The sequence below is a fragment of the Spea bombifrons genome, chromosome 9, assembly GCF_027358695.1.
Source record: "Spea bombifrons isolate aSpeBom1 chromosome 9, aSpeBom1.2.pri, whole genome shotgun sequence".
NCBI lineage: Eukaryota > Metazoa > Chordata > Amphibia > Anura > Pelobatidae > Spea > Spea bombifrons.
Window position 1 is genome coordinate 39612397 of NC_071095.1, and position 144179 is coordinate 39756575.

At 40.9% G+C, this 144179-nt stretch overlaps 4 protein-coding genes and 2 long non-coding RNA genes across 7 annotated transcripts; 1 reads left to right on the forward strand and 5 right to left on the reverse strand.

Annotated features, from left to right (window-relative positions):
- Positions 1-8793: 8793 nt before the first annotated feature.
- Positions 8794-12436, reverse strand: LOC128504436 (acyl-coenzyme A thioesterase 1-like). The gene is made up of 3 exons (XM_053474462.1): positions 11763-12436; positions 10310-10512; positions 8794-9728 (listed from the first exon to the last, which is right to left on the reverse strand). The coding sequence occupies exons 1-3, from the start codon at positions 12358-12360 to the stop codon at positions 9129-9131; spliced, it is 1401 nt and encodes a 466-aa protein (XP_053330437.1). The 5' UTR covers positions 12361-12436; the 3' UTR covers positions 8794-9128.
- A 635-nt stretch (positions 12437-13071) lies between these two features.
- LOC128504438 (uncharacterized) lies at positions 13072-13309 on the forward strand. The gene is made up of 2 exons (XR_008355454.1): positions 13072-13177; positions 13208-13309. It is a non-coding gene; the product is annotated as an uncharacterized LOC128504438 (long non-coding RNA).
- A 10505-nt stretch (positions 13310-23814) lies between these two features.
- JMJD7 (jumonji domain containing 7) lies at positions 23815-28788 on the reverse strand. Its single transcript, XM_053474463.1, has 8 exons — positions 28694-28788; positions 27751-27904; positions 27394-27647; positions 26871-26927; positions 25953-26048; positions 25625-25701; positions 24650-24809; positions 23815-24042 (listed from the first exon to the last, which is right to left on the reverse strand). The coding sequence occupies exons 1-8, from the start codon at positions 28752-28754 to the stop codon at positions 23951-23953; spliced, it is 951 nt and encodes a 316-aa protein (XP_053330438.1). The 5' UTR covers positions 28755-28788; the 3' UTR covers positions 23815-23950.
- Positions 28789-32749: 3961 nt separating this feature from the next.
- MAPKBP1 (mitogen-activated protein kinase binding protein 1) lies at positions 32750-92050 on the reverse strand. Of its 2 annotated transcripts, none has more exons than XM_053474681.1 (30): positions 91900-92050; positions 73935-74026; positions 60293-60355; positions 57803-57860; positions 56420-56590; positions 56034-56171; positions 51943-52125; positions 51420-51580; positions 48536-48725; positions 48017-48163; positions 47535-47719; positions 47361-47452; positions 47013-47138; positions 46396-46466; positions 46178-46302; positions 44420-44495; positions 43273-43384; positions 42578-42641; positions 41827-41949; positions 41449-41543; positions 41253-41320; positions 40655-40876; positions 40378-40526; positions 39532-39653; positions 37841-38014; positions 36973-37057; positions 36196-36485; positions 34567-35424; positions 33351-33436; positions 32750-33091 (listed from the first exon to the last, which is right to left on the reverse strand). In XM_053474681.1, exons 1-30 carry the CDS (start codon positions 92017-92019, stop codon positions 32780-32782), a joined length of 4758 nt encoding a protein of 1585 aa, XP_053330656.1. In that variant the 5' UTR covers positions 92020-92050; the 3' UTR covers positions 32750-32779. The 2 variants fall into 2 exon arrangements, with proteins under 2 accessions (XP_053330656.1, XP_053330655.1); XM_053474680.1 differs by having other exon boundaries at positions 36196-36491.
- Positions 92051-92102: 52 nt separating this feature from the next.
- LOC128504956 (uncharacterized) lies at positions 92103-94919 on the reverse strand. The gene is made up of 2 exons (XR_008355510.1): positions 94825-94919; positions 92103-92295 (listed from the first exon to the last, which is right to left on the reverse strand). It is a non-coding gene; the product is annotated as an uncharacterized LOC128504956 (long non-coding RNA).
- Positions 94920-108840: 13921 nt separating this feature from the next.
- MGA (MAX dimerization protein MGA) lies at positions 108841-142301 on the reverse strand. The gene is made up of 25 exons (XM_053474454.1): positions 142089-142301; positions 139916-141041; positions 135220-135988; positions 134615-134702; positions 133848-133943; positions 133251-133376; positions 127920-128030; positions 127284-127738; positions 126207-126492; positions 125764-125948; positions 125270-125416; positions 124913-124973; positions 124098-124558; positions 123045-123297; positions 122323-122925; positions 121341-121643; positions 119108-120834; positions 118504-118604; positions 116368-116416; positions 115129-115308; positions 114091-114202; positions 113749-113952; positions 113134-113274; positions 112782-112898; positions 108841-110244 (listed from the first exon to the last, which is right to left on the reverse strand). The coding sequence occupies exons 2-25, from the start codon at positions 140965-140967 to the stop codon at positions 109172-109174; spliced, it is 8700 nt and encodes a 2899-aa protein (XP_053330429.1). The 5' UTR covers positions 140968-141041; positions 142089-142301; the 3' UTR covers positions 108841-109171.
- Between the last annotated feature and the right edge of the window lie 1878 nt (positions 142302-144179).

The following is a 144179-nucleotide window of genomic DNA, read 5'->3' on the forward strand; positions in this document are numbered from 1 at the left end:
CCCCAGATATGTTTTATGGCCCCCTGATATAAGACAACGCTAAAATAGGTATAAAATTATATGCTTTAATAAATATAGACAAAGAAGAATAGATAATACACAATACAATATATAGACATATATAGACAATACAAACAATAAATCAAATATTACAGCACAGACCCCCACTGACTGACAGAGAGGAGAATCCAGGTCCCCTGCAGCTCTGCGGGGCGGTCTGGATTCTAGAGTTATGATCCGAACTCTATTTGAGGTCACATAATAGAAGGAGGGGAGTTTTTCAGGGCATTTGCTCTGAAAAAACTAATTTTATAAGTCGATTCAACTAATCGATAATGAAAATCGTTAACAATTTTTATAATCGATTATTATCGATTTTATCGATTCGTTGTTGCAGCCCTACTGATAATGCTCTTCTAGTAGAAGGTTTGGTAGGTTGGGCTGTAGAACACTAATACCTAGATAAATGTCACAAAAAATACAATCCATCTTAGAAATAAAATTAAAATATTATTTATAATAATAATATAATATCCAGCCACAACCCTCCGTTAACTAGTGTTTCTCGTTGGTCATTTTAAATATTAGCAGATATGCTCTGATCGGCATATGAGGTGGCGTTTGTGACGAGCTGAATACATTCTACCTTTCTATTTAGACTATTTATTATTATATAAAACACTTCAGAGATGGTCTCATTTCCTTAAACAAAGTGTGTTACTTGTTTACAGATGACTCCTGTTAGTCAACATACATTATCCACAATATAAGTTGCATGTTAATGATGCATAGAAACAATGAAAATAAAATCCACAAAGCATTCGCTAACACGGATCTGAGTCATAGGGAGTAAATCACATACTATTAAGCGGGTCACATGGAAATGACAGGTTAAGTAGGAGATGATCACACACAGGAAAGTGATGCCTAGTATTAAGTCAATTTTAACTCATAAAACATTCACATTAGTAACGGCCATACTGAATTCAATGAGAGATCTTAAGGAACAAAATATTGCCGTCATTGTGTTTAGGAGAAAACTGTATAATGTGACGGACTCGTCCCTTCAGGCACACCGCTGTGGATATTATACAGCCCAACCACCTGTCTCTCTGGAACCCAGTTTCTATGTTATACCCCTTTTTCCTATTGCCCCGACCCAGAAGCTGCCCTCTGCCGTCCACATCGCCAGGCCCAGTACCAGGACATACAGGTTTTACTTTTGGAACTGCTGGGCGGCTAGAATAGCCTCCTGCCCCACTATGGGTACCAGACAGGATTATCTCCACAGGGCTCCTGCCTGACTATCGGTGGAAGATATCCACCGATAATCCCTTTATCTCCCCTATTGTTCCTGGGAGACCTGAATCCCCCAGCTAAAGGGGGCGGTTATGTTACTCAGACGTCTCATTCTGTGTGTTGATGTGATTATGTGGATATATATACCTGTGTCTGTGTACAATAAAGCGTTCTTAATGTTATACCCTACACTGAGTCTCGGCTAGTGACTGGGGAACCGGGGAAAGTGTGTGTGTGTCCCGGGCTAAGGGAGCATAAGACAGCGGAGGTAGTCGGTCGGACTAGCCAGATCCGTGACAGTGACATTTTATAACGCCACTGAAGAAAGGATGTGTAACTCCAAGCTAAACAGAGTTTTTTTGTTATCTCATCTTGATCATAAGCTATTCCGAGCCGGTCCTTACATGGGTCCCGGATGCATGCTTTACAAGTAGCGACCACACAAGAGTAGCACGGTTATGAGCTACACGCAAGGCAAGCTGGACACAGGGTAAATGAGCTGCATGTGTCTGCCTGGATTTGTGCATGTCCTGGTATATTAGTATGTGATCAAACATCCTTGCAAAAGATACTGAATTTCCTAGTCTTGGGTTCATTGACTAAAGGTAGAGTTTGCAAAAAATAACGGCAAAATGGTCCAGAATGGTAACAAGAAACTCCAAATATAAATACAGAATACAAGTATAACATGGTTTATTGTGGCTTTTCTTTAAGGTACACAGTGTTTTGTTTCACAGAGGTAAATAAACAAAACAAAAACAAATCCTACTCCATCTTGGGGACTATCTATACAACATATTTCCTAACTATCCAGCTGGCCAGCTAATCCAGTTCAGGGCTATAAACCAAATAGTCACGGCAAGTTAAACACAAAAGCTTTTAAAACTGTAACTTTTCCTTAGACTCTCAGGGCCTCAGGATTAACTGCCTCTCTCCTTGTTGTCAGACCCTTAATGCCTCCAGAGGCTGACCCTTAAACATTGCAGCGCAGGTAAATTGGATCCACCTGAAAGGGCTGACTTCCATCTATGAACCCTTTCATGCTAGGAATATAGAGCGCTCCAACCTGCTCCTGACATAGAAAGCCTCTCTAACGTTGCCACAATATATATATATATATACACACACACACACATAAAAATATAAAACTAAAAATATAAAGCCTTAGTTGCTAAACAAAAACACAGTTATGGATGGAGCATTGTGATGTGTAAGAAAAGAGCATTTAAATTGGTTTACAGTATAGTGTCAGTATGCAGAGAGAAACCGGTCAGGTCACTTGTTACTTACCTGCAGGCTGTCTTCTATTGTCATGTCAGTTCACATCTATCATCTATCATGACAATAATCCATTCTAAGAAATAAAAATAGAATGTTTTAAGTTCAGTGAGGAAGATCTCTACTAAAATGTACTAATCAGCAAGAAGCTAAGGAGACAACATTAAATGCTTCATCTCCATTCAAGAAGACCTTTATAGGTCACATTTCAGATCCATTGCACTCTCAAGCAGGTTCATGCAAATACACCTTAGCAGTTACAATGGCAAAAAAAGAACCTGCTTTGGAATTAACAGCATTTATGTATAAAGCTGTCTAAAAATAATGAACAAACTAATAACATTATTGCATTGTTCTTTTTCATATTAAATGCACCATCGAAACATTCACAATGTGGTTTGGAAAAACATGTGAAAGTATGTGAACCCCTATTATAATCGCTTCAACAAAAGTTAATTGGAGTCAGGAGTTAGCAAACCTAGAGTCTAATCAATGAAACAGGACTGAGGTGTGCGTTAGATCTACTTTGACTTTTTGAGTTTGCTATTCTGCTGATGTGAACCATGCATCACAAAAAAAGAAAGGGTTACAAAAGTAATGTCAAAAAGTTTACATATTCATCAGTCCACAGTTAGACAAATCGTTTATCTATGGAGATGATTTAGTACTGCGGCTACTCCCGATAGAAGCGGGCATCAGCCAAAACTACAATCCCATAAGGAAGAATGGTCTAAAGGTCCTCCTGAACCTTGATCCGTGGCTACCGGAAGAGCTTGTTTGTGGTTATTGCTGCCAAAAGAAGGTTTGACCTGTTATTAAATCCAAGGGTTCATTTACTTTTTCCACTAGCACTGTAAATGTTCAATGGGTGTGTCCAATAAAGACATTAGAGATGATCATTTAAGCCCTATAATCTATTTCCCTTGGTTGCTGTGAAGCAATGGTTTGGCAGTGCTTGGTAATATTTCACACCTGATCTATAGCGTTCTTCTTTTTTTCTAGGCAAACCTATTGTGCTGAAGGTGTAAGATTCCTGTGAAATATATATATATATTTATATACCAATGCTGGATCCTGGTTCTAATCACATAGATTCCTGCACATTCCACCTCATCAGAAAATGGGATCCAGAACTAACTGTCCATCTAGAGGTAACATGTTCACTATAACTTAAAAATATGTAGAAGCAAGTTTACATCAATAACGGTCTAACTATTCTCCTAAAATCTCAAAGAGTTTACATATTCACCAGTCCACAATTAGACAAATTGTTTAAAAATAGATAGGACTTAGTACTGTGGCTACTCTCCCTAGAAGTAAGCGCCCAGCCAAGATGACTCCAAGGGCACAATACAGAATGCTCAGTGAGGTGGAATAAAAAACCTACAGTAACAGCTAAAGGTTTGAATGAATCATTGGAACTACCATAAATCTACCATATGCTAAAAACTTAAGCTGAATTTTCCTGGAAGAACACGCAGCACTGCATATGGTATAAAAAGGGCACCACAAACCAACATGAAAACATAATCCTAATGTTGAAGTATGGCGGAGGAAGTATCATGATTTAAGGCTGCTTCACTGCCTCAGGGCTCGGGCAGTGCACCATCATCGAGGGGAGAATGAGTTCCCAGGTTTATCAAGTTATCATACAGGATAATGTTAAGATAGCTGTCCGCCAGCTGAAGCTTAGTAGAAGTTGTGTAATATAGCACAACAATGGCCCTAAACCTCAAAGTAAATCTACTACAGAAAGGTTTCACATAAAGAGTCCCCCAGTCAGGGCCCACACCATAACCCATAAGAGATACTGTGGAATGACCTCAAGAGACATCCTAAGAATATGACTGAGCTTAAGCAGTTCTGTAAGAATGGTCTAAAATTGCTCTTGAACATTGTTCCGCAGGTCTGATCCGGAGCTACCAGAAGAGCCTGTTTGAAATTATTGATGACAAAGGTGGATCGGCTAGTCATTAAATCTAAGGGTTCACTGACTTTTTCCACCGGCACTGTGAATGTTTAATGGGTGTGTTCAATAAAGACATTAGAGATTATCACTGCTTGTGAGTTATTAGCATAAGCACGTTGTGTTTGTCTAGACTTGTGACTTAGATGTAGATCACTTTATATGAACTATTAATGCAGAAAATCAGGTAACTCTAAAGGGTTTAGTTACTTTTCTTGCCACTGTACCCTATGAAGGAGTAAGCTGAACTGGCACAGCCTTCATAGACTGCATTAAATGGTGCCGTACACTTTTAAGTGGTATGATCTAATATCCCAGCACCCCATAGTGGGGATAAAGGATATATAGGTTGCGGATGGTATCAGTTATCACTTCTTCCCATTCGTATATCTAGGATTTTACCCGCGCTGTACCTATTCAGTGGAATTCCTTACACCTGACTTTGCCCTAATTATTCTAACTTTAAATGCTCCTTAAAAAAAACCCACCTGTTCAGAAAAGCAATAATCAGTTCTCCATGCTGAAATAAACCATTTGTTCTCCTCTCCACCATGCCATTGACACCATGCCACATTACGCTCACTATAATCAATTCTTGCACATACAAGCTCTCTCCTTCTGTCTCATTTCCCCTCTAATAGCTTGCAAGAGTATGGTCTCCTCTTTCAGTACCAGTATGTCTTATGTTAGGGATTTTGTATATTGGGAATTTTAATGTTATTGTTCATTTTCACACTCCCCCTATTTTAATAGCGCTAAGCAATCTGTTGGAGCCCTTTAAATAAAATGCAATATAATTTTGAGTTGCCTAGTGGAACAGAATTTTTATAGTGTCTGTAAAATGAACTATTTGCGAAATACAACTTAAAACTTTTGTGATGTATTCAGTGACTTTAAAAGTCACCCAACAGATTTTATACACAGGCACAGACTTATCTTATTAAGTAAGTTACCTTACCAAATATGAAAGCTCCAAACCCAAGAAAAATAAGTCATTTCACTTAATCTGTAAGTGAGACACTAGACAGACAGCTGTGATATTGTCACGTTCTGCCTGGCTGCGGAGCTGCATATCTGTCTTGCTTTAGTTTCTCTGCTTTGCTTCGATCCATTCCTGGATTTCCTTTTGCTTTGTTCTGATCTTCCATTCCTTGCTTCTGCTTCAGCTCTGTTTCCTTGATAAGGTGTGCACCACAGGTTTGGTTTGTTTTGTATCTTTGTCTGCAAAGACAACCCTGGATACTCAACACCCAGGTGAGTGCGGTCAGCCTGCAACCAGGCCCTGTTCAACTCCACTACTGCACCGTAACTCCTGCACACAATCTTTGGGCGCGCTGGGTTCTTTTAGTCATCTGCTTGGACCCAGTCCGTTACAGATATTGACAACTGTGCAACCTAAACAAATACAAGTAATAAATCATAAGAAAGCAAAACACAGAAAAATATATTTTGGTTACTAAAGTAAATATGAACAATTATCTATTAGGAATTGTTAATCAAAGAGCCCAAGATTTAACAATTGCAAAGATGATATTATATCTATGATGAAGTGGCTTCAGGAGGGGGCAGGGTTGGCCAAGAATGGGGCGGGGCTAGCTCCAGGCATCATTAAGCTCCAGGACAAGTGGGTGCAGAACTGGGCGGGGCTAAATGCTGCTTCCCCCACCCAGATAAAGAGAAGTGGCTTGGAGACCCAGGAGAGGAGCCCTTCACCCAGAGAATAAATCTTGTTTTTTTTTTTACATATTTTGAATGTGTCTGATTGTCTTTGGATTTTTCTTGCTAATAGAGAAACGGAGGTGTTGTGGTTAATGAATACCTGTGCTCCTTGTAGATTGATTTATGCAATTCTAATTAGTGAAAGATTCAGATTTATTGTTATTTTTTATTATTTATTTACTGGGATCTATTCGCTAAATGTAAAGTTGACAGTAGAGTAGTTTCAGGAACACATTATGTGTGTCTTTGCGATCAAAGGTGAATCAGAATTTTATACCGAAGAAAAATTTTTTTTGCTTATGACTAAAGCATCATACCTTATGCTCTCAAGTACATGCAATGTACAACCAATCTTACTACTCAGCATATGCAGTATATTTATTTAACTTGAGGTGGTTCACCTATTAAAATTTGGGAAAGGTATTTTTGTGTTGAGCCTGTACAAAGTGGTGGTCCTGTTTAAATTATTAGGTACAAGGACCAGCATTCCTTTCAGCCAAAATTTAGAATAGAAAGGAGGAAGCATGATAAGTGTGTGACCCCGATGTAACTGCCGATCAGATTCAAAACGCAAGCACATTGTGAGAATGAATCGAATGTGGAGATCAGGGAGGGACTGGTGACAGCCGTAGAGTTTATAAACAGCTTGTACATGGGTGGAACAGGTATATTGTTACACTTTGAATCCTTTTTTGAGTGTTCATCATTTTCAGATCAACAGCATTATGAACAGTCTTTTGCCTTTTTTCAGCGGACAAACCCAAAACATGTATTCTATAATTGGTCGAGCATTGATAACCTAACGCCTAAGCTATTCGCTACAAAGTGACATGAGAATTTTGAGCAACTCAATGAGTCAACAAAGGATCCCAAACATGCACTTTTTACCCATCAAAAACTGACATTTTAAGTTGTCTTCCCCCTGTACAAATCAAATTAGGTATGGTGGGGGGAAAGGTGTGAAAACCGTAGGTAATAGCAGGCATCATTAAACGTTCATACATAGATATAGAGGCAAAAAAGGTGATCATTGTTAACCTTGTTTGCATGCACCTACCCAGAATCCCTTGCAGTAGTGGTAAAACTACATGATTTCTGTGGGAAAACAAGTCTTCTGGCTTGTCTGGTGGATGCAGAAGACTGTTTAATAATACACTCAAACATATGTGCACATACAGTACATACATGTCAGGGTCCTACCTCACTCCCCCGTCGACGGCACAGGTTTTCCCCCGATGGTGGGGTCGCGGGACGCCCGGGACTTCGTCCGCGTACCACGCGGCTCCGGCTTACTACGGCCTACGACAGGCCGCATCCCCGGACTCCAGTGCGGCGGATACCGCACGGGAGAAACGCCACACGTGGAGGGATGGCGGGGAGGCGTGGTCAGCGCCTCCAGTAATGATTTACTCCTGGTCTCATTACTTGATTGTTCAAGTCTCTACCTACCTGTTTTGCTGAGACCCGTGCTACACTTGTATGCTGATACCCCTTTATTGGATTTACTGGACTTTTGACCTCGGCTTGTTTATGGACTTTGATATACCTCTCCTACCCTTGATCTCGGCTTGTTTAATGGACTTTGCTATACATCACCTGCCCTTGACCTCAGGATTGCTACACGGTACAGTTTATGCCTTTTTCTATTCTGTGGAATAAACTTGCTGATATTCCTGATATTGCCTGTTTGCCTCTATTGCACATCTGGTGCCTCACTGCGCTACGCTCCAAACCCCGCATACCCTACAATACAGCTGGAAAGGTTGGGTAGGTCTTAAAAGCATCTAAAATTGACAAATATCAAAAAGCGAAAAATGTATAGTAGTTTATTGCATAATAAAGTCAACTTTTGTTTATAATGTGATTCACGGTGTGTGAATATATGAGCGTTTTTACGACTATTTATAACATGAAGCAAAATGTATTTGTTTATAAAACTAACACCATTCAAATAAAATGTCCCTTAAAAGAAAGTCCATAAATTCTTTAACAATTGTATTCGAAATTTCAAAGATATAGTTGGTATTTAACAATATCAAACATATAAAATGTGGCATTATACAAAAGGGGCAGTTATGATTAATGGGGTGTTTAGGGTTAATTTAGGGGCAGTTAGGGTTGATGGGGTGTTAAGGGTTAATTTAGGGGCAGTTGGGGTTGATGGGGTGTTAAGGGTTAATTTAGGGGCAGTTATGGTTGATAGGGTAAATTGAATGGCGAGGACTGAGGGTTAATTTAATTAATTTAATAAGGTTAACTTAAGGTGCAGTTAGAGGTAAAGGGGTGCAAACTAAGGGGAATCAAAATCCTGGGGATTAACCCAGTACTTATTTACAAAAGTATTGTGTCAGTCTGCTGTGAACGAGTCTGAATCTATGAGGGCACTATGGCATATCAGGGGGTATAAGGCATATAGGGTATATAAGGCATTTGTGGGAGGCAGTGTGACATTTTTGGGAGGTAGTGTGGCAGACCTGGGCTCAGATGTGCATAACTGGGGGGCAGGTTGGGAAATAAAAACAAGAAACACATTTTTATCAAAGTTTTTTTTTCTGCCGTTTGTTTTTAACATCCAGTTATTTTAAATAAATGAAAAATTGACATTTATTTTTTTATCCGATTAATCGAAAAAATAATCGGCCAACTAATTGATTATGAAAAAAATCGTTAGTTGCAGCCCTAGAAGCCACCTAGATAACAGCTTCTTCAACAATGGTACCAATGGCCAGCTGGCCTACCCTATTAGGTTACTTTGTATCGGTGTGAGAAGCTGAGAATGTTCACGTTGTTGGAAAGGAAATCTTTCTACAAATCTTGAGTGAATGTTTATGAGGTGTAATCATCTTTCTTTTAAGATGGAAGTCTTCTACAAATGGCTTTGTATTGGATTATATTGTGTTAAATGCTTCCTAAAAAAGCTCTGGATTTTCTGCCATGCAGCCTCTTGTGCCCTGGCATGCCCCACAAGCTGCCCACCCCATAAAAATGGCAAGCCCAAGAGCTTGTGATAAGAGGCACGACACAATGGAAAGTACGGAGGCTCTAGCAGGTGACCAGCACCAGGGTAGCAATGATACTCTGCATTCTTTCCATGTTCTTTAAGGCGTGTTACTAGCTGCTCACTATAAAGTGCACTTTGCCAATTCTTGTCATCAGATCCACTGAGAATGAGGAAAGAAGCATGGGATTTTTCAGCTGGGATAAGACATTCTTGATATGTAGGATCCACTGGATCATCCATGGCATCTGAAAAATCCATGGCCCCAAAGTCTGTAAACTTAATCTTCTCTGTGCTAAATGCCAGGCCGGGCAGGGTGAAGCCATCACATGGCAAAGGAGCAAAGGTGTTGGCATTGCAGCCTGAGATACTGACAACAGCCTTGATGCCAGGGAGGAATGTGGCCATGGTAAGTGCTAAATCAGCACCCTTTGAGATGCCTATAAGGCCAATCTCTTGGTTGTTGACCTAAAAAGACACAGATACAGTCACGCGCTGCTTAACCAAATAGTAAAACTTTTTTGTATTGCAATTTTCATTGTGGCATTTTCAACAAATACTGTAGCTATTGTAATATTTTGTTTAGATGTGTCTGCAATATTGCAAGTTCTATTTTTGTGCTAGCACTGTGTGTTGTGTGAGTGTCTGTCAAAGTATTGTGAGTATGGACTACCAAATGCATTTACATATGTGTGGCCCATATAGGTGCCTACAGACTGAAAACGGCCTTCCGCCCAGTTGCTCTTCATTATTTTTGTTTATGGGATTTCTTTCCCCTATTTACAATAAGGTGTAATAATCTCAGGCCACTCATATAAATGTCTGAAGATAACCTTAACCCTAATTATGTGCTTTACTGGGTAGTGCTACTGGCCCCATTAGGAAACCCATTTTTTATTAAAAAAAAATATTAACTTGTCGAGATTGGCATCTTGTAGCTTGCTGGCCAGTGTGCTTTGGCCAGGAATCAGACAGTATGTCGGTGTTTTATCCAAATGTTAAGAACGTGTGTATGTATATGTATATATATATTAAAAAGTAAAAAATACCTTTGGGTGACGACTAAAAACCTGTACTGCTTCCCTAAAGTATCCCAAGTGGAGGCCACCAAGGTCTTTGGGGAGATCATCATAATCAAAATAGGCCAATGCCATAGTCAGGAATCCTCTGCTGGCTAGGAGGCTGGCTCTATGCTCCATGAGTCCTCCTCCAGTTCCATATAGGTCAATTATGGCAGGAAATGGGCCAGGTCCTATGTGAGAGAGAGCAAATCTCCTGACTAACCTTACTCCTCCAGAACTACTTGAAACATAGAACCACAGGACTAATTTATCCTACTTATAGCCCCTGTATTTGGGCAAATTGTTTCTACTGTCCATTTAAATTATACTTTCCTCTGAAGTTGATACTCTCTGTATCTCCCCAACGCTGTGACCGTCTTCCAGTACTCTCTGTATCTCCTAACACTGTGACCCGCTTCCATTACTCTCTGCATCTCCTTAACACTGTGACCCGCTTCCATTACTCTCTGCATCTCCTTAACACTGCGACCCGCTTCCATTACTCTCTGTATCTCCCCAACACTGTGACCCACTTCCAGTACTCTCTGTATCCCCTAACACTGTGACCCGCTTCCTTTACTCTCTGCATCTCCCTAACACTGCAACTCGCTTCCATTACTCTCTCCATCCCCCATAACACTGCGACTCGCTTCCATTACTCTCTGCATCCCCCATAACACTGCGACTCGTTTCCATTACTCTCTGCATCTCCCCAACACTGTGACCTGCTTCCAGTGCTCTCTGCATCTCCCTAACACTGCGACCCGCTTCCATTACTCTCTGCTTCTCCCTAACACTTTGACCGGCTTCCAGTACTCTCTGCATCTCCCCAACACTGTGACCCGCTTCCAGTACTCTATGCATCCCCCTAACACTATGACCAGCTTCCAGTACTCTCTGCAGTTCCCTAACACTGCGACCGACTTCCAGTACTCTCTGCATATCCCCAACACTGTGACCCACTTCCAGTACTCTCTGCATCTCCCTATAACTGTGACCCGCTTCCAGTACTCTCTGCATCTCCCCAACACTGTGACCCGCTTCCAGTACTCTCTGCATCTCCCTAACACTATGACCGGCTTCCAGTACTCTCTGCATCTCCCTAACGCTATGACCGGCTTCCAGTACTCTCTGCATCTCCCTAACACTGTGACCCGCTTCCATTATTCTCTGCTTCTCCCTAACAATATGACCAGCTTCCAGTACTCTCTGCATCCCCCATAACACTGTGACTCGCTTCCAGTACTTTCTGCAGTTCCTAACACTGCAACTGGCTTCCAGTACTCTCTGCATCTCCCTAACACTGTGACCCGCTTCCAGTACTCTCTGCATCTCCCCAGCAGTATGTAGAATTTCCGCATTTCCGCATTTCCGGAATAGTATGGCCCACTTCCGGTACTTTAGATCTCCTGGGTAGAATCAGTCGGTGGATTTTACTCACCTGGTGGCAGGAAGAGGCTGGCCCGGACCCTGCCCTCCCTCACTGGGATGCGGCTCACTCCCTCCCCCATGAAGCTCCTTTCCTGGGCGGCCGTGGCCAGCAGCTTTCCCCGCGGCTCGTGACTCTCGTATAGCGCGAAGTCTACGCGCTGCGGGCTCTGCACGTCCTTCCTCAGCAGCCTCCTGAAGGGAGTCTGGGGCTCCATGGCCCACAGGAGCCCCTCGGGCTCTATACCGGTGAAGCTGCCACCGTCCAGGGCCGGGGATCGGCTCAGCTCCAGCTCCCCGCTGCTCCCTGCCCGGTAGCGGCCCACAGAGGTGAAGGTCTCCCCGCCTTCGTCAGTCAGCGCGGCCTGGAGGGTGACCTCCTGCCCGGGGCTCAGACCGGTCACCTTCACCTGCAGCGGCTCATCGAAGAGACAACGGCCGGGGGACACCTGCAGGGACACGGCCATGCTGCGGCTGCACACGAGGCGGGGTATTAGCTGCAAAACAGCTGCTCGTGGAGCTACAAAGCCGGCCCCGATCATCCTGCCGCCCTGGCTGATAAACCTCAGCCAACAACACACTGATCGAGTATCATTAACAGTTAACACCATCGGTGCCAGAGGGGGCAGGATGGCTTTTAGAATGTTTTATAATATCCATTACTGTGCCCTCTATAGCGAATTGACTTAACTCATATATATATATATATATATATATATATATCCTCAAGTACGGATAGGCCTTCTTTTGAATACTATTTTTGGATGTATAATCTATAATTTCAAATTATATGTTAAAAATTAACATTTTTGAAAATTTACTTAGGGCTTCTTATACGAGATCTGTGCCACTGATGAGGAAAAAAAACCCTCTGGTCAGATCACCAGAGTTTTGTTTATTCTCACTTTAAAAAAAAAAATATATATATATTTTTAGCAGGAACTCTTAAACATTTGTTTCTGGTGGTGTCAGCCATGTTGCAAAGCGTCATTACATGAGACCCTGTCAACCTGATTACCCAAATCCCGCAAGTGCGAGAACAATAAATGTATTATTTCATCCTAAAGCTCATGTAGGATATTTTCTCATATATCCTTATGTGGTTAAGGGGTTAAACATTGCAAAGATAAACCAAATAGTTTTACAGGTAGGTCCCTGTAAGGAAAGAAAAAAAAAAAGTCTAAAGTACCTACATTTTCAGTTAATCATTACCGCAGTTGTGAGAACTCTATTACCGGAGCATAGGTCAACAATATGGTATTACTTAGAAAAGCTCTACTATTGGAGAGGGGTACAAGGTTAAGTGTCTTTGCATCTCTTTAGTAGGTGCGTGCATTCAGTCTTTCCTGCTCAGGTTGTATCGCGTCACACAGCTAAAAGCGCCTGCTTTTGGTTCACCTCACTTTATATAGGAAAAAATATCAATATGTGTTACGCTCAAGAGATAAAGTGGAACAGCACCTTCGAATATTAAACCACAGTACATCCGCCATGGTGCTTCTCCATTACTACATACTAGCAAGCGCCATAGTAAGTAAACCAAAAACCCTATCGCAAAAATTAGAGCAAAATCTCACACTCCAAATCGTTGTGTCACTGGTTGGCAGTAAATATATGAATTCCAATAAAATATAGAATTTCATAAAGCCATTGTGATTGCAGAACTTTGGCAGTGTTTTAAACAGCCATGTCAGTTTGGGTTTTCAAGTCAAGTTGAAACAGGACAGGACTTTATGAAATAAACACCCATGACCTGTCATGACAACCCGCTATCAGCTGGGGGGAATATCGGGTACTCTTCTGTTGTGTTAGGGGCAACTGCATAGGATTAGTGAAACGGAGAACCAAAGACCAAGAGAGGGTCTATTCGGTCTGAGGTGTGCCGTGACCAACGTACCAGGTAGGCCTATAGTGGGCAAAAGAAGAAGACGCAAAGTTAGTCATGCCATAACTTTATTGATAAACAAAACATGACAATATGAATACCATAAATGAATAACAAGCTTAGAGAACTAGTGACGTGAAGGCATTACGCATCTCTGATGTTGGTTGAGGGATATACAGAGATAAACAGGAGGAATTCCACCTGCCTAGCTTTTTAATTACTTGGGCTGGAACCTTATTCTTAGATGCCGCTGAGGCAGCCCCGATTCGAAAAGAGTGACCCGAATATGCAAGCGGGTTAAGGCCAATACTTGCAAGTAGTAACCTCACAATATCTGACAAATGTGACAGACGGCTCCCTGTGGAAGGGCAAAAGAGGGCTGTTGCCCGGTTTCCCAGACAAAAACACCAACAAGGCTCCCAGGACTGCAACAGGGCACCAAGCAGAATTAGTAGGAAAGAACATGATTCGCGTACTTGGCCCGGACTGATTGGTTTTCATATGCCCGAGGGATAGAACGAAATAATCAGCAACGGGACATAAATCCGAGACCTTCAGAAATGACGTAGAATAAGGTGTCGCGGCCAGTTCCCCAGGGCGCATGAATCCATAAAAAGCTAGAAGCATGGCGGCTTTGAGCACTATACAAGTAGCCGGAGAAAATGGGTGAGTATCTAAGCAATTTATCAAAGCTCTGAAAACCTCCCCCTCAATTGGCAAGCGACTGGGGGTCTTAACTGGCTTGGTTTTCTGCAGACCTCTCAGTAAGGTCTTGACTGGGTGCGTAGCGATCAGTGAGGGTTTGTTAGGAAAATATAATGATATGTGATGCTGCACTCCCGTTAAATAAAGCTTAATTGAACCATATGAGAGGTTTAAGCTCAAATGACAGTACGCTGCGAAAGCCAGGAGGGTGGCAACTGAATACGCGTTCGTGGGGGCAGATGCTGCCACTAATCTGCCAAATAGGGACCAGGCTCTATCGTATGCCTTCCTGGTATTGTTGGACAATGCTCTCGTGATAATATGGCGAGCTGTGTGCGGATGCATCTCTATATTAGAATGAGCTCGTCGAAAACCGGCACAGTTGTTGGTGCTGCTGCCGCTGAGGGTTGGACCTTTAAAAACCTCTGAAAATTGAAACGCTATATTCTGTTCTCCCGGTACATGTGAACATCTAATAAAAAATGTATGATATAATGATAACCACGTAAGTTTACGCATCAACCCCATAATGTGAATTGAGGACGACCTTCCCCTATTGACGATCTCCACTGTGGCCATGTTATCTGTAAAAAAGGTGACTGTATCACCTGTCTACATGCTGCCCCAGACTGTCGCTGCAACCACAATGGGATACATTTCGAACAGGGCCGAGGTGTTGTGAAAGCGGGGAATCTCAATCATCTGCGAAGGCCACCTTTCTGCTAACCACTGATCCTGGAAAAATGCCGAAAACCCAAGGGATGGAGTGGCATCCGTAAAAACCCTTGGGGAAGAAAGAATGGGTTGGGAAATAAACATGGAACGTCCGTTCCATGTCTTAAGGAACCTGGCCCACATACGCAAGTCGGACCTAGCGGACTAACCTATGACCACTGCCTCCTCAGACGCATGGGACCCGACAGCAGAGACAGGAGATGGGAGATGTACGACCTGCCTTGAGGAATTATCCGCATTGCAAAATTAAGATGGCCTAAAAGGGATTGCAATTGCAGTTTGGAACAAGTTTCAGATCTCATGAAACTCTGCATTATATCCTGAATTCTCTTAAATTTCACGCTAGGCAGGCTGGCCTCCATCCTATTAGAATCTAGCACTATCCCCAGGAATTCTAAAGTGGTAACTGGACCTGCCGATTTATGTTGGGCTACTGGGATATGAAGCTCATTGAATAATTCTAATAACTTCCGTAGACTGCACGGGGATGCGTTGGGGGCCTCCACCAATAAGAAATCATCCAAGTAGTGGATCACTACCGGGCAACGGGAAGCATTCAGCAGGAGCCAAGTCAACGTCTCAGCTAAAGTGTCAAAAAAGTTTAGGGCTACTTCTAGAACCAAAAACTAATCTGGTTGCAGAATAGTAAACCCCCCTCCATTTAATCCCATGAAGATGCCACAAATCTGGATGAATCGGTAATAATTTGAAAGCATCTGTAATATCCGCCTTGGATAACCAAGCGCCCTTCCCTGCGTTGACTATAGCCTGAATGGTGTTGTCGACGGAGGCGTATTTTAGCGAGAACTCCTCAGCCGGAATGAGGGAATTAATGCTGGGGCACGCCGAGGAATAAGGGGAAGACAAATCCATAATGAGTCTCTTTTTATTGGAGAATTTGCTAACAGCAATACCCAGTGGGCTAACCCTCCAAACCGGAACGGGAGGGGAATGAAAGGGGCCGATGATAAATCCTTTAGCCAGTTCTTGGGACAGTAGCAAATCCACCGCATCAGGGTCTGATAAGGCTGACCTAAGATTCGGGCATTCCCAAGACTCCTGGGGCATGGCTACTACACCTGTATAGAAACCAAAAGCCAAGCCTTGGACCAGAAAATTTACTAAATCTGGAGAGGGGTGGAACTGTACTTACCCAAAAGGCCCTCCACATTAATCGGGGATAGTCATTGCTTAGGGAATAAAGTCCCAGGGCACATGGTCTGAGGGTGGGCCCTATGACATTTGATGCAAATGTGGAGAAGCCTGCACTGACTGAAATGGCAACCGCTAGCGTTGAAATTGTTGCAGATCTGGGACCTGCCTAGAAACGAGATAGGTCTACCCAATTTATCATGAGTTTTGGAAAGTAGTTGTCCTGGACGGGAGGGGGCGGACAAGGCGGCCGAGCTAGTGGAGGGGGGCTGTCGGTAGCCAGACAAAAATTAGCTACATGAGCCATGGACTGGCAATATTGACATGCCGGGGTTTTGAGACCAGCGAAATGCCTGCAAAACAATTCCGTGTCTACTCTACTCCAGTCAGTTGCATAGTTAAATGAGTGCTGCAGCTGCTTTAGCGGAAAATGACCCGTGATAATCGTAAAAAGCATTACCCCCATATTTATAGCCCAATTCCACCACTTTATATAAATATATATATATATCGCGGTTTCAGCCTACAGAATCACTCCGTGGGAGAGATCTCAGGCTCAGCAGCGCCCCCGCGATCACAGGCTGACAAAAACCAAGTAAAATATAGGTGGGGATTCCAATTAAAGCGCCTTATTAGGAAGAATGGATCTATGTCAGTAGTCTCCTCGGTGGAGGAGGGTAAATCCCTACTGGAGTGGAGCTTTAACACTCCTGTGCCAGCTGAAGAGTTTTATGGGAGATATTGTCCAGCAATAGCTGGAGGGCCAGTTTGTAAATCCCTGCTCTAGATCTTAAACAGAGAAAGTATAAAGGCATGTAATATAATACAATATAATATAATGGTATATTTAGTTCCCCTGCTGCCTCACTGGTTTCTCTATTTGTTGTAGAAACTATTGTTGGCATTGTCAGAGATGGACAACTGATTGGGGTTTTTTTATTTGTACTTTAGTTTGATGTTTGGAAGCTAGTTTATTTGCATTTAACCACAACAATGTGTCAAAGTTGGTTATGGATAACTATATTTCATTGTTTGTGACGGTTTAGTTGTAGCATCATGGTATAGTTTTAAAACACCATTCAAATAATGGTACAAGTTACCATCGCATCGATACTAGATACCTATTTCATTGACATACACCAACCGATCTGCCATAACATTATGTCAGTGGGTGGGATATATTAGGCAGCAACTGACCATTTCATCATCAAAGTTGATTGTGGTAGAAGCAGAAAAAACGGGCAAACATAAGGATCTGAGTGACTGACACGGGCCAAATTGTGATGCATCTCTTGTGGGGTGGTCTCGGTCTGCAGCGGTCAGTACCTATCAAAAGTGGTCCAAGGAAGAAAAAGCAGTGAACTGGTGACAGGCTCATTGATGCATGTAGGGGGTGGAAGGCCCATGTGGTCATATCCAACAGAAGAGCTTCTACAGCTCAAATTGCTGAAAAAGTTATTGCTGGTTCTGATAGAAAGGTGTCGGAACAACTGCATTGGAGTTTGTTGCTTATGGGGCTGTGTAGCCTTAGACCAGTCAGGATGCCCATGCTGATCTCTGTCCACTACCGAAAGCACCTGCTAGATACCACAGCACACCTTCAGAGGTCTAGTGGAATCCATGCCTCGTTGGACCAGGGCTGTTTTTGCACCAAGGGGGGGACCTACACAATATTAGGCAGGCAGTCTGATCGGTGTAAGTACAGGTCATATAAGTGATGAGATTAAACCGATTACCTTTTCATTGTATACATATTTATTGTTTTCATGCAAAAAAGAGAAATAATCACATAAATATAAACAGACAGGCATACAGGTAAAAGCATGTTAAAGTATATAGGTGTTGGGGGGTCCATCTCCAGATGTTTAAAGCTACTTGGATGGTTTGCTTGAATCCAGAAGGAGATGGGAGCAGCACCCCTCCACCCAGTCTTCTAAAATTTGCTTCCTTATACACTACAATGACATAACTTACAATATAATAACATAAAATGCCAGACTGATGGAAACAAAACACAAACCCTATTTTAACCCTGCTTGGTTGTTACCGGACCCCTGGGAAGGAGGGTCAAATGCTATCCAGAAACCTTTCCAGGGCCCCCTATGCTAGTTATGTCATGGCCAAACAGTCCTTCCAGATCTTACGTTTTTGTTTTGGAGATATCATATTGTTTCTACTAACCCTCAGTTCCATTTGAATTTGGTATCTTAATTGATTTTCAAATTTATACCACTCAAAATCCTTAATTTGCTTCCACTCTCTGGCTATAATTTTTTTAGTCGCTAAACAGCTGTTAATTGCAAACGTCACCTGAGACTGAGACAGACGTAGGGGGCCAACTTATATGCAAATGAAAGGAGGCTGGGGTTCTAGGGATGGTAATATTACCGTCCCTCTTTAGAAAATCTCATACTCTATTCCACAATTTGGCAACTTTTCTGCTATTCCACCAAATGTGGAGAAATGACCCATCCATTTCCTCACAGCACCAACAAGTCTTGTTGGCCTGTTGGAACATCCTGCCAATCTAGTGAGTACATAATACTATCTATTTATGACTTTATATTGTGTTTCTAACAGAGATAAGTCATGGACCCAGTTTATGATTCTGGCAAGAGGGCCTACCATTTGTTTAGTGGTATCTTAAAATTTAACTCTTTCTCCCATTTTGGGATACTTGAGATTATTGTTGATGGATGGTCTTTTAGGCCTACACATGTAAGACATTTAGCTAGTATTTTTTTAATCATTATGTTTTTGAAATATTCTGGAAAACTCTTTTATCGTTTCTCCCCCCGAGAGATCCAAATAGTTTTTTAGACAATTTTTATCCTGAAATATTTAACGATATTGGAATTAGAGAGGTTAAATTGTTGGTTCAATATGGCGAAGGATCTAATCCTGCCATCTATTAATAGGTCCTCAAGGACATTGATCCCTACTTGCTTACAATCTGAAAGATCTTCAATTATACACTCCAGCGTTTGTAACTTCAAAGACTTAATTTATCTTTAAGGCCTAGTTTGTTTTTAAATGCATTCCATACTGGAATAATTTTCCCTAGAATCATATTTTCTCTGGCTATCCTCATTGTCTCTGAGGAATTAATTGACCATATAATTTTAGGTCCTTCACCCCGCATGCCTCAGATTCGATTTGGTACCAACCTTCTTCTACGTTGGCCTCTGAGTGGGTCTTAACTATATGAGACAATATGCTAGCTTCATAGTATTGTTTTACCAACGGGAAGCTTGTCCCTCCTTTGGAGATCCTGGAGCTCAAAGTATATTACTGATCCATAGTCTACTGCCCTTCCATACATTTTAAAAACTTTTTTTGTACTAGTTCAAGCCAGCTAAGGGGAATAGACATTGCGACCATACGAAAGAGGTATGTCCACCTGGGCATGACATAAGTGTTAATGCGTCCCATTTCCATTCCATCAATAGTTTATTGGTAACTTTTAATAAATGTAGAAAATCTATCATAATGTTAATATTTCTGGGGATTTTAATGCCGAGATAGACATAATCTACTCTAGAATTTTCTATCCAAAAATGTCTTTGTATTTGGTCAGCACTTCCCTTTATCAACATTTATAAAGTGGGCTACGGTCTTATTTAAGTTCAGTTTGTAATTAGAGGCAAAACGGTACCTAACCACCTCTTTCATGAAAGCCATCATAGAATCCATTGGATTTATCAGTGAGACAATGACATTGTCTGCATACAGGGCTACCTTTTATTCCCCCCTCCTTAACAAAGTCCCTTAATATCCTTATTTTGTCTAATGTTAACAGCAAATTGCTCTAAGGACAAAATGTACAAGACAGGGGAGAGTGGACACCCCTGTCTGGTTCCATTCTGAAGGTTGAACCACTCTGCACAGATAACCGGTCCCACGACCCTAGCACTAAGGGACGAATACAAAGACGTTATTGCTCTGTATATCCAATCTGTTATTCCGAATGCCCTCAGCATGCTGCTCATGTACCCCCATCCTACCCTGTTGAACACTTTTTCTGTTCCAAACAAAGGTCAGAAGGGGGATATTATGCCTTCCTGCGTAATCCAGGGTATCCAATAGTCGTTTTACATTATTACCGGAGTCCCTCCTCGGGACAAAACCAATGTGATCTTTGTGGATTATGGAATTAGGGCCGATTTTAATCCCTCCGCCAATATGGTTGAATAGCGTTTCACATCCATGTTAATCAGAGAGATTGGTCTGTAGTTTGTTACTTCCTTCTTGTTTCAGGATAGGGAAAATATTAGCCTGGAGCATCTCCTTAGGGCAATGACCTGTCTGAGAAATGTCTCTAAAAGTTTCTAAAAGGCAGTCTATTATGTCCTGCTTGAATATTTTTCAAAAAATAGTTACTAAACACGTCAGGGCCCGGAGATTTATACGTTACAAGTTTATCTTAAATTTTTTTTTTCTCTAGTGGTCTATTCAGAATCTGTTTCTGCTCCTCAAATATGCTTGAGATGTCAGTTTTTGACACATATTCTGTTATATACTCCTCGGAAGGTACCTTTGGCAAAGTATATATATATATATTTCTTGTAGTAATCTCAAAATACTCCTGCCAATTTATCAATTCTACTATTGGCTCGCTTTTTTTTTTATTGGTTTATAATAAATTGAATTCCATTTTTTCCATATTTTTGAATACTATTTGATTGATTGAGTTCTGAATATCATCTATTTCCTTCATGCTTTTGGCTGATAGATTTAATTTATTTGCAGAAGATAGGTTGTAGAGGGAAATGTATAGATCTGACCTTTATTTACCTGACTTTACCTTATTCATCTTTTAATCTTAATGAGGTGGCCCTCTTATAACCGCTTTGTACGCGGTCCACCTATTAGAAAGCGTCGTGTCTTCTGGTTTATTTTCTAAGAAGAAGAACTTGGTCATCTCTGGGATGACGTCCTTATGGTTTATTTGGGTAAACAAGAAAATCATCTAAACGCCAAGTTGTTTAATGGGGCCTATCCAATTTGTCCTTTAATTCAAAGATCACCTGTGATCTGACCATAGATTATCTTTGAGGGTAATTTCTTTAATTAGTTTTATCAAAGTTTGTTCTCCAAAAACCATATGAATTCTAGAGTAGGTTTGATGTACGCTCGTGTAATTTTGCCTCGCCATCTCCTATAGCAGCGAGCATACCGAGAGTTTTAAGCATACCAAGTTTTAAATTCAAGCTCACTATACATGTCAGACACACATGATCAGAAAGAGAGACTCTATTGTACGTCTCTTCTACTACATTCATGCCTGGGTGACCAAAATATAATCAATCCTAGATCTTACAAGACCATTTTCAAAAAAAAAAAGTAAAACATTCTGTACGCTTTTGGAGATATTTTACCGTATCCAGAAAACCGAAATCTTCAATAATTGTCTGTAACTCTTTTCCAGAGCTATCTACCCCACCTCCGCCGCCTATTCTATCACCTTCCTTAAGGATACAGTTAAAATCACCCAACAGAAAGGTAGGTTTCCTTCCAGAAAGGAACATTCTAAACTCTAAAAACTGTACTCTCAAATTTAAAGTAAACAATTAAAGCCCTCCCCTTTTCAACGTCTATTTGTTTCAAAACAGTGAACGAGTTGTTTTTAAACAAAATCCCCACCCCACTATTCTTATCTAAACTATAAGAAAAACAACAAGGTCCCTTTGTCCAAACAGCAGACCGCGGTGGTTCCTGTAAATTGGTGTCTTATAAACAAAGGATGTCATAACCTTTGGAAGAAAAACAGTCAAACAAAAAAGCTCCATGCGCAGTCCCTTTAATGCTCCTCACATTTTGCGAGACAATATATAGAGCCATTCAAAAAAGAAAAAGGTCTCTCACGTTGGTTTATTCAGCCCTTTAAGTGACCACTTTCGTTGTTTATTTCTTTGTGGGGTGAAAGACCCTCCAAATATATAAATTGGCACTCAGTGATATTTCTAAATGCTCTTGAGTTTTTTTCTTAAATTCTTTGGGACATCTTTATGAAGGCCCACCTTCTTATTTAGCTCGATATCCAGTTGAAATCTCCTGCAATCAGCAGAGCGCCTTCTTTAACCTTCTCCACTTTATCCAGGATTTTGGAGAGAACCGTCAGAGGGTCTGTATTTGGCAGGTAAATATTGACCAGCATAAATCTCATTTACCATTCCAACCCAGATCAGGAAATGTCCCTCTGAGTCTTGATAGGTATATTTTGTCTCTATTTTCACCCTACTGCAGAAAGCTATTGCCACTCCTCTTTTTTTTTTCCCTTTCTTCTGAAGAAGAGTAGAAAATTTGAGGGAACTGTCTACCTCCCCACCTAAGCGTATCCATTCTTCTCCAGAGGGTCTCCTGAAAAAAAGCTAAATCTAGCCTCTCCTTTCTCAGAAAATCATATACTCTATTTCTTTTTATAGGTGAATTTATAAAAATTAGGCCCTGAACATTAACTGACTGGGGGCTGATCCCTCCTCCCACCAGGCGGCCCACCAAGCATAAGTTTGCCACTTCCATCAGCCGGACAACATAACACAAAATAAGAGGAGCAAACATCTCTCCTCTAAAAACATTTACACAAAAAGAAAAAAAATAGCCTATACTGACCAAATATTTTGCAAGTAATACTCCCTTGTGAGAGGTTGTGTCAAATCACAAATTACTCTGAAGCTCCCAACGAACAATTCAGACGGGGTTGGTTTTTGGCTCCCCCATGTCCATATGCCATGGGGGGGGGGTTTGGGGGGATTAATACAATAGGTTCACCCATTAGTGTTATCCATCCGTTCTTCTCTTACCAATATGTCTCTTATACTACACCTCCTCCATTTAAACCGGATATCTTATATCTCTTGGGAGAACTTTCTCAAATTATAACCCAATAAATGTGTAATATTTCATTTATAGGCATTTGTATTAGCTAAAAAACATTACGATTCCATACGTAAATAATTTATACACTCTCAGTTAACAGCCATATGAGCTAAAAGTGTTACCTTAATAACCATTTCTATTCCATATTAAAAAAAAAATACAATAAGTTTACCCTTTAATCACAGTTTAATAAGACAGATCCATACCTATACAAAATGAGGTGCATAAGGGTAAACTGTAAACTTTTTTTTTTAAATAAAGTATGGAAAAGCCCTGGTTGTGAACCTTGTCTTCTATATTATATATTATATGCACCATGGGAGAAGCCGTCTTGACCTTTTGTTCCATAATATTCTTAATTATTCTTCTGTGTTATATTATCTCTACAATATTAAGTTGCTGAGTGTTGTTCAGTAAGGACGTGTGCAGTGAAAGGAGATTCAGGTGAAAGGAGTGTCAGCGGAAGACTTTTTTTTGCAAACTTCAGGTACCCTAAAGTTAAAAAAAACAATATTGCTAATAAAAATGGAAAGACTACAGTGTTAATAAATAAATGTATTTATGTTAAAAATTATATTACAGCTCTCCTTTAATTATGCTAGCGGACGTGCAAGCCTCATAATTCACCCATCATGAAGACTCTTACAGATGTTGTGTTCCATATGAGGTTCTAGTATCACATTATATATAATGTATCACAATACAGTGCCAGGAGTCTTGAAGCGTCCTTGGGCTTTTCCTTGCAATAAACCTTATTGGCACGTCTTTTTCATTATAACGTAGAGAACACTGAGCATTTTAACCTTAACAGGAGGCTGCGATCATTCCCACACTCTCCATCCTGATCACCTCACACTTCCTACGACCTTAGTGAGAGCATCAACAAGTTGGAAGTAGTGGTATCTAATATCATATTCCATGTCATACCAGTAATTCACTGTAAGAAAAAAAGAAGAGAAAATTAACCAGCTAATATCCCACTGGTTGCAACAATAGAAATGTTGTGTATACTCATATTCGTCTTGCATACAAGGGTGGTTGACAGAAAAAAATACAACACGGAATAAGAAGTAAATCAGAAATAAAAAGTGAAACAACACGTTTAGAAATGCCATGTGAATAAAAAAAAACATATACTATTGTTTCTTCTTTATATGACTTCCTGGCTCTCGGCTTATCACATGGACAGATCATGCACGTAGATCAGGTATGAATTCTTGCATCCGCAGTAAATCGCTTTCATGGGTGATCAGGCCCTCAGGTGTGCTGCTGCTCAGTTAGCCAGTTAATGGCAAAGCCTTCTAAGACTGCATTAAAAGCTTGGGCCACAGAACTTGTTCAGGACTATGGCAGCGCCAATCTTAAATACACTGCTGTATGGGACATCATAGAGGCTTTTCAGTGGGGTGAAACTTTCACATATATTGACAACTGGAGAAAACATCTATAATCCAGCAGTGAATGCTACCCTATCTGGTGCTCATGGTTTTTTGGGGAACAAAGCAGTGTAAAATATGGAGGTATGGCTATACATATATTCTTACCAGCAATGCAGCCGTGAGACTGACGGACGTGGTGAAACCAAAGAGAAGGCAGATAAAGCATTTCCCCTGCTCTCAACGTACAGTACAAAGGTCTTGTCTTTTCATATTCTGGGTACAGATTCAAGTCTGGGTCCAGTGGGTCAAGAGGAATCCAAGGAACCTTCCAAAAAAAGTTAGCTTCATAAAGCTTAAAAGCACCAAACTGCAAAAAGGCACAAACACACAGGGTAATTTATTTCAGATATAAATGATGCTTTGGTGCATAAAAATGCAGTTTATGCACCAAAGCCTAAATCCCTCTAGACCGTAAGCTCGTTTGAGCAGGGCCCTCCTCACCTGTTGTCTCTGTAAGTCAATTTGTTATGTAACATACTACTTGTTACATCCTGTCTACCCATTGTACAGCGCTACAGAATTTGATGGTGTTATATAAAACAATAATAATAATAGGTCAGCTTCAGACTGATTTATACATTTCAACATCAGGGAATCAGTGCAAACCTAGCAAATACCATCTAAAAGCACCTATATGAGGCAATACTGGCAATTCCGTCACGCTATATGGCCATATACTACTTAGCCCACCACTATGTCAAAGTACCCCAATCAGAGACACTGCTTTTTAAGCCCTTTCTGGATACCATTAATGAGGCACCTGTGTGGTAGCTGGGGCTGCTCAACAACAGAGGTCTGGTCAAAACAACTATACACAAATGGGAATTACACCCTAAAGAGCATACAGTGAGATTCCCAGAAATACAGAGTAACTGAACATATCATTTTTGTCCCCATTATAATGAGTGGTGCAATGCTTGGAAGCCTGGTCAAGCTCGGGGTGGTCAATTAGACGACTTTTCCAACTTATAGAACCCACAAGCTGCCCAACTTCTACTAATCTATTACGGCATTGAAAATGGTGTATGGTCAAGACTACTGAATAGTGCAAGTCAATAAAACTTTTCTGTAAGCCATTACCTTCTCTGCTCCTTCTTGGTCCAACACTTGAAACGATCCATCTTCATGAACCTGGTATGTCGCTGGCTGGTACATTTCTTAAAGTGCCAATTGGTAAAAACAGATTAAACATGGCACTCCCTTGGTAATCTTACATTGATTCTGTCCCTAGTTTGTTCTGGTGTATCACAAATTCAAAGAGGCAATAATCAATTAAATACCATATTAAGCAGTATATGGACATGTTGGACTACACTTAGACATAAAGCTGTAATTATACCTCTGCAAATCCCTGTTATATGACCAATGTGTCCCCAGTAAGTTAAACAATTGATAGAGGCAGATTTACCATATGGGATAAAAGGGCGATCGCTTGGAGGATGAAGGATAAAATGTTTCTCCCCAGAAATCACACAGTACAAGTTCTCATAGTGATCTTTATGCACTGGAAGAAAGACACTCAAACAAATCACATAATAGTAATTGTATTTACAGATTAGAACAACAAATACATATGTGTATTACAGGCCCTTTTGTGTATACCATGGTAGCAGCTATATTTCCTCAGTTCATTAGGGACACTTCAGACATCACATGCATTATATTGTAATATGATAGAGGAGTGACATATTTTCCCCGCAGCAATGTATGGAGGGATTCACTGGAATCTCAAAGCTGGCATGAACAGCGGAGCATGGGTAAGTGGATTTACCCTACAGAGAACTTTAAATATGCATGTTATATTGATGGGGCTGTATGGGACACAAGACGGTCCCTTTAGAGATGGGGATATAATGAGAAAGAAGAGAGATGGGGATATAATGAGAAAGAAGAGAAATGGGAATAAAGGGGAGCGATGATGAGAAGGGGAGATAAGAAAAGAGATAAAAAGGAAAGAAAAAGAGATGGAAAAAAGGGAGAGATAAACAAGGGCAGATAGGGGGGATATAGGGGAGAGATAATCAGAATTGATTAACACTTATTTTTCTCATATCTTAAGGAAGAAAAGAGCATATCTAAATATAAATATTTATATACATTTAGATTAAACAGGATGGGTGCAAGGAGTTTTGTGCCTTCTCAGATAGAACCTATGTGCTTCCTTAAGATATGAGAAATAAAACATTGAACATTCTCATTATGTACGAATTTATGATATTGTTTTGATAATAATGTAACAATTTGCTAATGTTCAACAAGTATAAATAGCATGCTTTTTATAAATCTTTGGTATACTAACATTCTTTAGGTGTAGACAGATACTTACAGGAGGTCACTGCTGCGGCCTCTCCGAGCCAGAAGTTAACAGCATCTGGCATTTTTCCTAGATTAAAATAAATAAAATTGGTTTGATATAGAACAGAGTTAGAATGGAAATGACTAATCAGATTATTCGTAAAATACAAGCTGCTATAAGAAAATTTAGTAAATATAGTATGCTTTGTGGGAAAAAGATTAGAGTGTCTAAAAAACAAACAAAAAGGCACAAGTGAAATATCCTTGTAAAACAGTCTATAACTAATTTCTATATGAATTTTATGAGCATTCTATAGGTGTAAGGTAGCGTGAAAGTGTGGTTTGCTGGTTCCTTTGTATATACAAGGAAACCAACAAATATAACCATGAAACTAAAAAATAATTTAAGGAAATTCAAATTAACCCCTAAAATACAGAAACATGTGTGAGCAAAAAAAAAAAAAAAAAACTTAAATGACATACAAATCTGCGAGAATGAGTTATATTTATATGTAAATATAGTATTTACAGGACCCTGGTCAATTATACATTACCCAGCGCCTCGCTCATCCATGGTATGTGGCTCTCCATGTCCCCCAGGAGCTCAGGGAACTCTTCTGTGAGATTGGAGCATTGTTTCTGGATGTAAAACACACCTGGGGGCTTCTTCTTCTTCTCTATGATATCTAGAACATCTGCTAATAGCAGTGATCTCTCCTCAGGCATGACAAACCTATCGTCGTACACGGCATCAGCATAGCCATTTGGGGTTACGGCCACGCTCACAACCTTAGAACCTACATGTGTCCTTCACAAAAAAAGAGAGAGAGACTTGAGTTGTGCTTACAGACAGCTGTGCCTAATATATCTCTTACACAGAGAAACAAACACGGCCAGTCTGATTTCTTTACCGTAGGTAATCGGCAGTCCACTTGTGGAGTGCTGGCCAGTGGCTCAGAGCATTGCGGATGATGCAGGGTCTGTTTGGGCACAGCCATTCTCGATAAAATTCCAATGGAGAAGGAGGTTCTTCCAGGTAAGGGATGCTGTCAGTAACTTGGAGTTCTGAAAAGATCGTAACTTCATTTTTGTTGGCGGTTTAACACAACAAAATACCTTCTGTAGATATGTTTCTGTGTGCAAAATAGTAATTTAGTCCAATTTTACTTTTTTTTTTTTAATACAATCGTCATCTTTACTTACATTGAGCTTTCGGTGAGACAGCTGGATAGACACAGTCATTTCACAGCACGTACACATTGATTATAGAATACACGGCATCTCAAAAAGACGTCACCAAACCCATTCTATCTAAATGCAATTTAAATTTCACAGAACGTCTGTATCACCAAGCAGTGAAAAACGTAAAACCGAACATTTTCATTGCAATTTTTAGAATTGTCCAATAAGAAGGGGCATTCCATTGGTTGCTATGGTAACAACATCAATATTTCAATATGTCACCAGAATCATGTTTTGATCACTCTCTAGATTGTAAGCTTGCCATAATGTAACGTTTAGTCTGTCAGTTCTAGTTTTGTCATACCCTTTGAATGAATGGACTGTAAAAAGCCATGCATAAATTGTCACTATATGAATAAAAGTTAGTAATAATAAGAACCCACGTACTATCTGGGAGGCTCAGCAGCTTGCATTACAGGTGTTTAGCTGACATGGTGTTAAGTTCAACCAATGCAAATAGCCATCAAAAACCTATTTGTATATGTGTATTTCAGTCACTCTGGAGCAAGCATACATAGTTCATAAAGTCACAAAGCGCAGACCTTGCAGTTAACTGTGTGGATATTATGTGGAAAGGTTTTATCTGCAGTTGTACACAACGTTTCCTCTTACCTCTAACCTCCTGGGAGAAATCCTCTAGACATTTCCACATAGAGTGTCCAGAAGCTGCCATCACCTCACAGGAAGAGGAGATGCCATGTGCAGTCCAAGACTGCTTCCTGACACGCCCACTTCACATATTTCAACCAATCACGTAAGGCATGCTGCAAACGAAACGCAGCAAACTCGTAGATTTTCATGGCAAAGCAAACGAAATTCTGCAGCGCCACCTGCTGGATTCTGGACTAATACGGTCTGTCCACAGCAAGCTTCGTACAAGCCCCAGGGGTTGGAGATTTAAGTTTTGACCCAGCTAAAGGAACACCTTATTATAATCAGTATTTTAAACTCCTGTCAGTGGGGAGTACTTTCAGTCTAGTGTAGGGGAAATACAGCAGGGGAACACTGCCACAAACAATTAACTATTTCATAAGTAATGTATACAAAGAGGAGGGGGAGATGCACTTTTATGGTGGGTAATGGGTACGTAAAGATCAGAAGACAAAAAAACATAGGTAGATAATTTGGCAAGGTGAATGGCTATTAGACTTGTGCATTCGGGTTCCAACAAATTGCAATTTTAACAAAATGTGTATATTTCGGCAACTTGTATGAATCATAGAAAACAAGATGGGACCCCCAAAGAAAAACAAAAACAAAGCAAATAACTTGTTTTCTTTATATTTTGTCGGTTCTTTCATGCTCACTCACCCACTCTCTCAAAAGGGCTTAATGAGGATAACCCAGCCTGCTGTATATGGATTTCAAAAGCTAGATGGTTTGATATCTCACATAATCAGGCTTCTTCTAAACTGCAACATATTCATATTCTGGAAGACCCCTCTAGAATAAGACAATGAACATGCTCAGTTGTAGGTACATGGTTCAAAGCAGGACGGTCTGTGGGCATACTTAACACCGATGGCATGTAGTAAAGCTGTTAATAGGGTACCGGAACCCAACTCCGGAAATTCAATCAAAATTTTAAAACACCTGCCTTGCTGTAGATAATCCAGTTTCCCTCAAGATTGTAAGCAGGGCCCTCTCCACCTAATGTATTGGTTTGTCTTAGTCTTGAATATATGTATAGTAAGAAGCACTGCGTACGTTGTTACCGGCTTATCAATATGCCACACATGAGTGGAGGGCTACCTATGGGATCAAACAAAGCCGTTACATTAAACTTCTATTTTGTTTTTACAAACAGCAAACCGTACAAAGATCATCAAAAGGAGACTTCAAAATATTCACACTTTTATTGAAATTAAGACACTGAGTACAAAGAAAGGGTTAAAAACAAACAAGCAGCCTCCTTTTGATAAGAAGGAAATAGGGCAGATCACAGTGCAATAAAAACTGCCCCAAAAGATTAAAAAAGTCTTCTCCCCTTACACTGAAAAGGAGTAATATAAAAAAGCAACTTTCAGAAATCACATTAATCATAAAAAGGCTGTCCTTTAACCCAATTGGAGTCTACTAGGGGAGACATGTAGAGCATTGTGATGAAATGGGTGGTCATGTGGGGATACAAGGATTTAAATATTTGTGGTTGTTTAACCCATTGAGTACTAAAATAATGGGCAGTGTAGTGCTCCATATATTTGGGTGCTCGATGGGTTAAGGGCATGCATATCTTAACATAGTTTAAGCATTGAAAGGATCATGCAACCAACGTATCCCCATGCTCCCTTTCCAAAGGCCCACAGAACCTCTCACTTTATATCTTACATTATTTACAGCAACGATGACTTTTTGGCAACTGTTATACCAAGAGCAGAACTAAAGGTGCAAGTTCATCAACAAGGTTATCTAGCCGCTTTACTATAAGTCCAGTTCCGATAAGTCAGTCCCATATCATGGCGGAGACGTCCCTACACATTTCATTGACATGCGATGATGTAACAAAGATGTCCACTCAGATTGTAGTGTACATACGCACTCTTATTGCAAATTAATTACCAAACGTCTCCAAGAGCATGAAACCTTTAAACAAAATTCTCTACAGCTGCACAGGGGGATACAAATTCCTCTTCAAACGGTCTCTGGTCAACTAAGCCAATAAAGAATGAATGAACGGGGTGACAAATTGTCTTAAAACACCACCGGTTTAACCCCAACAGTCCTCTTATTTTATTTTTTTGACAAATTGGAGGAGGTCGCTATTTACAAGGAACTGGCTCAGTTTGTTTCAGAAAAATAGAGGACTGTTATACATGTATACCCAAGATGGCATTATTTTAAAGGAATTATGCATAGAACTTTATAATCTGCATAAAAACCAGAAAATTAAATAAAAGGGTTGTTTGGAAATGACTGGTTATGCCTAGAATTAAATGCTTAAGGTCCTTTCCAAAGGGTAACATGACTTGTGCCCTGTTCTAGGGTCCATTCACCAAGCAGCATTGTCATTCCAAATTATAGGGCAAAATCAGCCAATTATCTTAACCCCACACAAAGACATCCAAATTTTAGCTGTGATAAAAATTCACATTTATAGTTTAAAAAAAAAATTCTTCCAGATCTTAAAACAACGATTGTTATATCACTTCTTTTAACAGAAGCTTGAACATGTGGGTCGTTGCACATAACAGGGGCTCTTGGCAAAGTCATGTTTAAGATTAACCAATAAAATAATATCTGTGTGTCATTTCACCTCGTTCATCAAAAATCTAACACCTGCAAAATAACATTCCCTATCACATCTTTATATGCGACATGTGCCTGCTTCTTGGACTCTTAAGGTCCCACCACGCTCCCTACTACATGGTACAGATGCCATATGATTAGTGCAGAGTTAGCCATATATTGCACTCAAGGGGATAGAGTTCTTAGAAAGTGGAGCAAACTCTTCTAGTTACTAAATTTCTAACCTCATAGGAATAGATCTATCCCCCAATATGATAGTCTCAAAACCTAAAACAAACCAACTTACTCTACCGCCTTCACATACATGTACATTCTACTTACGCTGTATTAATAGACAAAAAGTTTATTTAGGGAAAAAAAATAAAAATCCAAAGAGCCATAACCAATAATATGTTACTTTATGAATGGAATCTATCCTTTTTGTTATCTAAAATGCTCCAAATGTTCATAAATGATAAATAGATAAAATAAAACTCATAATATGTAGCCAATAATAAAAGTTACTAGACCCAGGCAACCGACTAGGAAGGTAAACCTCACACACACACACACATTAAAGCTTCAGGGGTTGTGTGTATTGAAAATGTACATATGATGGCAGAAGGGATATAAAAGTGCTAAAGTTAGATCTGGATTAGAGATGTCTCTTGTTTGGGGTGGTGTCTCACCTCGTACTTGCACATCAAACAAAAAAAGGTCCAAAAGATGGTTTTGATCCAAGATACCCCACAGCACTTGCAAGTCTGCGTGCTAATTTATCTTGGTATTTCAAACATTTAAGGTTTGATCAACTGAGATGTTATAAGATAGATAGCAGTGACTACAGAAAGTATTTGCTTTTGCCAAAAAAAAAAAAAAAGTCCACAGATTATTATATATACGCAAACTACTGAAAGCAGCACTGCTAACAATGTAAACCACTTCCCTAAATGTAAAATTAGCAGCCACTGCACTCCCTAGCAGTGCCTACCAAGGCAAAAAAGTCATAAAAACAGCCAGCTCATAAACCGATGGATTGTCCAAAACGAGAGCAAATGACCTGTTACAAGGAGAAAACACTTAGAAGCACATCAATAAATTAAAAACACAACATAACAAATATAAACACTGTATATAAAGGCTTTGTCAACGGGTTAAAACATTAAGAGTTCTGTGCAACTGCGAGTAACAAAAAGCAGAAACAGAACAATGGGCCCTGACCAAAACGGGGCCAGTTATGGAGACAAGTGCTGGTTTGAAGGGATGGCATTGGCGGAGCTGTAGCTCTGATAAGCTGGTCTTGGATATCAAACACTAAACAAAACATTTTGTGGTGTCTCAAAGAGTCTTCAGAAAGAAAAAAAAAATCTTTTTGGTTCTCACGGCTCCTCACGGAAACCACCCTTCATGAAAACTCATGGAGCGATAGATCACGATACACAATTTGCATCAAAAGATAGACGGCGCAATTTATTACAGTTTCTTGTCCATCCTTTTCTCCACCGCTTGTAGCAGGAGTTCAGAGTATTGCTGTAGGAGAGCTAGAGTCTTGTCATCACCAAGGCATGGAGTTGTACATATCTCAGGTGAACCACCGTCTACTGGATGTTCTACCACTTCTTTGAACTCTTCCTGCACCAGTGGCAGAGGCTCGTCTCCATTGCCTGGCTCACCCTCTCCATCTTTCAGGGAGTCCAGTTCCCTCTTCACCATCCCAAATGTTTCAGTCAGAAGGTCAGCAATTTTGCAATGGTCTGAATTTGCTCCTTGGAAAGCTGTGGTCACCTGTCAGAAGACAGGATAATAAAATGTATAGTAAATTCAACAATCTGAAGGCATGCAGAGATACACACTATTTGCAACTTCTATATAAATACACAGCTTCAGAACAGAAGATTTCCCTGCGAGATTAACATGTTATTCTACATTGATAGGAATACCATAGGCTCAGTTAACCAAAACTGATTTTCTTTCACCCAATCTAGCAGTTGCAAGTAGGTAGTAAGGAGGTATTCAGGAGTATTCGGGAGGCTGGATCCTGTACCTTTCTGTATAAACTCATTGCCTTGCGGAGACTGTCCTGCAACTCCGATGTGATCATCTCACATTGTTCAATGCTGACCGGCGCTGCTGAAATACAAAACCATTAGTTACTAAAAGTCTGAATTACCAATGATGTCTATTCACGAAGGAGAGAGTTGACATCTGAGCAGAGAAACCGAGGATACAAAAAACTGCCCCAGCGTCTTAAACATGTGTCGGGAGTCCAACAGGATGTATCTAGCATACATCTGCACATTATAGATTTCCACTAGTCACAGAAAGATCACCAATGTAAGAGGAAGGCACAGAGAGCTAGCCCATGGCCAGGCCTGCCAACTCTCCATTTAGTGAATAAACCCCATGGTTTGGACCCAAATACAAAGTTATCTGATGGTGTAGTTTAATAGTTGTTATAAATCCAGATCCTTTTGGTCACTTGTAAGCACAGATTGATTCCATTTTCATCAACAAAGTTTCTTAAGATGGTTTAGGACAGGCAGAGGATGTTAAATTTAAAAACTGGCAATGTTACAGGTCTACTTGGAACATATTAGTGTATTTACTTCCACGCAATTATATACAAGCAAAACGTCATACAATTCCTGCAAAACTAGTATATTAACCCCTTAATGACAAAGCCCGTACATGTACGGGCTCAAAATGCATTGTTTTCAATGGGTTTAGGGACCGCCCATTGTCCTTAAGGGGTTAAACATTTTTCACAATTAAATCATTCATATAATTAAAACAATTTCTTTAAAAGTGGTGCAGTAATCCACAACTTTTTCATTAGTTGAGTCACCATGTTGATATGGAGGATTGAGACTAGACTATACATCTCATTGACCGTGATCCATATGAATATTTACATGAATCCCACACTATTTTTAAATGACTTATAAAAATTACAAAAAAATTCAAAAATAGTCACTTGAAGGAAATAAAAAAAAAAAAAAAAATATATATATATATATATATATATATATATATATATCTCAATTTGATCAGTGAAAGTATACAACAGAAAGCTAAAGGAAAGAAAAGAGAAGAAACAAATGCCTCACCATTTTGTGGATGGCTTATGAAACAAGATAGGCATGGAGAAGATAAGACAGGCCATAGACTGGATGGAGAAAGAGGAGATGGAATATTGAAGGGACTCGTACAGATTTGAGACATACAGGGAGATACCACCAAAGGTGGACCTCTATGCCCACCTGAGTCCAATGCTGGTGCTGCACCGAGAGAGGGAGACCTTGGTCTGAGGGGCTCTACAGGGCAAAGTCCTGGATGGTAATCTGGAGTGTGGCCAATAGTTGCTGCTCTACCTCTATGACATGGTGTAAGGTTTTCTGAAACAAAGCTCCCTTTTTCTTCAGCTTCATTGAGTTTTGAGTTGATTGCAATAGTCTCTCCTTCATTGCCCTTCTTGGAGCTCTCTACTGGACTACTCTTTTCTACTTCAATGGAGTCAGGACTAGTAATCTTGAAAGCCAAGTCTGGGGAGGAGGGTTTGGATTTCCAACTACCTGCTGGTGATTTTAGGGATTCCACTTCAGAGGAGCCTCTGTTTTTACCAAAGGAAAATAAAGGGCGATCGGGTAATGGTTTTGCTATGTCTAAAGTCAGATGTGCCCGATTCTTGGTCTGAAATGTTTTTGGAGAACAGTGTGCAGCAGACTGCAGATGAGGTTTTGCAACAAAGTTTTCCTTTGTGGTTTGACAGTTCTTTTCACTCTCCACAAAGCTGGCAATAGGTCCCACTTCTTGTTCGATGAAGCTGCTCTTTCCATCAGTAGGTATGGAAGGTTCCTGTGTATCTCCTAGATTTAAATTTTCACCCACAGACACACTCCGTGATATTTTGGCAATGAAGCTGGTTGTTGGGTTCATATAGGACCTGCCTTTAGGAGTTTTATTTTCCTTTGCATTGAATAAGCCAGACTGACCATATTCCATTTTGCTTGGGACGGCTGGCAAGGTACGACGGTGATTGGCCTTCTGCTCCTTTTCAGATGCTGTCTGAGTTTGTGGGCGTAGCTTGACAGGAAACAAGTTGGTTGAGGTCTTATCACCTAAAAATAGCCAATACAGAGCAATTAAAAGACATACAGCTTAATGCCATCACCTTACAGTGTTAACCTACTATTGTGCTGGAAAGGGCAGGAAACGGCACAGAAAAAAACTTGCCAAAATAACAGCAAAATATATTTTGGATTAGGAATAGAAGAAAATTAATATAATTAACCCAGGGGATCTCTGCAGCCCCGTGAGTTAAATGTTCTACAGTTACTCTTCTGATGTCACTAGCAAATGCTATTAGATTTATCTGTTCCTTGGTAACTTATTTTATATTATTCCTTGACATTTGATAATCTGACAATTTTCTGACCACATACTGGTTTCAGACAGGTCCTTTGTGCCAAATATTTAAACTACACTGTAACCCATATATACTTTTACATGGGGCAGAAATTTGCCAATGGATTGATTTAGCGTTTTGTTGAATGATTCTGCAGCTAAGGTGTGAATTTGCATTACATATACTTTATAACCCTTCCTAAAATGTATATTTTCCCTGGGAACATATGTCACACAAAACCAGGCACAGATAGGTGGTCATTGAAAATGAAAAATATTTTTAAAGTGCTGTTTTTATGTGATAGAAGCTTAGCAGGCCAGAAAGGCCAGTTAAGTCATAATATCTTCTTCTTCTTGAACAGCTGCAGTATCTGTTTAAATCATTCAGGTGCTTTATAACTAGTGCAGAAATCAGGAAGATTATGTTTTGTGCACGTGATAAAAAACTGACAGCCCGAGTATCTTGAAGTTACTCTTGTACAAACCTTCATAGACAAGGTCATGGACTGATTGGGTTTTTCGTATGTATGACAGCGTTTGGGAAAAGAAAGGTCCAGATCTGACTAGCTTGCCATTTTCGTTGGGTTGTTTCTTTTTTTTCTGGCATTGGGCAGGAATTTGATTGCTGCTCTCTTCCTCATTCTTTACATCTGGAGGACATAGTTGAGTTTCGGCTCTGCTGGCTGGAGTTGCATCCATCACCGAGGACTGATTAACGGTCTCTGGACACATTACATGATCAGACATTGCAATGTTCCAGGATGGACTGCTGTTTCTGTGACTAACGAAGAAGGTAACCAGTGAGTGAAGAACACACACAAGTCTATCACATTACGCTTAATAAATCCCAGAACATACTTGATTCAAATAAACTTCAGATGAGCTTCATCAGTTTAAACAAGTGTTTTGTTGCCGGAATCAAATAGAACAGCCTCTGACCCATTTAACTATAACTGACCACCATGATAATGTATGAAGTCTCATAAGGTCAAACTAGGTAATAACTAGCAAAAAGGTTAATTTTAGGCTAGGTATAAAACGTTGGAATCAAATACTTCAATTGTTCAGTTCCATGTAATCTCACTTTAAAATTCCAGTGTGGAACCAGCAAACAAAATCTGAGCCAAAATCCTTAAGGGAAAAAAGCAAAAAACAAGGCAAACTTTGGCTTTAACCTCAAGGGTGTGGGCTAATAGGTCATAAAACATTGTGGCCTTTTATCCCAATCTGTACCTAACACCCCACAAAAACAAAATACATACCTGGCAGGCAGCGCCTGAGCCATGGCTAGGAAGCGGGACGAGATACTGGCAGAGTCATTGTGTTCCGTGGTCGGAACCGGTTCATCTGTGGACATAGAATATATAATTCTATAAAACAAATATCTGCTTCAAGCCTTAATACAGATCAGATCCAAACAATATTCTAATAACTGATAATGTTCAAGTGTACACAGTTCTAGACATATAACAAGGGAAAGAAGCTCTTCAAAAAATCTCCTATTTTCACATAAGGGGTTCTGTGGTTGACTACACAATTGTTTTTTTCTAGGGCCGAACGTGCACGTGAAAGGTAACACAGTGGCTCATTGTGTATTAAGGTATACATGAGCTGCTCATAAAGCGATCTCAGGTATGTACAGATACTCTGAGAATGTGGCAGGTATTGCTGTGACATTACTGTGGGGCTGGGGGCAGAGTTTACAGACTTAAACAAGTAGCTAAGGGCAATAACAAGGTTCTTTACATATGGCGTGACTTTGATGAGAGCTCGAAAATCAGAAAAAGGAGCCCAAAAGGTAATGTTGAGCTGCTTCATCTCAGACCTCAAATACTTTGCTTTGAGTCTGTTCACCTGCATGATGCTTTCTCCAATAGTTTAGTTATTTGGGGATGCTGGCGGTAAGGAGAGCCGAGTGAACAGTGATAATCTATTTATATGTTTAAACCTCACAATTTCACCTGACGAGAAGAGAGAAAACTGCCAGTCCCCACTCGCCGACATTAGCGATTATTTCCTGAAACGTTACGTGCGCCATTACATTAAGAATCAACTTGTTTTCATCATATTAATTAGCACCGCTTTATGAAGAAAATAAAAAAAAGAAGACCCAGAGCTGATGGTACGCACCTAAGCCACTGGCAGTAGAAAGAGTCCCAAAGTGCTGCTTGAGAAACGTCTCCTGATCCGGTGTAAGTGGAACATCCCCCTCCAACACCAGGCCATGTGGATCAAACACCTCAGCCTGCTCTTCCATATCCGAGGAGTTTCCATCTACGCTCAGGGGCTCCGTACTTTCCGAATCTAAGATCAGATGCAGAGGTTAAGAAACTTATATATACTGGGAAGATTTAGATTTTGGGATAGGTCTTCTACAAAAACAAAAAGGTGAAAGACTATTAGAATACATTTGTCATTGTGCAGATGAGACATTCTCTGCTAGGGAACCCAGCCACTGTATAAAAACATTTGATAATTTAATCGAGAAAATAAGTCCAGACTACGATACCATATGTAAACGTGTGCGCTCTGAACTCTGAAGCTAGGTCTGAGTTTTCAACAACATCTAAAAGTATGAATTGGTGTTTTCAGACTTTGCATTGTATGGAAAACCTAAGGGACGTGTTCACACGGTGCAGTATTATATGTATAACATGTATGAAGAAAAATTATGCGAAAATTAAAAACAAAAGAACTGTCCCGCTCCCGCTGTTTTGAATCCCGCTCCCGCAATGTGGGTGTTCCGCTCCCGCCCGCTCCTGCCACATTTGTGGCCAATCCCGCCCGCTCCCACCACATTTGTGGCCAATCACGCCGGCCTCCTTACCTGATTTCCCGCACAGTCCCGCAAGGCTGCCCTCGAGCTGTTCCCTCACAGCGTCTCTTCTCTTGCTCCGCCCAAGAACAAGGCGGAGTCACAGGAAGTGACGTCACATCACGTGACTCTGCCTTGTTCATGGGCGGAGCAAGATAGGAGACACTGTAATGGAGCAGCGAGAAGGCATCCTTGCGGGACTGCGCGGGATTACCGGGACCCGCAGGTACAGTGCCTGACCGCCCGCTCCCACCCGCAGCCCCAGAAAGACCGCCCGCGCCCGCAAGTTTTTTGGCAGGTCCCGCGGGACCCGCCTCCCAATGCAGTCCTCTACTTTGGTCCCCCTTCTGGCCGATTTCAAATTGAAAAAATAAATACATTTTGAAAAAAGTGCTCCTTAGCCCTTCCATTACAAGTAAAATATTTTTATTTTTAAATCCCTTAAATTGATAGTATTAAAAAATGTAATATGGGGTAATATTTTACATATTACCCCATATTACATATTTTAATATCATCAATTTAAGGGATTTGGCCCTTTGAAGCATGTGGGGTATGAGTACAAATTAGGTCACTGTTCAGCTTTTGTTCCTACAGTATAGAAGACAAAGGAAAACTGCAAAAAATGTTTTATGTATTTTTATTATTTTAAAAGAAGGCCATACTTTTCCTGAACAAAATGGTCTATAATTTGTTCGGTTCATCAAATATGGGAACAGGAAATCATGGTTTGACAAAAAAAAACATTTTGGTCCTTTGGTTATGAAAACCCCCAGGACATAGGGGTTTATTTGAAAAACTAAGTCAAGGTGCCATGATGAACCAATCATTACATATGTATTAACACATTTTGGTTTTTCAAAATGTATTAGTTTTTGTCTAATCTCCCCATTTAGACACCATAAATATATACAACAAACATGAGATATATGCATGAGGCTGCTGCAGAGTACTGCAAGTCTTTGATACTACACAATGTGTAATCATACCCATGGCACTTTCTAACCTTCGTTTGGATGCTCCGGGCTGGAAAGACGGCTGCTGTAATCCAAAGAACATGCGCTGTCAGGGCTGTGCTTTTCTTGGCATACACTGTCACTGTTGTAACAGCCTTTCACCTCAAATTCACTGTGAAGCATACGATAAGACATTGTTTTTACATAATGATGCTAAAAACTATGGCAATTATATGGACTGAATAAACATAACATCAAGGTAGGGCTTGACAGCAAGAACTCAGCACATCAGTTCTGCTGGTGTCCAGTTCAAGACTAATGTTTTGCACAAAGCCCTCCTTACTTTGACAAATTGCAATATGATTGTATCAGCAGATTGACCTGCAGAATAAATTCCCAACACCGCTACTAAAAAAACATAAGTACTCAATATACAGTCTTGAAAAAGAAGCTGCAGCCCCACAGCTGCCCTTCTCCTCTGTGGTCAGATGATTCTTTCCACCTGCTGCACTAGCTAAGATATTGCTGGTACTGGCCGGAGGCAAGTATGTCACATCGCAAGTATTTCCCGCAACAAAACCTGAGCATGTCCAGTAGAATTTAGGCTTAAGAAATCATATTTAGCTATGCATTATACAGGGCCAACCAAGCTCTTGTTATGAGAGAAGTTCACTGGGTTTGGCTTTTCAAGCAATGGTTGAACATAGAATGATCATATGGAGCATTCCCTTGGCCACTTAGTGCTCTGGCCATATTTATTAAGATGATTTCTGGGGCAAAGACATGGTTGGAAAATCACTGAACTGTTTCTGCTGGTTGATCTATATTGCCCAAGAATTGTTTCATGTTGTCTCGATAATCGTTTTAATGAACAGATTGGCTGAAGTTACGGTTACCTGCACGAATCCAGAGTCTGTTCAGTCTGCGGGTAGAAGATGCACGGCTTCCCCTCTGGTGTTTCCGGTCCCTGCTTGAAAACACCCTCTTCACAGGACATCAGTCTGATAACCCTGGGACGCGATGCGGTGCCCATGGGCTGCGGTCTCTGTAACAAAGCAATAAGAAAAAGGAATCATTCACACAACAACCCTATAAATATAGATTTAAAGATAAAGCTACCACAACATCTTGCCTATGACTTGCCCAGTTGAAAAGATATGGCCACCTACTCACATTACTATTCTGCATGTTCCGCTCAAGAAACTTTGGTGGCTGTTCCTCTTCAGGGTGCAGTCCAAGCAGGTCATCAGAGGAGGAGAAGCTATCCAGCTGGCGCAGATCAAGCATGGACTTCACGGTCATGTCTATATTGCCAACAGGCTGGGACCAGCGGTTCCGCTGTCGAGGGACTTTTCCAAGGGAGTCTGAGCGCTGAGAACTGGAGATTTCCCCTTCCTGTGATAGAAAAATAGTAATAATATAAATCTAAAAAAGAGGAGCACCGCCAACACAGAACTAACCAAATATTATACAGAAACTAATTCTAAAAATACCAATACTGAATTTATCTAAAATACAGGTTATTATAGGCTCATTTGGTTTGCAGCATCAACTTCTGATGTCCTCCCCTTCTGATTGTTCATATTTCTATTTTCTTAGTATGTTTTTGTCTAGCCTACACACACACACACACACACAAGAAAAAATACTTAAGAAAAACTTTTGAAGTGGGAGGGAAAAAGTTAGCAAAAAATATTTTTTAAGTTTAGACATGCCAGGAAAATGATGGAATATACAGATTCAATGCTATCCCTATCAGTACAAAACTCACCCTCTTCATCTCCCAGTAGGACAGACTTCTCACAAAAGACTTGGATTCATCAGAGGCTTTACCGGAACCTAACGGCAATGAAAGAGGTTGATATACGGGATTTTAAGGTGTCCAGTGAAACTGCACTCAGAAAACTACAGTTTGGAATATGAAAACAAGTTTAGCCTAAATATTCAGGAGGGGAATAAAGACTTGCCTGTCATTTCCTCATCACTCAGGTCATCGACTCCTTCTTTGTCACTGTCTGATGACAGCGCAGGTGCTGAAGACATCACAGCTATCGTTTCTCTCCTGTAGACCATAAAGACCACAAATAGGTCAACTTCAAAACATAAATAAAGTTATGATTCCATAGTGAAGTACATGCCTGCCGAGGAACGTATCCTTGGAGAATATCAGAGTTTATACCTTTACCTACCTTGTAGGTTTGCAAATATTTTGTACTCTGTGCCCTTTTAAGTTTTGGGGTTTTTTTTATACAAAAAATTAATACGTTGTCCCTTCCTTGTATGCAGTGAATATAAGCATTAGGTAAAATATTGCAATACAATCTATTTTGGAATGAAAACGATACCTTGCATTTGTGGTCTTGTGAGGTGTGCACTTTTCAGCCTCATTCCCCCGTTGTCTCATTTCAGCCAGTCTTTGGCGCATGCGGATCGTCATCTCCGAGCTCAGACGCCAGATGAACACGCAACTGGAAAACCATGAAGGAAAAAAGCACCACCTTAGTTTGTCTACAGAGGGATCACACATTGAGCACAAAAGATATATTACACACAAAACTTTTCTTCTCATTTGTAGCCACCAGGGATGATTTTCTAAACAAAAAAAGTTACCGGGGCATTTACATTTAGCAGAGCCCTTTAAATAACATACATGCCAGGGTGGCACTATAAGGGAATAGGCTCTTTAAATTCTAGTATTAAATGAATCTGATTATTCAGGGTTATGTACAACCCCTACACACCAAGGGGTGGATATAACGCCACTGATCGACTAATAACGCAGGCTGGAGCGAGATAAAGCACATCCATAAAAGTGTATTTTGTGGCGCCCCTTTTCTATTCCAGCATGACTGTGTCCCAGTGCTCAAAGCAAGGCCCATAAAGACATGGCTGGATGGGTTTGGTGTGCTTCCTACAGAAACTCTCCAAAATCTTGTGCAAAGCCTTCCCAGAAGGAAGGAGGCAACTCCATACTTAATACCCATGGTTTTGGAATGGACGCCCAACAAGCCGTATAGGCGTGACGGTCAGGTGTCCGCATATACTTTTGTTCATATAGCGTACAATGAGCCACAGCAACAAGATATGGAACCTCACCTATCTCCGGATACAGAAATAAGGTATTTGCAGTCATTCGTAAACTTCATTCCTGTTACAATTTCTAAAACAAAAAACAAAACAAAAAAATTTACATTGGTTTTGTTTTAATAAAACTGATTGTGCTGTTATATTTAGTAAAACAATGGTAAACGATGAGGCTGTACCTCTGGAGCGGGATTATGTATAGAGGCTGAACTGCCCGCAACAGGACAACAGCGGTAGTTTCCAAAAGTGCCTGATACTAGCCCCCGTGGGTGAAAAAAACTTGCATAAAAGTGGAGGACAAAGGCCTGTGAGGCTAAAATATCTACAGGTACCTATGAGGACCAAGGCATATAGGAATTCTCCACTGCAATTAAAATACAGCATGCCTGCATTTATTAAAATGTCTCTAGCTACATTTCTGATTAAATAGTTACTTTCTTAGCCCTCTAGGTGAAGAATGGCAGCTCCAGCCTTATCGATTCAAGAGAAAATGGAAATATTCCATCTGAAGAGGCCTCTGAGGTCTCAAGAGCTTGGGGAGGAAGAAAAAAATTGGGAAGTACAGCTTCTATTGGATAAATGTATATTTAATGAATTGTCATTGGTTTACAACATCCATGAGACCCCAAAATACGAACGTATATAAAAGTGCATTTTAACACGGGACATTATTGGCATTATACCAAAGCCATAGAAGGCAGGGGTACCTGAATGTCCATACATGGTGGCAACACACTCTCCAGAGTAAAAGTCAAAGATAGAAAGATTCTTGTCTGAAGAGCTTGTGGCGATAAAAAGTCCCGATGGATCAGACTGAACCTGCGGAAAGAGCACACAGCATATTGAATACGGCATAAAGCAGAGCTCATCAACCGACCAAACGCCGTCCTGGGACAATGTCACATAGATCACAAGTAGGTGTTTATATCCTTACACACGTACCAGGATCATGATCACACAAGAGATATGCGAAGAATTAAATTCAATTTGTTTTTTGCAAATAAAGAGATTAACCCTTAGGGCTCTGTGTCTTAATAATTCTTTATATGTGCACGACAGCATACTTGCCACCCAGTAATCGTCACTGCTGCGACTCACTCCAGCACAGGACACGGGTTTTGTGCCGACTCTGCAGTCTGGCACCAGCAGTTAGCTGTGCTGATCTGCACTTTCAATCCAAGAAACAAAACAAAAACTACACTACGACTAACATTCATCAAAAGAAACCGCTAGTAACCCAAACTGGATTTTCATTTTTAATGCATGTTGGGATTCCATTTTGCATGGACTGCAAAGCATTTTCCTAAATCATTCATAAATGTTTGGATATGCTCAGTTCCAATCTCATTTAAATCACTGAAGCAGCAGCCAACTGCATGCAGCTACTCACAAGAAACATATTGCTGTGTGCAGAAAGCCGACAATTTGATTCCAGTAAAAGGCTGGAAAGAAAATGTCAGATCACAATGTTGGGTGTTGGTTTGAGGTCCATGGTACGTTTCAATACAAGGCAACACCTACTACCTAAAGCTTGATCCAGGGCAGCTCCAAAGCTGCTCATCACCTCTTACTTCTGGTGCTGCTGTCCTCTTTGCTGGGTGCTCTATAGGACAATGTATCCCAGTGAAGTGCCAGGGTAAAGTACGTTTTGGAAGCTGTGCTGGCTAGGTGTAGACCTAGAGATCTCTAACCTCTGCATTTGGTCCATTGTGGTGCACCACAGTACCTGATCAAATAGGGCCGTTGCCCACCTTCATCCCAGTTAAGGGCAGAGGAGGCAAATAGACCCACTGCACCTATCCGTATTTGCCCTTTAGACATGAGTAAATGTTCAAAGAAGATCAATTAACTTACTTTAATGAGGGTTCCATCCTCACTCTGTGATCCTTTGTAGAGCTTTTTCTGCTTTCCACTGCTGATGTTAAATATTCTGAAAATAAACAAACACTTGTCAGGGTTTCCTAGCTTTTCCTTAATAAATAATAAATTATTAAGCAAAGGGGAACCAATGACACTGTTCAAGTTATTCTGCAAACTACTTAATGCTCAGACGCAGTTTACGTGTCATGCAGCCAATAATTCAAAAGAAAAAAAAGAATACTGCAATAGAAGAAATGTCCCCATAAAATACCGTATTTGCTCGATTATAAGACGAGGTTTTTTTCAGAGCAAATGCTCTGAAAAATACCCCTCGTCTTCTAATCGGGGTCGTCTTTTAATGAGACCTCAAATAGAGGTCTGATTAGGAGACTAAGATCCAGATCCCCCGCACCGCTGCAGGGGACCTGGATCCACCTGTCCCCCCCTCCATCATACACACACTTACCGGTGCTTCCTGCTGTATTGCCGGGGCAGCGGGTTGACGTCTACGCGATCCTCGTAGACAACGTCCGCTGCAGCAGGAAGGAGGTGTGGCTAGCAGCGGGGGTTGTCTGCGTCCGTCGCGTAGACCTTCCCCGACTGTCAGAGATCAGAGTTCCCCGCACCGGTGCGGGGAACTCTGATCTCTGACAGCCGGGGAAAGTATACGCGACGGACGCATACAAACCCCCGCTGCCAACTCCACTTCCTTCCGGCTGCAGCGGAAGGCGACGTCAACCCGCTGCCCCGGCTGGAAGCACCGGTAAGAGAGGGGGAAGGGGGGTGAGAGAGGGGGGGAGAGAGAGAGTGTGTGTGTGTTAGTTAAATGGGGGTATAGGGTGTGTGTGTGTGTTAAATGGGGACATAGGGCATTTCTGGAGTGGCGTTAAGGGGGCATTTAATAGAGCACTCTGCCTCCTGAAATGCCTTATACCTCTCTATATGCCACTCTGCCCCATAATATGCATTTTAACCCCCTAAATGCCAGAATGGGATATAGGGGTATAAGGCATTTCTAGAGGCAGAGTGGCACATAGGGGATCAAAAGGCATACCATGGGGCACAGTGGCATATAGAGGGTTAAAAGGCATATCATGGGCCATAGTGCCATATTGGAGTGGCAAGCCTGGGGGCAGATGTGCGTAACTGGGGGACAGGTTGGAAAATACAAGAAATAAAAACAAAAAAAATATTTTTCTCAATCATAGCTTTTATTAAAAAAAATAGTTTACATGAATTAACATTTACTGGTAAAACTTTTTTCCTTTGGGGTCGTCTTATATTCAGGCTTTTTCTTTTTTTCCTAAGTTAATATTCAGATTTTGGGGGGTCGTCTTATAATCAGGGTCGTCTTATAATCGAGCAAATACGGTAATATTGTATTTCACACATATCAGCTCCGTTACATAACTAAACAGGCACCCACACGTCAGTGGATTCTCACAAATATGCTTGCTTTGTTTATCAGTAAGTTCACACTTTATAAGTACTTGGTGATCTTCTGCTCCAGGAATAGCTTGGATTGCCCTGTATCAAGCATATTTATACCAGTGAGATTTCTGGAAAGTCACATGACTTAATGTATTATGGAGGGCCACCTCGGTCATTCTGGCAGATATATTCACCAACAATGGCTCTTCATGTAAGGAACACAAGTCATTAACAATTCTCCTGTAAAAACTCACCTTTAGTGAATAAAGGTTAATATAAGATTAGAAAAGTGCTGCAACTAAACACAAAGCAGAAGCATACCGGATATTGCGATCTTGGCAACCAATAGCTGCATACTTCATGCTCGGATCCACATCCATATCGTACAGGGTGGTTTTACGCACAATGTGGTGCGTCCGCGTGAAATGGACATTGCCTTCACCTGCCTGAGAGGGGTCACAAATATTTTTTTAATACAAATTTTTTTTACATGTTTACTGTTTTCACATTTTATGCTTTTGTAATTTGGATCCACCTACTTGGTCTGCAGTGCGAAAGTAGATGCTTTTATCTGCCCCACAGCTGATCATGCGCACCTTTCCATCATTTGCTAGTAAAAGTAAAAATCATGTATTAAAAAGTTGTACTTAGAAAGTCTTGCTATCACATGTGTGTGTGTATATATATATATATATATATATATATATATATATATATATATATATATATATATATATATATATATATATATATATACACACACATACACTAATGCAAAAAACAGAATGTTGCAGAATCTTGTAATACCTTTTTTATTGGACTAACAGTATTTAAAATAATAGACGAGCTTTCGGGAGTCCTCCCTTTATCAAGTCAAAAGCATTTCATATATATATATATATATATATATATATATATATATATATATATATATATATATATATATATATATATATATATATATATATATATATATATATATATATATATATATAATTTCTGTATATGCACAGTATCAGCAGGATAGTACTTAGAGGGGAAAAAAAACATTCATTTAGACTGAAGTTTGCTTGCTAAGACTTTTCTTCTGTGTATCAGCGTCAAAACGGCATGACATGCAAATTATCAAAGCCCAGGAGGCATCTATGGCACTTACCAGCAAACTTCACAGCAGTGATGGAAGATGAGTGGTCATCCAACGTCTGCCGAAGGCTATACTCCTTTGATGCATCAAATACATGAATGAGTCTATCACGGCTGGCAGAGGCCAAGAGATTCAGCCCTGAAAGAAAAGGAGAAAGGGATTTTTACATGGTCAGTGCTGGAGCAGGTGCAAGGAAAGGACTGCTGTCAGGCTTAGGAATTATCTCTAAAATTAAACTTTTTGACAGCTGTAAATGTGACTTCAATTAAAAAGTCTTTGCCTATGGTTTCAGCAGATCTGTGCTTTTGGCTTGTGAGCAGTGCCATTCATACTGAACATTTTTTCTCCCCAGTTACTTACCGGTGCCAGGCTTGGAGTACTCCAGACAAAGGACCTCTGAGTCGTGAGCATCCACTTTCAGCACCTCTGCCAAGGTCTTCAGCTCATGCACTCTGCAATTCAAAGGGGCAAATAAGTCAAATGAAACCCTTCCCCCAAAAAAGTCCTCCACATTCACTTATCCTGTGCCATTACCTGAGCGTGCCCGTTCTGTCTCCGGATGCCAGATGCTGCCCACTCGGGCTAACGCACACGGAGCGAATGCCAACCTTTGTGTCCAGGATCTGAGGATCCCCTTTGTCACCCAGTCCAGCTGAGTTGTAGTCCGCATCCAACAACGCTTGAGTGTTACTATCAATCAGGATTATCTTCATCAGGTCCTAGTTAACCATGGATTTGTAGGAAAATTAATACTTTAACATATATAATCCAGACAATTTACGAACATGATTATATTAAAAAAAAAATACAAAAAAATGCTTCCAAACAGAAGCTGTCTTGTTTCCCAACCCCTCTTATTTGCAGTACCATTTTTTGCCAGTATTCAAGTATTAATATTAGCAATAATATGTATTTTAAAGCTATACTCAACCCTTCAATATTAAATATTATATAAAAAATATAAATCAAGTTAAAATATATCCACCAGAAGAAGGTAGATATGATATGTAACTCACACTGCTCAGGATGTTTCGATGCAGGGCCGTGCCATGAATGTTAGAGGTCTCCAAGTTCCAGAGTCGAATTGTACTATCAGAGGAGCACGTAATGAAAGAGTTGGGAGGAAGGCATGCCTGGTTACTGTCCTTCACTTCTGGATAAACCTGAAGGGAAAGATGTGGTTTAGAGTCAAAAGTCATTGGACATAGAAAAATAACTTCAATAATAATTATTATGCTCATCTTCAACTGTGATGCACATTTGGTCTTTCCTCTAAAGCCATCCACCCATAAAGTGTGCAACAACTACCACCAGCATTTAATCTGATATGTTTAATATTACACAATTTCAACCACAAACAGTCAACCTTGGCAGATCGGGGCATGTATTTGGTTTTTCTTCAATAGAAGTAAAAAAAAAAAAAAAAAAGTCCAAGTATATAGGAGGACAATGAAGAAGAATATGTAGGTTAATTAACACGGATGCAAAGGGCTGGGAAAAATGCCATTTGGTATAGGCTAGAATACAGATCATACCTCAATACTCCACACACATGAAGAATGGTATAGCGCCGAGTAAACCTTCCCCACTTTCTTCAGGTCTTTGACGTCCCAAACATAGAGACTATGATCATTGTACACGCAGGATAACCACTGACTGTTATGGTCGAAGGTCATGGCCACAGTATCTGGGTATTTGGCGTCGGCTGAGCTGGAGAACAGACGGCTGATCGGATGAAAATGAGAGAGAAATGGTCAATTAAATTGTGAGCTCCGACATATAATCAGAGTTTCTAGTAAGGCACAAAGATTCTCTGACAATTAAAGTGTGCTCAGGGCATACAGTGCTGTGAAAAAGGATTTGCCTGTTCCCGATTTCTTCTGTTTTTGCTTATTTGTCATTTAAAATGTTTCAAATCCAAATAATTTTAATATTAGACAAAGACAATGTGAGTAAACACAAAATGCATCATTATTCTGCTGCGTAACCCCAATGCGTTGAGCTTTATGTCACAAACTGATGGCTGGATGTTCTCCTTCAGGATTTCCTGGTAGACAGAACAGAATTTATGGTTTGATCAACTATGGCAAGATGCCCAAGTCCTGAAGCAGCAAAATAGCCCCAGATCATCACACTACCACCATGGTGTTTGAATGTGATGTTCTTATTGTGGAATGCTGTGTTAGCTTTATGCCCAAAAAGTTTCACTTCATGTCTTGTAGGTCATAAAGATTTTTTTTGGCAAATTTGAGATGAGTCTTTGTGTTTTTTTGGCCAGCAGCGGTGCAACATTCCCATGGACGCCATTTCCATATTGCGGAATCACAAACACTGATCTTAACTACGGCAAGTGATACCCACAGTTCTTTACATTTTAGTCTGGGTTCTTTTGTGACCTACTGGGCAAGTCGCTGATGCGATATTGCAAGAATTTTGGTAGGCCGGCAACTCCGAAAGGTCCACCACTGTTTCAAGGTTTCTTCATTTGTAGATAATGGCTCCAAAACATTAGAAATGGCTCTATTACCCTTTCCAGATTGATATACGTCAATGACTGTTTTTCATCTGTTTAGACCACTGCATCATGTGCTGCTCTTTGAGACCATTTAGCCAACTTTACTTGATGTTTAGATTCAACAGGGCTGGCAGTAATCACACCTGGGTATGTATAGTGAAACTGAACCCATCCATCAATTAAATTTGGTTAATTGGTTGGGGACAATTACTTTTTTCCACACATGGCCAGATAGGGTTTGATAACTTTTTTTCCCTTTGATACACAAAATCATTTAAAAAACTGCATTTACTTGTGTTATCTTTGTCTAATGTTAAAATTAGTCTATTTAGTAGAAATCAAATAGGGAGCAAATACTTTGAAAGCACTGTATATAGTGCCCCATAATCCATCTGTTCATTGGTCTGACAGAAAAGCAAAAACATGTAGACTTAAAGATTAGAAATCTATTATGGCACTTAAATATAAATAGAATAATAGAAGATGAGTTTGCAAGTGGATATTAATAACACAGAGGTGAACACGTCAAACCCTGAAGCTACACAATTTCTTGGTACCTGCCATTAACAATTATTAGATTTTTTCCTAATTAGGTGACTTTAGACACATGATCAGAGTGTTCTGGATTCTGCAGAAAGACACACTATCTGCATCAGTCCCATAAAGTGCTGACCAACGCTATAACCAATTTAATTACGAAGGGCCTTCCAAGAAACATTCCGAGTTTTTAACCCTACTGTAAATCTGCACGCTCTAAGGAACAAGTTAGAAATTGTATATTTGAACTCCAGGTCATGAATCCCATGAATCACGTCTTAAGTCAAGGACAGCATTGAAAATGTAGTTGGATTCCAATAGTTTCTCAGTGAAGTGAAGTTAAGAAAAGAATTTAAACCAGAAAAAAAAGGTTGATTTACTAACCAAAAAAAAGTGACTGGAATATAGATACAAAAATCCCATTGCAACTGAATGCTAATATAAAACTACCCAAATAGAGAGACACTGAATCTATTGAAAGCCAAAACGTGCAGCTGTGGGCCGGGGTTCAGGAGAGAAGAAACCCACACGCAGAGTTCATGGATCAAAAGAGAGCCTGTTTCACCCGGAGACAAATAGAGCAGAAATTGGCAGCGTGAATTCCCTTCATTTAAGGAACTCACTCTGCCCCATTTTTTACAACTCCCCAGATGCATTAATAACCTTTGTAAATGTAACCTGCCTGCAGGCTGAGATATATGGATTCGTCTTACGGATACTCAAAAGGGCTGCAGCCCCAGATTAGATTAATGGAAAGAGCAGTCAAGATTTAGAAATGTTCAATTCACATAAAACTGCATAGTTTAATGAACAAAACCAACTACTGTCCAACCTTTACAGAGAATCTGTCATGTTTTGAAACATTTGTATGTGCCCACGCCAATTGGCAGAATAAGAGACACAAAAGTACTGTTTTAAAAGAAAATCAATCTGTAATGGAGCCCTGGAAGCCCTCCCGCTATAAGCCACTATGCAGCAGCTTCAACCTACAGACTTATGGGCTGGAGACCTCAGTTGCCAGCACTTTGGAGGTATCAATGCCCACAAGACAATGTGAGACTATTGCCAAGTGAAGCCACTGGACCGAAACGGCTTTATTTTATGTTAGTGCTGCTCTGCGCCACTTTTGAGGACCTCTAAAGTTAAAGAATAAAGTATATATACATATATAACCATTCCTTCTGGAGCTCTTCCATTCAGATTCTCGCACCAAGTGATCGTATCCAACGAGTCACAGTGAAACTGTGAGATAGGCTTCAGACAGCCTGTGTGTTATCAATCATATGTCTTAACTGTGCAGCCACAGCCCATTGCCTGTAAAACGTGGATAGCTCAGATGAGATTCAGAGAGCGCAGATAGGTCTCACCTTGCTTCAGTGACCGTGGCAATGTCCATCCCGAGACGATGAGGTTTTGGCATAGTGCTGAGAAAGTGCAGGTTGTTTGGGTTGAAAATGCGTACAGTGCCATCCGCACAGCCACAGAAAATGTAGTCCTGGTTCACTAGAATGCAGTTTGCCACAGTGGTCTGAGTGAAAAAAGGGTCATTTCTTGGTAAATGGGATCCATACAGTACTCTGACATGGTAGACAGTAAATAGTAGCTACAATTTACAGAAATCAACCATAAAGAAAAGCTAGTGGCTTGAAACATAGGACAGCATCAGGCAGGGAAATTTAAAAGTCCCTGTGTTTATGTGCTGCGATAACGGCGATAGACAGTGCCAGAGCTATACAACTGGTACCAGAAGAACATTTTAAAAAGCAAGCTTCAAAGCTTGTAACACTATGCCTTTTATCAGGGTCACTACATTTAGCACTTTAGTCTTTGAATCTACATCAGATGTCCAATTTGTTTGCCCAGAGTATCCCATTCAGTGCCGACACTTACCCGGAGTTCCACCCATTTGTCCAACAGTCTCCTGTCATTAAATTCACACAGGAGCCCAGAGGACGTGATACAGAACGTACTGCTTGCTTTCTTTGCCTTGCCACACGCCACATCAGTGAAGAAATTGTTCCTGAGCTCTCCCAGGAGCCCAGAGCGGCCAAGTAGAGGAATCGTTGAATTAACCTGCAAAAATGGATCAGGGCACCATTACACATTACACTCTTTGCTTTGAGACATCCTAAAATATATTTCATCAGCACTGTGATGATGGACTGCATATAATCTGAATTCAGAGTCAAAGCTGGTAAAACTTTAAACTTTAAAACATCCAAATATACTCATGCAATATTTAACCCCTTAAGGACCAGGCTGTGTTTTACCTTTTGTACCATTGGGACCGAGGCTGTTTTAACACTTTTGCGGTGTTCGTGTTTAGATGTAATTTTCTCTTCACTCATTTAGTGAACCCACACAAATTATATGTTGTTTTTTTCAGGACAAGAAGGGCTTTCTTCAGATACCATTGTTTTAATCATATTATCTAATTTCCCATAAAAAAATAATAAAATATGATGAAAAATGTAAAAAAAAAAAAACAAAAAAAAAAACACATTTTCTGACTTTTACCCCAAAAATCTTTTACTCATCCAAAAAAGCTAATGAAAAAACCTACTAAATACATTCTACTATTTGTCCTGAGTTTAGAAATACCCAGTGTTTTTTTGTTTTTTTGCTTTTTTCTGCACGTTATGGAGCATTAAGTACAAGTAGCGTTTTGCTATTTCAAAACCATTTTTTCCAAATCTGGTAATTCTTCCCCCCCATGTGCCATTTCGGGTATCTTTGAAGCCGGCCAATGCAATTTACCCCATCAAATCATATATTTTTGAAAACTAGACACCCCAAGGTATTTCAAATGCTACAATTTTAACTCTTTCCATGCACTAATTCTACCATCAGCCTTTGTCAAACTTTGTGGTAGTAATTTATTTTGTGTTTTTTATGGCTAAAATTGCTCTTCAGGTATGGATTTACAGCTCCTGGTATACATCACTTTCAAACAACACCCCAATATGTGTTCAGCAACATCTCCCGAGTACAGTCATACCCCTCATGCATGGGTTTGTTTGGGAGGTAAAACGCCACATTTAGGAAGTGCACATTTTTTAACTTGGAACTTTTACATCTGGTCATTCTGCCCCCATGTCCTAATAGGACCATCTTTGAAGCCGGCTGTCATGATTAACTCATATAATGTAGTGGATGCATGGAAGGGTAACCCAGCAGAGGTGGTTAGTTTCTTTGTTTAAGCACTCAATGAGTTAATCTGAGGTTGATGTAAATGTGTTTCTTTGTGTATGCCCTCTGTATCTGTTCTGGCTAGAGGTGTCATCTTCCCAAAGGACCCCTGTGGTGATTCATGGCCTAACTGATAAGGATCCTTAGTTATAGGAATTCCATTCCTATCTTAAGTGGGGGGGGGGGTTCCATCACCTTTACCCCACCATAACTTATTGGCACATCAAAGATGGGACCTGATTCTTGGGGGTGGTGCCATATAATCAGTCATGTGGTCAGAGGGGCGTTTGCTTGCAAAAGTCTGATTTAGGGACAATCCAGCGACCTCAAAGCAGAACTCCATGATATACTCTGATCGGAACAACATCGTAAGAACCGTCTGGACTTAAGGAGTTCCCACAGGCCTACTTGGAGAAACTCGTGAGTGAGGGTCCTGTGTTTAAGTCCCTTTGTTTTTAAGAACTGTTTGCCTGTTTTATTTTCTTTTGTATGTCTTGTTTTTTGTAATTCTGGCACTGTGTAATCTTTGTATTTTTGTTATTAAAATATTCATAATCTAAGTCTGTCTTTGGGCTCTAGTATCGATATCCACAAACCCTAAGAGAGGATAACACGTTACCATATTGTTATTGAGTTCTACAGGATATATATGTTGTTTGCCCGGGGTGGGTTGATATATATATAGAGATAAAGGTTCTAATTCGGATTTCTCACGAATCCGGTATCAAAATCGTGAGTGGTGGCAGACTACCTGGGGGGATACAGGCAGGATTTGGGGGTTAATTTGGTGTAACTTATGCCTTGTTAAGGGGTCAAGTTAGTAAATCCAGAGGCCTGGTGCTATTAACCCCTTCATGCCCACGCCCTCCACACAGTCACGGCTTGGCAAGTAGTCCTGACCGTGACACCGGCTTATTCAATTTACCCCATCAAACCATATATTTGTGAAAACTAGACACCCCAAGGTATTTCAAATGCTAGTATTTTAACCCTTTCCATGCATGAGATTCTACCGCCAGCCTTTGCCACACTTTGTGGTAGTATTTTTTTGGTATTTTTTTTTTTTACACAAATTGTACTTTGGGTATACATTTATAGCTCCAGGTATACGTCACTATCAAACAACACCCTAATATGTGTTCAACAACATCTCTCGAGTACAGTGATACCACCCATGCATGGGTTTGACTGCTGTTTGGGGTTAAAAGGCCACATTTGGGAAGTGCGCTTTTTTTTTCCCTATTTTGGTCAGTCTGTGCCTATGCCCTATCTTTGAGCCTGGCCACTACAATTTACCTCATAAAACCATATATTTTTGAAAACTAGACACCCCAAGGTACTTAAAATGGTAGTATTTAACCCTTTCCATGCATCAGATTCTACCACCAGCCTTTGCCACACTTTGTGGTAGTATTTTTTTTGTATTTTTTTCACGCAAATTGTACTTTGGGTATAAATTTATAGCTCTAGGTATATGTCACTATCAAACAACACCCTAATATGTGTTCAGGAACATCTCCCGAGTTCAGTCATACCCCACATGTATGGGTTTGTCTGGTGTTTGGGGTTAAAATGCCACATTTTGGAAGTGCGCTTTTTTTTCCCCCATTTCGGTCAGTCTGTGCCTATGCCCTATCTTTGAGCCTGGCCACTCCAATTTACCCCATCAAACCATTCATTTTTTTAAATTAGACACCCCTTGGGTATTTTAAATGCTTTTATTTAAATTTTTCCATGTCAGGATTTTTGGGAAGATACAGCACTAATTTTAGCACTTGCTCATAATAATAAACTTTATTTTTTAATTTTATTTATTTTACTCTTTTTGGAATTTTTTTTTTACATTTTGCTGGAACTGGATAGTTCCTCTAAAGCATAATAATTTTTAAATGTTACCATGTTTTTTTTTAAGCTTTTTCTTTTTTTTTTAATATTTTACTAATCACATAGTGATTAGAAAGCTGGGCTCCATTGACTTGTATGGTTGAATGCAGTACCTGTATGCAGTACCTGTATTCAACCTGCAAGTGGAGCCAGAGTTCTCCAGAGGGTCTGGAGACCGTCTAGCCAACTTTTAAAACTTTATTATTCTTTTTCCCGGGCCGCCACCATCTTGCGGATGGCGAAGACAGCGTGCTGTGACCGCTCTCCGGAGCGGTCACAGCCCACCCAGAGGTAAGTGTTTGGTGTCGCTGGATGCCTCCTGATCGAGGCATTCCAGCGACACCATTGACGTTTAGGAGGTGATCGTTGATCGCCTCCTAAACGCTTTTAAAACGGGCGTCCGCCGCCATACAATGTATGGCGGCTGTTGACGCCCCGGGGAGGGGCCAGACATGCCCCATCATGCCGATCTCGGTGTTGCTGAATGAATCGACAACGAGGCATTACAGCAACACCGTTTAAGCTTAGAAAGTGATCATTGATCACTTTCTAAGCTTGTTTAAGTCTCATGACGTGTCAGGCACGTCATAGGTCGTTAAGTGACCGTTTTGCATGACGTGCCTGACCCGGCAATGGACGTTAAGGGGTTAACTGCCCTCCCATTCACCATGTTAATATTGTAGTCTATCTGTATACTATAAATGCCTTGCCATATCCAACATCAAAAAGCACCAAGATCAAAAGCACAGTGTATTAGTAACTTGCTTCCCTAAAATGGTCTTCAATATGCAGAATACAAAATTTACCACTTTCAAACCGAGAAAGAATTGCAATTTTATTAGCCCACTCGCTATGTAAGTTTGTCCACCGACATGATTGCTTTGATAACGGCTAAAATTAACACTAACCTTGGATGACTTTGCTTCGTCTAGATACCAAAACTTGACATGACGGTTTCCAGCTGTGACAAAGTAGCTGCTGTCCTCGGAGAAGGAGACGGCTGTCACTTTGCTCGAGACTTTGTTTGCTGCAACCACCACATTTTTCTGAAAGAGAAGAACGTTGGGCCCTTTTACCTTCGTTAATGGAAATAGTAAGAGCCGTAACGATATGGAATTCACCCTCTAATGGCATTGATGGCTGGGACAATAGATGCCTGTAAAAGTTATAAACAAATTGCATATGGAGATTTGTCCACAATGTAGAGTTTTGGCTAAATGTACAGGTGCACCAGGAAGCACACGTTTCCCTCCGGGGATTGAGAGAAAAGATTCTGTTGCTCTTCAAGACTCACCTTCCAAGACCACACATTGACGATCATGTCATGTTGGTAACCCACTGACACGATGTACTTGGAGCTGGGACTGAAGGCCACGCAGGCGACTCCATATTTGTGTTCCTGAAGCTCAGCCACCTGGGTTCGCTCAGCCACATCCCAGACTCGCACCGCAGGCATGTGCCCACACTAGAGAAAATAATATACAGAGAAAGAAAAATGATCGTACACGAGGATATAACAGATGAGGGGTTTTATCACTACAACAGCAGGATAACAATTGTTGAGAAACATCTGTAATCACAGTTATTATTGTATGTCGCAACAGATTGTGCTTGGTAGAATACCATTAGGGATGATTTAACAAGCAAGTGATTAACAAAAAAAAAAGTTCAATATTAGAAAAAATATACACCATGAAACTAGTCAAAAGGTGCAAGCAATAATTTGTAACAGATTTGCCACACACAGCGATAAGAGATCTTTATCCAAGGTTAAAATGTTTCATATTAATTGCTCCTAACTGCGCAAATACAGATACTTCCGATTTATTTATGGCTCTGAGGCTGTAAAATGGCAACAGAGAAACCAATTTTTTTATTCTGCATCTGTTCTGGGAGGTTTCCACTACGACCTTGGAAAAATATAGAATTAAAAAATACTGTAGCATTTAATTAGAGAAGCATACTAAATGTGTAAAGCCTTCTCACAATAATCCATTACAATGGACAATGAGCAACAGAATCACAAGACAAGCATTGTCCAGACTGTAGGACTTTCATCAATATTAATGCAATAAAAGGTCGGAAATAACCGTAGCTTGACACGTAGAGAGAGGAATCCAGGGTGACGTAACATCCCAATTCCTAGAAGACTAGGTGGGAGATAATGAAACACGTTATGGGATGACGACATCGGTAACTATAAGGGAAGGAGTACATGCCTGTCTTGGCTGCCAAGAAAAAATGTGAGCGAGCAAAGCAGCCTGATTTGTGTTTATTTACACACATAGGCATGACTATTGCGTCTAAGACTGCTCACTGTAAGGTGGTGGGACAAGTCGGACTCCAAGACTGTTACACATATGGCTCTGTGGCATCCGTCCACCTGTCCATTTTCAGGATCGGAGCCCCCAGATGACCCTTGTACTTTCTGCCACGCCAAACCGACGTCCTGTGAGCTAAAATTACTGTCTGGCTCAGCTCACCAAGAAGCAGCTATCTAGGTAACTTTCCCAGTGATGCCTATGAGAATTCTCATTAATACCAATGCCAAAATCTGTAAGAAACTGGACTTATTTATCCAGCCTTGTGTATGCATTATCTAAAAAATGTTATTTAAATGTTGTACCCTAAATAGTATGGGCTACAGTTACATTAGGTGATACGTTAAAATACTCACTTCTCCTGTTACCAGAAACTTGCCATCTGGAGAAAAGGCCAGAGCCGTGATAGTCTTCCTACAAAGAAAAAAAAAAAAACAATCAATATTCTCAGCCACAAAAGCTGGTCCTGTTTCTTTTACAATGACTGGCTCTGCGTCCGAATACTTTTCTATCAAAAAGTACAACATCTAGGAAGAACTTTACAACTGATGTAAAAACACAGAGATCCTTTATCAGTGGAAGCTAGACTTTTAACTCGTAACACCATGCTGCATTTTTTATCCTACTACAGCAAAATCTTTAATGTTACCCATAGTACACCATTTTCTAAACTGTTGTACCGTGGCATGTTTTCATTGGCTCATTGTTAGTGAATGGAGACTTAATACAAAACTCTGGTCCACTCATTGAAAAGATGAGCTGAGCTCTCCAGTCCATTCTGCGAATTCTGTTTTCACACCAATGGTTTCATCTCTTGAAAGGGCCATTGACCCACTTTCTTCAGAGTCTGTGTTAGCGGCACATGACCATTAAACATTCCCGGAAAATGTATGAAAAGGGAAGCCTTTTACTCGATTAAAAAGGCATTTGACAGTATAGGGAATTAAGCAGAGTAGGTGGAAGAGGATATTTATTTCTGACATGTTATGAAGATGTTTATCTCTTAAAGGCACACTCCAGCAATCTTTTTTAATGTACATGATATCCTTGTGTCACCTTTTTCAGCTTGCAGGAGATGCATTTGTCTGTCCCCCTCCCAGTTGCAGTAGTGTGCATGCATACATGATCACCGCCAGCCAGCACTACAGCACATGAGAGTTACACAGGGGGGTCTAACTTTAACGCACATAACAATGTCCTCTTTAACCGATTTGTCCCCTTGCAAATCCATGGAAAGGGGGAACCACATTGCTGTGCATTTGCCTCGCATCTAACTCATTGGGTAACAATGACTGAAAGAGGCACATGGAGCTATTTGAAGCCCTCTCCTGGGGGTGAAGCTAGCTGTGTGAGGGGCGTGGCTATCAGTGAAAGGGGTGTGGCCCAGGACAGGCCCATGGACTCAGCCTCATGTCAGACAGGAAGTAAGCGAAGGACACGGTCTGAATACACAATCTAAACGCAAACTGATCAACAAAAGGCCACAAGATCAGCGAGTTACATGGATTCCATGAGCAGTCGGAGGGCAGCAGGTCAGGTATGCACTATTACCTTTTCCAGGCCTCTAATGTCTTTGTCCCGTCAGCACAGAACCTGGTGTGATGCATTCTTTTCATTGCTCAGGCCAGGAGCACTCATGGAGCATTATGACTATCTTGTTTTTACGCCCTTACATCACCCCATGGGGTTATGAGAGTTTAAAATTTTTTAAAAAGTCCTCGCAGTCACTAGCCGGCCATGTCAGGCAATTTATAGCCTCTGGAGACAACATAAAATAGTACCGTGACAAAAATAATTAAGGTCAAATGAGTAAATATCCAACAACAACAACAACAACAACAACATGGATGAGGGACATGTCCTTGTGACAAAAAAAACAAACAAACAAAAAAAAAAGCACAGGAGGGTTACGAAAACCAGTCAGCAACCTCTCAACCATTAAATGCTTTTTTGTGTTAGCGTAAGAGGGCTATACGATCTCCCATTACCTATGGGACATATTTCAATACAATACTTCGAATTGATAAAATAGACATTGATCAGCTGTCTAAAGGAATTAATGTAATTTGCAGCTTGTCTGTTTTGCATGTCTAAACTTTTGGTGAATAAAGAACATTAACAAAGACATCTTGCTTCCTAGAAGATACACTGGAGGCCCTTATATGCACAGAATGGCTGAATGTTAATTAATGTTTCTTTGATTCCAAACGCAGAGAGCAATCAGAACTCTTTCTACTGTATATACTTGGGTATCTATCCTACTGTCTGCGCAAACTGAGTGCTTTCCTGCAAGCAGTAAATACTGGTGGGAATTCCAGAAGTCAGAAGGGCACATTACTGTACAGCAAAGCAAATTAAAGCATATTAACGTTCTTACCGAGTACTTTAATATGCTTTGTCTAGCGAGGTTGTTTGGAAAATTCTCTCATTCTGGATTATGCTCAATTGTAATTCTTAATCTTGTATGCAACGTTTAGTGCAAACATTAACACACTTACTATGTTTCTGTATGTAAAAAGCTTACACGTCATAAATTCTGTTATAGCAGGTTTACAGAGAAACTCTAAGGGTGTAAACAATCTCTAGTGCTAGAGGCTAGTGTAGAAAGTGAGGGGGCATCTTGGCTCACTACAGAGGACTTTTTGGTGTGCCAGACACCGAAAACCATATAACCGGCCATTGGCAGATTGACAGCTGCACAGCCATAACGAGTAAAACAAAACCCACAGCTCGATATCCAGCGTTATAACCAATCACAGGATTCACTTACTGCAATTACATATAAAACTAGAGTTAACTGGGTGGACGTTCCCAGGTTTGTCTTGAATAGTGAATATAGGACTCACCTGGAGCTGTTCAAGATGTGGTACTGTTTGTTTTTCCTGGGATTTAACAGGACAACAACACATCTACAAAAAAGAAAAAAAAATACCCATTAAGCATATAACATAAAGGTTTAAGAGTTCCCATTAGAGATGAGCCCAGCATGACAGCACAATGGACAGAAACAAAGATCAGACAAAAATGTTGACTGCTTATTGCCATTCCAATGTCCCACCTCGGGAAATGTGTTCACGCACAATGTCACACAATTCCTGCCAAATGTCAGCACTGTGCTTGCTATCCTGCTGGCAGTCCCATTAAATGGGACATTTGGGGGGACAACCAGCATTAAAGAATGCCCTGGCAAATTCAAGACTTGTTGGCTGCTACTGTTTTGGACACTTTGGGTCAAAGCAGATCTCTCACTTTTCCCACATATTACATTTTACTGTTCATTGTACAAACAAAGTAAACATATGCAATAGGGCTGCAACAACTAATCGATAAAATCGATAATAATCGATAATGAAATTCGTTGCCAACGAATTTCATTATCGATTAGTTGAATCGATTATTATCGATTATAAAATGAGGGTTTTTTCAGAGCAAACGCTCTGAAAAACACCCCTCATTATATAATAGTTTAGTCTGACTCACAGCAGCAGCTCCTACTTACCAGTCCCTCCCTGTAAATCACTGTGACAACTGGCCCCGCCCCCTTCCTTCTCCCAGAAGGCCAGAACCACATGGCTGTGACACTCATCTAACTGTAAGTATAACATTAATATTTGGGCTACTGAAAGTCAGGGGAGGTGGGGGTTAATTTAGGGGCAGTTATGGTTAATGGGGTGTTTAGGGTTAATTTAGGGGCAGTTATGGTTAATGGGGTGTTTAGGGGCAGTTATGGTTAATAGGGTGTTTAGGGTTAATTTAGGGGCAGCTATGGTTAATGGGGTGTTTAGGGTTAATTTAGGAGCAGCTGTGGTTAATGGGGTGTTTGGGGTTAATTTGAGGCAGTTGTGTGTTTAGGGTTAATTTAAGGGCTGTTGTGGTTGACAGGGTCTTTAGGGTTAATTTAGGGGATGCTGTGGTTAATGAGGTGTTTAGGGTTAATTTAGGGTAGTTGTTTTGATGGGGTATTTAGAGTTAATTTAGGGGTAGTTATGGTTAATGGGGTGTTTAGGGTTAATTTAATGATGAGGACTGAGGGTTAATTTAATAAAGTTAACTTAAGGTGCAGTTAGAGATAAAGGGGGGCAGACTAAAGGGAATCTAAATCCTGGGGGCAGTGAAGATTAACCCAGTACTTATTTATAAAAGTATGGTGTCAGTGTGCTGTGAACAGGTCTGTGACTCTATGAGGGGACTATGAGATATCTTGGGGGGGTATAAGGCATATCTGGGGAGGACGGAGTGACATATCTGGGGGTATAAGGCATATACAGTATATAAGGCATATGTGGGGAGGGCAGTGTGGCATGTCTGGGGAGGACGGAGTGGTGTATCAGGGTGTATAAGGCATATCTGGGGCCACAGTGGCATATCTGGGGGTAGAGTGGAGTGGCATATGTGGGGAGGGCAGCGTGGCATGTCTGGGAGGCAGCGTGGCATGTCTGGGGAGGATGGAGTGGTGTATCAGGGGGTATAAGGCGTATCAGGCAGCGTGGGAGGCAGCGTGGAGTGGCATATGTGGGAGGCAGCGTGGAGTGGCATATGTGGGAGGCAGCGTGGAGTGGCATATGTGGGAGGCAGTGTGGAGTGGCATATGTGGGAGGCAGCGTGGAGTGGCATATGTGGGAGGCAGCGTGGGGTGGCATATGTGGGAGGCAGCGTGGAGTGGTATATGTGGGAGGCAGCGTGGAGTGGTATATGTGGGAGGCAGCGTGGAATGGTATATGTGGGAGGCAGCGTGGAGTGGCATATGTGGGAGGCAGCGTGGCATGTCTGGGAGGCAGCATGGCAAGCCTGGGCTCAAATGTGCATAAAATGGGGGGGCTGGTTGGGAAATAAAGACAAGAAATGCATTTTATTAAAGTTTTTTTTATTCTGCTGTTTGTATTTAACATCATTTGTTTATTAAATTATTTTAAATAAATGAAAAATTTACATTCATTTTTTTATCCGATTAATCGATTAATCGACAAAATAATCGGCCAACTAATCGATTATGAAAATAATCGTTAGTTGCAGCCCTAATATGCAATGACTGTAATAGTCTAAAGACACATATCCACATTACAAACCCTTTTTTTTGTGGTATAACATGGCCAGTTTAACTTCTCCTCGGGGCCCGGATGAATGTTAATTCCCATTACGTTTTCTCCCCTTTTGTTAATTACCGATTAGCTCAGGCTGCTTTTATAAGGGTGATGGGTGGAGGACAAGACATTATTTAATATGCTAGTTTCGTCACTTTACAAACAGCCCCTTATTTAATACTAAATATCGCCAAATGAATCACTGTAATTATCAGAAAACACAAAAAAGTGGTTTGAATATACACGTTTACATAAGAGAAGGAATTTGTTGAAATCTGTAACAGCGACAGTTCTAGAGTAACCACATAGAACCCGCATACTCCAATATAGAACGTACTGTGGCAACAAATGTCCCGGTAACTTTGCTCCAGCGTGGATAAGGACTTTTCTGATTTACAAGCAGTTAAAAAGCACTAAGTTTATTGTGAACTTTCTGTGACATTACAGTTATGAAGAGATGCAGACGCTGAACGCTTTTGGCTGGTTACAACCCATCTGGCAAGTCAGCCTCCCTCTGGTCGCACCGATGCACCGGGGTCCATACAATTTCACATGCCATTTGGACACAGATTCTCAAATTCATCCCAACTATATATATATATATATATATATTTATCCTTAAAGATCGGCCTTTCTTCCTGAGCACCTGTCACCCAAGGGTACACAAGGACCATAACCTTTCCAGGCATTCAAAAACATCCCATTAACCTATGAACAAAGTGATTTCCCTCACAACACACTGTTCTACATCCCTAAACGACACGGAAATGCGTTTGCTAATCAAAGATGCAATTTTCTAAACCAGGTACGCAGTTAATAATATGTCACTAAGTCATCCTCACACCGCTTAAACAAAAGTGGTTGTCCTTGGCTTATTGACACATTGAAAGGTATACAAAGTACCAATAAACTATGTGGAAAGGATAATCAGCATGTACGGCATAGGACAGTGATGGCGAACCTATGACACGCGTGTCAGTGCTGACACGCGTAGCCATTTGGGGTGACGCGCAGGATTTCCTGCGATTCATCCTCGGCTCCTGCACGGCCGCCGAGGATGAAAGAATCTGTGCTGGAGGAACGGGGGGGGGGGGGGGGCGCTACGTGCAGTAGCGTACCTAGCGGGGGGCGGGGGGGCGGTCCGCACCGGGTGCCGCTCATCAGGGGGGTGCCAACTTGGCACCCGGCACCCCTCCAGAGACGGACAGTAAAGTCCGCCGCTGGAGGAGCAGGCTCGCAAGGGAGCGGTATCGGAGGTCTTTAACAGACCACGGGCTCCCTCCCTCCCTTGAACCCGGCTTAAAATCACTCAAGGGAGCCGGAGGTCTGTTAAAGACCTCCGATACCGCTCCCTTGCGATCCGCGCGGCAACAGCTGTTGTGCGCCGGGGTTTGTTGTCAGATCCCGGCGCACAACACTGAAGCCACGCCCACCGCTGTCCGTGCCCTCTGAACCCCGTGCCCTCGGAAGAAGACAGAAGAACTGAAGAAGAAGAGGAGCGAAGAGCAGGAAAAGGAGCTGTAAGGAGAAAAGAGGAAAGGTAGGAAAGCATACAGTGAGTAGATTGGTGTATGTGTGTGGATTGGTGTATGTGTGTGGATTGGTACATATGTGTGGATTGGTATATATGTGTGGATTGGTATATATGTGTGGATTGGTAAGTGTGTGAGAGTGATGGGTGTTATGCTGTACCATTTCCAATGTATTTTTCATTATATAATTATGCTCTAAAATATATCATAACTCCCATCACTCTATACTGTTCCATACAGTGGCAGAGCTGGGAGACAGAGGCCTTGCACCCCCACCGCAGGACTCCTGAAAGGTAAGTAGTTACTAAGCAGGTATGTTAAACAATTTGTTTTTGGTTTATTAACCCCTTCGCGACCTTTGCCGGTTCAGGACTGTCATAACAAGAAGGTCACTAAATGACCTTTGACGGTCCTGAACCGTCAAAAAATTAAATAAGCTTAGAAAGTGATCAAGGATCACTTTCTTCGCTTAAACGGCCTTGCTGCAATGCCTCGATGTCGAGGCATTCAGCAAGGCCGAGATCGGCATCGGGGGCCATGTCTGGCCCCTCCCCGGAGCGTCAACAGCCGCCATACATTGTATGGCGGCGGACGCCCGTTTTAAAAGCGTTTAGGAGGCGATCAACGATCGCCTCCTAAACTTAAATGGTGTCGCTGGAATGCCTCGATCGGGAGGCATCCAGCGACACCAAACACTTACCTCTGGGTGGGCTGTGACCGCTCCGGAGAGCGGTCACAGCCGCCGCTGCCGGTGATCTTCGCCATCAAGTAAGATGGCGGCGGCCCGGGAACTACAACAATAAAGACGAAAAAGTTTGCTAGAGGGTCTCCAGACCCTCTAGAGAACTGGCTCCACTTGCTGGTTGAATTCAGGTACTGCATTCAACCATGCAAGTCAATGGAGCCCAGCTTTCTAATCACTATGTGATTAGTAAAATATTCAAAAAAAAACATAAAAAATGGAAAAAAAAAAATAAAAAAAATGTGCTAACATTTAAAAATAATTATGCAGTGATGTCACTAGATGAACCATCCAGTACCAGCAAAATGTGTAAAAAAATATATAAAAAAAAAGTATTAAAAAAAATAAAATAAAATTAAAAAATAAAGTTTATTATTTTGAGCAAGTGCTAAAATTTCTCAAAAATCTCAACAAAGAGTTAAAATAAAAGCACTTCAAATACCCAAGGGGTGTCTAATATATAAAAAAAAATGGCTGATGGGGTAAATTGGAGTGGCCTAGCTCAAAGATAAGGCATAGTGTACCTATCCAAAATGACTGACCAAAATGGAGAAAAAAAGCGCACTTCCCAAATGTGGCATTTTAAATCTGAAACAACCCAACAAACCCATGCATGTCGGGTATCACTGCACTCAGGAGATGTTCCTGAACACACATTGGGGTGTTGTTTGACAGTGACATATACCAGAACCTGTATATCTATAACTAAAGTACAATTTGTGTGAAAAAAAAAAAATAATAATTACTATGACAAAGTTTGACAAAGTGTAGTTCTATAATTGGTGCATGGAAAGGGTTAAAATAACAGCATTTGGAATACCCTGGGGTGTCTAGTTTTCAAAAATATATGGTTTGAATGGGTTAAATTGAGTTAACCGGCTTCAAAGATATTCCAAAGAGGAGATGGAGGCAGAATGACCAAATGACCACCTGAATTACGCATGCCCCAAAAGTAGCCTTTTACCAGCCAAACAATCTGACAAACCCATGCATGTGGGGTATCGCTGTACTCAGGAGATGCTGCTGAACACATATTGGGGTGTTGTTTGACAGTGACATATACCAGAACCTGTATATCTATAACTAAAGTACAATTTGTGTGGGAAAAAAAATAAAAAAAATTACTATTACAAAGTTTGACAAAGTGTAGTTGTATAATTGGTGCATGGAAAGGGTTAAAATAACAGCATTTGGAATACCCTGGGGTGTCTAGTTTTCAAAAATATATGGTTTGAATTGGTTAAATTGAGTTAACCGGCTTCAAAGATGTTCCAAAGAGGAGATGGAGGCAGACTGACCAGATTTGTTAAAAAAGATTTGGAAATCATAAAACGCTGCTTGTACTTATTGCCCTATAACTTACAAAAAACAGCAAAAAAACATAAAAACATTGGGTATTTCTAAACTCAGGACAAGTAGTAGAATCTATTTAGCTAGTTTTTTTACTTGCTTTTTTAGGTGAGTAAAAGATTTTTCAAATAAAAGTCATAAAATGTGTTTTTTTTCAATTTTTCACCATGTTTTTTTTTATTTTTTTTATAGTAAATAAGATGATACGATCAAAATAATGGTATCTGAAGAAAGCCCATCTTGTCCTGAAAAAAACAATATATAACTTATGTGGGTACACTAAATGGGTGAGGAGAAAATTACAGCTGAACACAAGCACCACAAAAGTGTCAAAACAGCCTCGGTCCCACAGGGTACAAAACGAAAAATGAGCCCGGTCCTTAAGGGGTTAAATACAATTATATATTGCAATTATACATTTTTGTAGTTTAAACTATAAATTGCGCAAAATTATGTTTTTTTGTCGAAGTGACACACCACGCGAGTTATGCTCGATTTTTTGCCGATTTTTGACACACCACGCCAAAAAGGTTGCCCATCACTGGCATAGGATCTGGAATAGGGATATTCACATTCTTTACATTTTAATGTCAGGAGTTCAACATCATGGTTTATTGCCCCCCTTTTAGCAAATTGTGTATTTTATTATTTTATTTTTTGCTTTAATTTACTTCTGTGAATGCTGGGTTTTATCTTGTTCAAGTCTGAAGAGTTATTGTTTCCATGTAACTTGCCTGTAAGTTAAAGAGAAAAATCTTGTGCATAATACTCCTTTGCCCTGCTTTGGGGCACATGGGCAGAGGATGCATCCCCACGGCAAACACATGTACAAATGGCTACATAAACAGCCTTTCGGTCGACTTTCAGGCAAGCAAGATACACTGGCATAAAATAACCCGGTAACACCACCTTACTGTATGCCATCAGTGTATCGCACGGTAGTCATTTAGGAACCCCTGTCTTGATGTGAATATGTAGGTCTGTGTGCAGCAGCTCATGTCATGAAATTCTTTACAACTCATTTCACATGTCCCAGGTGAGATTATAAAGCAATTTGTTTTGAATCTCAACGGTACTTTGCAGTAAAGTATAACTTTTCTTAGCAGGTAGGTGTTAGGCTGGAAAACTTAGCTGAAGGTCTCCATGGTTGTCCCTCCGTGTGCACAGCCTGCCATGCAGACTAAATGGGGCATCACCTCTCAGCCAAACTAAATGGGGCAATACTATCCTACACGGACATTAGAGAAGCTGCATTATGCGGCTTATTCAGCCATACGCAGCTTGCACACAGGACCTTGGAAGACACTTGTGGGAACTGTATTTCCAGAAATTATGTTGCACACTACGTTGCAGGTGATACACTTGGTGCAGCGCTCTTATCTCTAGGGTTAGCGCACAGATCCAGGCAAGGAGAGCGTCAAAGCATTATTTATTACATACCCATAGCTACAGCTGTTGTGGACAATGGCACTTACAGTCAAGAGCATTAACCAAGTTTAAGAGAAGACCTAATCCACTGATTATCCCGATATGCCAGAGTTTGCCGATCTTTGAACTATACGGCAAAACAGAGAACCGCATGTTTATGTTTAAGCGTTGTATCCCGGTACTTTGCCCAGGGCAATAAATTCTTGCAACAATGGGAATGTATAGCTCTCCTCCAACCCTTTCATGTTTCTTTGATGTTGTTCCAATTTGCTTCATTTTCTGTTGAAGACGAATGATCATCATTCTAGGATTGTCTTAAAATGCTTACAGGTGTTAAGATTCTTGAAAGACAGGAACCTCACTTCTGTGGGACCGGCCAACCTTATTAGAACAAGGCAAGCAGCCCTTATAGATTTCACACCTATCCAACAGAATTGCAAGAATTCAAGCAGATGCGTCAAACAAAACTGGTGACAGGTTATGGCAACTTGCATACCATCAGACAATTAAATATGCCACCACTTGGGCAACAATTCACCATCTGGGGCACCGGAGTAACAACTGACGCTCGATGCAAAAAAATGGCCAAAATAGAAAAAAGAAGGCCAACGCTTTACTCCTGTTGTGTCTGTATGTGTAAAGGTATATTGTTATCTACTCCATCTCTAAGTTGTACAGCTCTGCATAGTATGTTGGCGCTTTAAGGATAATTATAATAATAATAATAAATAATCTGCGTAGCAAGAACTGCCACAATGGTTGGAAAGTCATGCTTCATACATCATGATGGGTCTAGTTTCCTTTAGGGTAGAATATATTATGTTGTATATATGCAGGTTATAATAATCCAAAATAATTGTTGAGATCAGTTCTTAGCCAAGATATGTTTCATAACCAATCACCTATCTTTCATGCATAAAAAAAGTAATACATTTTTTTTTCTGATAACCCGCTGGAACAACGTGTCAGCTACATTTATATCTGTTAAGACCACAGCTAAACGTGGAGGGTCTGCTAAAATTCTCTGATGACATAGATACTGTCCACTGTTGCAAATCCTATCCAAGCATCATGAGCCCTAAATATGAAAGTTTAAAATAAGATAATTATGCATCCATAATGCAGAACCGATAACACAGCTCCTGCAGCCGATCCCTGCAACGTTTCCCACTAGTGGAATGCTGCCAGCCCTGGACTTGTGAGGACATGAAGTTTTACCAGGACACGAGGTAGAATGCAGGATAAATTGTTTATTTGCCGAAGGAGTTAAGAGTGCAGCACAGATGTCTGGCGTGCAGCGCTCCTGGCTGCCTGCGCTCTGACACACTCTGCTATCACCTCCTTAAAGGCTGACAAATCTCATGTAGAACCAGAACAGAAACCCGATCCAGCTGACGCACAATCACTATTAACCCCTTACATCACAACAGGCCCCGTATTCCAGTACCAATGTTATTCTGCATTCTGAAAGCTGCAAACAAATATATATATATTATATAGACTTTAGAAAGATAGAATAAAAAATGCTGATATACATAATAACACGTGGGTAAAAAGGTAACTTTATTCTAGACATTAAGCCACTAGCTTGAATACAAAATCTGCGGAGAAAAAAAGAACTGAAAACATGAATGTGTGAGCGCAGAAATAGATTACCGACTGTGGTTTTAAGAGACCTGCACATCATGATTTCACTCCACATGTTGCTTTCTGGCTTTCATTTGAGTAATGCGGCCAACAATGCGGTCTGTAAGCAGTGTTGTCTTTAATAATAAAGGAGCCCTAAGGTTCTTCCAGTGGGTCCCCCAACCCAGTAATACCTGCAACCCAAGAGGATTTCTCCGTCCGGCCATGTAACTCTAGCATTGCACAAGTGCTGTGAGTGTTGAGGGGTCCAAGGGCCGGTTATTCTGTTCCTTCCCCTGCATGGCTTTGGCTGAAAGGATGTGCAACTAATGACTTAAACGTTATAACAATGGGTTCTTACCAAGAGTTAGAAAACAGAGTAATACTGAATTAGGTTGTCGATCACAAGCATATACTATTTTACATGTAAACATCGCAAAAATTCACGCTAAACATATTACACATCTCGGCAGTGAATGGAAGCGACACTTTCAATGAGTGGCTGGCAAGCACTGACCCATATTACACATTGTACACAGCAGAAATTCGTTCCTAAAGAATGGTTATGTTGCACACCAACAGATGTCCATTGGGTTTGTTATCCTAGTTTCATAGTAAAAGGGTGTTTAAGCAATTAAATGAAAATTCATATACTTGCGTATTTCACCATTACGAATATACTTCCAATTCGGAGCTGCAATAGCCACAGCTTCCTGCCTGAAAGGATTAGTCCAGCCCTGCTTTCACATAGTGGATAACTTTCTCTGCCAGGTCAGTTTTGATCACAGGCTTAGGTCCCACCTGAAGCCTACGTTGTGCATGGAGGAGCAGGGTAGAGATGCTTCGGATGCCACAACATGTGAGTTTCTCCTTAATGCAGGGTCACCTGGGCCATTCTTGTTGGAGAAAAGCTCATAAGCACAAGACTCGTGGAGGAGCGCACAATGGCTTCCAGGAAAGGACAGAGGGCAAAAGTTCAGACTGTTCTAATGTTATGGGGTGTCAATACAAAAATAAGCAACTATTACATATAAAATGAATTAAACAATATGTATAAATTCTACTTAATAGCAGGTTGTGTAGAACCACTCCTACAGGATGTGTATATAATTTGGTTCAAATTATATGTTCTAGTTTATACTTACAAATGCATGTAAAAACACAAGGGGTGTATATATGCCGCATGAGATACACCTGGGATTCTGGGTATAAACACCACTTCTCTCGGCCCTGGCCATTCTCCAGTTACACCCATCATGGAGGTCGATTCGTTAACACGGATAACTGTAATTTTGGCATGCTAGCAAAGAGGCCAGTAGCCTTCCCTTTTTAAATGTATATTTTATCAAGTCACTGAACAGCAGCCATTATTGGGCAAAGAGTTTGGTAAGAATTTGCTGTTATATTTAATATGTAACTGAATAACAATTATATTTATAAAGGTTTTGGGTTTTTTGAGGGGTGATTATTGTAGCAACTTTTCTGTTGAAGAATAACAAGCAATTATAGTGACAGCATGAGAACATGAAAGAGGTTCAAGCTGAGATTTTGGGAAACGTTTGTATCACAATTCCGTAGAAGTCATAAATTGCTGAATTCCATGTATGGACAGGGCTAGACACAACCTGAACTAGAATAAAGAGTGGATTATTATAATTACCTACCGGATGGGGAAGAGGGTGCAGTAAATACTTCAAATCATGTTTAATGTATATATATATATAAAAAAAAAAATTAAGATTTCACCTCTCAGAACGAGGGTAACCCTTGATACCCTGCGGATTTGGCAACCGCCATCCCATCATGGTGACCACTTTGTTTAGCCTTAATGGTAATGGTACTAGTTAGGAACTTTCTGTATTATTCTGCATCTTCTGAAACGTATGTAGCCTTGTTTTACATATAGAAGTAAAGGTCACCTTTGTTGTGCCCCAAAATTTCCATATCAAGTTTATTGACATGATAATATCATAAAATAAGAAATATTCAAAAAAAAAACATATAGGTAGGCTTTTGTACACAGAAAGCTATTTGGCGACAGGTTCGTTTGGTCACAAAAAGACACAGTTCCTGGCACTAATTACACAGCGCAGGAGCCAGCATCCCCAACTTCAAACACCACACAGGGGAACGGGCTTCCTTCCTTTGGACATTACAACTGGAGTCAAAACAAAAACTACAATCAATCTGCACAACTGTAAGAAATAAAAACAAATAGCCCATAGAGAGAAAAGACAAACACGCATAACAGATTTTTACAGCTTGCCAATGGCAGTTTGTAAGCCTCGTAAATATCCAGACACTTATTACTATTCACAGGTGCAGTCAAAAAGCTGACACCATAGGAGGCTCATGGTCATATTTTCTTGATCAAACTCTTCTTTCTTAGTTTAGAGCATTTTAGCAGTCAGTCAACTAATTTGAGGTCAACTCTGCTCCAGCAGCTGCAGTCACACCAGGAGAGGGCAAGGGAACCAGAGTGAGGGGTGAAGAATTTGTTGTGTTCTATTTGCAGTTCCACCTAATGTTATCCGTCACAAAATGTCCATGATGAATGGATCCTTGCCGTGCTCCCTTTATCAGTTTCAATCCATTCAATGTTTGGGACAACGCTGGAAAGGATGCACAGATTAAGTGCATCCTCTGCAATATGTATTTCCAATTTATTGTATTGCGCACCTGCCTCAAAATAGCTATGATACAGATTACAGTGTATATAGGCACGTACTGCGATTTACAAAGTTACAAGATTTTACACCGATTAAGAAGTGTTTGCTGTTGTAAGGGATTTTGAGCAGCTTAAAAGAACGCAAATGGTCAGTCTTTATATTGTCGTCCTGCCATATCCAAGTTACGGTATTATTTTACTGTTCCCGACAGCCCACTAAAGAAGAATGCATATGAAAGTACTTTGTGGGAATGCGTGGACCATCTGCCCACTCACAATTTGAAGTATGGTATAATAGTCAGTAAACGTTGCACATTCAACATCCCTAAAGACAGGAAGCTGTACGCGGCGGCCTGAACAGATATTCACATTATGAAAGCGAAACAAAAGAATAGACACACATTCAGGATAATGTTAGCCCACACTAGTTACTTATTATTGTGAAGCGTCTCATTATCTGATCGTTGTAAACTGGGTCATTTAAAAAGTGGATGGCATTGTCTGGTTCTGTTGGTCCATACTTTATACCAATTAGTATTCACAGTATTTTGAGACAAGAGAGTGCATGTACAGATCAGAGGATGCATGCAAAAAAAAAAAAAAAAAAAAAAAAAAAAAAAAAAAAAAAGGGAGCTATGGATGCACTGTCCATTTCAGACAACTTTAGCTAATAAGCTGCTTATGATTTCTAGCTTTTCTTTTTAAAATGATGCCTTATGACAAAATATAATGTAAAGTAAAGGACATGGAATGGTTTTCTTGCATAGACATGTTATTTGAGGTGTTAGTTTGCGGCCTTACTGATCATGGAAGAAATACTTCATTCAGGGAGTATACAATAGCTTGCTGACCATTACGGTGGACACACCAACATCTAAGAAGCTACCCCTTACTACAGGAGAACTGCGGCCATATATCTTAGCATATGAATATTCATTTATTGAAACTACCTGTAGCTTGTGCTTTGTGTATTAGTGTAACTCACTTGTGGAAGTGGAGATTGGAGACAGCCTGGGACAAAGCCAGGATTATCTAACCCAAGTTCTCTCTCTGCGTCTTGCTTACCCTTAAAAAGGCTGCCTCAGCCAATCAAGAACAATGAGCAACTTAACACAAGGGAAGAGATCCCAAGGAATAATAATCGTGCAGATTCTGAAAAATGGACGTTAGATACCATTCTCCAGGGTATGCACATGATTGATTGTTATTTATATGTATGAAAATCGGCCTTGCAGAAGTCATTTAGTTTAAAATATAGAAACATAGAAAAGGAGAAGTGAAAAACTGAAGAACACTGAGTACAAACTAATTAAAAGGAAGGGACTAGTGCACTAGACAAGTGCACCCACTCGGTTAGTTTCCCGGTAGTCTAAGAACCATCTAGCAACAGACAAAACCAGTCTTTCCCATTACAGCCTCTAAAACAGCTGTATGCCCCCCTAGAGAGGAGCCTGGGTGTTGCTCTTGAAATACACTACGGATAATTAGATAGTGGGTAGGGTAAAGTGTGCTAATTAAAAGGAATGTGGGGGAGGGAACCTTTGTATAGTCTACCTGAAGGCAGAAAAATAGAGCAATCCAGTTTGTGGTTGCCCATTCTTACAGAACACCTGTTTCAGGAATAATTAGGTTGACAACTTAAGAAACAAGCAATAAAAAGCACAGTACATTTTTTGTCCTTTATTCTGCATTTTTTTTTAGAAGATGGTTTTAAGAAGAAGAGATAATGCTTGTCCAAAGTTCCCGGCAGAACGTTTACTATTTTATTTCCATGCACACCACACCAACAAATAAAGAGTATGTGAAACAATCTCGTCCAAAATATACACCTCTCCTTGATGGGTCAGTCTTGCATTTTAAAAATTATATTTATCATACACATTTACGCTATCATACTGGCAACTGGAGGCATTTAGAATAGTCTACAAGTTCATTCAGGACATTTATGAATTAAATAATTAATTTACAGCCCAAGCATTCATTTACAAGCAATGTCACTTTATAAAAATATGGCGTGACTGTTTTTTTTTTGCTAATAAAAGTTGTAAATGAGTGACTCACCCAGCTGGGTACGCAACAAGGCCAGTTTTGGGGTCACAAGATAGTCCTCTTCCAGCTGACACGGTGATTCCAAGGACCTTCTCTAACATCACCTGTCAGACAAATAAATAGCACAAGGTTTAAGGTTTCTACCAGAAAGCAAACAGGACGGATAAGGGGGGGGGGAGTTTCACACAAACAATGAATACAGTACACAAAATCAAGTGTTAATGGTTGCTGCAGTAGGGCTTTTGATGCAAACATCTAACATTGCTGTAGACAGCAGTCAATCTCTTATTCTAGCTGATGCCAATGCAATCCTGTACGGCAGTAATTGGGCAGATGACCATATTGCACAGTTTAGCCATCCCAGTGCCCCCCTGTTCAACGGGCCAACTGGGGAGATCTTCCCATTTATACTATGGAATGCTGTGCCTTTCTTTGGATCTCAGCCATAATAACCATAGTAAATATTAAGGGGGTGCATGGAGTCATTATTTGGGTTTTACTGGAGAAACATTTCATGTCCACAGGGGCTACTATAAAATAATTTTATGAATTACTACCTAACCGGTCTGGAACAAAACATTTTACCTATTTTGGGGACTTATATATATATGCCACTTCCTATTTTCTGTTTCCCACCACCTTATTTCATTATCTCAGCAGAAGATGTGGGAAATATAAGGGTCTTAAAGCCTGCCAAAAAAGGTACGGTAAAAAAGGTTTCTGGACCTTACAGGCAGTCTTTAAATGTTTACTTATTGTTGAAGGCATTGCCCCTTTTCAAGAGACAGAAGCTTTAAATAAAACAGAGCCACCAAGATAAAGGAAACACTGAGTGCAGAAAACCATTCAATGAAACGGCCTATGAACAACCACAAAGGCCAACAACATATATTAGGTCATGTCCAGCAGCGAGTGGACGAAGTCATCAAAGAGAACAGTCACTGATACATGCGGAATAAAACAAACATGTTCTACATAAATGGCTTTTTGCTTACATCAGCCAACATAATGAACCTAATGAGGTCATCCTGTGACTAGGTGGCATCATTATCAATATACCTTCTTATTATGATTAGGTCCTCCACTAATAAAACAAACAAATAAAATAAAAATTAAAAAAAGTCAACCCAACAGAAACATCAAAAACTTTTACCACGACAGAAGCATTCTGCTGTGTGTGAGGAGGGGCAACTTACTGAAATGGGAGCTACTGTAGCCTTACACCAGATGAGATGCCTCAGAATGGTCATGGGCCGATAATACAGAGGTATTTCTAAGAATATCTAAGAACACCAGTGTACAGCGAGGGCCACTGTATTCACATTACATAGTGTTAAGACCCCACTTGTGTATATACCCAAAGTATCCAATATACATCATTCTAATTCAAACATGCTCTACACCGTGCATAATTATTCAATTAGCTCAAGACACGTCCTGAGGTCCTTCCTGGAAACCGTGTGGTATTGTGAAGATGCAGAGGTATAACCATGGTGTATCGCTAAACCTGAAGGCTGGCATGCCACAGTGTACAAAAACATCAGACCACATCTGTTCTAGATCAGAAGACCTGCACCCGTGTAAGAGGCCACGCTGGGGAATAACATACCCCATAAACACATTCCAATGGACGCTGCACTGAGCAGACATGAACTAATACCCAGAAACAAAATGCACTCCATACGATGGGATCCTGATGGGAGAAACTTAGATTTTGCAAAACACCTGGAACGCAACCTTATACACAGTATCATTGGCCGTCACACGTCTACTCAAAACATAGACTTCTTCCGAATCTCATTAATAACAATCACATCATTTTAGAGGCATTGCTAAACTTATTTGCATAGCATTCAGTATTTTCTTTTTTTTTTTTATGACCAACATTCCAGGAAATTAAAATGCATGCAATCTCATACAACTCTACAATGCAATGTGTGGCCGCTGACATGAGTATTCTTTCCATGGAATCCACTTGCACATTGCAAGACACAGTGCTTACAAAAGCTGCTGGCAGTCCCGATAATGAAGACATTTGCTAGGACAGCCGGGATAAAAAAAGAAAAAAAAAATTGTGAAGAGAATGGAAACATTGACTTGGCCTATAAACTCATGGTTTAGTGAATAAACCCCAGTCTGGTACAGAATAATGGTATAAATATTTTTAAAAGGCAGCTGTCAGAAAGGAGAGGTCAGCTACACAGTACATCACATCAGCAGAGGACACATAAAGGAGGACATTTATGCTCCATTGATTAATGTCAAACTTCTAAATGAACGCACCCTTGCTTAGATCTGAATTGGCGGCTATTGAACAGTTTGAATTGTTGCTGGAAGGTTTTTAGAGCATCAGGGAAACAAATAAAAACAAGGTCAGCTACACCACACTGGAGTAGTAACGCGGTCATCTCCCCCCACAATCAGCAATGTTTTCTATTCCAGTTGACCTATATTCATAACTCATTTGTCTCTCAACAGATGGGAAGAGAGTCTGCCAGCAGAACAGAAGATGCATGGTCCCCACGCATAAGAAACATGACAAGGCTGTGACCCAACCATGTAGACAAAGACACTGACTGCGTACATCAAAACCCTCTATTTTCATATGGGGGGGGAATAAATATATCATCTATATAAAGATCTATATCTATCTATAATCAGACACCTGTGTGTGTATACAGGCTAAATTCTACAAGGCACACAGATTTGTAAAATAGCGCGGCTAGTGATTGGTCCCACGTGTGCGTGGATAGAGGAGATTCTGGAAAAATAGTTGTTTTCAGTAAATGAAAATAAAAAAGGATCGGACGAAATTATATTCCATTAAACGTAGTTTTTATACTCAGGATTTCCTCTTGCCACTTCCTCCTTACCACAAAGATCCTGAACTTAACAGCTGAAAGCTTGGTGGTCTCCCAGTTTCTTACTACATTCACTGCCAAGGTGACGTTTTCTGGTTTGATCAACATAATTCGGTTTGGTGCAGCCAGATATCACGTTATTCGCATCTGATGCAGGGTGCACATATAATACCTTACGGGTAGAAAAACCAAACCTACACATCCTATAGGGTCAAACGAGCTGGCATGCCCTCGCCATCAACTTTACAGGAATTTTTCTCATGTCTAGATCGGCAAGGTTTTAAATGTGTTCACGCTTAGTTTCTGCGCTGGAACGTATCCGTGTAATTACTAGGATAGGAGGAGAGCAGGATTCTTTTAGGGCGCTGCCTGTGTTCTCTGGCACCAGGACAGGTACATAAAAGATGGGAATGGCAGTTTACAATCTACAGGTAATCAGTGCCTAAAGGCAGAAGAAATGGAAGGGTAAAAAAGCAAAAACGAGCCTGTATGTACACCACTGTGTAGTTCTCCATCTCCTTTGTGCCAGGACACAGCATCAATATAGTAGAAAAGGCAAAGGTGCCAACCTTTTGGGGTCTTGTGGCCTAGTTGTCAGTTAATACCTCAAAAAATAAATAAATAAATACTGAAATAGGAGATCTGCAGCTGTTAAGAAGCATCCCGTATTGGGACATTGCATATCTTATTTTAAATTACAATTAAAATGTTAAAAAAATACATCCCCCTAACATTAAAGGCAAGGAGACACAGTGGGAAATAAAACCTGACCCATGCAAACCTCCTCCGGGATATTTTTCCAGGTCTAAATAAGACACGTCCTCAGTAGCCACTTCTTTCCCACAGAAAACAAAATATTGCGTAACACACATCAAGAATCCTTGGGGAGACATGGTGCCAGCCGAGGGGGTGCCAGCGTCCACCCACTCAGCTGGGAATTTATTGTTCTTGACAGGAAAAGGTCCAGAAATGCCTCTGCTTGCCAGGATCAGCTGCAATGTTGGAGCAAAGTACACCAACATCTCCTGGAGAAGCAGTACTGCTCCATCTGAGCAGAAGTAAAGCATTCTTATTAAAAATAGTTTGTTTTGATATTTGAGGATCTAATTAAAAGCGATGCTGAAGTCCTTCTGTGTTACAATCAGCTAAGAAAATATTGAATTGTAAGTGATACAATTGTAATCATACAGGGGTTGCCAAGGTCAAACTCTGTACAAACAAGGTTGGATGCATTGTTTAGTTTGACAGAATTTGTCCTAGAAAGGGTCAAACATGCAAAAAAAAAAAAAAAAGTGAATTGGGGGGGAAAAAAGGGTTCTACCACATCCTAAAGGTGCTCTATTGGATTGAGATCTGGTGACTGTGGAGGCCATTGGAGTTCAGCGAACTCATAGTCATGTTCAAGAAACCAGTTTGAGATGATGTGAGCTTTGTGACACGGTACATTATCCTGCTGGAAGTAGCCATCAGAAGATGGGTACACTGTGGTCATAAAGGGATGGACATGCTCAGCAACAACACTCAGGTAGGTCGGGTTTAAACGATGCTCAATTGGTACTAAGGGGCCCGAAGTGTGCCAAGAAAATGTCCCCCACACCATTACACCACCAGCAGCCTGAACCATCGATAGAAGGCAGGATGGATCCATGCTTTCATGTTGTTTACGCCAAAGTCCGACCCTGCCATCTGAATGTAGCAGCTGGAATCGAGATTCATCAGACCAGGCAACGTTCTTCCAGTCTTCCATTGTCCAATTTTGGTGAGCCTGTGCGAGTTATAGCCTCGGTTTCCTGTTCTTAGCTGACAGTAGTAGCATCCGGTGTGGTCTTCTACTGATCTAGCCCATCTGATTTAAGGTTTGACGTGTTGTGGGTTCAGAGATGGTATTCTGCATGCTTTGGATGTAACAAGTGGTAATTTGAGTTACTGTTGCCTGTCATCTTGAACCAGTCTGCCCATTCTCCTCTGACATCAACAATGCATTTCCATCCACACAACTGCCGCTCACTGGATATTTTCTCTTTTTCGAACCCTGGAGACAGTTGTGCGTCTCCAGGGTCAGCAGTTTCTGAAACACACAGACCAGCCTGTCCGGCACCAACAACCACGCCACGTTCAAAGTCACTTAAATCCCCTTTCATCCCTATTCTGATGCTCGGTTTGAACTTCAACAAGTTGTCTTGACCATGTCTACATGCCTAAATGCATTGAGCTGCTGCCATGTGATTGTCCGATTAGCTATTCGTGTTAACAAGCAATTGAACAGGTGTACTTAATAAAGCGGCCAGTGAGTGTACTTCCCTCCAGTCTCCAATGCTGAAAAAGGGAATGCTGTGGGCCTGGATCTATTTAGAATCCCTGAGCATGTGCAACAAGAGCGCTCGTTTTAATGAATGCTTGCCTGCCACCAAGAAGCTGTCTGACCACTATGGAGGACAGCTGTTAGGGCTGAATGTTCTAAGCTGTACCCCAATGTACCCGAAACCCTCACCAAATCAGAATGCATTTAAAACTGTCCTTCTGAATCTCAAAATAAAAACGACAGAAGAGTAATATTCTTCTTTAATTATGATGAAACAGTAGTATAAGTGTCCCTAATAATTGTAGAAATGTAATTGACTAGGGGAAGTACCACCAAACTGGCTTGAACCTTGGATTCCCCTTTGGGGGAGCTTCGCAATGCCGCAAATGAGTAACAGTGTAGTTACATCGTCTGCTGTGTGACCAGCAGCTGTCCAGGCAGATTAGTTATTGTCAGTCTGGAGGAAATCAACTTGTGTTGATGCAACGTATGGAACGCAAAGTGTCAGACGCGGAATGCTAATCTCTGTCACTCGATACAATAAGGTTTACTGTTTGAGGAAACAAATGAACACAAGTTCTCAAGATCTGCAGGATTACTGAGATGCTGAAGGACAATACCAGTCTCTCAACCTTTTCCTACAGATCTCAGGGGTGTACTAAGACCAACCGGGGTCGTGTAACAGGAGTTACGCGAGGGGTTGTGCAACGCAGGTTATGCAAGCCTGCAGTACTATGTCAGCAGCTCACACAGTGCAAGCTGCAGCGAAGACAGGGCTGTGCTAACGTTCAGAGAGTACGCGCGCGTGTGTGTGTGTGTGCGTGTGTGCGTGTGTGTGTGTGTGTGTGTGTGTGTGTAGTACTTAGATCAATAATACGCCATGGTACAGTAATCTACCTAAAAACTACCATGTAATAATATATAGACATCTATGCTTAATATACATTTATTGATTAGATATAAACCCCAATAAAAATCACACACACACACACGTACGTTCACCATGTACCTAATGTTTGAATTGAATTTTCTAGTTAACTTTAATAGAACAAATTGATAATTCTGGCGCTGACTCCTAACCTGAGCTGGATAAATCCCTCCCCCCAGTTTAATGTAAAAGGTGACATTTTCACACAAGGTAGAAAATGGCTTAAAGACACAATCCGGTAATCATATGCACTTTAATGCATATGATAACCAATAGTTCCCTTTACATTTCCAGGGCTCCGGCAGCATTACAGAAAGCCCTCCAATCAATTTATATGGGAATTCCTTTCATGCCACTGGTTGTCTCAAGCAGCCAATCAGCAGCAAGAGTCATCAGACTATGAAGAAGGAAGGAGGGTAGTTGCCGCTCCAAGGGTGTGTGTGTGTGTGTGTGTGTGTGTGTGTGTGTGTGTGTGTGTGTGTGTGTGTGTGTGTATACACACACACACACACACACACACACCAGGTAAGTAAGTTTTTTTTTTTTTTTAAGAATGCATTTTAAAGTACATTCTTCTATTCTTTAGTGGGACTGTCTTGACTGATGTTATGCAGACCAATTAATCTATTCTGAGGTCGTAAATGTTTTCTCTCCTATTGTTATAGCGGTACGCAATCTGCTTTATAAAAGTGTAATGCAATACTATGATTAAAAATAAATATTCCTATAGGTGACACTTGCTTTTTAAATGGCTCAATACCCCAGTAGTTACACTAGGTTCAGCATTCACTCAGATATATGGCCGTATAGTGCGACAGAATCCCCAATATTTATGCTTTAGATAATCTGGGAATCTGAATTTTGATGCCTTTTATGCTTTTAAGGTTGAGTCCTCCTATTGTATTATTTGTGTTACATGTTCTTTAAACCTTCTTTGCTACATAAAAGTGCTCAGATAGATTGCAAAGAGTTAACTATGAAAGTTATAAATCCACGAAGATTTTAAGAGCCCGTGTGCAGGGCGTTTTTTTATCTTCTTTTTGTCTATTTAAGGCAGGCATTTTATTACCAAAACTGTACAGAGTATTTTGGCTTGCAGTAATTACTTTGCAATACTATCGTACAAAGCGAGAAGGGGCAAGGCAGATACTGCCCTAAACTTAACAAGAGGAAAACTTCACCCGGCTTGGATTACAATGAATTAAATAGTAAGGGAAGTGTCACCATCTGAAGGCACCTAAATGCTTCGATAATCCTACAGAGTCCTGTGGAACAGCATCTTTCATCTTCTTCAGTCTATCTACGCAGAGATTATTGGCAATCAGAGCCTGTTCAGAAGGGAGGAGGGAGGGCCAGTGCTTTAAAGAAGAGAATTCGTGTTTAGATAAGATGACAGCAGGCAAGTTAGTTCTTGAGAGAGGCATGAAAACCACATGTAATGCTGTGTTCATGGTGGAACAGCTCCAGGCTCATGTTTTTGAACAAGATGATCCTAGACAATAAACAGAAAAGAAAAAAAAAAATACAACTTCTGAACATAAACAAAACATAATAAACAGAAACAAAATTCTATGGCAACCAGAGTGTGTGGGCATACAAAACTCTACAAAAACTACCGGTATATATCTTTGGTTTTCTTATTAAAGGCCTTGCTACTATGTAATCACATAGTGCCGATACTTCGATCATCTCACATGTTAGAGGCAGAATACCCATTCACAAAGACTGCATATGCCGTGAAAGGAGCCAGAATTCAGTAGCTGAGAGTATAGCAACATACCTCCCAACTGTCCTATTTTTGTGGGACAATCATGCTTTTTAGACACTGTCGTGCTTCTGCAAGCAGAATCATAGACCAGAGATATGTGCTGCTTCAACACAGGACTTCCATTGCAGATCCCACATGATTTTTACTGAAACACTCTGCACCGGCATGGGTGACCCCGCATGTCATGTTAAATCCAGCAGAAGGAAATGTGTTGAGAACATGCATTCAGATTATACCCAGTTATATAAGAATAAAACTATTAAGATGTCTGTTTTCACACAAACTGTACACTTACATTTTTTGTGAGCGATATTTTAAACCTTGCTGCGGGTGGTTAAATATATATATATTTTTTCTTTTTCCTTTTAAACGAAAGTGTTATGTAAAACCCTGTTTCATGTTGGCGCCAGTCTGCAGAAAACTTTCTTGGCTGTTCTCATCTTGAAGTGTCACTGTACTTAATGTTCCCTAATCGATCTGCATAAGCGGCGATATCAGGAGCAGCTCTGAAGGGGTTTTCAATTAAGTGGAAAGTTGCAGTTACCGTTGCAGTTTTAACTCCCCTTGTCACGGTCAGGACTACTTGCCAAGCCGTGACTGTGTGGAGGGCGTGGGCATGAAGGGGTTAATAGCACCCCAGGCCAACAACATATATATACCGTATTGGCTCGGATATAGGCCGCCCCCGTATATAGGCCGCACCCTAAAAGTTTTGTGCTTTTTTTAAAGAAAAATTTTTTTTCTTTAAAAAAGCACCAAAAAACATGCTGCCACTCTGTCCCCCCCCCCGAGATATGCTCCCACTCTGTCCTCCCCCTGCGAGATATGCTGCCACTGTCCTCTCCCCCTCCCCGAGATATGCTGCCACTCTGTCCTCACCCCCCTCGAGATACGCTGCCACTCTGTCCTCACCCCCCTCGAGATACGCTGCCACTCTGTCCTCCCCCCCCTCGAGATACGCTGCCACTCTGTCCTCCCCCCCCTCGAGATACGCTGCCACTCTGTCCTCTCCCCCCCCTCGAGATACGCTGCCACTCTGTCCTCCCCCCCTCGAGATACGCTGCCACTCTGTCCCCCCCCTCGAGATACGCTACCACTCTGTCCTCTCCCCCCCCCTCGAGATACGCTGCCACTCTGTCCTCCCCCCCCTCGAGATACGCTGCCACTCTGTCCTCCCCCCCCCTCGAGATACGCTGCCACTCTGTCCTCCCCGCGATATGCTGCCACTCTGTCCTCCCCCCCCCCCCGACTTACCAGAGCAGACTCCTGGGTGTCTTACGGGGCCGGAGGGGGACATCTATGCACATCGTGTATACAACTCCCGGTGCCGGCACTCAGCGGAAGTGCCGGTACCGGTATTTGTATACGCGTATTGCGTAGATGTCTTCCGCCGGCCCTGCAAGACACCCGGGAGTCTGCCCTGGTAAGTCGGGGGGGTTAGAATGCATCGTGCGCACGTTCACCGGCAACGGCGCATCGCCGCTGCCGGTGAACGTCCGTGCGATGCGCTTAGACAACCTCCCGTGCCGGTACTCCCCCCCGTGGAAAGTGCTGGCAGGGGAGGCTGTCTGAGCGTATCAGACAGTAGGATGCAGGTCCCCTGCACCGCTGCGGGGGATCTGTATCCTAACCCCGCTGCCCCCGCTAGACCCCGAATATAGGCCACACCCCCACTTTAAAGACTTAAAGTGGGGGAAAAAAGTGCGGCCTATATTCGGGCCAATACGGTATATCCAGTAGAACTCAATAACAATATGGTAACGTGTTATCCTCTCTTAGGGTTTGTGGATATCGATACTAGAGCCCAAAGACAGACTTAGATTATGAATATTTTAATAACAAAAAGACAAAGATTACACAGTGCCAGAATTACAAAAAACAAGACATACAAAATAAAAGTAAAACAGCAGACAGTTCTTAACAGCAATGGGACTTAAACACAGGACCCTCACTCACGAGTTTCTCCAATAAGTAGGCCTGTGGGAACTCCTTAAGTCCAGATGGTTCTTATGATGTTGTTCCGATCAGAGTATATCATGGAGTTCTGCTTTGAGGTCGCTGCATTGTGTTGGTCACTGCACAAGTGTGGGGACCTGACCCAACACCCCCCTGCTGCCTGATCGCTCCATGAGAGCGACAGGGCAGCGTTAACCCCTTCAATGCAGCGATCGCGGCATTTAGGGGTTAATTCCCGTTTTGTAAGGGGCTCTGCTGCTGCTGGTCTGCCTGGAAGCCCAGGCTGACCAGCAACAGCAAAAACGAGCCCCCACAAGCCCTTTGATGGCTTCTGTAGGCATGGAAGCCTACAGCAGTCATCAGAGACTCCCCCTGCAATGGCTGGTCTATAGACCAGCAATTGAGTCCCAGCTGCCAGAGGCAGCTTCAGGGACAGGGGAGAGGGTTATTTGGTCTCCCCATGAGTGTGGAGAGCAGCCCCAACACCCCCCCCTGCTGCCTGATCGCTCCCTGAGAGCGACAGTGCAGCGTTAACCCCTTCAATGCCACAATTGTGTATGACATTCATGGCATTGCAGGGGTTAACATTTGTCCCCACAAGCTTGTGGGGGCTAAATATCAGTCAATGCTGTGCTCCAATGGAACATCAGCATTGAAAGGGTTAAAAAAAATAATTAAAAAAAAAAACAGCACTGACCTGAAAGTCCAGGGTGCTTCCAGGTCAAATGCTGTGAGTTTAGTAAGGGGCTGATGATGATCAGATCACTCCTGACCAACTGTTAGTTTAAAAAAATCCTGGCTCCTAACTTTTTTACCTGGCGCCTAGAGTCACAACAAATTTGTCAAGCCCTGCAATAAGTTATGATGGGGTAAAGGTGATGGAAACCCCTCCACTTAAGATAGGAATGGAATTCCTATAACTAAGGATCCTTATCTGTTAGGCCATGAATCACCACAGGGGTCCTTTGGGAAGATGACACCTCTAGCCAGAACAGAGACAGAGGGCATGCACAAAGAAACATGTTTAAGTCAACATCAGATTAACTCATGGAATGCTTAAACAAAGAAACTAACCACCTCTGCTGGGTCACCTTTCCATGCATCCACTACATTATATGAGTTACTCATGACACCCTTACTTCACTTTGCAATTCGAAGGATTTTGCTCTGCAATATAAGTTTGGTTGGGACTGCGTAATGAAGAGTTAAAGAGCCCTTCCAAAATGTTTAACGTGAATGCTCACGTGCCCATGAATCTCTGGCTTGTTTTTGGCTACACTCAAGGGGTGCCTGACCAAGGGCCAGCCGAGCCATGGTGCAGTCATTTCTTTGGTGCCCCTACATGGGTGTGGCTATATTGCCAACTCCTCCCCTTAATCAACACTTCTAGCCACACCCACTTTATATGGGAACCCCACCACTTCTTGGGCCCCCAACTTCACCAACTAACATTTCACCCGCTTCCCACAGTGCCATCTTTGCCGCCCAAACAGCATTACACTGAATTTGTCAGGGATATCAGGTGCTCCATTTTTAAAGAAAGCACCGAGCTTTGTGCTGGTCAGGGCCTGAGCAAGAGCTTAATGGGACATTAGGGACAGTGATGCAGCCTTTGGCATTCCAGATTTTCTGTACTATAATCCGCATTATACGTGTGCAGGTGCCACAGCATAGGCCTCATCAGTATACAGTTCTTCTCAATCTTAACCCTATGGAGGACACCATGTAGGGCCCATAAGCAACCCAGGAGCAAAAGCCAACTGTACAAACTAGCAATCATACCAGCTGCACAGCTTTGCACAATACTGTGAAAGGAGAAGTAAAGAGATCCAATACATTATTTCAGGGCTCGACAAATCCCAAGCGCCAGGTCGCCATGGCGACAGAGAATTTTGTCCTGGCGCCTAGATTTTGTCAGCCTCTTACATCCAGAAAAAATTGTGGATGTAAGAGGCTGAGTCACCACACGGGGGCGCTGCTGCTGCTGTCTGCCCAGGAGTCTGGGCAGACAGCACAGCCACTCAGAGCCCGCCCCCGAGCCTGAGATCACTCCCACGGAGTGAGCCTGTAGGCTGAAAACGCGGTTGCTGCAAAACCAGCAATCGTGTTTTCAGCTGCCACAGGCAGCTTCAGGGAAGGGGGTTGTGTGTTGATTGGGTCCCCACACAAGTGTGGGGACCTGACCCAACACCCCCCAGCTGCCTGATCGCTCCATGAGAGCGACAGTGCAGCGTTAACCCCTTCAATGCCGCGGCATTTAGGGGTTAATTCCCGTTTTGTACTGGGCTCTGCTGCAACAGCAAAAACGAGCCCCCACAAGCCCTTTGATGGCTTCTGTAGGCATGGAAGCCTACAGCAGTCATCAGAGACTCCCCCTGCAATGGCTGGTCTATAGACCCGCAATTGAGTCCCAGCTGCCAGAGGCAGCTTCAGGGACAGGGGAGAGGGTTCTTTGGTCTCCACATGAGTGTGGGGACCTGACACAACACCCCCCTGCTGCCTGATCGCTCCTGACCAACTGTTAGTTTAAAAAAATCCTGGCTCCTAACTTTTTTACCTGGCGCCTAGATTCACAACAAATTTGTCAAGCCCTGCATTATTTAATCAGCTAGTTTGGGGTAATTTGTTGGTGCAGCAGAATACACACAATTAAATCCATAAATCACAAAGCACTGATTGTCGCTGGTCAATTCACACAGGATGGTGCTTCTTGGAGGCAATAAAAGTAACGAGCGCATACAGAATTTAAACTATTGCTGAACCACTATGTCATCCAAGTTACAAATGAAATGCCCAGGAAAGTCAAAGTGTTCATAAACATTTACTACAATTTTCATTTCATTTAGGACAATGCTTTGTCATGGACAAAAACTCAAAGGGCAACTGTAGAGTAAGGGAGGTTCTATCTTTACAAAATCAGCCTTCACATCTAGTTGTGTAATTCCATCATAATCACTATCCTCACCAGAAGCTTAAGTACCAAAGAGAAAAAATGTTAAGAGACTGCAACCTAAAAACAGAAGGGGTCAGGGGTTTACATGTACGTAAGGAAGTTTTTGCTTTACTTAGAGGGTAGTAGATAAAGGGAACAGCCTCCCAGCAAAAAAGGTAGGAGTTAATACAGCAAGAATTTAAATATGCACAGGATAGGAATTAAGCTATCCTGAACCCAAGACAAGACTAATGACTAAGGAGAGTCTTTACAGAAAAAATTAGTAGACTAGATAGGCCGACTAGTTCTTATTCCTCACCAAATGTTTCTCATTTAATCTGCCCTAGTTATGACTAGCTGGTCACCAGCAAGTCATATCCTTACCTTTTCAGGGACTGACCTGACCATTAGCAGAAATATGTTGTCGCATTTAAAAAGACCATATTAAAAAGATAGTAGTTTTGAGGTCAGCTCAAGTCCCCAGACAAGGTCATATCGGAACATGAAGGGCTGAGCAGGAGAATGGCCTCTTTAAGCCTTCTGCATTTGTTTGAACCGGAGAACTTTCTACAGGTCCGCATCCAACTGAGAATAATTTGGGACAGAGCAGAACATACGTCTTTTCCTACGCAGTTAGCAAGAAAAACCCAGCTGTCTCTGTCACTAACTAAAAGGTTTATTTAATTAAGAATGATCCTGCTCACCCCATTTACAAAGCCGGTAATCCAATACATTTAAATCACAAATGGACCCTTGATACTCCTGAAGGAATACATCCATTTAATGCAAGAGATGACAGACTCAGCGTGTGCAGATTTCCTAATTAAAGCCAATTGCTGATAGCGAATCCAAGGAGAGCGGCCAGATAAAACCCATATGAAGCGCGTGTAGATTTGTTTGCCCAGCAACGTGACGGGCTGCACTCCCACCGAACGCAAATGAAAGCCTAAATCATGTCCTCTTCTCCATGTTGGGCTGAGAAATAAATGGCAAACCTCAAACAGCATGTAAGTGACCTGAATTACACACACACACACTTCTAAGTTGTATCATTGACCCTCTGTAAATTCATGGTATCCAATTTGGCAACTTTCTATTAAAACCCTGGTCTACATGATAAGATTTATCATCTATAGGTCATTGGGACATTTAAAGGATTAAAACACAGAACATACAAAAGGAGGAGCCACACTGGAATCCTTAAAGGAGAACTCTCACAACTAAGACTTAACATATCTAAAATATACTAATTATTAAACTCAGCAGTGTATCCCGACCTTGGCCAACTAGGTGTAGGGCAATGAAGGTCCTTGATGTGCCGCTCCATAATGGGCCATTTACAAGGAAGACCTCCCCCAACATGCCCATTTATACTATGGATGACTGTGCTAAGCCATGCGCCATACGTCCTTAAAAGTCAGTGCGCCAGGATACAAGATCATATCTCAGCAGTATGGACTTCAGACACAAATGGGGCTCTGCCCTGTGCCTGATAAAAATGACCGCTTGTCATTTCTGTTTTGCAATCTGTGCTATTTTTTTATTTATTTTTTTGACATGTTTTAGTTTACAGGCCAACATCACTAAAGCGGAGATCTGCATCTCAGGGGCAGAGTTAACATTATCTAATCAATTTCTAGTCCTACTTATCTCCCTTTTCTTCACACTCACAAAGACCACGAACAATCCACAACATAACAGAGCAGAGATGTGTTTATATAATGTGGGGTCCGGATCTGAAAACAAGTCGTTAGATCCTTCAAAAGTCTGTATGGTAAGAAGTGCTATGGAAACGAGTGCCGTATAATATTTTTTTGCCTCTGGGGTGCACCGACCCATGAGCTGACAGTTTGACCATAGCTACTTAGGACACAAAATGGGAAAAGTTACTGGTGGGCGTTGGTTTAAAGAAGCAGGCCTTGGGTGCGCACAAAAAAAGTGTATATTTGCAAAGTCCAGTGTGTATATTAGACACCTGCCAGCGCTCGGCAGCCCTTAGAGAATTACTGCAGGACAAGAGCGACATAGCAACTCACATCTCAACCGTTATTTCTCAGTGTATAGAATACACTATTTTGTTCTGTTACCGTTTTCCTGCATTGGCACTAAAGAGTTAAAAGGAGCTTCAGAGTCAAACACATTGCAAAGCACTGAGCGAGTTATCTTGCTGTGATTCAGCCTCAATATATATATGACCTCGGGATCGAGAGAGAGAGTGTGTCAGAGGAGTAAGCGCGAGTGTGCTTACATCAGAAGATGAACACCTTATCCTGAGACACAAAGGCTGTTCTTGTCAGAGCATTTGGCGTCTGTTTACCGAACCCAGGTTTCTTCAGCTAAATCTCGGAAGATCGTGGGATCTGATCATGCGAGACCAGCAGAATTCAGCACGGAAAGCTGCACAAAGCAAAATGGTGCTGCAGAATACAGTGGCACTATATAAAACAATAAGTAATAATACTATAAAACTAGAAATGAGGGGTCCTATTGTAGGCGCAAAGTAGGGTAAAAAAATAAATAAAAAACCTCCATTATAAAAGTAGAGATCCACATTTCATGTCTCTGGTCCTGACTCACCAGAGAACAATAATTTTCTTTTAAAAACTCTTCTTGCTAGGACAGACAGAACAAAGGATTCCCGCTTCCCCGGCCCCTTGAAAATATACACCTATGCCACTTTCAAGACACACCTGCTTTTTGAGTCATTTCCTAGGTACGTGGAACAGGGGATTGCAGACACATAACCACACACACCAGCTTGTTGAAGGGTGACACAACTACAGTAATATACCTATAAGCTGGTATAATACAATACCCAGTAAATAAATGAAATTAGAAAAGGGGTTTAAAACCATTCATTCTCTACTGGGGCACTAAATAACCCCAAGACTTCCGCAATTATATTTACCATTTCCTTTGGGTTTTAGAAACGTGTCCCATCAAGCAAGGGTAACTCCACACTTTTTCCTTCTATACATTTGATTGAAGGTGTTATTCTTGTCAACTAGACATTACTGTGACCAGTGAAGACTGTCAGAGGTACTTAGTGTTTACAGCTCATTAAAAAAAGAAGGTGTTTACCCAGCAGGCCCTGGAACATTTTAGCTGGGAGCTGCCAAAATTATAACAGTATTTATGTTATGAGCTCCGCGGGGTAAAATTTAGGAGAAAACATCTTCCACTTATCCGATTAAACAAAAATGCTTTCTAGTTTAAGCTGTTCTACGTAGATCTAGTTTACAAAGCTAAAGTTAAAAATAGACAACATTCTACAAAAATTCCTGTTTTTAAAGAAAATAAAAACACAAAGTTTAACATAGAAAAAAAAATAAAAATAAGTGTTAAAGGGGGCAGTCAGATATAAAGTGGTTCAAGTTGGCTTTATAATTCAGAATGCTTAGCAAAATCTCCCAATAGAACTTCAGGCATTAAATGTTAAGACATGTTGAGAGCCCAACATTCACCCCAAGAGAAACCAGCATCTACCAAGTGCTGCTAGGTGTCCAAACAATGAAAATGGACTAGTGGGATGGACCTCTTCTTCTAGAAGAGATGCACCCTGGGCTCATCAGTCTTACTACCAATAACAATCCAAGCAAAGCCATTGCCTGGAGGAGGCAATCCATTCCTTCTATCCCACTTTCCTAGAAACGCAATGTTTGGGGGCTATGAACATACCTGGAAGCTCTCAGGGTTTCACACGGAAACTGTAGGTCACAGAAGTAGTGTTTATGGATGCCCATCCTATTCTGGGACAACCTCCACCATTCGCTAGGCAAATAACCCCCCCTTAAAACCATAAGAGCGAGGGCTCAAGCTAGTTGGGAAGTTCCTAGGCATGTATAAGAGTGAGCGAGCGTGGCTCACAATAATGTGTGTAGAAAGAACAGAAAACAGGTTCCTAAAGATATATTCTTCTAGATTCCTGAAGTGATAAGAAAGTCACGCACTGCCTGCCATCACACATCTTAAAACAAAAAGTGGCTGAGTATCACAATGTGATCTTCTGTTAATATAATATTTAATGTTTTCCAGAGTTATAAAAAGGGTTATTTTACTTGTAATATGTCATCTAATGTGTCAATAAATCACACAAAGCACGCTCCAAGTGCATACACCTTTGTGACTGATATTAAGGCGGCCAAACGTTTGCGTAAACATGAACGGTCGCTCTATTGTTCTTCACACAGTGTGTCAATGTTTCCAATGGAACGGCATTCTATAGCCTTTTCCACTATGGTTACCTAATCCTTTCTTGATAAGAATGCTTGTGGAAACTTGTCTAAACATGTAAACTAGTTGCTTTTTAACATAAACAATTACAAATAATATTGTTACTCTCCACAGAGAACGAGCAGAACCGCTGGTCAAACACCTGACCACCTCTGTTAAAGTAATCTTTAAAGGAAGTGTGAGGGGAACCTGGATTCTAGGGAAAGACCTCCACTTCATTCTGGATCTTGCACGCACATCAGTGTTCCTTGTGCCACAAGTAGATTAGGTTTTGAATAGGAAAACACTGAATATTTCAATCTGAAGGTCTGTGTCAAAAACCGAGGCTGTGAATATACATGGGCTTTGCTATCAGAAATAATACATTTTGCTGGCAAATGATAAAGGCCTTAAATCTAAAAGGAAAAACAAAACAATTTTCTGGTTATGCGATGGAAAAAAAAAAAACAACCAATAAGAAACAGACTTCAGTATGAGGAAAGAGGAAGTGGATACAAGACACAGTCTCCCAGCACATGTGGCAGCCATATACAAGAGAGGAAAAAAAACAAAAAAAAAAACCAGAAGACTAATGGAACTACAAAGGCTCAGTAAAATCTCACAGCCCTTATAAACAAGCACCAAAATATTTATTTATATTTAGCGTAACAATGCCATTCTATTAACCATAACTGTACATGTCAATGCCCTCCTGGACAAATGAGAGCAACTTCAATGCATTCCTCCTGGTTAAACATTTCCTAAATAAATAAAATAAACTTCTAGACTACTCGTAATACAGCATCCCCTGTTCACACTTTGGAAACTGTATTTATTATGGTGCACTAAAAGCCTTGTATAGCACCATCACATTCTGCAGCGATGTACAACATATTTAAATGCATGAAGACCTCCAGACTGATCGGTCAAATACCCCTAGAGAACATGTTTACTGAGACAATAGGTCAATGCCATGTGGAGAATACACCGTGTCTCACACACGCGTACTAAAACATACCTTGCTCCCTATGTCTTCCTTCTTTGCTCCCAGCTTCTGTCTCCTCAGTTTAATCGAAGGTGACCGGAGGAGGTTTTTGAGCCGGCTGGTTATGGTCGTTCCAGGTTCCACTGCCTCCATAGCTCAAAAGGGTTTGGAGATAAAATCCTTTCTTATGTTTAAATGTAATTTAAAAAAAAAAAAAAAAAAAAAAAAAAAAAAAAAAAAAGCCTTTTGTCCAAGCGTACCAATACAAAAATCAGACCCGCTGTCTTGCTAGGTGGTACATGGCTTCAGGTGCCCGTCAGCACGCGTGGATGCCAGTGTCATTCCCCATGCTGCAAGGCTTTTGTTTCCAGCGCTAGCGGAGGAGTGGGGTGGGCGAAGGGACTCGCTGTCAGATTTCACACAGGCGACCTGAAACACAAGCAGAGGGACTCTGTTAGATCTGCACTCAGCGCTGGGGATTTATTGCCGTGCAGCGTCTGGGCTTCCCCCGTGGACTGCTGGGATGGCACAGCTCTCCAATATTTAAAAAATGCAACACATGTACAGTTACCTTCAACGCGTGTGAACCGACAAGCCATGTAAACACCGCAGTAACGTCTACACACCAGAGCGATGGTGCAATGTTAGAGAGAAAAAACAAACAAACAAAAAAAAACATAAAATATATCGTTTTTTATTTATTTATTTATTTATTTTCTGGCAAGACACTTTTGCTTCATCATTCTACTTCATCCGTTAATAAATTAAAAGCATGTGTTTTTAGCATATTTAAATCATTAAAGTGCAAACAGTTCCACGGCATTCAAAAATGTAAAAAAAAAAAAATACAAATAGAAAATCTGCCCATATTGCGTACACAAAACCCTTCAGAAAGAATTGGAGTTCATAAAAAAAAAAAAAAAAAAAAAAAAAAAGGGGCCTTTACTTGAAGATAATGAAGATAATTTAGAAACCTAATATTTTAAACCCTGCAACATTCCGAATATTTTTTTTATTTTAATAATATTTATGGTTGAGAAAATATACAAAACAATAAATAAAGCGTAAAAAAAAAAAAAAAACATTAAAGAGGCGGAAACTAGTTATCAAGTACCTAAAGCAGTAGTGTAACGGATCCTCCGTGTATAAAAGGCTTCGCGCAGCAAGATCAGATACCGTCCCTGAAACGCGAGCCGGGCCGTCAGTGACAACCGCACAGCCGTTGGTTTGTCACCTAAAATAAGGAGGGCTAAAAGACCTTCTGTGCTATCCTATTTACAAACACACCGCAACCGACTAATAGATAGATCGAGATATATATAATATATATTTGTATAAAATATGTGTAATAAGCTAAGCAGTGAAACCTACCAAACACAAAGAAACACAGCACACTTAACCGTCCTCGTTATGTATTGTCGATGACCCGGCACATCGCTCTAAATGCCTGTGTACACACCGTCATGCTAACGCCACGCACACTATACACACCGTTTCGTCTCCGCTAGTATTTGTACTTTTGTGTGTCCCGGTTAACGCGATATGTCTCCCTCACAGGATATGTATAACAAGTTTTTCTCAGACTTCCAGCTGCGGCCTGGCAGGTAGAAGCCACGGCTGCTCGAGGAGCGACCCGTTACGTACACCGCAGATTCTCAACAGAACGGTGTCATTTACATCCAAAATAGTCAAATTCATACACGGTTCATTTTTTTTTTTTTGCACTTGGGAACCACGCAGCCACGTCTCAAATATTGTACAGAAAAGGGAAAATCGTGAACGTTAAAATGTGTTGCTCCGCATACAAAGCGTTACATTCCACAGAGTATCTAAAAGTCCGTAATAGGAACATTATGCGAAGTAGCATCGGATACCCAAAGCCTTCCCAGAAATAAATCTTCAAAGGAAACTTTCGCCGCCTTCAGATTTTTTGCTGGGAACATTTAATTGTCACATGACACAAAACCAGGAACTGATAGGCTGTTGCCATGAAAACTGACAAGGCTTCTTAAAATTTTCTGTTTCTAAATTATTAAAGCCTTCTCATAGTAAATAAAAAGTATGCGTTAATTTCTAACCAAAGTTTTTGCCCTTACCGATGTGTACCCCGTGTGCGCACACAACTTTCCGAACAAACTATACAAACACCACCTATTTCACCCCATTACTAACACATTCATCATGTATAGGCAAATATTCCAATACAATTGGAAAAGAAGAATGTTAAAGTATATGCACAAAATAACAATCTAACATCCTGCATTCATTATATTATTTATGGCTTTATATAGCACCGTCCTATACCACAGTGCTGTACAATGAGTAAACTGGACGAAAAGTAGCGCATTACAGAAACAAAAGGTGAGGAGGGCCCTGATCTAACCAGCTTACAATCTACACCTAACTACCATCAGAGACCGACGCAACCAATGACCAATCTATACAAAATACTTATTGTATAAATATAAAACACATTGTACAGGGTGAGCCGGGAACGCTAAATATCCCTGCTGGTGCCTCGGTCTCACATTATAAACAGATTATATATTCATTCTCCATGTGGAATAAAAGATCATACGATCTTTAAATAGTTAAAAAGGAATTTTAGAAGCCTCTCTACCTGGATCATAAAAACAATCAAGCTGACTGCTGACATTTTGGCTAAAATCTGTCCAGCCCCGTGTGTGCATAATACAGACAGACAGAGGTTTTATGTTCCTACCCCTGACACACGTATATAGGCCACAATACACAAATATGTAGATCTGCACCCAAAGCGCCTGACACACCATTGCTATTATTTCCCTAGTAATAAAACGCGGAGCCCCGGGTATTTAAATCTGCAGGCTGTCACCCGGCTCACCCCTGACACAAGTGCGTCGCGGTGTGACCCCATTGCATATATGCCCCTGGTCGCTATACACGTAAAGCCCCATGTGTCCGCAGAGACGCGCATACCTCCTACTCCCCGGCTGTCCCGCCGCTGCCCGGGCTCAGATTGATGTCTATTCTCAGTCTCTCCTGCAGTCTGCAGTTAGGGAGGGGAGAGAAAGAAAAAGAGAGAGCAGGAGAACTACGGAAGCCCGCGGCGCACAAACTTATATTTATACGGTCCTTCACCTCCTGCTGAACAAACTGCGGGCTTCGCGTGCTAAGTCAGCGATTCACGGGGCAGTGTGTACACAGTGTGCGCAAACTCAACCCCTTTTAGGTACACAAGCTAAGAAAATAAATAAAGAAGGAATTACCCACCACTCCATTATATTAAGAAGAGCTCATTTATTTAAATAATAAAAAAAACATTGTGGTGGTGTTATCACTATAGCAACCAATGGAATAGCTAAAATTTGCAGAAATATACCAGAATTGTTCCTATTAAATAATCCGTATAGACTCCTGGACGTCATGTATTTTGTAACCCTGAGGGGATTTCAAGGACTTTGCAAACTTGTTTTTGTAGAGACTAAAATTATGCATTAGGGCAGGTTAGTCAAGGGGCAAGATGGATAGTTGGGTGCCCAGCAGCTGCCCATTTTGCACCGTAGGAGAAGACATTCCTGTTTGGTCCTGAAATAAAGCTCTTTCTTTGCCTCGCACCTGCTGATCCCCCTTCTTGTTCAGACCCTACTTCTTTATTACACTTGGGAGCTCCATGTGTGGTTGGAAGGAGAAGCCAACTGTGCTTCTACAGACTTGTTTCCAAATAAAGCTTCCCAAACCTCTCCGACCCAGACGGGAATGGATATTTTTGTATTTTGCCACTCTACATAGAATCTGCATGATGGGCCATTATAGGGTTAATGTTAAAAGAGTCTCATAGAATCTGCATGATGGGCCATTATAGGGTTAATGTTTAAAGAGTCTCAGGATAAAGTTCTCAGGTATGCAACGGGCCATCAAGGTGAAAGGGACAGGGCCCCAGACTGCCCACGTAGTATTTCACATAGAAACGCCGCAATGAAAGAGAAAAGGCCGGCAAGCGGAACAATCGTGGCAACTAAAAACCTATGACTGTTCCTTTAAGATGTCTGAGGGCTGTTCTTCATAAGACTTTTACAGTCCTTATTTCGGAATTGGTAACGCAGCACCCATATAGTCAATCTCTGGGTTATTTATGTACCTCGGACGGTAACACATTTCTTCCAATTGCATCTAGTATATTGCTCAAATGTATGACCGGATTAGATGAAGGCTGTTTAGTTCATTTGCGAAGAAACAATCTAAGTGGTCTCAGCATCCATCTATAGTCCTTCAAGTTTGTTTGCCATCCTGCTTCCTTTAGAGTCATTCCAGATTAAGCTCTGGCTGCTTTGGCTGGTCGCATTGCCAGCACCTTCTTGGCCATTTTTAGCATTTGTCTTGCCTATTTTATGTGGTATCACTGGTGGTCTTTTGAAGATTTCCTTCCTTTTACGGTTTCAGGTTATGGCATACACTGTAGGGAAAAATGTATTGTCTGCTAAGTCTACCTACCAAACCCCAGATTCACTATATAACAGAACAATTAGAGAAATAAGCCTGATAAATGACAACAAAAGGTATTCACTAAACTAAGTTTGAAACTCTACAGACTCTGCATATAGATCAGATGCAAACCCTCTGTAGTTTGTTCCCCATCGACCCTGGGGATCTGAACCACAAGGGGTGAGATGGACCAACACATCCACATTACTCCAGATTAAACCAGTAGCTGCACTCTCGGAATCAGGAGCACACCGTATTATGATTTGAGTGGCAAATGTTCTGGTCCACAGAAGTTCAGTATGACGTCTGAAGAGCTGTAGGGTTCACTTTCACCACAAGAATTAGCCTGAAGAAGAGACCTAGATAGTCTTAAAAGCTTCCAATCCAGTAAATGTATCGTCTTTACCAAATTTCCTCTCTCTTCTCTATAGCTACAGCTCTATACCTATATAAGACTAAGCATTGAAACTCTCATAGGTGTCAACAGTGTCAACAGACCAACATTTGCAGTGTCTTGTGTCCCAGCTGTCAGGGGAAATGTCCTGTGTATCTGATTGGCTGCTCCAAACAGTAAATGGGAGTGTTTTCCGTGTATGCGCACAGAGGTCTCCTGGAGAGCAAAAAGCTGGGGAGTGGGGGATAGGGCAAATTTGTGTGGGGTGATTCTGCAGAATCCTTCCATGCATTTGCAAGGGAACCCCACAAACATTTGCATGTTAAATGGTATAAGATAGCTGGAGTGTCCCTTGAAGGTAATACATTGTAGACCTCAAAAACATTTTTATACATTGTGTGAGCAGCCTTCAGATGGAATACACAACATTTTATGTATATACATTTAATGTAACCATTGTGACTTTTCTGATAACTTTGTGAGAAATACACAAATACTGGTGCAACTTTGTTACAATCCAGATACTGCAGCAACGAGTCTTGATTTCCGCTAACTCCCATGTGGGCTTCCGTGTCCTGCGTTAAATGGAAAATATATATTTTTTTATTTTATTGTCGTCACAATTTCCCTTTTTCTTTGGTTTTTAGAAATCAAAGCACAGAGTTGTAAGTCACAGGGGGGAGTCCTGAAACAACAATGCTTGCTTGCACTCTACTTATCCAGCTGAATACATATAAACTTCCTTTAGCAAAAAGGGAACAAGAGAGACAATAGACAGACACGGGTCACACCACTTGTGTTGGCTGTGACCTGTCACATTATGGGTACAATCCATCTTTCACTGAACTAAAAGCTTTTTACATCTCAGTCAGTACAACAACAGAGCGCCGTACGAAGCAAGGCAGTACACTGTATAAAACACTATACAAATGGAACAGCCTCCTGTCAGGAGTGATAGAGGCTAATACTGCAAAGTGATTTAAATATACATGGCATAGGCTCCTGAATCTAATACAAGACCAAGGTCTAACTCATTACATCAGGATCATGGGCAAGCTAGATGTGCTGAATGGTTCTTATCTGCTGTCAAATTCTATGTTGCTATGTTTCAGTACATGTACATTTAAACTGGGTTTCTCCCCTTTAGTTGCATTTGGGCAGATGTGACACAGAAAGTGAAACCATCACACGATTAGAGTCTGTGAATGTGTGTAAAACCATCGAGGCATCGTTATATATCTAAACCATGCCATTGCCCTGTTGTGTTTTTCATTTGTACAGTTAGCGCTATATTAATAAACCAGGGCTTGACAAACCTGGCGGGTGGCCATGGTCACTAGAAACCACTTCCTGGTGCCCAGAGTTTTGCAGGGTTGCCATCATGATTTCTGCCTTGCGTGGTGTAGCGGTGAGGCGAGTGCATTACGTGACCCCGCGTGGAGCCTCACAGCACTCACCTAACCACATCCCTGCAAGAAAACATAGGGTGCCGGTGGCAGAAGAAATAGTATATGGTTTGATAGCGCATGCATGTGTATAAGAGTGTGGTGCTAGTGTGTATTATTATTATTTATTGTTTTATATAGCGTCATCAAATTCCGTAGCGCTGTACAATGGGTGGACAGGACGTAACAAGTATTATGTAACAACAATTTGATTTACAGAAACAACAGGTGAGGAGGGCCCTGCTCAAACGAGCTTACAGCCTAGTGTGTATGATGTTGTTTACATTACAGTATGGCATTTGTATGTCAATACAGTAATATTGTGTTAGAGTGTGTGTATTAGTGTATGGTGTTAGCATGTGTGCACATGAATGTACAATGTTGGTGTGCGTGTTACTGTAAGGTGTTAGTGTTTCTGAGCATAAGATGTGTCTGTTACATTATGGTGTTAGAGTATGTAAATGTTAGTGTACGGCAAGGCTCAAAACTTGCTCCCATCTTTTTTGTCTGGCTCCTAGATCCAGATCAAATTTTCCAACCCCTGAAACGAACCAAATTAAATTCTATGTTTCTATGAATAAAATAAATCAGGCTACAAGCCCACATAAGCCTTCAACAAATGTTAGGACTAGATGGACTAGAAATTGAAGTCCTCTTTCTAAATGTTAAAAAAAGTCTATCAATTCACAGTTTAACACCCCCAAAATGTTGAACAACCTTGTTTATCTAGGTGTTCAAAGGGAAATGTTTTTTTGACAGCTGACCATATGCTTGACACTTCTGTATATCTTTTCACCCATAGTGAATGCTATACCACTGCCAGAAACTCACATTCAAATTATTTCATAATAAATGCGCGAAATTTAAAAAAAACCGTTGGTGCGTACATACTCATTGTGACTAAGCCTGGACATTTTATAGCTGAAGCTTTAGTACACCCCCATAAAACCTTAGTCATGGATGTTTCAGATGCCTATGTAAGTGTGAGGCCTTTTTAGGTTGCTTTTCATTTGTTTTTGTTTTTTTTAACGTAACCAAAGAGTTACGTTTTATTCAGATTCTGCATTGTGAGATTATCGGTATACAGCATAGTCAGAGATCCCAGCAGGTTTTCAGAGGTGTTTTTACGGTTTTGTCCTGGCAACTTTATTATAAGGTATGTGATACACATGGCCACATGCTATGCCCTTACACTTTTTTAGTGAGCAGCCTTGAGTATCTAGCTGGCAGCAATAAAGTTACTGACAATAAAGGTTCAGCGATGGACTGGAGATCAGGTGAGTGTGTGGCACTGTTGGTTAGTGGGCCACTGGGCATAAGAGATGGGGAGAAAGGTGTGTCAGGGCAGTGTATGTGTATATATGTGTGTGTTTGTAAGCTTGTGTGTGTGTGTGTATGTACATTTGTGTGTGTAAAGGCAGGGGTGTGTAAAGGCAGTGTGTGTGGGCAGTCGTGTGTAAGGGCAGTGCATGTGTATATGTGTGTTTATGGGCAGTTGTGTGTAAGGGTAGTGAATGTGTGTATGTGTGTTTATGGGCAGTTGTGTGTAAGGGTAGTGAATGTGTGTATGTGTGTTTATGGGCAGGTGTGTATAAAGGCAGTGTGAATAAAATAGCCTCTATAAAAAAAAAAATAGCTGGGGGGCACAATTTTCCATTCTTGCCTTGGGTGCAAAAGGAGCTAGCTATGGCTCTGGTCCGGGCTAGGGAGGTCCCACTGGGCATTTGAAAAGTTTGCTGAATGGCCAGTCTGAACCTGCTTAAATGCAATCGGCAGTGAGCAATGCTGTCTCCTGCTGACAGGGGAGAAGCCAGCAGTGTGTATCTTAAGGCTGCAAGGAGAGAATCTCAGGACATGATTAGATAATTCTGTAACACAGATTATAAATGTGCATACAGATCCACAGATCTCGTCTTTTCCAAATAACTTTAAATAAATATTTTAAAAACTATTAAAAAACCCACAAATTATAAAACAAAATATGCAAAGTATAGGTATGCTGATGTACAAACTATTTTACAGAAAGACGCAATTTAATTTTAGATTTGCGCAAATGAATCAAAAACGATTCGGACAAATGTTTTGTTTCATTTTTGGTCCATTTTTTTCAGACAACGAATTTCGCTTTTTGAGTTTTCTGAAAATTGGGGGGGGGGCTTTTTACACTCATTCACTCTCTCATGCTCTCTCACACACTCTCACATAGTACATTTACTCTCTCTCAGAACATCTCCCTACCTTCTCTGCCAACCGGTTCCATGTCCCTGTCTCCATGCTGCTTCTTTGTCGCTTCTCCATGGACAATAGGACAGGGACATGACGTTGCAGTGAACTTCAGTGAAAAGGCAGAGCTTCCAGGCACATCCTCTTCTCCGACTGGAGGAACTGGGGAGAGGGTGAGCCCAGAAGCCCTGCCATTTTGTAGAAGTTCATCGTGAGGCTACGTTGGGCAAGACTTTGGAGCTTCCGGGCACATCCTCTCCCCTGTTCCTCCAAACACATCCAAAGAGGATGTGCCCAGAAACTCCACCATTTTGTGGAAGTTTACCAGGAGGCCATGTCCCTGTCTGGAAGAAGACAGAATGGAGAAGAAAGAAGAACAAAAAGATGCAAGATCAAGAGCAAAGCTGGGCAGCACAGAGACAGAGACACACAAGCAGTTGGCAGAGAAGTAAGCAAGACTTTCTGGGACAGCACGAGAGAGAGTAAATGAGCATGTGAGAGAATGGTTGAGTGATAGTGAAAGAACCAATGAAATTTAAATATGGTAAAAAATAGCTGCTCCTTGCTTTGTTTTGGTTTGTTTCTTTGGGGGTCCCACCTTGTTTTGGGGGATTTGTACGAATTGCCAAAATATGCAAATTGCCTTAACACTGCCATTCATAGAAATCCATAGTCTGCTAAATTTGTTTTCAGAAAACCCAGAGAGAATGAGATTAATGAAGCAGCAGTGCATAAGTGTACACTCATAATTCCATCCTCCAGTGTAAAATAATGTTATAATTTAACATCTCATTCACATACTATAATGCCTCAAATGTGTTATGTGCTTCTGATTGGTGATGGGTAAGTTTAGGAATAAGGGGCATTGTTTGCATGTTTATATCCCAGGACAGTAGTAGTCGTATATATGATAGGTAAGTGGTTAGTGGTTAGTTACCATAAAGTTATAAATACTAATAGGTCTCAGTGGAAGATGTTGTACTTTGGAAAACTACAGCAGTTGCATGTAAAACAGCTCTGGATTATTACACCTAAAAGTTCTATCTATTCTGTTGCTTGCATCTCAAGAGAGCATTCACATGGGAGAGTTTACATGGAAATCCAATAGAATAAAGTAGAGTCTGCAAATAGCTTTCTCCACACTCTGTGCGGTATTAGAGATAATTAAACACAAGAGTGGATAAGAAAGGGTTATTTTCTGGATCAACACAAGAAAAAACCCTACAATATTTAATTATTTGTTCCAATGTTTTAAAACAAAATATTATACAGAACCACCTGCAAACAAATTAAACAGATACCATAGAACAGGAAGTCAATATGCTTGCTTTCATAGTATTAATATTAGGTAGGTTTCTAAAAAAACATATACGTTGCTTATCTAAATCTGTAGACTAATTTAACCCCTTTATTTGCCAGACACACCATGGAAAATCATACAGTTAAAGTGCCTGGCACATCATGGAGTTAGAAAAACAAATGGTGTTGCAGCAATAGCAAGGCATTTAGCAACACAAGAAAAAAAATAAGGGCCATATGTGACCACTCTAAGGACCGCATGTCTTTCAAATATGGCGGCACCCACCTGCTGGAAAGAGCATTTATGGAGCAATTAACGATCGCTTGCTTGGTTCATCCGCCACCATATTTGAAAGAAATGTGGTCCTCAAAGCACTGTCCTTCTCCTGGCATGAATTTCAGTTGTCAAATGATCAATGACCACATTTTATCACTCAGGGGATGTTTCTGCAAATGTATGTAATCCATACCTGAAGTACAATGTGTATGAAAGAACTTTACTTCCACAAACATTGGCAAAGGCTATTGGTAGAATTAGTGCATGAAAGTGTTAAAATACTAGCATTTGAAATACTCTGGGTTGTCTAGTTTTCCAAAATATATGGTTTGATGGGAGTATTGAATTGGCTGGCTTTAAAGATGCCCCCAATAGGACATGGGGTAGAATGACCAGATGTCATAATTCTAAGTTGAATGAACCTATGCATGGGTGATATGCAGCGCGCAGTCCTATGCTCAAGAGAGAGGACGATGGCTACGGAGGGCATGGTTATCAGTGCTGCTCTAGGTCAGGCCTAGGACAGCGCCCAAGGTAAGTAGGTAATTGCATGAAACACGTATAAATGATTCGTGAAATATATTTCCAAGGGGACCATCATATTTTAATTAGATCCTGAACCTCATCTTCTTTCATAAAAGATCTTACAATAAAAAATGATCTAGCCAAATAATTTTAAAAAAACCTAAACACTCAACTTTTTTTTTTTTTAAAGATATGCAATTCATGCACAAAAAAAGTATTGGCCTTTTTCCCTTTAAACGGATGTTGGTTATGCCATTTGTAAATATAAGCTCATTTGACAGCATTGTCCATATGTTGGTGACAAAGTGTTTAAATCACAAACAGTCCTTTGTTTAAAAGGGCTGGGAAACGTACAGTTTGTAATTACCAACTTTCATTAAAGAATTAAGTGTTATTAGAGGTTGACATAAAAACCACCACATGACTCTGTGCATGTTTTCATGATAAAACCACGATAATGAGGATAAGCAGGTTGCAAAGTGCAGGAGAAGAATGGTGGCTTTGTTTGGAAAATGATGATGGGTTTTATGATGCGAAGCCAGTGCTCACACACAACCAAATTGGGAAAGTTCACCTTTAAATCATGTTGTAACAATGTACACAGTGGGGTAGCACATGACCGGACTAAGACTACTAAACGTTGGCTGAGAACCTAACCAGAGCTTAATGCAAATATTACAACAATGGAGTGTAAAATGTCACTGAAATTGTGTCTCTTAAGAAAACATTACTGACATATGAATATAAACATAATTTAAACAAACAAAAATATAAAGTATTACACAGCGTACAATAAATTTGCTGTGCTGATGTGACCCACCCTTGTCATCACCGCGCTACCTCAACCAATCAGCAACAGTAGGGGAGACGTAATTTAACAGGGAGCTTTTTCTGAGAACAGGAAGTTATGATGGATGCTCCTGTTGTTTAAACATATGATGCGTTACTGATACATTTATGTTTTGTTTCATAACCTGTAAACACAATTACATATGTTTATTTAGTGAACTTTAATGCAAATAATTATATAAAAGAAACAAGACAAACACTTTAATGGTGATTAACCCACAGACAACAGGAGGATGAATATTTTGCTTCTGCCTGAACCTCTTCCTGGGATATTAAGTCTAAAATGTTTTTATATCATATACCGTCTCATGTATAACTGTGTGGGAAGGACATCATATCCGAGTAATTCTCGAGGCTACTGCTGTTTGTTCTGGTCTCCCAGTTACACCGGCCCCCGAGAGCACAAACTGCAATGTTGGGATACTCCTATCTGCTGCACGAATCTTGGGGGATCAGACCCTTGCCGTGCCGATGCTCAACGGGGCTGTTATAAGGAAGATCTCTGATCTCCCAAACCGGCCAACTTACACTAAAGGCTACTGTAAAAAGTAATGCGTGCCTTTAGGTCACAGTGTGTTGGGATATGACAAGGTAAATAATCCTTGGGCTTTGGTCACTATAGATATGAGCGTGTATGGTGGTGGGGTGGAGCTGGAGGGCTAATTACACACTCACTATCCCTACATTTACATTACAGAGCATCCCATTGTTTTCTATTGAGCACCGGAAACATTAAAACTTGTCCCTGAAGCCAAAGTTAAACTTTGTGATTCTATGGTGTATTTCATGTTACTTATTTCAAAAGGTTGCTGCCAAAGAAATATAGACAGTATTTAAAACAAAGAATGGCCCTTTGCTTATTCAATGAAGCAGTCCTATTCCAAGGTCAATTAGATTTGTGGTTGTCTTATACTGTCAACTACTGGCCAACACCCTAAATTTATGGTCGCATGCTTTGATGGCTAAAAGTTGAGATTTCACATCACATTTTAAAAAGCCTATGGAAACAGACTCCCATAACCTTCCTATGGAACCCATAGAGAAATAAAAAAAACTGAACTATATCTGAGAAGCTTTAGAACCAGACTGGAAAAACTACTCTGGATCCATGGTTTGGAGAGGATACTTTACCTGTGGTTTGAATCCCACTAGCTCTCTTGGTAGAAGTGAAAGCTTAAAAAGATAGTATACGGGGTAATAAATGGATACCATGGAGCACTAGTTACCTGCTTTTCTAGTTCCAAAGGCAATCCAGCCCTACGGAACACAACACTTTGTCCTCATGGAGAACACACAAGATACTTGGAAGGGCCTTTGGTAGCAGATTCTTTAACATACCCTTTGCTTGAGTGCTTTGGAAGGAAATAAGCTCTGGATTTCCCAAAATGCACAGTTGCATTAGAACAAAGCAGGCGCTTTTAAGATGGTCCTATGAGACCTTTTGGTTTCAGATGCCTGCACGTTAGACTTAAATGTTCCCGCAGGAAACATGAATGATTGTTAGGTGTTCGCAGTTTTACTACAATGGAAAAAAGGTGAATAATTAAATTGTTTTTCCGCCCCCTTGTCTTTTCTGTTTGTTTATCTATATTTTAGATTTTGCCAACCTTGTACTTATGAGAAACTTGTGTTTCAAATGAAACCTTCAAAATCTGCAATGTAAGACATGTTCTATTGATACACTGGGGTCACATCCAGTCACATGCGTGGAAAATACGCTTTGTGAGTTCAGTGGCCATGGCCTTGGCACCCGCAGTTCTTCCCCTATTCCTGATCAGCGGCACGCTGTACCGTTACCGAAGTACATGCAGAAGCTGTGTTTTCGAGTTAGGGGTCAAATTATGCATAGCTTCCATTTGTTGTCATTGTTCTAAAAATGTATACAGGTGCTGGGAATGCCCACTGCCACCAGTTTGGAGACAGGTCTGTGGGGTACACACTTTCACAGTTAAATAATAGAACAATTCCGCCATTAAAACATTGAGCTATGTATAGTCCAGGGTACTGTTGCTAATCAATGACAGCAGTGCCAAATCCACTACATTATCAATCTGTTTATCCCTTAATGACTATGGGTTTTTGGTACCTCAAAGCCCAGAGCAATTTTGCCATTTTTGCGCTATGTTGGTTCAGCGATTATTCTCCTTTCCTGTGAATAGTGTACCCATGTAAACTATATATTGTTTTTTCAAGGAGAGATAGAGCTTTCTTTTGATACCATAGTTGGATGATTAGCTGAAAATTTAGAATGAGAAATTTAGTAGAAACTAGAGAAAATTAGAAAAAAAAAACAATTTTTTTTACATTTTCCCTCTGAATCCTCACAAAATTAGGTAAAGTGATGGAAAATCCCCTCCAAGTTTATAAATTCAGGTGTCTTGATTTCAGAAATACCTAATTTATATAGATTTTCCATATTTTCCCAGCACCAAGGAGCATACGATAAGGTGTACATTTTTTGTATAATCTTTATACCTATGGCTTAACGGGTATAGGGGTTGTGAACGGGGCAGGAGGGTTATACTGGCTAGATGTTATGCTAGGGCAATGGGATGTAAAGTTTTTAAATTATTATTTTTTTTTTTTTATTATATTTTTTTTTATATTATTTTATTTTTATTTTGTATTTTTTATATATATTTTATTTACATAAAAATAGTTAGAGGTCCTCTTAGGGACCTCCTGAACATGCCAGTGATGTCACAATGACATCACAGCTCACATTATTATTTTTTTTGTATTTATATTATTTTAATGATTTTTTTTTACTATTATTCTTTAAATGAATAGACTTTTGTTTTCTGCTTTTCTGTTTCAGGACAGGAGGGGGAGTGAGAGACATGGTTTCTCACTCCCCTCCCCGCGATCCCACTGCACCGATCACACTGTGATCTCTATGCAGGTCTGTGAGGAAGGGAATACCCGATCGCGCGATCAGGTATTCCCTTCCGGGTTGCGTCACTGCCGGGGATATCCTGTCCTCCGATGAGGCACAGAGACGCTGTGATCTCTATGCAGGTCTGTGAGGACCTGCATAGAGATCACAGTGTGAACGGGCAGTTTGAAATGTAACAGCTTACCGGCTTTCATGCCGGAAGCTGTTACAGCAGATCGGACAGCAGAAAGCCGGCAATGCCGGGTTCTGCTGTCAGTGGGGAGTCCAGGCTGTCAAATGACAGCCTGGTCTCCCGTGCAGCGGCAGGGATGTGTCCCTGACGCTGCAAGAAAGGCTGGACGTACCGGGACGTCCAAAGGGGTTTCTTAATAGGCGTTTTTTGGACGTCCCGGTACGTCTATAGGGCATTGAAGGGGTTAAAAAATGATGCATTGTTGGCACGCAGCAAGTGTCCACTTTAGAGAGCTTCTCTGTTTCTACCCTAGTTTTTCTTAGACACAGCTATTGTGTGGCTGTTGCGTTAGCCAGATAAAATCACTTGGCTTCTCAAGACCGCTGAGAATTAGGAGGTTTGTTCACTAACGGTAGAGTTGTAACATTTCACTTCACCATTCATTAGGAAATGCCAACACTGCCAAGTTTCTCCACCGATGGCGGAGCTGGCCCCATATAATGCATAATTCAAAGGGAAAGGAGGCATTGAATAAATCATGCATGATATATACGGCATGCAAAGCGCTTCCTGCAGCAGCTCACAGAGGTTAGACCTTTGTAATGAATAGTAAAGAGCAAGAGCTGGGACCAGCACTCTCCCTTTAGTACTTCTACAATAACCAACCTGATAGCATGCACACGCAGAAAGGCTTGAGTTGCGCACGTTTGTTCTACAGCGAATAACTTGGCAGGTTTAAATAGACAGACAGCACTTAAATTAGTAAAAACACATCAGCTTGTCTTTTGACAATTCCCAGGTTTCTGTCGCATCGAACTCAAACACAGTCGCTTCTGTGAATAAGCTCTCTGCAGCAGATCTGCAAGGCAGCAATCACATCACGACCGATCGGGCGAGTTTACTTTAGCAAACAAACTAGTTGCCTTTTTTCAGCTAACTCCGTTGACTAGACACGTCAGTAACGTTTATAATGACACTTATTGTACAAACCAGTGCACAATAATAAATCGTATCCAAATTCCACACGGATTTACTCTCTTGCTTCTAGCTATGGTCTGAAAAAACATTCTAACACACCCGCATATTTAATGTAACAAGCAGTCTGTTTAAAAACAAGGGGTCCTGTCATTGGTGTTCAGAGCGGCCTCCGGCAAAATCACGGAGAGGAAGGCGCAGACCTAATCCGTTGTATTTCCACCCATATATTAAGCCTAGTCACTCCAGTTTGACATCATGTCTCTTGTCATACTGTCACCGCTGACCCACTACAGTATTAAACATCTTAAAACCCAAGATCACCGACTGGAATATGGAGCAGTGTCCACAGGACCTCCATGTAACAAGCCACCGAATACCTGCTGTTTTCACTTACCCAACAAGCTGCGGGATTATCAATGACAACTAGTTATTGAGAAAATGACTAGCAAACCTTTTCTCTTGATGGGGGCTCGGACCTGGGCAGCCCATATATTACAAACCTGAACATATGGTCAATGTCATAAGAACCCGACACCTTTTATTGGGCCAACACAGAAAAAGAAGAGCATAACATTGTAGGACCTCAGAGGTCTCTTCTTATAGTTTATCTGAAGAAGAGACTTCTTCTTCTATGTTGGTCCAATAAAAGTTATCAACTTCAACTAAATGTTCTATTGGACCAATACATCTGTATCCCTTTTTATTACCACCATAATAGTTAATATGATTTAAGTAACTTTCTTACAGTTTTAGAACTTAGACTTCACTATATACATAAGATTATTATGCGCTACAAAACAAAAAATAAAGGACGATCTTTTCAAAATTAAGGCTGCTGCAGGGTAAAAACACCATTTATAACATGATTGTGCAGTAAGGGGACCAGACAGTGTAAGATTTGTCTTTGGCATCTGTGTTTATAGGGCAAGTGAGGTTTTACCGTTAACACCTTTAGCAAGGACTCTCTATTAAAATCCAGGGACGAAATAAACCAGCATACAATAAATCATATATTTCATATTTACAATCTGTAAAGGAAAACAATTTACAGCTGTTCGGGAAATAGATCAGTTTCTTCAAGCAATTACAAAACAAATGTATGGTACAAAATCATCTCGAAAATATAAATACATATTTTACACAATGAATGGCATCATAACCAAGCATCACTGTCGAGTACAAATTATTTTACAAGTTTACAAAATCCCACCAAAAACAAATTGATATGGGAGTCGTCTTCTTCTTCAGATCACATTAACACGGTCCATGAGTGGATGAAAGGAGCACACTGATAGGTAATTCTTGAGGTCAAAATGGGAGACAGAAGGTTAATTAAGATTTAAGGCTTAGGCACCTGCGGGTTAACCACTGTAAACATGTGCAGTGTAGTCTTGAGAATATGGAAGGGAAGCCATATTGTCTTCTCAGCTGATTACAAAAACAAACAAAAAAAAAAGATTAACGGAAACAACAACAAAAAAAACCCAGAAAGGCAATCTGTTTAAAGAAATAACCATGATGAGTGCGGAGTGCTTTCTAACAGAATAGATTTACATTGTAGTAATCCATGTAATAAAGATAATGATTGCTTCTAAAATGAAAAAAGTAATGGTTTGCACCACCAAAAATCTAAATTATTTGCTGCACTTCAGCAAGAAATGTTTTGACATTATTCAAGTTTTAGCTGGATATAGGGAGGGTTTATACGTATAATGTCTATACAGATGTCAGAAGATGTCATAGATGGGGCTGTATATAAAATGTTCCATTGCCTGAAGAATAATTAGTTCTCAGTCTTAGACGATAAAGTAACTGCAGCAGGAGCCAGTTCTGTTTTTGGTGACTGTAATCTTAACACGGGTGACAGAGATGGCATTGCTTTGCTTGTCACAACTTTCTGGTCAGCAGACAAGTTAGATGATTTTAATCCAAGTGGTGCTAATTTCGGCATAGGTCTCCACCATGCTTCTGTCCCAGAGGATTCCGGTCTTGTCATTGTTTCCTGGGATGATGGATTAGGACTATCCTCCTGTAGACCAAATACCTTATCTGCTGCAGGCAATGTTTTCGTCTTAGACTCATTGCAGAATTCTACAACCCCTGAGACTTTGCTTTCTTTGTCAGTTTCTTGTAACTCGCTGTTCTCCAAATGCAGGAAGAGGGGGCTGAGCGAGACCTTCTCTTTCACTTCCGATGGCTCCATGCCAAAGGAAAATGGAGAGGAATCTCTATCTAAAAGCTTGCTAGCATTGCCCCGTGATCCGGTGTCTGAACCAGACAGATCAGGACCAGAGTCCAGCTCGTCAGTGTCATTGTTCAGTGATTGATTGAGGAAAGCTATCTCGTTGAGAAGCGATGTAAGAGTTTCATCTGAGTCTTCGTGGTCTCCAATTACATCTATTAACTCACTTGGAACCAGCCCTGTACCTTCTATAACTGAGGACATTTTCTTTAATTCCAAATCAAGACTATCTTCTCTGTTACCTTTGGACACATTGGTAAGGGAAGGATCCTGCTCACTTTCAGCAGCATTTTCATATTCTTCACTATCTCTTAAGTCATTAACTGAGAAATCTTTCACAAAACTGGGCCCAGGGATGTCTCGTGTAGAATCGGGCAGTTCTGGAACATTCACGGATGAGCTACCCGGAAGAGGTAAACCTGATGGAGAGGTTGGGGCTTCTAGTTCTAAGCGACTCACTGGCTCATCGGCTTTGATACCCTGAAGACCAGTCTTACGGCTTTCATCAGCCAAAATTGGGTGCTTTTCGATTTCTCCATCAAAGTCCATCGAAACCTCAGTAGCCAACGACGTGACATTCACAATCTTTGGCATCATGGACAAATCATCCTTATCTGCAATAAAATAAAATGTTATGTACCTATTGTTCAATTAGAAACATTCCGCACAGCACGTTTGCTTGTCATTGAAAAATGATATTTATGAAAAGATGGGCAAGGGTTTCTTTAAAATTCTCTCTGTAAGCCAGGAAGGATTGTCTGGTCACTGTAAGTGTGCGCACATGTAATGGGCTGTGCTTGCACATACTCCTGATACATCCTCCTATGGCCGTGGGCTGCCCATGGGACCCAACATCCTCTCAGTTGGGTGTGTTGACCAATGGCGGCAGGGTAGCCATTAAGAAATCAGCCTGGCTCATGCCATATCGCACCTATTCTCCACTCTCTGCAATTGGCTTCCTATTAAATGGGGAATCTATTCTAAAGGTGGGCTTGCTGACATTTAAAGCCCTGAAGAACCAGGGCCCCTGTTACCTGAAAGTTATCACGCTACATCCCAACTCGCCCCCTTCAATCTACACAACTCTGTCTTCGTTTAGTGCCCGGAGTCAGACTCCAATACATTCTGCCATGCTGCTCCTACGCCCCGGAACTCTCTGCCACATTCAGCCAGGGAAACCACATCTTCAGTGACTTTTAAAAAATAAGACTTCAAACTCATCTTTTCTCCCAAGCATTCAGCTAATTCACTTTCAATTAATGTCCAATTATGCAACTTCATTAAGTTAATACCGTATTTGCTCGATTATAAGACAAGGTTTTTTCAAGAGCAAATGCTCTGAAAAATACCCCTCGTCTTATAATCTAGGTCGTCTTCTAATCAGACCTCATTCTGCTTCGGCCATGCTGCTTAGCGGGCTTTGATCGCGAGCAGCGTCTCTGCTATTAGCAGCAGGAGAACAGGAAGCTAGCACAGTCCTCACATAACTCTACCTCCCCCTCCTTCCTCTGGGGGTGGGGCCAGAGAAGTTGCTGGCACAGCCGGGCCCCTGCAGAAGTCTGCAAGTGGGAGATCTGCGGTTCAGGTAAGGGGGTGGGGGGTTTGAGCGTGTGTGTGTATGTGTGATTAATGGAATGAATGAGTATTTAAATGTTTGTGAATGAGTGTGTGTGTGATAGCATGGATGTGTAAGGGGGGGTGGGGGTGGTAGCATGGCATAGGGAGGCTGTAATCACACTTCTAACATCCCCAGGTTCCAGCATGTACTGGCTTGCCTTGGCTTGATAGGAGTGTGATTGCTGTTAGCAGTATATTATATATCTCCAGAAATGCATTTTAACCCCCTATATGCCACTCAGCCCCATGATATGCATTTTAACCCCCTATATGCCAGAGTGGCATATAGGGTTATAAGGCATATCATGGGGCGGAGGGGCATATAGGGGGTTAAAAGGCATATCATGGGGCACAGTGGCATATAGGAGGGTATAAGACATTTCTGGAGGCAGAGTGGCATATAGAGGGTTAAAAGGCACATCATGGGGCAGAGTGGCAAATAGGGGGGTATAAGGCATTTCTGGGGGCAGAGTGGCAAGCCTGGAGGCAGATGTGCATAACTGGGGGGGGGGCAGGTTGGCAAATAAAAGGAAATAAAAAATATATTTTTCTCAATCATAGCTTTTATTAAATATGAAAATTAGTTTACATGAATATTTACTAGTAAAACATTTTTCCTATAGGGTAGTCTTATATTCAGGCTTTTTGTTTTTTTCCTAAATTAATATTTTGATTTTGGGGGGTCGTCTTATAATCAGGGTCGTCTTATAATCGAGCAAATATGGTATATATGTGTTACACCTATGAAGCGCTTTGAGTCCCACTGGGAGAAAAATTGTTATATAAATGCCTGTTGTATGGTGTTTCTAAATTATGTATGGAAAAAGTGAACCCAATCATTGTTATTGCTAGAATTACATTAACAAAGACTTGTTAAACATATTATGGTGATATTTTGTCTTAAAATGATTCTTAATGATGTTTTTAGACTCTGTGCGGTGTTTGAGTAGGTAAAGTAGCAAAATATCACAAAACAAATTAAATAAAAATACATAAATGCTTCAAAGAAACAGCATCAACCCATTAAACATTATATATAATATTTAGAATATTTATTTTTCTCCCCAATACTGCTTAAAAAATACTTGATTCAAGATGTCTCTTCTGAACAAGGTCTGCCATGTTTGCAGATAAGGAAGTGAAATTCAGTTTTTACAATATTGGCAGAAATTGGGGTGGTTGTTAGGTAAAGTTAATAAAATACATTATGCTGGGAAGTAGGAAGTTTAGATTTATAGGAAATTATTATTATTATTTTTTTTTACACAATTAAAAAGAGCCTAAAACATCACCTATTTTGTGGTAGATATGGTGCGTTAACTATTCAGTATCAGGTTTTTTATCCATTAAGGTGAGTTAGCCCTTCACAATGTACAATTAATGCAGTAGGATGGAATATCTCTAATAGCGAACTACATTCAGCATTGTGTAAACTTACAACACAGCTATACAGCATAAACAAACAGGTCTGCGATGGGGGTAACATGCAGGCTGGGTTGCGTAGAGGAAACAACATAGCTAACCGCAGACATACCTGCGTCTTGACTTGATGGTTCTGCCAAAGCATTGCCAGGTAAAGAAGATGGTGTATTTCCAATGAGACTTTTGACTTGAATTGTTCCCGGAAACCGAATCAGAACAGGAGCCATACCTAAAAGAGAAAAAGATAGCACCTAATATCTAAAAAGAAAAACTTTTCATTCAAGAAATAACCCATCGGGTTTAGTTGGCAAACCAAATTTGCAGTTGTTTGAAACATTTTAACAAATTCAATTACACATTGGGAGTCCAATGCCAGTGAATTTCTCCAGAAAGATGGGTTCAGTGGACCTGTATAACTCATAATTGAATCCTGTTTGGTATAAATAAGCAGAACACTAATTTACCTGGCTGAGCTTTAGCAGGGACTATTGGGTTCATTTCTGAAGCCACTGGACTTGCAATAATGGGATCCTTCAGAGAAAACAGCTGCCCTTCTGGTGACACCAGCAAGTTTGTAGTCCTTATGGATACACTAGGCTGATCAGCTACAATCCCGTAGTAAGAATTATATTTTTAATATAGAAAGACAAAAACAAGTGGAAGTAAAGCAAAAATATTTGGGGGAGGGGGGAGTTTGTACAGAGCCTTCACCAGTTTATATTCCACCAAAAGGGAGTCGTCAATATGCAAAATATAAGAATGTAAGACCACTATTCTTTTGTAATCTATCTAGGGCAGGAACCACGGGATGTCTACTGCATATACATTAAAGATTTAATTGTGCCGAGAATGCCCAAGTTAAATCTAGTATCTCATATTTCTACTTCTTGGTGAACATAATTGTGTGATTATAAGTGAAATAGACAAGAAAGATAGCTATACAGATATAGCTCAGATAGTGTGGTGCTAACAAGGCAACTTACATAAGTTTTGGGCATCATTTTGTTTTTATTACAGCAAGGTTAAAATTATATTTTCAAACTGGGACAATCCAATTTGGGTGGTTCCCGCTCACTTACATTCCGCTGGGGAGGTTTCTGGCTTTGGAGCAATAGGCATGTGCTTCCGTTTAGGGTTTGGTAAGAGGCTTGGGTTGCACATCAAAGAGGCTTCACGCAGAGCAACGTCCTCCTCCAAGTGCTGCTTCTTCCTTTCCACCTCTAAGGCTTTCTGTTTAGCATAAATATACTCCAGCTTTTTCAGGACAACCTCCTGTGGTCTTCCTTTAAGACACGAGAGGAACTTTGTGTTATTGAATTTTCATGTTATTGCATCTTTTTAATCTGCTCTTCCCCATGACCCATAGATACAGACAAAAAATGAATGTGGACATGTGTCACTTTTGTACAAAATCATCATACCTGAAAGATTTGACACCCTTTTGATCAACTGATTCTGTCTCTGGGAAAGCAGAGTCTTCTTCCGTATTAATTTGTCTGCTTGGTCTGTTAAGCCCTCAATTTCCTCGATGGCCTAAACAGTTCAGGAGAGGGAAGTTTAGTTTTTATGTACAAGGTCAACCTTTTCTAAATGCAGTCACAGGTTGCCAGAGTCTATGTGAGTCTCAGTAAAAATGATGCTGCATCACTGAGAAGAAAGGGTTGAAGTCCTGATGGAAACACGGAAATGCTTTGACAATCCATTATGTTCGGATTTCAACAATCAATAGACACATACAATGAATTACAGCCCTGGCATGTTTGTTTGATAAAATAATGATTGTATAAACTCATTGGCTGTTGAAGGATCCTAAGTAGCATGAGCTCCTAGTTCAAAAAAAACAAGCATGAGATGGAAAGGGCATTGGGTGCTAATGCCTGGAATACTTCTGTATATATAGAAGAGCTGCTAAACATCATAGAAACAATACAACCAAATTATAATAACCAACAACATGGATTCGTACGCTCAATGAGTATCCCCACAAATAAACGAAATATTATTAACCTCAAAAATATATGAAGGTGTAGCAATCATTTAGGTAAGCATGATAGGGAGAAAAAGAAAAATACATAGTGCAAAAATGCAAAACAGTACCAGAAATGGATGCCTTTTTATGATAATTGCCATCTTCAATAAATCAGTCAATAGTCAATAAGTCAATAAGGTAATCTTCCTATTTTTCCACCAATTATAGTTCTCCAGTAAATGTGGAAAACAGCTAAAAAATGTATTTCTTTCTTTAGATGCTTATCCAAACGATTGTAGTTTGACTACTAAACCTTCATATATTTTTAATGTTAATATATTTTCATTATTGTGACTAGTCGCGGTGCACAAATCACTGTTTTTGGTTATTTGCATGTATTACGCATCTGGTAGTTTATTTATTTAACCAGATTATAATATTTGGCAGAAAAAAAATGCATGGCAAGTTTTAAGTACATTTAAACACTGACTTGTTTAAGGATATAGCTCTTGGAAACTTTTGGGAGGTTGTGAAGTCCAAGGGAATTTTTTAGTTCTTCAAAAAGGTCCCTCATCTCATTTCTTCTTCTCCGCTCGTTAGCCGTGTGGGTTCGACGATAATACGAAGTTGCATCCTCATCATATTCTCTCATGAAGGAAGGATTTCCTTTCTGAAAACAAACTGTATTTTCATTGCTGGCTGCACTTGTTTAGCTGGATATGGTTCATTTTAGACTTTTTTTATCATTTTAAAAGAAATAAATTTTCATTTTTTAACAGGGTTTTAAAAGTTTTTTTAATAAAATTTCTGTACATACTAATAAAATTGCAAATGCATGGTTTTGTTTCTGTGTCTGCTCCTGTATTCTTGAATTTTTATCATTAACATATTCCTATAAGAAAAGCCCCAAGATCTAATATTGCACTGGTGTAATTTTTTTTATTTTATTTTTTCTGTTACTAAGTATGTTTTTCTATAGACATAAATGCACAGTTCGAGAGCTGCGAAATGAAGAAACGCCAATGTTTATCTAGGCTGAGTCCCTCTGGGAAGACTATGAATTAGTTCATCTATACAGAAAAATCTGAGAATGTGGATTCCATACTACTGCTAAAGATTATTCTGCGGCCTATTTTAAAGGATTAGATTGGCTAATCTCTAGCCCATGGTGAGATATGAAACCTATAAAGTATCTTAATTTTAATAATTAATTAGACCACACACCACAAATATCCCACTATATTAGCTAAGAAACCTATCACTATCTATAGAGCACGTGCTAAATCACATGTTTAATCCGCTTTGGATATTCTATGTACTATACATGCATATTTTGTAACAAGTTAACTTGTCAATGCAATTCATGTCAATCACATGCATATACAAAAATATCGGGGTTAATAATAGAAGATCATACCCTTGGCAAAGGCAGTTTGACAAAACTGTGGATTTCCCAAGGGGTCACAGCTTATCCCGTATTAGCACATTTTTGCTGTTCTCATTTTTGGTATGTTCTTTGTGTATGTTATGATTTTACAATTATCTTTGCCATATTCAAGTAAACATAATTTGAGCATAGTTTGTCTCTTTCTTTTGGTGTGCATGTTTTTAAACTTCATATGCTTCGATTTTGTTCAGGTATTGCAGCCTATCATATTTTACTAGTTTTTTTCTATTTGGTGTGCAGTCCTAACTGTTCTATTTTAATAATAAAAGCATCTGACGTTACCTTAAAACATTTCCTACGTCCTTTTGAAAAGTCATCATGTGCACCGCACCTACAAGAAAGGAAAAATATATACAAAGTTAATTCTTGCATTTTAATTTGCTGGGTCCAGAACAGGGGAGCGTAACTAGAAATGCTACTAATAACTAATCGATAAAACAACTAATCGATAAAATCGATGATAATCGATAATGAAATTCGTTGGCAACGAATTTCATTATCGATTAGTTGAATCGATTTCTATCGATTCTAAAATGAGGGTTTTTTCAGAGCAAATGCTCTGGAAAATACCCCTCGTGTTATAATCCGTTTAGTGTGACTCACAGGAGTCACAGCAGCAGTTGCTACTTACAGTTCCTCCCTGCAGTCACTGCCGATTGGCCCGCCCACTTCCTTTTTCCAGTCCCTCCCTGCAATCGCTGCTGGAAAAAGAAAGGGGTGGGGCCAATCGGCAGTGACTGCAGGGAGGGACAGGGAGGAAGAAAGGGCCGATTGGCTCCGCCCATTTCCTTAGCATCGCCATGGCTGTGACACTCATCTAACTGTGAGTATAAAATTAATATTTGGGCTGCTGAAAGTTAGGGGAGGTGGGGGTTAATTTAGGGGCAGTTATAGTTAATGGGGTGTTTAGGGTTAACTTAGGGGCAGTTATAGTTAATGGGGTGTTTAGGGTTAACTTAGGGGCAGTTATAGTTAATGGGGTGTTTAGGGTTAACTTAGGGGCAGTTATAGTTAATGGGGTGTTTAGGGTTAACTTAGGGGCAGTTATAGTTAATGGGGTGTTTAGGGTTAACTTAGGGGCAGTTATAGTTAATGGGGTGTTTAGGGTTAATTTAGGGGCAGTTATAGTTAATGGGGTGTTTAGGGTTAATTTAGGGGCAGTTGTGGTTGATGGGGTGTTTAGGGTTAATTTAGGGGCAGTTATAGTTAATGGGTTAATTTAGGGGCAGTTGTGGTTGATGGGGTCTTCAGGGTTAATTTAGGGGCAGTTGTGGTTAATGGGGTCTTCTCTTCAGGATTAATTTAATGCTGAGGACTGAGGGTTAATTTAATTAATTTAATTAAGTTAACTTAAGGTGCAGTTAGAGGTAAAGGGGGGCAAACTGAGGGGAATCTAAATCCTGGGTACAGTGAAGATTAATCCTGTATTTATTTATAAAAGTATTGTGTCTGTGAACGAGTCTGCAAATCTTATGAGGGCACTATGGCATATCAGGGGGGTATACGGCATACCTGAGGAGGACGGAGTGACATATCTGGGGGTATAAGGCATATAGGGTATATAAGGCATATGTGGGGAGGGCAGTGTGGCAAGCCTGGGCTCAAATATGCATAACTGGGGGGCAGGTTGGGGAAATAAAAACAAGAAAAAAAATTTATTCTGCCGTTTGTTTTTAACATCCTATGTTACTTTATTAAATAATTTAAAATAGATGAAAAATTTAATTTTTTTTATCCGATTAATCGAAAAAATAATCGGCCAACGGTATATGCCTTCACTGCCCCCAAACAACTTGTCTCTGCCTTCTTTGCCCCTTCCAACATACACACTTTACACAAATTACACACGTGTACACATCCATACTCACACACACTCCATCTCACCCCACTTACACGTCCATGCTCATACACACACACATATCCATGCGCACACACACACACACAAAAACACATCCATGCGCGCGCACACACACTTATACAGACATCTATGCTCACATACATACATATATATGCAAACATACATAAATACATACCCCCACCGTTAATCTCTCACCTCTCCCCCTCCATCAGCTTCCCGTTCGGCTGCTGGCACACTGTGTAAGCAGCCACGGTTTTGCGTCAGGTAACATTTTCTTCCATATGCGAGTACATTATATAAAAGCACGATTGATTACACCATTCATATACATATAAGGTTACTATCCTTTCTGGGGGAATGTCACTAAGCTCACAAATCAGCAATTTCTGTTCTCATTCTATATTTAAAATCCTAATCACAGATTCACAGCGCAGCTGATTTTGGGTTAAGCGTCACGTATTTTGTTTTCCAAATCCCAGATGTGTTCAACTGCCTGCGCAAAAAACAGGTAAGGAGTGCGTTAAAGTGCAAATAGAAGCACGCGTAAAACATATTCTTACTTGTCCTTTGAGGAACACGCAGACGCTTTAAGACGAGCTATATTAATCTTTTCTGAGAGCTCTTCCACCGTTTCAATATCTACAGCTTCCTCTACATCACTCTGGATGAAAAGGAAAAATAATGTTAAAATAATGTTAAACCGTGTTGAAAGGAGAGTCAAGACCCCAAAATTGAACATTTAATAAAATCTTGTATTCTAACTAAAATAACTAAAAATGTATTCACCAATCCGCATGTGGTAAGATTTGGAGTCTATGATGATATAAAAATATTCAGAGACAAGTCTTATTATGTTACGTATCTTATTGTATGCTTTTGATCATGTGCACAATGATTATACCACTGATCAGTAACTGACAAGCAACAAAGAACAAAAACGTAACTTTATGTGTAAAAAAATAAAATAAAAAAAAAATAAAAAAAAAATGAAATATTTGGATGGAGATTTAGGCAACAAATATGTTATACAGGTTACGGTGCAAACATTTCAGAATCTGATATGATACGCGTTATAAAAGCAGGTCACCTTTTTAAGAATCCACCCAGTGATAACAGTCTTCCAAAACACTTAGAATATTTATGGGAAGAAAAAAAAAAACTCACGGCATCTGCTTCACTATGTGAATCGTTTTTGATGAAGTCTGTAAGTTGAAGGTCCTTCCAACTGTCACTATCAGTTTCTTTATTGTCAACGATGGGCTCTTTCTGAGAATTATTATCAGTGTATTTTTTCACATACTCAATCGTAGAGGAGTCTTCAGGTGGGGTACTGGAAATATCTGGAGCTTGTGGTCCTACATTAGCAGCAACCTCTGAAGGTTCAGAATTGGCATCCTGCTCCTGTGTCTCTGTACATGGTAGAATTTGTGTTACATTTGGGCCAGATGTGGACTCTAGATGTGATTTTGTCTCTACATATTCCTGCAACGGAAAATCATTTGTGCGTTTACGTTTAATATCGACGTCTTCTGGACCCTTTGTTTTGGAAGACACCTCAAGTCTCTGTGACTTTGTTTCTACATGTTCCTGTAAAGGTAGTCCATCTGCAAGTTTTGGTTCCACAGCGGCATCTTCCGGGCTCTTTGTTTTGGGAAACATCTTATGACCTTGTGAATTTGTTTCAAAATGTTCCTGCAATGGCAGTTCATCTGTGAGTTTTGGTTCCACAGGAGCATCGTCCAGATTCTTTGTTTTGGAAGATGTCTCATGACTTTGTGAATTTGTTTCCTCACATTCCTGCAGTGGAAGTCCAACTGCAAGTTTTGGTTCTGCAGGGGCATCTTCTGGACCCTTTGTTTTGGAAGATGTCTCATGACTTTGTGAATTTGTTTCTACATGTTCCTGCAATGACAGTCCATCTATGTGATCTAACTCCTCAGCTGCATTTTCTGGATCCTTTGTTTTGGAAGATGTCTCATGACTTTGTGAATGTGTTTCTACATGTCCCTGGAATGACAGTCCATCTATGTGATCTAACTCCTCAGCTGCATTTTCTGGATCCTTTGTTTTGGAAGATGTCTCATGACTTTGTGAATGTGTTTCTACATGTCCCTGCAATGACAGTCCATCTATGTGTTCTAACTCCTCAGCTGCATCTTCTGGGTCCTTTGTTTTGGAAGACAACCCAAGACTCTGTTGTTCATCCCCTGAACCATATTTCCCATTATGTATCTCAAGACTTGACTTCGCAATATCCGGTTGCTCCACAGCAATGCTTGCAGTTTCATCATCTTTGACTTGATCTACAGACAATGTATCAGTTTCTACAACATTCAAGCTTGGCAGATCTTCAAATCCCATAGCGTCATTTTCCATCTTTGTTTCAGATGTAGTAGACTCCACAGTATTTGAGTTATCCTCTGCTGGTTTGTGACCCTCTCCCGAGTCACTGGATGTTACATTATCTGTATTGATGGTATTGTTGGCCACAGATGAATTATTGTCATTGTTTGATTTGCTAGATGAAGCAGTACCTTGTGCTGGGATCTGTATTAGGGCAAAAGACCCAGACTGGAGAGGGACCCCCTTTGAGGCGTTCCCAGGCTCCCCACCGCAACTATACGTTATGACTTTTGAGTTTGACTGTTGCCGCTCACTGCTAGTTGCAGGAGGAGCAATCCTAAATCTTAGGGTCCCTAGCTGAGAAAGAAAGGAAGGGCTTGAAGTAGCCGCTGTGACTTCTGATGATCCAGGGTTAGTTTTTGAAAGAGAACCAATAACTGGACTTGTTGAGATGGAGACAGGCGAAGACATGACCACAGTAGGAGATGAAGGAATAGGCACGGATTCAGTTTTCACGGGTAGTGGGAGGCGGATACCTACAACAGAGCCTAAAAAGTAGCCCAATGTTACAACCAGTAAGAATAAAAACACAGATGGAAATACAAAAATGTTCCTACTTTGTTAGTAAAAGTCTTATGCACCGGTTAAAGTTGTTCAACACAATCTGCTATTTTTAACATGTTTCTAGTTAAATGAAACTATTAGAAAGATCATTAAGGAGTAACACTATAATACTTGAAATAACTTAATAGTGGAAAAAACGACAGGAAATGTTTTCGTTGTCACATGACACAAAAGTCGACGCCGATTTCTTAACACCGCTCCCATCAGCTACCGCACACTGAATCCCGCTAGTATGTGGTTTTCTAATTTTATATTACAGTTCTGAAATCTTTAAAGTCAAATACAGATCTTATAACATTTGCTGTGCCAAACAGTACCATAAAATACATTGCTATTTCAATCCTGTACACTGTATGGCCTTTTGTTAATTAAAAATCTAAATCAAAAAGATAGTTAGATAAAACAAAGAGCAGAAACGGGTCTGCGGTACCTGGACTGCGTAAAACAACTTTGTTTTGGTTGTTGGGTACGACACCAGTGGCGCGAAACTGCTGTAAAGGAACAAGCTGAATGATCTGCCCGTTTGGGTGTCTGAATAAATTTGTTCCTCCAGGCCTTTTGATGGGCTGTAAAATCATCTTTTGTCCAGGTGATGGTGGCGGACATGGTGCTGGACGAACAGGAGGGGTGCTAGATTGTACAGGTATAAGGAGGAGACGGGGCCCCATTCGTTTTTCCATTGCAGGTGGCACAAGTATAGGTCTTGGAAGCTGAGTCCTGGGGAGCTGAGATACTAAATTCGTAATAAAAGTAAAAAAAAATACATAAATAAAAAAAAAAAATAAAAAAAAGGTAAAGTAATAAGGTTATATATATGTATATACTATTAAAATGCAATAAAACTACATTAGTTATGATGAGACTAACATGTAAAACCAAATAATTGTTGAAAAGCACTCTGGTACAGCTTTTTCAGCAAATAAATGTAATTACAATAACAAAAATATAATATCATGTAAGAGTTATGAAGCAAGTAGTGGTACAGAAATCATATCGCACTTTTTTAATCCAAATTATCCGATTTAATATTAATTTTGTAGAGTCTGCAGTTTTTACCCGAGTTCAGGATTGCACTCAGTTGGGCTTTGTTATTATTATTATCTTTTATTTATATAGCGCCAAGAATTTACGCAGCGCTTAATACAATACATATATTCAAGGGGTATGGACAAGACGAGAATTGACAGACTAACCCAATCCGATACATTAGGTGGAGAGAGCCCTGTTATGCCATCAGGCTGATTGCTTAGCAGCTCTGTAGGGAATTTAAGCATGAAAAGGATAGGCATAAAGCTATCCTGGTCCAGCAGGAAAAATAGGTAAATGGGCTGAATGGTTCTTCTGCCATTAAATTCTATGTTTCTAACAGATATAATTATATAAAAAGAACATATGATCCTTTAGTGCCTTACCTGGCCTTAAAGTCAGTGTGGGCAAAACATTCCCCACCTGGGGAGCAACAGATCCAAGCTTTATTGAACTGGCACAAGTTGTGTAAGAGGCTGCAGATCGCGTCCCGATGGTTTTACCAGAAAGAGGGGGAAGGGTTGATGTCTTCACTGAACTTGAAGGCACCTTCGCCAATGGCATGGCCAGTAAAGGAGGGGGAGACTCAATTGCAGGGATAATTGATGGTACACTCAGAGGACGAGTGGAATCCGTGGTTTTTGTTGTGGAGCTGGAGGGTGAAGTGCTTTTATTATTCGTAATGATCTTTATTAAGGTGGGAACTGGCGTTTTGGCTTGCTCTTGCAATGCTAATGCTGTGCTTGAGCTCTTGGCAGGTGATGTATGTGGAGGACTGAATAATCTGGGCATGCTCAGAGAAGGAGTGGTGCAGACCACAGAAGTCTGTTTGCTAGAGGCCAACGTAGTCACTACTAATAGTTGAGAGGCTGCGGTGTTCGGTTTCGATGACAGATGAGTTGAGATGACCGAAGGACTTTTCTGCTTCAGGTTTTCAACTTCATTCAAAACAAACTGAGTGAACACACTGCTGGGAGAAGGTTGTGTAGCTGCAAAAAGAACAAATCTATTACAACAGAGTCCACTGTACCCGCATTTAGCCGGTGTAATATTGTTCAGTAGAATAAATAGGAAACCTCCTATCTCAAATAAAATCACTTTTACATACCACTCTTCTTATGGGGCGAATTGTCCACATTCTGAGCGGCAGAAGGGCTGTCTTTAGAACTCCCATCCTCGTCACAAAGTGTCGGTAGCGTGATGTCTGTTGGTATTTGGGCATTCAGTTCATTGAGCTTCAAAACGTTGTGTAGGCTGGGCTGCAGCCTATGGGTAATGTAAGCTGCCAAACGGTTCGCTGGATGAAGTGCACCCATCTGTCCCAAAAGTAGTTTGGCTTGAGGATAGTTTTTCCCATTAACCTAAAAATAAGAAAAACTTAGAAACTAAAATTCGAAGATCACAGAATTACTGTAACTAACAATCCATTATTATATCAGTAAAATACATATATTATTGTTTCAATAAGGTTTTTATTTAGGTAGCTGGGCAACAATAAGCGAAGCGCGCGCTCTACCGCTTTATGGCGGAGATGTTTCTCCTAGACGCTTCCACTTGGTAATCATAGCGCTTACATTGGACTGGGGCAGATCTGATAGGGCACACTATATGACCAAAATCATGTAGGTGTAGGTATGGGCAGCAGTATATATACACCCAGAGCAGCATCATCAGTCGTCTCTCCACCCTTTTAAGGACACGCTGGGCAGAAATTAATTATGGAGCCCGTGTTTACACAACATATGCCTCCAATGTGTTAATAGGCTGGGGATATGAATGATCTCTTATAACTAGCCAATTCAGCAGAGGGCAATCTCCTCCATTTTATGGCAGACTGGCTGCCACTCCCTTGGACCTGTCATTCGAGGCCTAGTCCAGAAATTATCACCATGCATGTCATGTATGATGGCCAAGTTTTTACAGTACTTTGGAATTGGTGATGCAAACAAATGACATGAATGGCCCTTTAAGTTATGTAACCTAGAATGATCACACTGCTATTAATTGGTCAGATGTGTTTATTTGAATGCCAAGATATTTCAGTGCACACTGGACCAGAAGCTTAGAGAGCATTAGCTCTGCCTTCGCTGTTATGCGATACTATAGTTTCCCTGAGCCTTAAATATAAACAGAGTTAAGGAATTGCAGAGACGAGTATTACCTGAATGAGCTCCACGGGATTCACATCGGAACCTTTTAAGTTAGCAACCAATTTGCCAGCTGGAACGATCTTTGTATAGAACGGCAGACCTTTTGCCCCATGCGACGGAGCTCTTTCAACAAAGGACTCTAGAGACGTTTGCTCTCTAAGCTTAACACGTTCTGTTGTCCATTTCCGTGTTGGATGCTTTTCAGAACAATGCTCTTTTCTCTGATCAGGTGCCATTGAGATTTTTACTCTGGAAGAGTGGGCTATGGCTTCTGATTTGTCTCCAGCGTCTTCAGGTTTATTCTCAGAAGTCAGCTCGATGTTGAAACTGCCCACTTTGAAGGATCGAGTCTCTCTGCTGTTCATGTGCTGCGATACAATGTTGAGAATCTTGCTGCGGTCCTGTTCCCAGCTGCAGTCGGAAATTATTTCAATCAGTTTGGTGGGACCAGCATTTTCTGGTCTTTTATTTGCTGTGAAAGGAGAAAAATGCGAACTTTTAGCCTTTCATAACCTCTGACTATTCAACCATTTGTTGCGCCTGAACATTAACATAAATCCCGTGAGTTTCGGTCCTGACTTTATAGGTTTACCTGTCATATTTCTGAAAGAAATTGTCAGATTACCAGTGCTCCAAAACAGTTGAGGGGGAATAACTGCCATTTCAAAATCACCTATTTTGTTACATTCACCATTATGAAAATTGTAATATTACTGACTGTTCAGATATCTAAACAACATTGGACCTTACAGATATCCTGAGATCTCCAATTCATTTTAACTCCATCTATTACAGGATTTTGCCCCTCAAACGCCATTAATTTTACCTTCATCCTTCTTCTTTTCCTTCTGTTTACTTCTATATTTAGGTGGCTTGTGGACATATTCCTATAAAAAAATATAAAAGTACATATAATGTTTATGATAAATTATTATAATAATATAAATCATTATACTATTCACTGAAGGCATTACCTATATATAAGGAATATCAAATACAAAATCCATACCTTGTTCAAGCAAGGACAAACTGATTCAGTCATTAAATTAGTACCTTGCAAAGTTCCAAAAGCCTCTAAAATTGTAGATTTGTCTTTAAATGTACATTAAACATCAGTGCCACAATAATTCCATGAAAAGCCCTGAATTTAACAGTAAATTAAGAGTGAATTGCGAAAACAAACCTTTTCAGAGTCTTCAGACTCCACACAAGTACACTCCTCCTTGTCTGGTCGGGTCTGCGGTGGTTTTCGTTCATAGATCCTTACCCTAGCGCAAGATTCCCTACTGTCAGTTTCCGAACAGTCTGGATCCATATCTTCGATGTGGATCTAAAAATTAACATCATTTCATGCCAATTAAAGAGGTCAAAACTAATGCAGTGAGAAAAGGCTCCCCATTTTGAACATCTAATGGTCGCTAAAACACAGCAAAAAATAAAAATCATTATACACAATCAATGATTTGTATTCCAGTAAAACATGCAGACAAGGTCACCAAGCATTGTATATTCTGAATGTTCCTTTCCTGCATCGAAAATACATCGCATCAAAACAGAAAACATTTTATATGCTGGGGGATTTTTTTTGTTGGCAGGGGTGTTTGGTAAAATATTTGAGAAACTGAGCAAGTCCATTGTTGGTTAATTTGTGTATGTTGTGCACGTTAACGTACTTACCTCTGGGGAGCTTAAACAAGCTGAGTTAGACGGCAAGGCTTCTTCTTCAGGATTTGGTGTTTCAATTTTGCTTTCGTCAAGCTCTTCCTTTATACGAGTAAAATATGGCTCTGGATCACAGTCAATGTCTGATTTATCCCAAATAGGAACTCTTTTAGGGGGTTTAAGCTTTGGATCACAGTTATCTGTATGACATATATACATATATTAGATCAGATTAAGTTACTAAGCTTTGCAGATAAAGATGTTGAAGACATGCAGCTATACAATTACTAAACTGTATGAGTAACCTTCAAAAAGGTTTTTGGAATAGCATCAAAGCCAGGATGGACCTCTAGTGATTATGGAGCCACATCTCCCAACAACCTCTCAAAAACACAGATTCAGAGTTGACTTGCCCTGGCGACGAGACTTTCTGCGCAGTTACTCTCTCTCACACTTACTTTTAGTGTCCATCTTCTCAGAATATGATTGAGAGGGCGACCCTTCTCCAGCTATGCTTTCTTTTGAACAGTTCTTGGAGGATGAAGGTTTGTTTGCACTCTTTAGGGAGAGCTTGCTCTTCGGGCAGGTACAGCTGAACATGCACTCTACACGGCGGCAGTGATTGCAATTAGTTCTTTTGCGGCTCAGGCTCTGACAAACACAACCAAGACGACAGAATTCTCTCTTACACGATGCTGCTTGCTTACGAATAGATTTGGATGCAGGTTTGCTTTTTACAGATGGCTGAAAGAAGATACACAAGATGAAGTGAAACAACTTTTTCTTTTTAATAAAAGAAAGACAAGACAATTTAACCTATAAAACCTTTCAAAACAGTGGACAAAGACCACACACATTTAGAACATGTTTTCAAAATGACAATATGGTTCCCCATACCCTCCAACAAGAGCAGCTCACTGTTTGTAATACCAAACATGTCAGGGCACCTAAAAGGTTATTGTTGGTTTTCTTTAATCCTGAAGAAGCACATCTTTGCTACAAGATTTCACTCGAGCTGCCCCATATCTCTGGAATCTACTCCCAAGGAACCTTCAGCATTCACCCTCCCTCCCGACATTCAAGAAACATCTAAAAACCCACTTCTTCAGGGAAGCATGCCATCTTAGCTGCTAGAACTTCCTTGTCATTGATACAACCACCACAATATCTCTCACCCTTTCTCTATGCCTTATGTTTGTCACCCCGTTTTCCTCTAGATTGTAAGCTTGCGAGCAGGGCTCTCTCCACCAAATGTATCAGTTTGTCTTAGTCTGTCAATTCTTGTCTTGTCATATCCCATTGTATTAAGCGCTGCGTAAACTGTTGGCGCTATATAAATAAAGGATAATAATAATAATAATAATCTTCCGCTGGCAAAATTAAATACCTAACCTATGGAAAATGTATGAACCCAACCTTACAAAACAGTTCTTATTAATAACAATAAGAACAATAACAATAAGAAGGTTTTTAACCATGGCTGCATGTTCCCCAGAATTTTTTAGATTGACTTTTACTTTGGACTTGCCATGTACCTTGGTGCCGGTCTTCTGGTTCGGCGTCTTAGGTTTGCGTAAACCTGGCATCAAACCATCTGCAACCTGATCTGTGGATAGCTTTCCAGACTTCTCTATGGAGTCTGATGGAGTAGGATTATCCTTTTCTATAACAGGGGATGGCATATTGGGTTTAGACTTTGACTTTATTTTGGGAGTTGAGACCTTGCGTTGGGTTTTTGACTGTTTCTTAGCAGATAGTGGCTTTACGGAGGAAGGAGATGGTTCTGAAGCCTGTTTCTTCAAAACGCTGTCCAAGGTCCTCACATAACTGGTGCTTTTTGTGGGGAGTTGATAAGCGATGGCTGGCTTAGATTCTTCTGGATAATATTCCCTTGAGTTTTCCATCAACTTTGCTTCGTTTTCTAGATACTCATCCAATTCATCACTGCAGAAGGCTGAACGGTTCTTTAGTGGGTTTTCTGAGTTGCTGCCTGAAAAATTAAAAACAGCAGTGATGACTATGTTTTTATACATGGATTAGAACACTAAGAGTCTCTCAGAATAATATGACTTTATTTCAATAACAGGACAGAAAAGGCCAGCTTCTCCTGCACATTTACAGCAGCAATTAACAATGTCAGCCTTAGACCCTTGACATTCACAACACCTCACCTTCATTTTTTAGTGAAGATGCCGAAGCGGTTGAGAATTTGTCTCTCCAGCCTTTTATTTTTGTATAATCTGTAGTCTTTCCAGTTCGTGACACAAATGGAAAACCAGAAGCTGGGTGGAAATAAAAAAAAAAAAAACATAAAAAAAAATAATTCACTTACCGTAAATTCTCTTTTCCCGGCGTACAGTGGCAGTTCCGGCAGGCTTTGCTCTCTTCTCCCGGGACAAGCACTTAAAAAGATAAAGGGTTAAGCTCCGCCCCCCCTTACCCTATAACCGCACTCACCGGCGACCGCAAGCCAGTTAATAACAAGAGGACCATCCAGTAGAAAAAAAAAAGTTACTTTATCAACACAACTTGGGAGGGAAACACGTACTGCCACTATACTGGGGAAAAGAGAATTTACGGTAAGTTAAAATTTCTGGTTTTCCCGGCGTATAGTGGCAGTACCGGCGGGATATATCAAAATCCCCCAAAACAAAAAGGGAGGGAGTTAGCAATTAACAGTGTGAAGAACCTGCTGCTCAAACTCCGCTTCTGAGGCAGAGGAAATGTCCAGTCTGTAATGTCTAATGAAAGTGTTCCAGGAGGACCAAGTAGCTGCCTTACAAATCTCTTCCGGAGAGACTGATGATCTGGAAGCCCAGGAAACTGCGATGGATCTCGTGGAATGTGCCTTAATCTGGGACGCAAGAACCCTACCGCAGGATTCATATGCCAGATGGATGGCGTCCGTGAGCCATCTGGCTAATGTAGATTTTGACACTGCTTGGCCTGAAGACCTGCCATGGAACTGAAGTAACAGATGATCAGATGAACGAAAGGCAGAAGTGCGCTGCAAATAAACAGAAAGAGCCCTCTTAACATCCAGAGAGTGCCAGTCATTTTCTAGTGACGACGTAGGATTCGGGTAAAATGTTGGAAGGACTATAGGTCGGTTAATATTAGCTTGAGACAACACCTTCGGAAGGAAGGATGGCCTGGGATACAGAACTACCTTGTCCTGATGAAAAATTTGAAAATCTTCCGAGGCTGAGAGAGCCTGGAGTTCCCCAATACGCCGTGCTGATGTGATAGCTACCAAAAACGACGTTTTTAAGGAGAGGAACTTGAGGGAGACTTCTTGAAGAGGCTCAAATGGTGCAGAACACAGAGCTTTGAGAACTAAGGTGAGGTCCCATGGTGGAAAAAAAGTGTTGCAACCTTGAGGCCTGCTTCAAATCCCTGATTCAAAAAGTGAAGAATGACCGGCATGGACGGAGGTGAAGACTGCAAGTCGTGAGACTAACACCATTCTAGAAATTTCCTCCAGGTTCTTAGGTAAATAGCTGGCGTGGAAGGTCTGACTGAACCTAAAAGGAGATTAGCCATGACGGGGTCTATACCCTGACCTTTCAGGATTAGCCTTGCAGCAGCCAAGCCGTCAATTTGAACATTTGAAGAGTGTGGAGTGGAATCCCCTTGTTCTCCAAGATGTCCGGAGATAGCAGAAGCTCCCAATGATTTATCGAAAGTTGGCAAAGGTCTGAAAACCAACTGCGGTTTGGCCAGAAAGGGAGAACTGCCAGTACCCTTGCCTTGTCCGTCTTGATCTTGAGTATCACTCGAGGAATCATAGATATCGGCGGAAAGATGTACGCCAGATTGAACCGCCACTTGATCTCCAGACCATCCAGAAACGGAGGGTAGTCCATCTTGTAAAGAGAGGCAAAAAAGGATACTTTTCGATTTAATCTTGTCGCCATGAGATCCACTTCTGGCAAGCCTACTTTTGCAACCAACTCTTGGAAAACAGACGGGTGTAGGGACCATTCTGCCTGGGAGCATCTGTTTCTGCTGAGGTCGTCTGCGAGTATATTGTTCCGACCTCTGATATGGACCACCGAAACTGCTTCCAGATTCTCTTGCGCCCATCGCATAATTTTTGAGCATAGGTTTTGAAGGCTGGATACTCTCGTACTCCCCTGTCTGTTGATATAGGCTACTGTAGTGGCGTTGTCGGATTGAATCTTCACCGGTTTGCCCGATATCCACGGTTTGAAGAATACTAGAGCCTTGAAGACTGCATTCAACTCCCTGAAATTGGAGGATTGATGTGCCTCCTGTGTTGACCACTTCCCTTGGGCTGTGCGAAACTGGAGATGTGCTCCCCAACCGGTTTTGGACGCGTCCGTGGTGACTATAAGCCATTCCTTTGGCTGGAATGATAGACCGCTTGTTAAGTTTATTTTGACCTTCCACCACTCTAGCTGTTGAAGTACATCTTGAGAAATAAGAATGTTTGTGTCTAGGTGTTAGTCTCTTCCGGACTATTGGGATAGAATGTACCATTGTAGAGGTCTCATTCGCGCTTGCGCCCAGGCTACTGCAGGAATGGTGGATGTCAGTAATCCCAAGATGCTCATTGCCCTTCGGATGGTGCAGAGGGGGTATGTTTGTAGCTGGGTGACACTTCGCTGAATACGTTTGGCTTTGTCTTCTGGAAGGTACTGACGTAGAGACACTGAGTCCATCAGAAAACCCAGAAATCGGATCTTAGTAGTTGGAATTAAGTTTGATTTGGCTACGTTTAGAATCCAACCGTGGTCTTTGATAAGAGCAATAGTGTCCTGAAGATCTGTTAAGAGTTTTGCCGAAGAAGATGCTTTTAATCAGCCAGTCGTCCAGATATGGAACCACCGCTATACCTCTCTATCTCAGCTCCGCTGCCAAAGGAGTTGGGATTTTGGTGAAGACCCTTGGGGCAGTTGAGAGGCCAAAAGGTAGTGCTCTGAATTGGAAGTGCTTTAAGCCTTTGTTTGTTTTTATTGCAAATCTGAGAAATCTTCTTGATCTTTCTGCTATCGGCACGTGCAGATAAGCGTCCTGGAAGTCTAGAGACGCCATAAAATCTCCTTTGTGAATTATGTGAGTCACTGACGAGATGGTTTCCATACAAAAATGTTGGTATGGAATATGTTGATTGACCGATTTCAGATGTAGAACTGGACGAAAGGAGCCGTCAGGCTTCGGGACCAGGAACAAGGGAGAGTAAACTCCCTGACATAGATGTTTCTTTGGAATGTGTTCTATCACTCCCTATTTGAGGAGTTTTGATGTTGCCTTGCTTGGGGTCTTGCAGAACGTGATGGTGTAGCCTTCCGATATTATCTGACGTACCCATGGGTTGTTGGTAGTGTGGAACCATGTTTCCCGATGCATCTGAAGGCGACCTCCTACTTTGTCAGAATCTCCTCGTCCTTTCTTGTCTTGTAGTTTTAAATTGAAATCTGGATTCTTTATTTTGCTTCCGAAAGGAAGATTTATCCGAAGGTCTTGAATATCGTTGCCTATTATAGGGGTATCTCCGATTCCACTTAGGTTTGATGTCTCGAGGAAGAGCTTTCTTAGTGTCAGACATCTGTTTCAAAAGTTCTTCCAGTGGAGAACCGAAAAGCTTCTTTCTTTCAAATGGAAGCTCACATAATGAAGATTTTGATGCGGAGTCAGCATTCCAAGATCTAAGCCAGATCGCTCTTCTGGCAACTGTTGACAGCCCCATGTTACGAGCAGAGAGCTTGACCACTTCTTCCACCGTGTCCATCAGGAATTCATTTGATAGTTTCACATTTTTTAAAAGCTGAGAAAGATCTTTATCTGCCTCCTCCAGAACCTGATCTTCCAATTTCTGGATCCATAGGCCTTGAGCTCTAGCTCCAGCTGATGCTGCTTTGCATTGAAGCCCTGACGCTTGGAACATCCTTCTATCTGCTCTTTTGTCCATGGTATCTTTTAAACCGGAAACCTCTCCAATCGGCAACGATTTAGATAATTGCGCAATTTGGACATCCACTTTAGGCAGTTCCTCCCACATGGCATCATCTTGTAGCTTAAAAAGTTGTTTAAAGTGTTTTGAGAAAAATGCTCGTTTACTTGGATTTTTCCACTCACGCTGCATAAAATCCAGTATTTGCGGCAAAATGGGAAACCCCCTTTTTCTTAGCTTCTGGGTTAAGCAATATCTGGTTCACTTCCTTGACGAATTTTCCCAGCTCTTGAGATGGAAACCCGGATTCGAACTAGTTGAATCCATAGAAGAGCGAGAACATTCCCCAGATGACCAATCCGATATAGATGAATTTCTCTCTCTTCTGCGTTTTTTACTTGGCTTGTCCTGAACCGTCGGTTTGGCAGCCTCTTTAAATGCCTAAAAAGTCTGCGATAAATTGTCTTGGAACCAGGATAGAAAGGACTGCATGTCCTTCTGCTTCTCTTTAGCCAGGATGTCTGCTAAACACTGCTGGCACGTCTTCCTCCTGTAGCTGTCTGGAAGAGGAGTATTACACTCTAGGCAAGCTAAGTGTTTAGACTTGCATGAAGCCTTTTTGGGGGGAGCAGGAGGCATTTTCTCCTTGTCGGGTGATGAAGGGGTTAACATTTTGGTGTATCCGTAGATAAGGATCACCAAAAACCATGTGGGGGGTTTGGACAACACGGAAACCTGTCCTCACACACACTCTTGTGGTCAGACAGGTTTGCACAGTATAAACAGGCATCCAAATTTCAAATTTGGCGCCAAAAATCGGATGATCCGAGCCGCGCATGCGTTGTAGCAAGGATCGGATCATCAGTGGAACGCATAACCACCCAGGCGTGCGTTCCACTGTACTGCGCATGCTCCTCCCCTGGACGTCTTTAAGAAACCGCTACAGATTCAATCTGTAAATGCGCTGAAAATGACGCAGCCGAGCTTCCACCCAGGAAGCGAACGGACTGCTTGGAACCCCCCGTCAGCAACAACCTGTGTGCCGATCATCCGGAGACAATGGTGAGTGCGGTTATAGGGTAAGGGGGGGGGAAGCTTAACCCTTTATCTTTTTAAGTGCTTGTCCCGGGAGAAGAGAGCAAAGCCCGCCGGTACTGCCACTATACGCCGGGAAAATAAATAAATCAGGTCAATGCAGAGAATTAACTATATGAAAATGGATATATTTCCCAATTAGACAGTACTAAACTAAACTAACAGATACGGACAAGAAACTACAATAGTGTTGCATCTATAAGAAATATATTTTTGCTTCATAATACTGTCAAAAATGAAAAATAACTATCTTGTATTAAAGAAACTAGTTTAGCTTCCCAGGTTTAAAAATTCATGCTTCAATGTAATTGGATTCAAGGCTAAATAAAGGTCTTATTGAAAAGAGGGGTTAAACAAGCACTGTCTTGTGGAAGCCACCAGATGAGACCCACCTGCATTACATCCAGTAATGATGTATAGTCAATGCTATAGCAGTGATTCTTGTAGGTTGCTGTACATATAGACATGCATTGTTAACGGAGACACTCACCCTGGGCACACATCCCATAGTTATCCCATCTGGAATTACTTGTGATAGGAGGTAGTGGAAGTTGCACTCCTAAGTATCTCAGATCAATGCCCACAGTGCGATCTACAATAGTCAGTTTAAGTCCCACTGCAGAGAAAATGGAAAACGCACTGTAAAGATTGCCAGTTCAAACCTCAGAATAACCAGATCACAAGTAACATTAAACAAAAACATTGTCCAATTTTTTGCTTTTTACCCCCAAACACCAGCCTTGTCCAAGACAGAAGTGACCATCCCATTTGATTCTCTCTACCTACCTTAGTGCACGTCTATAAAGTTCAGATGCGAAATGGCAGAAGTATTAAGCGATATGCATCTCCAACAGAACAATTTTCACAAGGTCACTTGATTTTAAGGTTTGATGGCTTTTTAGCAAATAAATAATGAATGGGAACAGGAATTTGAGGGAGCAGCAATGATGTAAGAAAACCAACCCAGTGCATATATAAAGACAAGGTGCTTATTGTAAGTTTAGTTTATTTTGAAGACATATTTTATTTGAGAGTGCATGTTCTGTGCTTGTATGGATCATTTGAAATAAAACATGACATAGTTTACCTTGTTGAAGGGCTGGGTGGATCACCTGCCGATGTCTCATTGTCTGAAGATCTGCCACGAGCTGCTTCTGAAGCCTTGAAATCTTTTGGAGTTCATCTGAAAGGAAGTCAGGGATAAAATATCTCAATCTAAACTAATTTGACAAATTAATAACACAACCTGTTGGGATAATTAAGGCGCGAAGGTAAATTGACGCTTCCACAGCTTATGCTATGAGATTAAGTTATATTATCTTTACATATATCTACGAAGGGGCACTAGAACAGTTGGGACAAAAAAGAAAGAATAATAATAGTGTATGCCAAAATAAAAGGTGCATATCGTGTCAAGTTATGTCCTGGAGTTATTATTCTGCTGCCCCAACCAATAAACTTCACCATAGGGTAAAAATAACTTTAAAAGGGACAATGTCTCTAGTATTAAATCACGCAGTACACTAGGTGTACACGATACATTTTGGCTAATGAAAAAGTTGTAGTTTTTGTATTATTATGGGGGATTTATGTTACAATTTCTTAAAAAAAAAAAAAATAAAAAAAAAAGTTACATTGTTGTAATAAATTGTCACATTACAAAAGTTTTTTCTTCCCCGGCAAGTTAACACGAACACACAGCGCTGACTCCTGATTTAGATATGGCAGTATATCAATGGATTTAGCACAGCTTTTTTATGCTTTACGGGTTATTAAATTAAATGTTATATATACGGAATTACTGGTTCTGATAATTATTTTGTGCAAGTAAAATGCGTGAGGAAAACATTGTACCCTTTTCTTCTTTGGATGTTGGTGAAACTAGAAAACTTGACTGTGCATCTTTGTTCGTCGTGCCTCCTGTGTGAAGATCCAATGCTTCCTAAAAGTAAAAACAAGAAAAGCATTCAGAGACTACATAGCAATCCTAATGGAAAGTCAGATTCCGTCAGACTCCTGCAGGATTTCACGAAAAAAACGTACAGATCTGCTTGACTCCTCTTCTAGACACACAACCCAGTCCGCGCTGGGAGAAATCAGGAGGCAGCCACGAGGTATAGGAGCAACTCATAAAAGTCAAATAAGAATTACACACAGCGAGGACAATCACCCAAAAGGTTTAGGCTCTGAGCAAAGTTTAAAGATGACGTTCTACTTAGACACAACATTAACCGAGTTTTTTAGTATGTTAAGCCAATAAGCAGATCTGATATATCATTTTTATAGAAGAGTTTTTAGTTACACGTGCCTGTGTTTGAGCCATATGACACATGAGTATTCTTTTTTTGGGGAGGGACTGCGGATTAGACTTTATTAGGAAAGGTTTATATAGTTTTATGAAGCGTTAAATCCAGTGTCAGAAATGTATAGATTTAAGAAGCCTGCAACTATACTCTTACCTTTGAAGCAAATGCAACAAATAGGACTCCTTCTACATCCTCTAGATCCGGATGAACATCTTGAAACTGTGAGGATTCTACTGGGCTGCTTTTTTTTGAATAGCGTCTGGTTTTAGTCTTGCTCTTCCGAGGCCTCCCTCTTTTACTTTTCACACGTGGTGGAGAAATCTTTTCGACTCCAGCATTCTGAGTTTTATGAATGAAAAGGGGAAGCTTCTTTTTTGACACACATGACACTTGAGTCTCAATCTCGTTATCCTCCGGAGTGTTACAATCAACGTTACTTAGGCTTGGTTCATTGTTGCGTTTAGGAACATCTATATCAGTCTCAGGTGTATTAACGGAGGAGGCAGCCATGTCATGTTTTTTCTGGACAGAAGATAGAATACGATATAAATCCTGACTGCTCAGCATGGGGTCTTGCAGGTCAGGACCCTTTGATTGTCCCAGACACACCATAGGCATTTTCTCACTTTGAAGTTTCAACAATTTTGCTTTGGCAACCCCAGAGGGGCTGCTGTGGGAGCGTTTTCTCTCACGGCGCGTCTCTGCCCTGAATTGTGCAAACTGTTTTTGTAATATAGGGTAATCATCGTCGCTGTTAGAGTACTCATCTGTTACTTCCTCATCAGAAGACTCCTGCTTAACAGCTACTGGCTTGGTAGGCATCACTTTGTCGTAGTCGTAGTCATCGTCAGGCTCCTCTTTGATAACGTTTGTTTGGTCTTTGTGCTCTTCGGGAGAGGACTCATTTGAGCTTTTATCACAACTGCCCAGGACACACAAAAACAAAGTAGGAAAGCAATTATTGTACTAAGGAAGATTTCTGAACTATCGGAACAAAAACAAAACAAAACAAAAAAAAAAAACATGGAATCAGGGATCCCCTGAAGCCAACTAAAGGGTTTTATTCACTAAATGGAGAATTGTCAGGAAAGCTGTGATTATAACTCCTTGACTTCACATTACTAGGGCTGCAACTAACGATTATTTTCATAATCGATTAGTTGGCCGATTATTGTTTCGATTAATCGATTAATCTGATAAAAAAAATGAATGTAAATTTTTCATTTATTTAAAATAATTTAATAAACAAATGATGTTAAATACAAACAGCAGAATAAAAAAAACTTTGATAAAACGCATTTCTTGTCTTTATTTCCCAACCAGCCCCCCCCCAATTTATGCACATTTGAGCCCAGGCTTGCCACGCTGCCTCCCACATATACCACTCCACTCATGCCACTGTTCCTGATACGCCTTATACCCCCTGATACACCACTCCATCCTCCCCAGACATGCCACCCTGCCTCCCAGACATGCCACGCTGCCCTCCCCACATATGCCACTCCACTCTACCCCCAGATACGTCACACTCCACTGTGGCCCTAGATATGCCTTATACACCCTGATACACCACTCCATCCTCCCCAGACATGCCACACTGCCCTCCCCACATATGCCTTATATACCCTATATGCCTTATACCCCCAGATAAGTCTCTCCGTCCTCCCCAGATATGCCTTATACCCCCCAGATATCTCATAGTCCCCTCATAGAGTCACAGACTCGTTCTCAGCACACTGACACCATACTTTTATAAATACGGTACATACAGGATTAATCTTCACTGCCCCCAGGATTTAGATTCCCCTTAGTTTGCCCCCCCTTATCTCTAACTGCACCTTAAGTTAACTTGATTAAATTAATTAACCCTCAGTTCTCAGCATTAAATTAACCCTAAACACCCCATTAACCACAGCATCCCCTAAATTAACTCTAAATACCCCATCAAACACAGCATCCCCTAAATTAACCCTAAATACCCCATCAACCACAACAGCCCCAAATTAACCCTAAAGACCCCATCAACCACAACAACCCCTAAATTAACCCTAAACACACCATTAACCACAACTGCCTCAAATTAACACCAAATACCCCACTAACCACAGCTGCTCCTAAATTAACCCTAAACACCCCATTAACCATAACTGCCCCTAAATTAACTCTAAACACCCCATTAACCATAGCTGCCCCTAAACACCCCATTAACCATAACTGCCCCTTAATTAACCCCCACCTCCCCTAACTTTCAGCAGCCCAAATATTAATTTTATACTTACAGTTAGACGAGTGTCACAGCCATGTGGTTCTGGCCTTCTGGGAGAAGGAAGGGGCGGGGCCAGTTGTCACAGTGATTACAGGGAGGGACTGGTAAGTAGGAGCTGCTGCTGCGAGTCACTGAAACGGATTATATAATGAGGGGTATTTTTCAGAGCGTTTGCTCTGAAAAACCCTCATTTTATAATCGATAAAAATCGATTCAACTAATCGATAATGAAAATCGTTGGCAACGATTTTCATTATCGATTTTATCGATTAGTTGTTGCAGCCCTACACATTACATTAGCGAGGGCGGAAACCAGTGAGCTTCTGCCACAGGAAAAGCTTGGCTGTATAGAAGTTTTCTCATCCTTTTTATTTCACGTTATGTAGGGCTGAGTTTGCACTCCACAGTGAATCGTGAAGTCGAAACCACAACTCTCCTGGCAACTCTCCCTTTAGTCAACAGACCCCTAAGTGTTCTACATAAACCACAAAACATGTTTCACTGCCCTGACTCCTAAAAGCAAAAGAAATGGATACAGGTACCTAATTCTACAGATCTATTTAAAGGAAAAATACTTATAGAACATACTTTTTGTTTCACCCTTCTCTTCACCCCACCCTAACAAAGACTATCAGAAACTAAACAGTGGAGAGAAATAATTAATAACAGGGATGAATAATCGTGCAGCTCCAGAGTATTTAGTGGAATTATGATATGTTGGAGAACCTACTAGTAGAAGACATTTATTCATGTAGTATAGTGTGGCTTTCTAATATATAAACATTGCTTATTTTAACCTATGCATTATTACATCAATACATTTAGTGCGTAGAATTGTAAATTGTAGAATTTGGGAGAAGTGACAGGCTCACTAAAGGTTTAGCAAAAAAATATAAATATAAATATTTTATTTGTGAAATCAATGTACTACATACTGCTTGTTCATTGGCGTCCAATCAGTGTAATGGCTTTGGAAGAACGTACTTTAAATTGAAGGGACTCTTTTACTCTATTTAAATTCTCTGACATTTGCTGGATATGCCTCCTTTTCAATCCCTCGTCCAACGTTGACTGTTATAAGTAGTGATGCACCGAAATGAAAATTCTTGACCGAAACCAAAAATTCAGGATTCACTTGGCCAAAACCAAAATCACACTCCTATCATGCCCAGGCAGCCAGTACATGCTATAACCTGGGCATGATAGGAGTGTGATTACAGGCTCCCTATGCCATGCAACACCCCCCCCCCAACACACACACTTACATATCCATCACACACATTCACAAACATTCATTCACTCATTCATTCCCTTAATCATGCATACTTGCTCCCCACCCCCTTACCTGAACTGAAGATCTTTCAGACTTCTGCAGGGGCCCTGCTTCCTCCCTCTGTGTTGCTCACACTCTGTGCGAACAACTTCTCTTGCCCTGCCCCAGGGGAAGAAGGAGCGGAGCAGAGTCATGTGATGTGCATTCACGTGACTCCACTGGGTTCCTGCTTTTCCTGGCCAGTAAAAGAAATGCTGCTCACACACTGTGCGGCCTGACCCCGGCGGACGATTATTTTCAGCCATTTTTTCCATCATTTTGCAGATAATGCCTTTTCGGCCGATATAAGTTAATATGACATTATGTTAATTGTGTCTCCTTTAACTTATCATTCTTACCCCTTGCAAATGCATGGAGAGATTCAGCCCCCCATCTACCCTTGCTCTCTACACCCGGCTCTTTGTCTTGACACCATGCACATGATATTCACATCAACGGTAGCAGCACCGAGTTGTGTGCATGAGCAGAAAATGCAGCCTGGAAACCGGACCTTGGAGGTGGCAGTGCACTGCAGCTCCGGATCTACGGCTTCTCCAAAACGTAAGTGGTTTCATTTAATTTTTTACAATAATATGCATTCATACTTGAAGGGACGCTCCAGGACCCCTGATTCTGAAACGTTCCGTTTGCACTAAAAAATACATCGGCACTTACACTAGTTTGTATTTTAACCAATTCCTTGAAAGGCCCTAAAACTTCTGGCTTTTGTTTGTCAGTTGGTCTACTTTCAGACCTTGTGTACTTTCAGACTTTGTGTAAAAGCTTACCAAAGTGAAGCCGTAATCCGTGTCTCAGTGGGGCGCAACCAACTTTAACTGATGCAATCGCTCTTCTCCACACCTACATTGCGACGGTTGCCAAAGCCAGCGGCAATTAGTAACCGTGAGTGGCCAAGCATGGAATAATCATGCCGATCCCGACCAGAAGTTAAAATAGCTGGTCTCACTGTATACAAAAGGCAGGTTATTCCAGCCGTACCTACGATTACTTTGTCTATAGAACTTTTCCTTTCAGACTCTCTCGTGAACTGGTATCTATACATGGGACGCCGTGTCCATAAAGCTCAGCATCACCAGCCAATACAACAGTATTTCAGGTGCACTTATCTGCTCGTAATAAATGTCGGCACTAGGCTTCTGGAAACGTTGCTTCAGTGTTTTCAGGCTGCAGCATGGTTGTTGTACGATATGTAGTGTGCATTATATAAAAAATGTAATTATTTTTGTAAATATATTATTTTCTCAACATACCTGTCAACATTGTCATCCTTTTGCTCCAAAAGATTTGAACATGCAGGCTGTGGATTGAGAAAATTGAGGAAATCGCACTCAGCACCGAAAGCTTCATTGTCCGCATTAACAGATGAACATTCTGAAACTTTAAAAACCTCTCGAAGTTTCCGGATACTTTCAGGATGATCGTGCTCTACTTGCTTTTTGTTTTCCGCAGAATCTGCTTCTTCATCGGTGCTCTTTGGTTTTGTGTCTTTTGAAGGTCTTCCACACACAGGTGCTTCTCTAAACCCTCTGGCAAAAGGGTTACAATCAATTTTTAGCTGGGTGATTTGAAAGTTTTGGTAAGCTGTCACAGCAATGAACTCTGTCTGCGGGAAAGTGAAAGTATGCACATCGGGCCCATTAAGTCGAATCACTTCAGTAGCTGCATTGGCAGGAACCACATGGAGTCGAGGAAGATAACGATGCATAGAGTGCAGAATGATATGGCCATCGCTATCCAAAATATTATTGGTTAGCTTTAATTTGTAAAAGGAAACTGGCTGGTGCATCCAATAATGACCTGTTGATGGAGATTCAGGGTGTATAAAGACCCTACCAAGAACATGGGGCAATGATTTGCCAATTGGCTCCCAGGACTTTCCGTTCCACTTATACCTGTGGTTGTCCATTGGAGTAATGTCCATGACCAGGATATATTTCCGATTAGAGTCCAAACCAGATAACCAGTAGCGACAATAAGGAAACATTCGCCTTCCTTGTTTTGTTAGCACCATCTCTGTGCTGCGGTGGTAAAACTCATTCCACATATTATTGTTGTCAAGGGTGACCGTAACGTTACCCGACGTACAATCTGCCGAGAGAAACACTTTAGATTTTGATTTGTCGGTTCCCGATGACATGACAGGAGCGACCGAGGACAAATCTCTGTTGGCCACAAGGATTCCTTCCTCTTTGCCGTCAACGCCTTGTGACTGCTGCAATATGACGAAATAAGCTGGAGTCGATAATGGTGGTTTACAGGAGCCTTCTTCATTGCTACCTGAAGAGGACTGTGGCATCTCCATTGTGGTCGGCGTGGGTAGCGAGGCCCTAGAGCCAGCGAGCTGCTAAGGCAGCCTTTTCTTACGAAACATTCATCCTGCAAGCAAACGCGAACAAATAAGTATGAAAGCCAATGTTTTACTGATTTGGTGTTTTACACCCTACAATGAACTCCTATAATATGGCACAAGATCATACGTTTAACTAAATCAGAAGTTGGTGGTGTGCTGGTAATATCTAAAAAATTACCTTAAGTTAATAAAAAGCCAGATACAAAAGGGACAGATGTGCAATTATCACAGTTTCTTCTAAGCACTACACCCAGCTAATGATATTAATGTTTTTATTCTAATGAAACCATCTTAACTGCTGAACCACCGTTAATAATGCCCTATCCCCTACTGATGAATAAATCCCATTGTGTCATTGTGAAGAGCGGTGTTAACCAAGAGCTTCAGGATCGGGACAGTGATGCAATGCCGTTTGCCGCACGAATCCCTGAGAACATCTACGACCGTTTCATTCCGTACAACGGTTTGTGAAACATAGCACCGTAAGCTCTTCAGGAGAGGGCCCGCCCAATGTATGTAGTGTCATCTGGACATTTGCTGCAATAAGTTTAAAATTGCAAGCGGCTCTAGTTGGTTTTAAGTTTAAGCTGTCAAACTTTAATGCAGATGGCAGCTGAGAAATGCTTTTGAATTTATTAAGCAGCTGCCCTCTTAGCACACCTTCTTGCATGTCATATCCCTGCTGCTGGGTCTCTGCAGGCATGTGCAGAAAGCGCTCCCATTGCTTTCAATGGGAATATACTTCAAGCAGCCAATCAGTGGCGAGAGGAGGAGGGCAGGTGCGCCTCTACTGCTGTTGCACTTTCTCCTTAAAGTACCTATCTGGCCGTTTGAAGAATGCAAAGTACTCCCATATGCGCTGTGTGTTTAGATAGCTCCATGGATGCCATGCCCCACTTTCCGAGTAAGTCATCAATAGTTAAACATTGTTACACAGCATCATTGCGGGAAACCTCCGTGTGTGATGTGGTTTTCAGGAAAACTACTTCGCCGAACTCTTACACCGATCTGCAGTAAAACATGACAACTGAAAAGACCAAACACTCAACAAACATGCAAGTGCAGTGACTTACACCGTGCAGCTGGCCACCGAGGGTGTGTCTTCCGTTATCTGACACATTTCTGCATCGTCACTCTGAACAGCCATCTCCTCATAGTAACATCCCGAACGCTATTGGGAAATTATCCGCCTCGCGCCTAATTCCGCCCGTTCACCAGACACGTGCCTTAATTCTCGATCTAATATCAAAATTGCACAGCGTGCTTTGCGATCAGATTCAGGCGTGCGTCGTACGTCACTTGCACATGCGCAGTCGGCACGGTGACGTAATGTATTCGGCTGCCCTGGCAAGAAGAGCGCCAGACTGCAGTCACGTGTTGGTCTAAAGCACAAGGAAGGGGAAGGAGGGAGATGTAGCGGGAGAGAGGGGAATGCGGAAGCGACGCACATGCGGCTCTTTAACGCCTAGCCCAGGTCTCATTTACCAACGGCACCGCTACTACTTCACGCGATTTCCGAAAATGCGCTACTTCTTTTTTTAAATATATACTTAACGTTTTAAGGAAAACAGGTTAATATTTAACGTGTATTCGCTGTATATGTAAAAACACCGTGAGGCTGGCACCACGTTAACACAGCCATTTCTCCCCATTTATTTTTATACTTTAAAGTGTTTGATGCCCACATCTCATGTGGCCGGGGGGGGTCTCAAGGAAGCATTGCTTGTAGAACACGCAGCTATGGGGTATTTATAATTAAATATTATGACCAGTAATCCTCAGAAATATCTGGGTTGGGTTTTGGCCGTGGGTTGGAGTGCAGCCTTCACATCTAAGCTGATTCTCTTAAACATCTCCCTGTTCATTCATAGAACAAGTAAAGCGTATACTTCTGGGCCATTCTAAGAAGAATCTGGAAACTTTATGTCAGCAGAGAAAGGTTATAACAGTGGACGGGGTACCACCTCGAACACTTGCCTGAGTTTGCTAATCTTTCTGGTTGGACATCTGACTTTAAAGCATCTCCATGTTCCTTCTTAAAACATGTAAAGCTTACACTTAAAAAGCACTCTAGAATACGAAATTAAATCCATGTCAGATAGCAAATGTCTTGCTTTACAAATAAACCCCCCCCCAAAAAAAACAGCCTGAAGAAACTTATGAAGGGAAACCGTAACTATCTGAAGAGTTTTCTTAGTGAGATCATCCATTTATCCAGGAGACATGTTGGTCAACTTAGTGAACAGCCGCTTATACTGTTACCAAAACGTATTTGTTCGCATCTACTGTATACATACAGTGTGTATGTATATATATATATATATATATATATATATATATATATATATATATATATATATATATATATATATATATATATATGTATATATATATATATATATACACACACACACCTCTCACCTTTCTCAATTCTTTTTTGTGTGTCCTCACAACATTCCCTCAATATTGTGAACTTGGGAGCCGTGTCCTAAATTTTTCTTTTCTCCTGTTTCACTTATATCTCAATTTTCTCCCTAGCCCCCAACTTCTCATTAACTCTCCCCTTTTATCATCTCTCATGATCGCTCTCCTCCTTTCATCTCAATCATTCTCTTTATCTCTCCCCTACTTTCATCCATCTCATTATCTTTCCTTGCTCCCTATTGCTCCTCTTATTCATTATTATATATTTTATTATATTTGTCACCCCCATGCCTCTCCCCCAGTATTTCATATATTCACTGGCACACATTGTTTCAGTCACATGTGTAAAGACACACTCACACTTACACACATGTACATAAACTTAATAACACAGACTTAAACATAGACATCCATGCTGACACACCCTTGCACATAAACACCCATGCTCACACATACACATCCGTTCTCATGCACATTCATGCTCACACATATACATCCGTACTCATGCACATTCATGCTCACACATACACATCCGTACTCATGCACATTCATGCTCACACATACACATCCGTACTCATGCACATTCATGCTCACACATACACATCTGTGCTTGAACACACATACATGGTCATAAATACATGCACTTCCATCCTCCCCCCTACCGCTCTCCCTCCATCCCTTACTCACCCTCTTTGCTCAACAGCAGATTTTGTTGGCTGCTCGATTAACTACAGGGTCAC

Bases quoted from the DNA above. Each gene is read 5' to 3' on its own strand.
- LOC128504436 (XM_053474462.1), bottom strand. From the start codon at position 12,360: ATGGTGTTAACTGTTAATGATACTCGATCAGTGTGTTGTTGGCTGAGG. The intron at 10,513-11,762 runs GTGAGTAAAATC...TCTCTCACATAG, and splicing joins CAGCCTCTTCCTGCCACCAG to GACCTGGCCCATTTCCTGCC. The intron at 9,729-10,309 runs GTATTTTTTACT...GTGTCTTTTTAG, and splicing joins TTTTTAGTCGTCACCCAAAG to GTCAACAACCAAGAGATTGG.
- JMJD7 (XM_053474463.1), bottom strand. From the start codon at position 28,754: ATGGCAGCTTCTGGACACTCTATGTGGAAATGTCTAGAGGATTTCTCC. The intron at 26,928-27,393 runs GTAATGTATAAT...ATTTTAATCTAG, and splicing joins ATGGATGAGCGAGGCGCTGG to GAAAAATGCCAGATGCTGTT. The intron at 24,043-24,649 runs GTAAGAATATAT...TTTTTCTTACAG, and splicing joins GTCTCACGGCTGCATTGCTG to TGAATTACTGGTATGACATG.
- MAPKBP1 (XM_053474680.1), bottom strand. From the start codon at position 92,019: ATGGAGGCAGTGGAACCTGGAACGACCATAACCAGCCGGCTCAAAAAC. The intron at 74,027-91,899 runs GTATGTTTTAGT...TTTGTCTGACAG, and splicing joins AGGAAGACATAGGGAGCAAG to GTGATGTTAGAGAAGGTCCT. The intron at 46,303-46,395 runs GTAGGTGGATCC...GACCCCTCTCAG, and splicing joins ACTTTCGCACTGCAGACCAA to GCAGGTGAAGGCAATGTCCA.
- MGA (XM_053474454.1), bottom strand. From the start codon at position 140,967: ATGGAGATGCCACAGTCCTCTTCAGGTAGCAATGAAGAAGGCTCCTGT. The intron at 118,605-119,107 runs GTGAGTTTTTTT...CTTTTCATCCAG, and splicing joins CACATAGTGAAGCAGATGCC to AGTGATGTAGAGGAAGCTGT. The intron at 115,309-116,367 runs GTAACGTCAGAT...GTTTGTTTTCAG, and splicing joins GACGTAGGAAATGTTTTAAG to AAAGGAAATCCTTCCTTCAT.